General features: G+C 47.6%; 4 protein-coding genes across 6 annotated transcripts; all 4 read right to left on the reverse strand.

Annotated features, from left to right (window-relative positions):
• Positions 1-403: 403 nt before the first annotated feature.
• On the reverse strand, positions 404-27,388 carry POLA2 (DNA polymerase alpha 2, accessory subunit). The gene is made up of 18 exons (XM_086384917.1): positions 26,930-27,388; positions 23,808-23,932; positions 23,222-23,319; positions 22,795-22,852; positions 19,361-19,467; positions 16,468-16,661; positions 15,737-15,825; positions 14,143-14,298; positions 13,568-13,630; positions 12,568-12,610; positions 9,078-9,202; positions 8,252-8,290; positions 7,160-7,233; positions 3,592-3,700; positions 3,232-3,338; positions 2,345-2,404; positions 1,577-1,703; positions 404-864 (listed from the first exon to the last, which is right to left on the reverse strand). The coding sequence occupies exons 1-18, from the start codon at positions 27,006-27,008 to the stop codon at positions 715-717; spliced, it is 1,803 nt and encodes a 600-aa protein (XP_086241043.1). The 5' UTR covers positions 27,009-27,388; the 3' UTR covers positions 404-714.
• Positions 27,389-45,968: 18,580 nt separating this feature from the next.
• Positions 45,969-76,273, reverse strand: LOC147341900 (solute carrier family 22 member 20-like). The gene is made up of 12 exons (XM_086384918.1): positions 75,575-76,273; positions 75,391-75,494; positions 73,626-73,780; positions 70,381-70,549; positions 69,115-69,238; positions 68,014-68,129; positions 62,512-62,726; positions 60,066-60,174; positions 59,658-59,861; positions 52,569-54,077; positions 47,695-47,868; positions 45,969-46,425 (listed from the first exon to the last, which is right to left on the reverse strand). The coding sequence occupies exons 1-10, from the start codon at positions 75,947-75,949 to the stop codon at positions 53,981-53,983; spliced, it is 1,668 nt and encodes a 555-aa protein (XP_086241044.1). The 5' UTR covers positions 75,950-76,273; the 3' UTR covers positions 45,969-46,425; positions 47,695-47,868; positions 52,569-53,980.
• A 1,145-nt stretch (positions 76,274-77,418) lies between these two features.
• CAPN1 (calpain 1) lies at positions 77,419-104,978 on the reverse strand. 3 transcript variants are annotated; one of them, XM_086384920.1, is made up of 22 exons: positions 104,826-104,978; positions 103,267-103,534; positions 103,043-103,112; positions 102,666-102,784; positions 100,917-101,050; positions 100,662-100,830; positions 99,748-99,831; positions 99,315-99,400; positions 98,878-98,952; positions 98,588-98,748; positions 86,392-86,573; positions 85,502-85,513; positions 82,500-82,711; positions 82,360-82,399; positions 81,730-81,795; positions 81,593-81,650; positions 80,564-80,628; positions 80,074-80,142; positions 79,753-79,831; positions 78,823-78,939; positions 78,546-78,604; positions 77,419-78,158 (listed from the first exon to the last, which is right to left on the reverse strand). In XM_086384920.1, exons 2-22 carry the CDS (start codon positions 103,531-103,533, stop codon positions 78,132-78,134), a joined length of 2,151 nt encoding a protein of 716 aa, XP_086241046.1. In that variant the 5' UTR covers position 103,534; positions 104,826-104,978; the 3' UTR covers positions 77,419-78,131. The 3 variants fall into 3 exon arrangements, with proteins under 3 accessions (XP_086241046.1, XP_086241048.1, XP_086241047.1); XM_086384922.1 differs by having other exon boundaries at positions 104,425-104,836; XM_086384921.1 differs by lacking the exon at positions 104,826-104,978 and adding an exon at positions 104,248-104,456.
• An 11,211-nt stretch (positions 104,979-116,189) lies between these two features.
• SPDYC (speedy/RINGO cell cycle regulator family member C) lies at positions 116,190-118,943 on the reverse strand. Its single transcript, XM_086384923.1, has 7 exons — positions 118,867-118,943; positions 117,967-118,154; positions 117,641-117,699; positions 117,294-117,379; positions 117,015-117,186; positions 116,604-116,928; positions 116,190-116,414 (listed from the first exon to the last, which is right to left on the reverse strand). Exons 2-7 carry the CDS (start codon positions 118,106-118,108, stop codon positions 116,380-116,382), a joined length of 819 nt encoding a protein of 272 aa, XP_086241049.1. The 5' UTR covers positions 118,109-118,154; positions 118,867-118,943; the 3' UTR covers positions 116,190-116,379.
• Positions 118,944-142,579: the final 23,636 nt, after the last annotated feature.

Here is a 142,579-nt window from a genome sequence, read left to right on the forward strand (position 1 = left end):
CAGGACCCCCAGGGGTGGGGACATGGTGGGGGCCCTGGAGGGCCTGGCCTTGTCCGAGCATTATGGGTTGGAGGCGAGACCTGGCAGCGGTGCAACTCGGCCAAGCCAGCGCAAGGGGATCCGGCTCTGGCGCAGCTCCGGGAGGCCCCGCTCCAGATGCAGGGGTCGGGCCAGGACCACGTTGGGCCCGAGAGGACCGCGCCTGGCGGGCCCGGCATGCAGCCAGCTGCACGCTCCTCGGCCGAACCCAGCGCCTCCTCAGCAGAGGCCATGGGGGCCTCAGAGGGTCAGAGCTGGGGCTGGGCGGAAACTCAGCATGACAGACGCTCTGCTTCTCTGGACAGAGGTCGAGGAGGCAACATTCTTTGTTCACTACCAGGAAAAAGAAGGAGTGGAAGACAGATTCAACGCAGAAGTTACAGAATTTATTCTATTTCTCCAAAAGTTGTTTTCCTGTCTGACTCATATACAAAATCGTAAAGCCTTGACCTTCCTGAGCGTGCTGCACCCACGGCCAGTTCTCTCTGGACTCTAAGTGTCCAGGAAGAAACAACAGTTTTCTTCCAGAGAAGCTGGACTCAGGGGTGGGGACCAGCTGCCCGAGGCCTTCCCGCAGGGCCCCTGCCCCTTCCACTGCTGGGACCCTGTCAGAGGGCTACTCCCAGTCCCGACGTCTGTGAGGCCTGCGCGACGGGGCTGACGAAGGACAGCGGCTCAGATCCTGACCACCTGGGCGGCAGCACACGGACTCTGCCGCCCCTCGCCGCCTGCGGTCTGCCTCCTGAGGTAGAGTCGGCCGAAGGTGCCCCCCACCTGGCCTTTGGTGAGGCGCCCCGGGTTCACACAGACGCAGCCGAGGATGTCCTGGAGGGGAGGAAAGAGTGACTGTGGGTCTGGAAAGGCTGAAACCATGGGCATGGATGTGAAGAAGCTGGACTCATCTAGGGGTTCAGCCCCAGAGGATGTTATAGAAACTGGAAACAAAGGCAGACGAAAACCATCTTCGGGCCAATGTGTTAATTTATTACAGAAAACTCTGAGTCCCTCTTGTGTCTCCAAAACAAAATAAAGAAGGTGACTCAGCCAATTCCCAAACGTGGAGACAAACTTGCTCTATTGGTTTCACAGCGTGAAAGGTTTACCTCCTGAGGTTGGACTGGCTCTGCTTTGGCAAGAGGAGGTTGATGGGGTACATTCCCCCACGAGAGCCCGAACCTGAACGTGCCCAAGAGCTGCTGGGAGCTCATCTCAGAATTCAGGGAGGGGACAGGCAAGCCCAGGTCACCCGAGGTGGCCATGGGTGAGAACCGTGGTTCGAGGGCCTTCCTAGCTGCCTCCGGGGCTTCCAGGCTGGGCTGCCTGAGCGCCATGCCGTGGGTGGGGTGGGGTGGTGGCAGTGGGCAGCAAGGGCGCATCACTTAAGCATTATACTAACAGATTTGTTTTCTACTCCTACCCCTCCCCCAAAGGAACGAGGCCACTGTCCCCACCAGCAGACCCGAGAGGAGTTAAGTGCCAGGGCTCCAGAAGGGAACTGGTTCCGGCATTGCTGGGAAATGGCTGAGTTCAAACCCACCTTCACGAAGTATCTCAGCTCTGATGGGGCTATGAAGACGTCGGGGGTGACGGGCAGCTGAGCGTAGAGGTAGAAGTTCTCGTAGTCGATGGCCATGTCCTCCTGGGGTGGGTAGAGCGGGTAGTAGCTGCAGAGAGGAAGAGAGAGTCAGCAGCAGCGGACTCGGGAGCCGTCCCCAGATGGACTCCTTCTCTGCCGCTGGTTTCCACGCTGTCACACCCTGCCTCTCCCCGCCTCTGTATCTGGGGGACAGAGCAGGCCTGTCATGCCAGGAGGGAGCTCCCTGGTGGGGCCTAGGGAAGGCTGTTGTTGTCCAGTTGCTAAGTCGTGTCTGACTCTTTGTGACTCCAGGGACTGCACAGGCCAGGCTTCCCTGTCCTTCACCATCTCCAGGAATTTGCTCAAACTCATGTCAACTGAGTCGGTGATGCCATCCAACCCTCTTATTCCCTGTTGCCCCTTTTCCTTCTGCCCTCAATCTCTCCCAGCATCAGGGTCTTTTCCAATGTGTTGGCTCTTTGCATCAGGTGGCCTGGCCAAAGGATTGGAGCTTCAGCTTCAGCATTAGTCCTTCCAATGAATATTCAGGGTTGATTTCCTCTAGGATTGACTGGTTTGATCTCCTTGCTGTCCATGGGGTTGCAAAGAGTTGGACACGACTGAGCAACTTTCACGTCCACTGGGAAGGTTCTTGAAGTCAAATCTGTCCGAGCTCTGTGACTCCAAAGCACCCCGGGCACGGGCAGGTGCCCCACCGGGCGGGCTCACCTCCGCTGGGTCAGGATGTGTCTAAGAATTCGGCTGAACCGGTCTGAAGTTCCAGAAGAACTGCAGAAGGAAGAAAAGCAAGAAACGGAATGTGGAAACTTGTCTCTCGGCACCTGTTTCTCTTTGGGGAGGATTTCTTAAACTAGAGAGAAGTGATGTGGCCAAGGTGTGTGACAGGAAGTTGCCTCTGGGGAAGTTTAAAGACGTATCTGTAAACAGCTCGGTCTGTTGAGCAGGACACTGGGTTGAGAAGGGGAAGAGCGGGAACTCCTTGTGATCAGGCCCAGGCAGGCCGTCATCAGCCCCACACCGTGCGAGAGCACGTGGGGTCTGCCCCTCGAGGGGCCAGCTGTAGCTGGGTGACCCTTGCACCTCCAACCAGAGCCAACCTGCACACACCCATCTCGCCTAACACACGAATGGCTCCACACTCCTTCCCATCACAGGTGATGGAAGAACTGAACCGCTGAGCCTCAGCTCAACAGACCCGGTAGCATCTGATCCCCTGCAGAGTAATACCTTGTTCTGGGAGGGGGAATACCCTCCAGGGTAAATACAGTCACCCCATGCGCATGGACAGCTTGTTTAGGTCACACATGTGGCGAAGGAAGCAAAGTAGATGAATGTCTATGACTAGAAATTAGGGGCAAAGATAGGATGGAAGGGACCCCGCAGGGCCTCAAACACTGCAGACAAATGGTAACAGACACATGCGTGTCCCGCCGCCCCCTGTGGGTGCAGAGAAACTCAGTGGCCAAAGGGTTTGGCAGAAAGTGCTGCTCTAGGGACTGCCCGTTTAAGACTCTGCCCAGCAGGCCTTTGGCCAAGGACAGGACCAGGGTCCAGAGGGCCAGAAACTGCCCGTGGAACTGGAAGCCCCTTCTCACCTACTGATCTCCTCGGCCCCCATGTGGAACAGCAGGTCGGTGGATGTCAAACCAAAGATCACTCCGTTGATGGAAAGGGTGCAGGGCTCGGACACGAGCCTCACTCGCTGGAACGAGAAGGGCGGGGCAGGTGTTAGTGTGTCGCAGTTAGAAACTTCTCCTCTGGGAAAGTGGGGGATCCAGAGGGCTGGGGAGACCACGGAAAGTCCAACACACAGTACATAACACATGTGCTTATGATAAAGAGAAGCTGAGAGTCAGGCCCTCCATCTCCCCACCCTCCACTTCCAGATGGAGCTGGGTGGTCGCCACCGGCACGTTGCACTCGGCTGCCTGCTGTTACGGAGGGGACGCGTGTACCTTTTTGTCCTCTCGAAGCAGGTCGGAGCAGCTGAAGGGAGGCTGTGGGTACACGGGCTCGTGGTGCACGTCTCTCAGCGACGGGACGATGATGAGGTGGGAGCCGGAGCTGGTTTGCAAAAAAAACATGTCAGAAGAAGGAAGATGAACACAGCTCATAGCCGGGTGACAGATTCCAAGTGTCAGGGCCTCAGACAAGAGCCTGCTTCTAAGGGAGATGCTCAAACAGAGCTCTTCCATGAGGAGGGGCTGCTGTTTCCCCATGGGGTACTGGGTGTGAGAGACGGGCTGTTCTATCACACGACCACCTCGACGGGCTCAGGACATGTTTTCTCGCAGCTCCGCATCATGTTCTACTGAGAGAGGAAGAGGATGACCGGCAGAAAAAGGGAAGACGAGACAGAGATCTAGAAAACCAGGAAGGACAAGGATGTGACCAGAAATCCTCAGAGCCCAGATGGCGCAGTGGTAAAGAATCTGCCTGCCATGTAGGAGACCCGGGTTCGATTCCCGGGTTGGGAAGATCCCCTGGAGAAGGGAATGGCAACCCACTCCAGTATTCTTATCTGGAGAATTCCATGGACAGAGGAGCCTAGAGGGCTGAAGTCCACGGGTTTGGAGAGTCGGACACAGCTGAGAGACTGAGACATCTTCACCTTCCTCAGACCAAGAGCTGAAGCCAAAGTTCTGACTCTTCACACTGGGTGAACAGATGTGGCTTTTAGGTGTCCAGTTGCCTCCCTGACTGGGGGCTCTTCCCTCGGGAGGGACCAGGTAGGCAGACTGGATCCAGGAAGGGGAGAGATGGTGCATTCTCCCAGAGCCCATGCCCCTTCCCTGCCCCTCCGCCTCACACAGGGAACCAGGGCTGGTTTTTATTCCTCAGCTGACGGTCTGACAAACACGAAAGAGAGATCTACCAGCAACAGTAGGAGCAGAGATGACAGACTTCCCTCTGTGGAGGCTTATAACACAGAAGGGAAGAGAAACCCCGAAACTCTAGGGGCCGACGCCTTATCCTCTCCAGCCACACAAGAGAAGAGGGAAAAAACCCACGTCCTTGATTCCCTCGCTGTCCTTGGCAGAGGGGCCTAAGGTGGAAGGTGTTATTTTGGAGGCATATCTGACATCCGCTGGGCTTCTCTGGTGGCTCAGTGGTGAAGAATCCACTTGCCAAGCAGGAGATTCAGGTTCGATCCCTGTGCATGCTCAGTTGCTCAGTCATGTCCGACTCTTTGTGACCCCATGGACTCGCCAGTTTCCTCTGTCTATGGGATTTCCCAGGCAAGAATACTAGAGCAGGTTGCCATTTCCTATTCCAGGGGATCTTCCCTACCAGGAATTGAACCTGTTTCTCTTGCGTCTCCAGCATCCGTGCCTGGGGAATCCCATGGACGGAGGAGCCCGGCAGGCTACAGTCCATGGGACCACAAGAAACGTTAACAACTTAGCCACTGAACAACACCCACCACTAGCTTTCACTTCTAGCGCCCTCTCTTGCTTAAGACGAGAAGGCTTCCCAAAGGTGGGCACAGGCAGGTACCCACCTGTGCAGGTATAGGGACACAGCTGCCTCTCACAAGGGATAAAGGTGCTGCTGATGCTCACACACGTGCCACTTGTTTGTCACGCCTGCTCAAAGCGTGAGCCGACACTTCTGCAGCGGAAAATCTGAACCTCGAGACCAAGGGTGCTCTGCAAATGAGTTACTGTCCCTTTGCCACTGAGAAGTTCCCTGTGATTATCCAAGACTACCAATTTGGGTGCTGAAGCCTGGCAAACGAGCGAGGGGTGGCCTGGAGGGGACAGTGTGTGTTCCAGACCCCCGGGGCTCAGTGTGTGATGGACACAAAGAGCAGAGGTGCAGCCGGCCGCTGTTAAGACGTGGACTTGCTCTGTTTCCTCGCAGGAGCTGGCAGAGCAACAGTTAAGGAGGAAACGGGCCTCCTGCTCTGAGTTATACACGGGTTGTAGGGGGAGGGATCCGCGAGAAAATTCCAACTATGCTGAGCATTGCACAACTTCACACATCATGGTGGGCCGGGCCTCGCAGCCGCTCCCTCAAGCTCCGGGGCTCTGCTGGGCTCCCGGGAGGGAGGCGGCACTTCCTCATGGGCTCTGGTTTTCACTGATAAATGGGCTCAGTGCTCTGTACTGCTGACCCCTCAGAGTAAAAATAAATCCCCCCAAAGAGGGCCATTTTTATACTGTTTGGGGAGGGTGGGCAGCCCCTCTCCCCGAGGCGCACTCTGGCTGCAGATGAAAGTGCCTGGTGGTGCTGGGAGCTCACCCCCAGGGCAACAATGCCCGGTCTGTTCTTTGTGTGGCACTGCTGTCAATACCACATGGGGTGAGGAACCAAAAACAACCCCATCTCAAAGGGAAAGCACCCGGCTGGCGTGCGGGGCGGTCCCTGCCTATCCCGGAGGGGACCCAAGGGCTGACAAAACAGGGACACCAGGCCTGCCCCTGGTTTTCAGGGACTTATCTCCTGAGGAGCCTCCAGGTCTGACAAACTCATTCAGGGTCCCAACAACCCTGGGGGTGCAGAGGGAAGACACCTGTCGTGTCACTTGGAGTGGGGGAGGGAGAAGGGAGTGGCAGGCCCAGCTGCAGGCTGTCACACCGCACGATCCGAGCCCCCCGATTCTGGGGTCGGTTGGGGTTCTCCCCCAGTCCGAGAGGCCTACCCTGCTGGGATGAGAAGGTAGAATGACAACTAATCATTGCTGGGATCAGTTCTCACCGCCAAGGGCGAAAGACTATACATCTTGTTTCAAAAACCACCCTTGTTCCAGACGTATTTTACACTTAGCCTCAGGAATGTTTGTTTTCGATGAGCTCAGCTCCTGGCAGGCAGATCCCCGGAGGAGGAGATCCACCACCAAGAGCAGCTTCTCTCGAACCCGGGCACTGGAGGGGAGCGACAGGAAATGGGGGTGTCAGCTTCCAGAAAAACTTTCTACTTCTAGCTTAGGCTCTTCCTGGAATAGCGACTTTTCTCTCAAATTAGAACTGCCCAGCCCTCATCACCGCTATGACCTTTCCCAGTCCCATCCCTCCAGTCCGTGGCAAGGGTTCAAAATCCCCACCCTCATGCGTCCCCACCCACGTACGAGCTGTCGCGGGGCGCCGTGAAACCAGCGAAGCACTGACTTGGGGAAGGACTTGGGCTCACCCCCCAACTCTCACTCACAGGAGATGTTAGGCCCCCTGGGACTCTGTGCTGTAAGCCATCAAACACTCCCCAGCCCCACCCCGGGAAGATTCCCAGGGAACATGAATTTCTACAAAAGGGAGTGAGAAAAGGAAGGAAATGCAGAAAGAGCCAGGGAAGAGCGAGTCTGGGCAGCCTTGTCCTTTCCAGTGTGTTTATCTCTGTTTTTACAAAGATGCCTCTTCACTCAGGGTCGGCGCGCTTGAAGTGCAAGGGTTCTAGCTGATCTCTGCAGTTCAAAAGGATACAAGGATGCGAACTACCACGACTTCTGAACGGTTTCAGCACTAACGGGGAGCCCTGGAGAAACTCAGGAAATGTAAGGTTCTGCCCAGTATTTTGAATGCTGACCTTCGTGTTCCTTCAATAATTGTTCGGAGACATTGCTTGAAAACATCTTCAAATGAGCTCGTCAGCAGACAGCTCTGCAAGAAAAGAAAGGAGATTTACAGGGTGAATGTTTGGTGTCTGTTCACTTGTAGAGCGCTGGTCAGACGGCCCTGGGGGCAGATGCTGGGTGAGGAGCTGAAGGAGATGCAAAGATACACGAGACAAAGGTCTCTGTCTTTTTGAGAACTGAGTCTAGTTGGGAGCAGGCAAGGAGGTCAGGGAAGAATCAGTCCTGAAAGTGAGCCGAGGGGAGTAGGACGAGCTTTGAAGCCTTTGCTGTGGCTGGTAAACCTGAGAGGGCTTCCCTGCTGGCCCAGGGGTAAGGGATTCACCTGCCAATGCAGGAGATCCCTGGTCTGGGAAGATCCCACATGCCGAGGAGCAACGGAGCCTGTGCCACAACTACTGAGCCTGTGCTTTTAGAGTGCAGGAACTGCGACGACTGAGCCCACGTGCCGCAGCCACTAAAGCCTGCATGCCCTAGAGTCCATGCTCCGCAACAAGAGAAGCCACTGCAACGAGACGCCTGCACGCCGAAACTGAAGAGTAGCCCCTACTTGCCCAGCTAGAGAAGAGCTCGCCTGCAGTGAAGACCCAGCAGTTGAAAATTTAAAAAAAAAAACAAAAAACAAAGAAACCCCTCCAGAAGGGCCATTTGTGTGTTAAGTTCAAAGGACAGTGACACTCAGGGCCCAGAGCTGTCGCAGCCAGCAAAGGGCTTTCACAGGCACAGCTCCGGGGGACCACGGGCACCTCCCCCACCCTCCTGCCCCAGAGCCATACGTGTACACGAAGGGGACCAGGACTCAGATATTTGGATCCCCTCCCCCACCCGCCCCAGCTTCCAGATGGCTCTGTACTCTGGTGAAATGAAGCCCTCACATTCAGTACCTTTATTAGACTTGCCCTGCAATCATGTTTTTCTGATCAGCCACAGGGATTCATTTAGGCTGTTACAAATGCAGGATAAACTCCAAGAAATGAAAGTAACAGTGAGGCCTTGACTGAATGCGAGTACCCAGTCTCTCCCTGACTCCAGCCCCAGCCACTTACCTCAACCTGTTCATGCTTAGCGTCCAGGAAAGGGCCAAACTGCAGAAACGAAGGTACCAAAAGAACACATCAGAATTGCACATGCCTCTGAGTACCCTCACACACCCGATCCTAGCAGTTCTTTGCCCAGGGTCCATCTCTCCCTCCAAGGCTGCCTGTACAGGCTGGGACAGGTGGCAGGTGGCGGGGGTGGGATGGTGCCCAGCCATATCACAGGCAGAAGGACACAGCCTCCTGGATGGCCAGGCACTGGGCCGTCACTAGCTGCTTTGCCTCCTATAATGCTGGGTTTTGTTCCCCCTTCAACCCAGCAAGGGCAGTCTACCTCCAAGAAGCAGTACTCTGGGCTTTCAAAAGAGATGAGTCCACAAATGGGAGTAATTAGACAAGAGGTGAAATACTGAAAAGTCAGTGCAGGTGGCAAACCCCTTGGGCTTTTTGATTACGACCATGCACACAAAGGGACTCCCTGGTGGGCCAGGGGCTAAGACTCTGCTCCCGACACAGGGGGCCCGAGTTCTATCCCTGGTCAGGGAACTAGATTTCACACGCCACAGCTAAAGATCTTGCATGCTGCAACGAAGATCAGAGACCCCACGCACCACAACTAAGACCCGGTGCAGCCAGATAAACAAACATTAAAACAAAGACCACACACACCTCGCCAAAGAGGGAGACCAAGAACTCAGAAATACTTTTAAGAAGGAGGAGAGTTTGACACTCTTCCTAAAAATTTAGAACCTCATCAGACCTTTTTCTAAGATTACGCCCACCCCATTCTCCCTTCGGTGCCTCCCTAGGTGAACTGTCCCCGGAGGGGCCCTACCAGGATGCAGACGTCCGGTCGGTCGCGGTTGATGATGGTGATCAGGTCGAGCAGGGGGTCAAAGGTGATGCTGTCAGATGTGGTGTACGGCCCACAGGCTACCAGGACCATGAACTGCTCAGAATCTAAGCCGGAAAGGATTGTTAAGGTGTTGATGAGAAGATGCTGGGATGGTGGGAGAAAGGACAATGAGGGCAAGAAGCCTCGGGACTCAATTAAGAGTCCCACATGTGCAACTCTGGGGATTGAAAGGAATGAGACCTCACCCTGCCCTCAAAGAGTCCTCCATGAGCTGCACAGACAGGCAAGTGTGCAAGCAACCAGAACTCCAGAGACGATGGGAGGAAGGTGGGAGTCATGAGAGAATTGATCAAAGTGACGTTTGCTTACGTGGTTTTCCTCTTAACTTTTTTTTTTGGGTGGTAAAATATATACAACACAAAACTCAACTTTTTTGGGGGGCGGGGGGACGTGCTGCGTGGGTCTCAGGACCTTGGTTTCCTGACCAGGGATCGAACCTGTGCCCTCAGCAGTGAAAACTCGGAGTGTAACCACTGGACCACCAGGGAAATCCCTCCTGATCACAGCCATGTTTAAGCCAACATTTCAGTGGTATTGCTGCTGCTGCTGCAAAGTCGCTTCAGTCATGTACGACTGTGCGATCCCATAGCTGGCAGCCCAGCAGGCTATTCTGTCCCTGGGATTCTCCAAGCAAGAACACTGGAGTGGTATTAGATAAATCCATAATGTTGTGCAATTGTCACCACCTTCCATCTCCACAGCTCTTTCTATCTCGTAAAAATGAAACTCCGCACCCGTTAAACACTAACTCCCTGCTCCCCCTCCCCCAGTCCCTGGCAACCACCTCTATGATTCTGACGGCTCTAGGAACGTCATCTAAGGGGAATCATGTGGTATTTGTCTTTTTGTGACTTTGCTTACACTTGAGAGCAGAGTTTTTCGGGAGCCCGGGCAAGGCAGGTCCCCAACAGCACTGAGGTTTGCGAGCTCAGTGGGAGGGACCATCAGTGTTGAGAGCAGCTGGAGAATTTGGTACATCGAGGGGTCCGGGAAGACCAGCTAGGGGGCAAGGCTTGGGACGGGAGACTCTCGTGTTATGGGGTGCAGGGCCTTGTTTCGGGGTGCCCTTTTCCTCAAAGCATCTGCTTTCCTTTTAGAGAATCCGCCTTGGCGTCCATAAGGTCCTCTCCCCTCCACCGGCTGCCCTATGGAGATGTAAGTTAGGTGCACCGTCCTCCCCAGCCAAAGAGCAGCAGGCATGTACTGGCTTAAGCCATCTACTCTCTCCTCTGGATTCCAGAATCTCAAGGTGAACTATGCAAGGACAGAAAAAAGACGGGCACTGACCCATCCAGCTGAGGTGCCTGGTCAGTGCAGCCCAGGACTCCCTGCTACCTGGACACCTGGCGTTGCTGAGCCGTGATCCGGGCTGTAAGCCTGTTCCGGCCATTGTCCGGGCTGTGTGCTACCTGAGTTTCCCCTAACAAATTCTCTTAAGTTAGTCTGAACCAGGTTCTGTAGCTTACAACAAAGCCAATGATCCTTGACTTCTTAACAGGCAGCTTTATTAGCTTCTTATGGTTTTGGTAACAAACTACCACAAACTTGGTGGCTTAAAACAATACACATTTGTTATCTTACAGTCCAAGAGGTCGGAGGTCCTAAAATCAAGGTGTGGGCAGGGCAGCATTCCTTCTGGAGGCTCTGGGGAGAATCCTTTCCTGGCCCCTTCCAGCTTCCAGAGCTGCCTGCATCCTTGGCCCACGGCCCCTCCTCCATCTTCAAAGCCAGAACCTGACATGTCCATCTCTGTGACCCGCCTTCTCCCGCCCTTCCTTATAAGGACCCTTGTGGTTACACTGAGCCCACCTGGACAACCCCCATCTCGAGAGCCTTAACTTAGTCACACCTGCAAAGTCCCTTTTGCCATATAAAGTCGTATGTTCAGGAATATATTCCAGGAATGAGGGCCACTGTTAGTCGAGCGTAGCAGTAACTGAACTGAGATAGAGAATTCAAGGAGGAGAGTAATACTGGTGCTGTGCAGAGGGGAGGCGACAAAGCTACATTCAGTTCCAAGGCGCCCGGGAGACGCCGGCCCCAGGTAAACGGTGAGCGCCCGGGGCCAGGTCCATGTATTCTGTGTCTCCACACCCAGGTGTTGAGCCCAACACCTTGCTCACAAAATGTCTATTAACAACTTTTTCAGGGACTTCCAGCAGTTAAGATTCTACACTCCCAGTGCAGGAAATTCAGGTTCGATCCCTGGTCAGGGAACTAGGGTCGGCATGCCACAATGCAGCCCCAGTGCAGCCAAATAAATAAATGACTATTAACAAAACAAAAGCAACTTATTCAATTGCTTCCAAAGATTTCCATGGCGTAGCTCCGGCTCCGGGCAGTTCAGCCCTGTGTGTCCCCTTTGCTACCTGAACTTGATTCAACACCAGCACTCCAGTTTCCATAAACACTTACTTCCTGAGAGAATGTGCAAGGTCATAAACTCCTAAATCTTGCTCCCAATTCCAGGCCGCCTCTAAGGATGACCTCACACAACATTAACGTGGAGGGGGTGTTGACAATACAGCTAGCATCAGCTATCTCCCTGCTAATCCTCAACAGCCTACTGCTCTGCTTACAAAAATGCTTGGAATTGTTCTGAAGCCAAGTTTACTGAAATGTTCATCTTTTCTCATCTAGGTTAGCTACCAAGATGGTCTAGGCTTCCTGAGAAATGTGTGTAATTTTAAAATACAGTTTCCTTTTTGGAATAACCTTAGAATTGTAGAAATGTCCCAAACAGAGTCCAGAGTTCCCGTATGTACACCTTTCACCCAGCAACCGCTAATGCTAACATCTTACATAACTAGGGTACATTCATCAAAACGAAGGCATTAATACTGGTATGTTAGTGTTAGCTCGTGACTTTATTTAAATGTCACTGGTTTTTCCACTAATGTCCCCTTTCCTTGTCCAGAATATCACATGGCATTTAAAGGAATTCTTTTTTAAATTGGTGCTCTTTACCCTTTTCTTGTTTTTTTCCTTTTCTTCCCCCTTCCCTTTCATTTTTTGGCCGCATGGCATGCAAGATCTTTCCCAACCAGGAATGGAGCCTGTGCCCCTGCATTGGGAGCTTGGGGTCCTAAGTACTGGATAGCCAGGGAATTCCACTGGTTTTTTTCTTTTTCAAAGCAACCTTCAAACACCTGTTAAACATTAGTCTTGAAATGCCAGCTCTTGTGGAATCAGAGCACAGGAGGTAAGGCTGACCAGCCACACAGGCTCAGACCCCTGGCCTTCCACAAAGGGCCCGTGAACCCATGAATCTGCGGTCGCCCTGGAGCTCCAGAATGGTTCTCTCACAGCTCCTGAAGCTTTCCCAGGGCCAGAGGAACTGTGCTCCAGACCCTGGCCCACCCCTCTCCACCCGCACTGTTGGCAAAATACCCTTGGAAGTCTAGCTCACCTCCATCCTCTTCATCGGGCTGATGGAACGGGAGCGGCACACCCTTCAAACAGGAGAGAAAACTGTGGTGAGGTTTTGCCCCAGGTTCCGCCTCTGGTCAGGAACGGGGTGGGCACTGAATGGGGGCTTGTTTGTGGGTGTCTTGCTCCTTGGAGCGAAAAGCCCACAGAGTTGATGAAAGTGGAAGTCGCTCAGTCGTGTCTGACTCTTTGAGACCCCATGGACTACAAAATCCATGGAATTCTCCAGGCCTGAATACTAGCGTGGGTAGCTGTTCCCTTCTCTAGGGGATCTTCCCAACCCAGGGATCGAACCCAGGTCTCCAGCACTGCAGATGGATTCTTTACCAGCTGAGCCACCAAGCAAGTCCAAGAATACTGGAGTGGGTAGCCTATCCCTTCTCCAGCAGATCTTCCCAACCCAGGAATTGAACCGGGGTCTCCTGCATTGCAAGTGGACTCTTTACCAGCTGAGCTATTAGGGAAGACCACAGAGTTGATGCCCCTTCCCTTTTCCTCTACTGCTCAGAGTGGCCAAGACATCCGGTAGCATGAGGTCACGGCTAAACTCAAAACACACCCAGGAAAGAGCAGGAGCAAAACGGGCGACTGCAGGATCAGTGTCCTGCCTGGGAGGGCAGGTGCTGCTACTTCTTCCACGTCCCCTGGAAGCCGGCAGAGGGTCACCGCAGAGCAGGGGCTGCTAAGCTACGGCCAATCTGGCTACTGCCTGTTGCTGTAAGTAAACTTTCACTGGCACACAGCCACGCTTTTTGGATAATGGGTTGTTCGTGCCTGCTTTTGTGCTACGATGGCAGAGTTGACATTGTATGAAGACCAAGTCTGTGGAGTCTGAAATATGTATCGTCTGGCCCTTTAGGGGAGCAGTTTGCTAAGCCCTGACCTAGAAGTAGGTCATACCCTACAGAGAATTGAGAAGCGAATCAACAGGCCTTTACAGAGGATGGGCTCCAGGATGGAGAGAAGCCCACACACTGTACCTCGTAGAGTCTGGTGGCAACAAGTTTTCTACCCGTGGTGTTGATTCCTTCCATGACCACCACCTGAAAGGCAGGCAGCAGACAGACTTGGTCAACAGGAGGTCTGGAAGAAGTTACTGTGATAGAGTTACAAGTACTGTCCAGCTACTCTCATTCTGTAATTGTAAGCTTGGGGTGTTTTTCTAGAAAACAAATGAAGGGGGTTATATTAGTGTAATAATAATTACGCTTTACATGGTGATCTCATTTTTACAACATTCCTATAAGGTGAGGATTATCATTTCCATTTCACAGATCAGGACACTCTGGGTTTGGGAGGTTAAGTAACATCGCCACAGTCATCCGCCCTGCGGGGTGGAGCTGGGGTTGAAACCTGGCAGCAGATCCCAGAGCCAAGGTCGGAGCACACAGGGGATTGGAACCCCCACACTGGCATCCGCTCTGGTGCCTGAGCTCCAGTTACACCTCTTGGCATCAGAGGTCAAAAGTGCGGGGCACCTGGCCACAGTTCACTACACACACCAGGAGCAAATAGCATAGCCGCATCCAGAGGGGAGACACACCCCTGATCTCACCTGTCCAGGAAATAGAGAATATTCTTTGAGCTCAGATAGATCCACTGGAATCTGAGCGCCTGAGGAATGTTCCAAATCTCCCTCCAGAATCACTGACTTGTGGTTCAGCTTCCCGTTGCTGTCACAGCCGATCTGGCCCAGCAGGGTGACGGGCTCCTACCGAGATACATAGGAGAACAACAGTCTTTGGGACACAGGAGCTTACAATCTGGTCCGCCCGATGGAGAGCAAAACAGCCCTCCAATAACAGCACTCATGTTTTTGGTGGCGCATCACTTTGAGCCCGAGGCGACCACAAGTATCATCACTGGCTCCCAGGGGTGAAAGGACCCTTAAAGGGCACCCAGCCCGTCCACCATCTAATGCCCCAGCCCCTCTAAGTGGCTGTCTGAGCCACAGCATCTCCAGTGAAGGGGAACTTGCGCCCGAACCCACCATCCCCACTGGCAGCCCACTCACCACATATCTCTCTCTCTTTTTTTAAGTTCTACCAGCTTATCGCTACCAACCTATCCATCTCCCTCCACCTTCCTCATGCATGCGTGCTCAGTCATGTAAACCCATGGACTGCAGCCCGCCAGGCTCCTCCGTCCACTGACTTTTCCAGGCAAGAATACTGGAGTGGGTTGCCATTTCCTTCTTCACCCATTTCCTGAATAACGGTTAATGACAGCTCTGGTTTACTGGGCTCACTGAACACCAGGCACTGTTCTAAAGGCTTATGTGTATCAACTCACTTAACTCTCACAATAACTGTGAGGTGGATATTATTATTGCATCCATATTAGACATGAGAAAAACCAGCAGCTGAAAGGTTAGATAATTTAATCAACGTCAAACAGTGGGCAAAGTGTGGGTTTGAAGCCCAGATGTTTGGCTCCAGGGCCATATCCTTTAACCACACACCATACCGCCTTGTAACAGGAAGTTCTTCATTAAACTGAGCTGAAATTCCTCTCTCGGTGGCTTCCTCTATCCTGTTCTCACTCCCGGGAGCAAACCGAGGAAGTCTAATCTTTCCCCAAGAGATTGTACAACCCAGCCTCCCCTCCACTACTTCCTCCCAACTCCCCCGAATCTTCTTTATATGACACGGTTTTACATATCTTCCCCAGCTGACCATTCTCCTCTGAATGCAAATATGTGACAGAGGCGCCGTAAAGAAACTCGGAGAACACATCTCCCCTTAGCGTACATGCTAGAGAGAAAGCACTGTACACGTGCTAGATTAAAGTATGACGTGGACATTATTCACAGCACCTGATCCCTGATGACAGAGACCAAAGAAGGGGAGAGACCATGAGTCACCATTTCTGGAAATCCTCACTTTGCTGCTGTTCTCATATCCTGACACTTGAATGCTTAAGGCCCTCAATCTTGTTTACACGCAAGGCTCTAACCCAAGTGCAAAGCAAATGACTTAATCTGGTCACAAAACCAGACAGCACTTATAACCCATTTTACCAAGTTCATCCAAGGTAGATGTTCTAACTAGAAGGTAGACAGTTAGTGAAAAGGAAGCTGGAGGTTGACTTTTCATCATTGATTTAAAAAAACAGTATCAATCAGGAAAGACTATTAGAACAACTCTTACCTGTGCTGGGACTAGAATAGGAGCAAAAGCCTCAATTTTGTAATGTTCCTTGAGTTCACTGCCAAGTTCTTCTATCTTACAGGTCAGAACTGAAATCCCAGAGGGAAAAAGCGTGTTTAAGACATTTTACTTGCCAAGCAGAGAAAACACAGCACCTTGTAAAACACTAAAGTCAGTCATTTCACAGAAGCAGGCAGGGTGCCAAGGACAGCAGCCAGTCTGTAAGCTGCTCAAGCCCGAGCCAATTGCCCAATATTTGGTTGCTGAACCCGGCCTTCCATTTGGCCATGGTCGGGGGGAGGGAGGGGTCACGGATGAGGTCACAGTCCCAAAGTCGGCCTGGATCCCTCCCCAGCCTGCCTCTTACTCAGGTGGTCAGGGGGGTTTCAGGGAAGCCAAGAACAACCCTAAGAGCCTTCCAGTCTTTCCAAGGAAGAAGCCATAAATGTCTCCGCTTCCTTTAACACTCTAATTGGCTTCCTCTACACAGTTCAAGTGGTTGTTACTGGGAAACGGTTATGTGCTTTTTCTTAGCAAAGTGCTTGTGATTTGGGAGAATTATTGAGAGTGGTCATCTCATATCCGTTTCCTAATAGGGGCGCCCAGAGGACATCTATCAATCAAAGGGAACCTTGAACTTGTTCTACCAGCCTAGCTGACGCTTTGTTACTGATTCAAGCCCCTCCAGGTGGTTTTATACCCTCCAGAATGTCAAAGGGAAAAACAAATACCTTCTCGAATGTCTGGGAGCTTCTGAAACATGTATTTGTAGCTCCCGGTGAGCGGCTCTGGATGTCCCAAGACCTTCAGGCTGAGGGGACTAGCTCCTCCTCTCCCGGACCAAGACACCCCCTGCGCCGAGCCAAAGGAGGTAACCACTTCTCCCCGGTTACTTCTCGAGCTGTATTTCTGAGGGGGAGTAGCGCTGATTGGAAGCAAAAGACATCAAAGTTACCGCGTTCACATCTAAAAGGAGAGGAGTCTAAGATGAGGTTACCTCTTGGAAATTTGGGATTGGAGGCATGCCAGCCTGGCCTCACATTTTATAAATCTAATCAGCTTAATGGGGTTGGACATTCTGGACCTTTAAGGAATTTTAGGAATGAGTGGGGTTGAGGAATACCAAACGTGTTTAGAAAAGCTTAGACACAGAGACACAGTTTAAAAGGTCTTCTTCTGGCTTAAAACTAACAAAGTAAAACAAAACCCAAACTCTGAATTGATTAAGAGCCAGTTTCAAGTACCATTTTCTTCCTTATGCATTTTTAGCATTTGTTAGAATATCATTAGAGCCTCAACTGTGGATAAGCCGAAAGTTGCTCTGTGTACACATAACACCTCATGATACAGTTCAAGGTAGAAACAGTAACAAAATGAAGTTAAATGAAAGGGAATCAGCTTTCCCCAGTGTCTCTGGAGGTGGACAGGCAATGAATTCTGTCAGCTAGTGAACAAACACTCCCATTCTCCAAGTCTCAATCGGCAAGTTCTCGTCTTTCTCCTCACTCGCTGATAAAGTCCACCTCCGGGGACACACGAGTGTGGCTGATCTGCTTAGAGGACAGCGAGGTCCTCTAAGCCTTTGGTTGTGAACACAGTGCACCGAGAGGCCTGCTTACAACAGGCTTCATCTGATGCCCTGAAACCCTGCGGGAGCCAGTTCTACGTGGGCACTGTTCCAGTGGGTGCTGCCGGTTCCTCCTTTGCAGAGAGGCTGCAGCAAACGAGCCTGACTAATGACCTCTGTCTCCAGTGCTGCCTCCACCTGAATAATTTAGAAGTTACTTTCATAAATTACGAAGCCAGTTTCTGATGTCGGCTTTACTAGCGTGCATTACAGAATGACTAGGCAGGGCATCTCGACTGCGCCAAGCACGAAGCTCTGTGAGGTGCACATTACAGCCGGCCCTTTAACCCAGGAAGATGCTCACACGGGGTCTGCTGCAAACAGATCTACAAGTTTCAAAGTCTTGCTTGTTGAGAGAACAGAACTGCTGCCATGGTGCTGGCACCTACAAGAACCACTCTGTAACCAGCCATCTCTGTGCATCCAAAGATGCCCTTCTAAGTCTAGAAAGTTCTATTCGGAAGCCAGGGTGAAAACTCCTGAAAGCAGGAGTGGGCCACACCAAAGTCAAATCTGCCCTCGGGATCCACTATCTTTCAGGGGACTTCCCCAGTGGTCCAGGGCCTAAGACTCTGTGCTCCCAATGCAGGGGGCCCGGTTCAACCTCTGGTTGGGGAACGAGACCCTGTAGGCTGCAACCAAGAGTCTACATGCCACAACTAAAGAGTCCACATGCCGCAACGAAGACTGCTGCTGCAGCTAAGTCGCTTCAGTCGTGTCCGACTCTGTGCGACCCCATAGACTGCAGCCCACCAGGCTCCGCCGTCCTGGGATTCTCTAGGCAAGAACACTGGAGTGGGTTGCCATTTCCTTCTCCAATGCATGAAAATGAAAAGTGAAAGTGAAGTCGCTCAGTTGTGCCCGACTCTTAGCGACCCCATGGACTGCAGCCTACCAGGCTCCTCCATCCATGCAGTTTTCCAGGCAAGAGTACTGGAGTGGGTTGCCGTTGCCTTCTCCGACAACTAAGACTAGGCAGAGCCAAATAAATAAATAAATTGAAGAAAAAAAGAAGAATCTGACCTGCTCTGATCTTGAACAATGCTAGCGCTCCCTTTTTTTTTTTCTTTTGTGTGTTTTGGCCCTGCCAAGTGGCTTGTGGGATCTTAGTTCCCTGACAGGGATCAAACCTGGGACTACGGCAGTGAAAGAGCTGAGTTCTAACCACTGGACTCCCAGGGAGGTCCCTATCACCTCCTTTCTGATGTGACAGAAAGTCTTAGGTTGGCAAGTCTTAAGCTCTGCTTGGTCTAGAAGTGACTCCCGGCAGCCAGTGTCGCCCTAACTGGTTCACATCACTGTTCTTTTGCCCCATCCCGATGCGGCAGCACCTAAAGCCCTTTCTTCTCCTCAGCAGAGCTCCCACTACGGAATTCTCTCATGGAACACGTGTCATTTATGGATTTCCAAAAGTCACACGTGATCCCTGTGGATTTATGTGCAGAAGTGGCAGCAGGGATAAAATACCAATGAAGTTGGGGTAGGTTCAGGGACAAGAAAACTCAGCAACTAGTTGTAACCTGAGTGAGGAACAAAGAACAGGTTACGCAACATTATGAACAAAGATACGTGCTTTTCTTTTTAAAGAATAAATACCTAAAAAAAAGAAGAAAGAAAGAAACCAACAACACATGAACTAACAGAAGCAGGTGGAAACCTATTAGCCTCCTCCTGACAAGAGACTCACAGGCTCCCCAACTTCTGAATAGACAGTTTGTTTTCGGTAGGAGATATCAGTTTCTGAGCTAGAAAATGAGCCCTAGAAAAGAGGGTGGAAAGTGAGTTTCCTTAACTACAGCTAAGAAGCAGTAACTTTCCACACAGGATGAGGGTGGGGAGGGGAGGGAGCAGTCGGCCGTCCAGCCAGTCGACTGCAGAGGGAAACGTCCACCCCTCTTCCTTAAGTCAGGCTGTAGTGTCTGGTTACCTCCACCAGGTAACCAGAGAGAGGGGAGGGCAGGCCTGCTGCCTGACAGCTGAATTATCAGAATGCATACCTTGGAGAGAAACTTGATGGTGAGAGGAGCTGATGGGGGCTCCGAGCAGACACACTCCTCTTTGTGAGGGGGGTTTCTGGGGTGGTGATAGTTCGCTTCTGAGAACCCTAGAAGCAAAACAGGAGAAGGGCCCAGTCACTCTAGACCCAGGTTGCTAAGTGAAGTGCGCATATCCTCAGGAAGAAAGGGAGGACGTGCCCGGATGAAGGGCACAGACCGCACAGGTCTGGGTTTCTTCTGAAACCCATCTTTCAAGCAGAATCTCAGACTTCAGCAACTGTAATTCAGTCCTCAGCAGTACGCTGTCTCCATTTGGGAGGCAACTATGAAACAAATGCCAACAACATCCCCCCGCAGGACTGCCAAGCAGGCGATCTGTCCTGTCAAATCGCTCGCGTGCTCACTTTCCTTCCCCACCTCTCTGCTTCACCGCAGCTGGGAGTCTGGCTACACACACAGTTTTAACCTGCACGGACACATTTTCCTGTCAAGGGATGGGACCATGTTACTATTTATTCTGGCAAAGTCTACCACACGTTTTCAGAATTAAAGAAGGGAGTGACTCCAGGCAGATAACACGGGTGAGCTCATACTTGGAGAGTATTTAGCACACGCCTCACTGATGGTCAGTTTTGTTTTCTGAGTGGTTTTGCTCATTAAGAAGAATCCAAAGAAATGCCTGGAGTGGAGGGTGAAACTGGCAAATCCCGAGATCACTTGCTCCCCAGAGTCTGGGACAACGGACTGTGGCTGAGCAAAGACAAAATCCTCCGCTGGAGGGAAACCAGGCAGCCGGCTAGTTGGCTGGCGTTCCCCTGCCCTTGGGCTCCTCCTGGCTTCGGGTTTAGGTTATGCCACCAAAGCTGCCTACAGGGGTGACTACAGACAGGCAAGGATAGAGAAAGCAGGATTTGAAACCACCCTTAAGTGGCTGGAATGGAAACTAGATTTTAAAAGGACCCTTCCTTATGTACCACACTTATACAATAGCCATTTAAAAATACTCCTTTCTAGTATTTCAATATTTTTCCAATTGAAAACATTCTAATAGTTATAATCTTAGTTTGAATATGATCCTTCATTGAAGTATTGTATACACTGACTTTTTTGCTCTATATTAATTCTGAGCATTTCTCCTACTTTGTCAGTCTTCACCCTTTCTGGTAGCTGTGCGGATGGAATTGATACATAATAGTCTACGTAACTACTTCTCTATTGTTGGGTGTATCTGTTTCTGGAGACAACAAATACTGAGGTGCTATCACACACGTAGCTTTTCCTGGAATTTGGATGATTTCTTACCAGAGATTCTTACTAGGAGCGATTACTGGGCCAAACGATGGCAAAGATTTTATGGTTTCAATAGGCTTTTCTCAAACTATTTTTCCCGAAGATCCTTCTAATATATAGGGGCTACAGAGCTCCAGGTCCATCTCCCAGGATGAAGCAAGAGGACAGGACTCTAGGAAAGAGCAGAGCCTTCGGGCTCAGCCCTCAGCCACGTGGTGAAACCTGTGTCAGCAAACCAGCTCGAGACGTCCCTGGGGTGTGCTCACTCGAAGCAAGCTCAGGAGACTCACTGCTAACACTACGGGCCGGGTTATCCACCCATAACGAGACATACAGAGGGACTGCAGTCTCATACCCTGGGGGGAGCTCATCCTCACAGCACACAGGAACCCAAGTTATAGCCAGATTATCCACTTATTAGAAGCATGACGCCAGCAGCACGGGAACTTCAAATCCCCAGGCTGACACATCTTTCCCTGTCAGGCGGGACATGTGGGGAGCCGGACTACAACCCGAAGATTTATGGTGAGCACGGGGGCAAGAGTAGCTGGTGGGGCTTCCCTGGTGGTCCAGTGGCTCAGACTCTGCACCCCCAATGGAGGGAGCCTGGGTTCAGGCCCTGCTCGGGGAACTAGATCCTACATGCTGCAACCAAGACCTGGCACAAAGAAATAAATAAATATTTTAAAATAAAAAAAGAGTAGCTGTCATTGCACAAGTTAAATATTTAATGGTGACAAGCTAAGACCACTGACATACTCACCTCTGCAATATGGGCCCTCCTGCCCCTGGCACTGGTCTGGGTGGGAAAGGCCAGCCCTGGGCTCTGACCCTGTCATCATGCTGCGCTGATGCCCGAGTTCCCACGTGCTGGGCACTGTTCAAGTCTTTTTCCTGTTTCTACCCCAGATCCAGTCTGCCTCTCCTCTGAGCTCCAGATGCATATTTCAAACTGTTGACTCATTTCAGCTCATCTCTTGGCTATGATTCCATGGCCAAACTTTGATCTGTGTTCGAGCCTCCTGAGTACTTCTGTAGCAGGAATGAGGTGTCCTCAATGTGGTATTTCAGCCATCGGAAATGTGTATACTTCAACAGTAAATTAAGTAAATTTGCATCTGATTTATGTATCAGTCTACTGAGAGCTGAGTTACCACGAGTCAGTCCTCCCAAATATGAACAACTCTGATGCTGTGAACATTTTAGCTTTTTTGCTCTCCACAAGCACATTTAAATGACTCACCTTTCCTTCCTTCTTTTTTTTTTGGGTGGGGGGCCGTGCAGCGTGGCTTGTGGGATCTTAGTTCCCAGATCAGAGACTGAACCCAGGGCCCTGGCAGTGAGAGCACCAGGTTCTTGCCAGGGAATTCCCTTATCATCTTCTTTGTTACAGTGTAATTTACTTTGATAGATTAAGGCTTGCTCCTTGTTTAAGGATTGCCACAAATTCATTTTCCATAAAGACTAACTATGATTATTGAATACATTGCTTTGGGTTTGGCACTTTACATGTTCATTTAGTTTTCAAGCCCTTCAAGATATTATTCAAGATAATATCACGGGGTATTATCTGCTGGCTATTGGCTTCTTGAGGGCAGAGCACAACCTTGGCTGCTTCATTCACCAGTTCATCCAGTGTCTGGCTCACAGTAGTTGCTCAGTAAGTGAATGAATGAACCCTGATTATGTAGGAAAGGAAATGGCAGCTCAGAGAGATAAAAGCAGCTCACTCGAGGTCACTTATGCCTTTGACTCAGGCTTTGAGGACCGTGCCCTTCCACCGCTCTACGCCTCTTACCACGGGATCCAACACATAAACCGGACAAGCAGCAGTCACAGGGCCTCCACCCGATACAAAACGAGACTCCCACCAAAAAGAGCAATTACGGGGAAATCACACTGACCAAAATTTTATGATATGCTAACTGAAGACAGCAGGATAACTATGTGTCCACAAGGACTGCCATCATGTAAAATCATCTACGCACATGATCGGAAAGGAAGATGCATACGTGGAAATAGAGTAGGAACTGTATGAGTGGCTAATTTTCTCCTTCAGAACTTCAAGTGCTGTGCTGATATTTTTAGAATAAAGAAAAAAAATGCTACATGTAGAATGCAATTTCCAAACAGGGTACACGCACCTTAGAGGGTGTGGTGTAAGAGTTCAAGAGGGTCTCCTCTTCCTCCTCCACTTCAATTCTAAAAACACTGGTTAAGAGAAACAATAAACTTCCACCCAAAATCTAAGGCAAGGATCGATCAAATAAGAAATCTGAATACTAGGTATATTACTTTAAATTTGAGTTTGTTCTTATGTTTTTTGTGGTTTTCAAAAAATTATTTATTTATTTAAAAAATTTTTTTAGGCCATGCCATGTAGCACGCCAGATTTTAGTTTCCTGACCAGAGATGGAATCCACGTCCCCTGCATTGGGAACTCGGAGTCTTAACCACTGGACCACCAGGGAGATCCCTTATTACTTGCTCTTAACTTACACATGCAACTATAGACAAATGATAAAATACAATATGTAGATTGATACAAGGGCCTTGAGCAGAAAAGGATACAGCTCTTGTATGGAGACAATGTCTCTGGCTCCTGCGTGCCTGAGCCCCTTGTCCTTGGAGGCGCCATGTCGGGTTTTGGACACTCTTTTGCTCAGAAACTGAGGAATAAAAGATAATGAATATATTATTCCATAGTCAAGTAATAGAGGAAGCGTTTCCCACAGTCATGAGGTAATAATGGGCATTTTGAAATATAATCGAAAACATAAAATTCCTCAAAAGAAGAATGAAGATGTACATGATAGACTAAAGACTTAACCTGTCGCTGTTTCTCTCCAACACGTAACAATTCTAATATTAACACCAATTACTTGCTGACAAACTACCACCTGCTGAGCATAGTTTTAGGAGGGACTTACAACCATTCTCAATTCATTCAATAACCATAAAATATACACATCATGGGGACCACTGACTGAAGAGGAAACTGAGGTTAGGAGTCATTAAAGAGTTGGTCCAAGCTCACTTTGGGACTGGGATCCAGGTCTGATTCTAAGGTACACACTCTTCTCAATACAGTGCTCCACCTTCCGACAGAGCAGACACGGAAATTTACATTATTAGTTTGCCTACAGTTTCTTCTTACCTCGTGCTCAAAAGAATTCAGGGTCTCTAAGGTAAAGCAGTCTTTACGTGTGCTGGTGCAGAAGGCTATAAGCTCGCTGGCCATTCCCTCTTCATTCTGTCCATACAGAATGCACAATTCTACCACTGTAGGGGGAAATTGGACACATAAGAACTTAGTTCATTTCTTGTGGCTTTCACCTTGAAAAGTGAAAATAATCTTTTATTTATTCAATAGTCATTTATTCAGCACCTACTAGGGACAGGCACTGTTCTAGACACGAGGATATATTAATAGCAGTGAATAACAAAGAGACAAACCCTTGTTCTCACGCAGCTCACTATGGAGAGGAGACAGAAAACAACCAAATAAGTAAAAAATGTATGTTAGCTGGTTAAATGTGTTTTGTAGAAAAAATAAAGCCTGGAGAGGGATCAGGGGGCTGGCAATTTTAAACACAGTGATTAGGGAAGGCTTCATTGAGGGCATGACATCTGAGTAGACTTGGAAGAAGTAAAGGAGTGTGGCAGGCAGTGTTGAGGGGATAGAGCTTTCAGGCAAGGATCCTGAGGGAGAAGCAAGAGCAGCAAGACCTCCACGGCTGGGATGCAAAGAGGAAGGAGGAGACAGAGACAAGCTGAAAGGGTAAAGGGGGTGCAGACTGCTGGCCCCTGTAACTATTCTGAGCAAGCTCAGAAATCACTGGGTGGTTTGAATAGAACAGTAACACAACCTGACTTCCAATGAACAGGGTCACCCTGGCTGCTGTGTTAAGCAGATTGAAGGGGACAAGGGCGGAATCAGGGACCAATGAAGAGAACCATGGCAAAATCCATGGCGAGAGATGACAGTTGCTTGGGTCAAGGCAGTGTCAGTAGAGGAGGGGAGAAGTGGTTGGACTCTAGACTGGAAGCATCCTGAAGGTAGAGCCCCTGGGATCTGCTGACTGGATGTGGGGTGTAAAGAGAGGAAGTCATGAGGATGATGCTGTGGGTTTAGCCTGAGCATCTAGAAGGGGCCAGTTACTATGAACTGAGATGGGGAGGCAGCAGGAGGAACTCTGAGGAGAGGGAGCAGGAGCTTAGCTTCAGACACTGAGGCTGAGATGCCAATCAGACTTCCAGCTGGAGACATGTGGGAGGCAGACTGGCCTGCAGATCAGGCAAAAGGTCTGGGCTGAGTTATAAATCTGGGGACCACTAGCAAACACATGAGATCAGGTGAGATCATCAAGGAGCTGGGGCTTAGAATGCAGAGGAATGTGCAAAGGCTAAGAGGTGGTGGCATGCACATTAGAACACCCAGGAGGAGTGTCCAAGCAGCTAAGAGGAAAATGCATTTTAAAGAAGAGGACCGGATGAATGGCATCACATGCTGCTGCTCATCCAAAGGCGGACAGAAAAACGCATCTGCGGCTTTGGCCAGGTGAAGGTCGTTGGTGACCCTGGGAGGAGCAGTTTCAGTGAAGCGGTGGGGATGAAAAAGCTGACTGAAATGGGCTTAAAGAGGAAAAACTGAAGAAGAGGCCATCGTTCTGAGAAGATTTGTTGTAACTGGGAGAAGATAACTGGAGTGGGATGGGGCAACAATGGAGTACTTAGAGGTTGGGGTAAGAGTCACATTCCTAGGCTACTAGGAAAAAATATCTTACGGAGAGAAAACAGAAAATAAGAAAGGGAAGAATTACTGAAGTGATGTCCTTAAGGATGAGAGAAGGAATGGGATTCAAGACTCAAGTGGAGCGGGTGGCTTTTGCTGGAAATATGGAGAATTTATTCACTGTAATGGGAGGAGGCAAGGAATATAGCATAGACACAGATCCTTCTATTTTTCTCAGGGAAACAGAAAGTAAGTTCATCAGCTGAGAGTGAGCATGGGACAGAAGATTGTCAAAGGAGGACCAGGTGACGAATGTCTCCCATAGGAGACTCAGAGTGAACAGATCAGGGAAATATGCTAAGATATGTCAGGCAATATTGAGGTCCAGGTGAGGTTAGCAATCATGAAGCACAAGTCTAGAATTCCAACATCACGGCCAATTTGGTCCTACACGAAATGGGACCAGGAGGCATCTTGGATTGAAGCCTTTACAAACTTAGTTCACACAACTCATTTCTCTTGTTTTGACTCTAGGCTCACCAAGTAAACTTCTGACTATGATTGGTCTTCTCATTCAAGTCTCCTGTTGGGAAGAGAATGCCCTGGACATAAAAATTTAGAGTATTCCAGTCTCTCATAAATTAACGTTTGCATTCTGGTTTTCTATATTAAAAAAGAAGTTCAATGTGCTGATGAAGGGTAAAGGCAGATGCCTGATCATCCTGATTCTAAAACCGGTAACTCCACACCTCCTGAGAGTTTGCTTCCTGACACTGCCCTAGAGCCTCACCAATACAATGGACTACTGGACGTGGGCGCAGGAGATCTGGTTCACAGCCCAGCTCAGGCAATTAACTCTCCTTATCTGTTTCTCCGTGGCTCAGTGGTAAAGAATCTGCCTGCAGTGCAGCAGACATGGGTTCGATCCCTGGGTTGGGAAGATCCCCTGGAAAAGTAAATGGCAATCCACTCCAGTATCTTGTCTGGAAAATCTCATGGACACAGGAGCCTTGCAGGCTATAGTCCATGGGGTCATAAAACATTTTGACACACCTAGCCTCTAAACAACAACAACAATAGGTTTCTCCACCTGTAAACTTTGTCAGCAACAGCTGCTAAGCTCCTTAAAGTTCCTTGCAAAGCTAAAATTTAATTTTAGGAACCCAGGACAGGGACTCTTATTTGCACAGACCACCAACAGTTTTGATGAGAAGTGATGGATCAGCAGAAGTTAAGGTGTAGGCTGGAAAGGGAGGAGCCAGGAATAAAAAGCTGCATTTCAAAATCCCAACATCTCTTGCTTTTCTGTTGGGCTTTAAACATTTTCCTAATTCTGTGCAACTGCGCTGACTGAAAACCATTCTTCACATTCTTATTTTTCAGTTGGGATCCAAGCAGTACCCTGTGAGCATTTCAAAGTTTCAAACTCAGTTTCACTCATCTCACAAACACCGACAAGCCCCATCTAGGGGAGGTGAACCTCGGAATAGAGCAGGGAGGGGGTGGACCTGGGCTGGGGACCAGAGAGGGGGCAAGGAACTCACATTTCTCAATCACAGCCTCCTCGCATTCTAGGCCGAAGATCTGCAACTCCTCCACCAAGAGCTGGGCGGACACAGCCATGATGACCCAGGAGGGGGACCGGGGCCGGGCCCACCCTAGCTCCGATCTGACGCCAAGAAACCCACAAGCCTGGAGATCGATGAGCAGAACGAGGTCCCTCTGATCCTTTCACCCTCCGAGGGCCTGAGGCGGGGAGTGACCAAATGGCCCAAGACCTCAGGCGGTCAGAAGGGCCCAGTCGTCAGTCACGGAGAAACACTATTTCCTTCTTTTTTTGGAAGCCCTCAAACGCCTAGAGAAAGAAAACAGAAAGCTTGAGAAGTTCGCTCCCCTGGAACGTCCTGCTTCCTAAAAGCCACTGCAGAACTTCTCAGTGACGGGAGCAAAACAGAGTAGCCTGGAAAAACCCGCCAAATGCTTTGTACGGCGCACGCATGCGCGAGACCCAGGTTCAACCCCACCACTTCCTCCTGCTTCCGGCTGTCAGGTCCCTGACTAAGCGCGCGCACGCGCGTCCGAGAACGCTTGAGCACAAATGCCTGAGCGCCGGCTCGCGCGCCGGTGCCTGGCTGCCCGCCCGCTCTACAGGCGGCTCCGCAGTTAGCCTTGGTGCTACGCCAAGTCTTCAGTCATGTCTGACTCTTTGCGAGCCCATGGATCATAGCCCGACAGACTCCTCTGTTCATGGGCTTCTCCAGGCAGAGTACTGGAGTGGATTGCCATTTCCTACTCCAGGGGATCTTCCCAACCCAGGGATCCAACCTGAATCTCTTTCTTGTCCTGGATTGGCAGGCGGGTTCTTTACCACTAGCGCCACCTGGGAAGAGATTCCTTCAGTTCAGTTCAGTTCAGTCGCTCATTCGTGTCCGACTCTGCGACCCCAGGGATTGCAGCACACCAGGCTTCCCTGTCCATCACCAACTCCCAGAGTTTACTCAAATTCATATCCATTGAGTCGGTGATGCCATCCAACCGTCTCATCCTCTGTCGTCCCCTTCTCCTGCCTTCAATCTTTCCCAGCATCAGGGTCTTTTCCAAGGAGTCAGTTCTTTGCATCAGGTGGCCAAAGTTTTGGAGTTTCAGCATCAGTCCTTCCAATGAATATTCAGGACTGATTTCCTTTAGGATGGACTTGTTTGATCTCCTTGCAGTCCAAGGGGCTCTTAAGAGTCTTCTCCAACACCACAGTTCAAAAGCATCAATTCTTTGGTACTCAGCTTTCTTTATGGTCCAACTCTCACAACCATACATGACTACTGGAAAAACCATAGCTTTTAGTAGATGGACCTTTGTTGGCAAAGTAATGTCTCTACTTTTTAATATACTGTCTAGGTTGAACATAGCTTTTCTTCCAAGGAGCAAGTGTCTTTCAATTTCATGGCTGCAGTCACCATCTGGAGTGATTTTGGAGCCCAAGAAAATAAACTGTACTAATTCCATTGTTTGCCCATCTATTGGCCATGAAGTGATGGGACCGGATGCCATGATCTTAGTTTTTTGAATGTTGAGTTTTAAGCCAGCTTTTTCACTCTTCTCTTTCACTTTCATCAAGAGGCTCTTTAGTTCCTCTTTGCTTTCTGCCATAAGGGTAGTGTCATCTGTGTATCTGAGGTTATTGATATTTCTCCCGGCAATCTTGATTCCAGCTTGTGCTTCATCCAGCCCCGCATTTAGCATGATGTACTCTGCATGTAAGTTAAATAAGCAGGGTGACTTACCTGGCACGAAAGCTAGCCTTCTGCATGCAAAAGCTGTACCTGTACTGGGGTTAGTTGCTCAATCGTGTCCAACTCTTAGCCCACCAGGCTCCTCTGTCCGTGGGATTCTCCAGGCAAGAAAACAGGAGTGGGTTGCCATGCCCTCCTCCAGGAGATCTTCCCAACCCAGGGATCGAACCCAGGTCTTCCACATTGCAAGAGGATTCTTTACCATCTGAGCCACCAGGGAAGCCCATGAATACTGGAGTGGGTAACCTATCCCTTCTCCAGGGGGTCTTCCCTATCCAGGAATTGAACTGGGATTTCCTGCATTGCAGGCAAATTCTTTACCAGCTGAGCTACCAGGAAAGCTCAAAGCTGTAACTGCCAGCACCAAAATCCCGGCTTTGTACCTTGCCTTCCAGGCACCCCCTGCTCCATGTTACTCGTTGAGATGTGTCTGTCACTCTTTTGTCTTGCCCTTTGGTGCGTAGGTGCTTCGAGTACATGCCGTTACGTGTCCCATTCTGTGCCCAGTGCAGGAGAGGAAAGCCTGTAGTCCCACTGGGTCTCCTGGGTCACCTCTGCCCTCAGTGTGATTTCTTTAGGGAATCTGGTTGCCATGGTTATTGTCATGGTTACTACCATGGTCCCAGTCATAGTGATAGATCTGTTTTCTGGATCTGGAGCATTTCAATGGAGAAGAAATGGAAAGGAGACAAGTGATTTAGTTTTGGAGACAACCTAATTAGAATTTTCAGGTAGAGGTTCCCAGTGAGTTACTGGAAGCTTGGGAGTGAAGATGAGTCAGTAAATGGGAAAGAGTTCAGAGGTAAGATAAGAAGAGGGTCTTCCCCCCAAATACCTCCTAATTCGTTGAGCCAAAAATCTCCATTGGCTCAGCTTAGATCAAATAACCTTAGACATCATACTTCAGTAATGGGATGGTAGGTTGGTAGAGTCTCTAGAAAAACTTGGCGTTATATATCAGGAGCCTTAAAAATATTCATCCCTCTTGACTCAGCATTTCTTATCCTAAGAAAACCAGCCAAAATTCAAAGTTTTATAAACAAAGATGCTCTTCATTTCTTGTTGTTTGTGAAAAAAAAATACAATTAAAAAATGGAAACAGAGTGTCCAGAGGTAGGAAAGTATAGAGGATCACTAGAGCAGTGATTCTCAAGACTGCACTAGAGAGACTTTCTGGGCGGTGCAGTGGTGAAGACGTGGCACTTCCACTGCAGGGGCACGGGGTCTGGGTTTGATCTCTGCTTGGGGAAAAAACATCATTATGCCTTGGAGTACAGCCAAAAAATAGAAGCAAAACAACAGCAACAGACATTAAAAAGAGACTGCACTAAAGGGGTCAAAGACTTTCAGGGGGCACCTGAGGACATGAGAGAGGAAGGGCCAGGCAGAGCCCTGTCTTGGCCTCAGTCCAGCCCTGTGAAACAGGGTGTACTCTGCGTATTAACTGCGGTTGGGAGAGGGCTGGGGAGGGAAAACCACCTTACATTCCCCTAAGACTTATTACTGGTGGGTACCAAGGACAGAGGGTGGGATCAGTTCACCTGGGTACAAGCAGTAGAGCATATATTTGTCTGTTGCTATGTAATAATTTATCACCAATTTAGTGGCATAAAACAACATTCATCTATTAACCCACAGATCAGTAGGTCAGAAGTCTGGGCACAACATGTCTGGGTTCTCAGTAAGGTAGAAATTAAAGTGTGGGCTAAGTTGCATTCCTTTCTAGAAGTTTCTGCCACCAGCTAGGGACAGTGCTTTTAGTGGGCTCATGTTATTAGGTTAGGACCACCTAGATAATGTCACTTTCTTAAGGTCAGCTGATTAGGGGACATAATTACATCTGTAAATCCCTTGATAGCAGTGTGAGGAGGGCATTGCTCCAACAGGAAAAGACATTGACCCAGTCAGTTCAGTTCAGTCACTCAGTCGTGTATGACTCTTTGCGACCCCATGGACCGCAGCACTCTATGCCCCCCTGTCCAACTCCTGGAATTTACCCAAACTCATGTCCTTTGAGTCGGTGATGCCATCCAACCATCTCATCCTCTGTCGTCCCCTTCTTCTCCCACCTTCAATCTTTCTCAGCGTCAAGGTCTTTTCAAATGAGTCAGCTCTTCGCATCAGGTGGCCAAAATATTGGAATTTCAGCTTCAACATCAGCCCTCCCAATAAACACTCAGGACTGATCTCCTTCAGAACGGACTGGTTGGATCTCCTTGCAGTCCAAGGGACTCTCAAGAGTCTTCTCCAACACCACAGTTCAAAAGCATCAATTCTTCGGCGCTCAGCTTTCTTTATAGTCCAACTCTCACATCCATACATGACCACAGGAAAAACCATAGTCTTGACTAGACGGACCTTTGTTGGCAAAGTAATGTCTTGCTTTTTAATATTGACCCAATAAAACACAACAAAGAAAAAAAGCAGAAGAGGAAGTTATTAGAACCATGACATGATCTATTTTGAAATATATAATGCCTTCAATATTGGATATGTGCTGGGGACCAGCCCCAGCTGATCCAGGGTATTCGAAGGAGAGACGGCCTAGGCGACTATTTATATGCTAATTAGAGATATAAAGAATAATAGAATGAGGATAGCTCAGTAGGAAAATTCAGTGGAGAAAAGAGGCTGAGTAGCTTGGTTTACGCGGGAGACCAATAAAACTTCAAGACAAGAAGTTTGCACCACTTACGTAGGCCGCAGACACCCTCTCGAATAGCGGAAGGTGCAGATATGGTTTCATTACATGGTAATTACCAAAATAGTGTCGTATAATGGTGAGAGGGTTAAAACATCATCTGTTCTGGGTGTTAAACAGGCTAAGAATGACTTTGACCCTTCTTCTCTTTCCTTTTCTGAATTATCATGCTTCGTTGCTCAGTCGTGTCCAGCTCTTTGTGACCCCACGGACTGAGCCTGCCAGGCTCCTCTGTCCCTGGGATTCTCCTGGCAAGAATACTGGTGTGAGTAGCCATTCCCTTCTCCAGGGGATCTTCCTGACCTAGAGATCAAACCAGGGTCTCCTGCATTATAGGCCAATTCTTTACCATCTGAGCCACCAGGGAAGTCCCTCAGTTTTTTTTTTTTTTATTAGCTGTTGTTATCTGGAGATGAGTGATGAGGGTTGATAGTCAAAGGACTAGTTCTGGTCTCTTCTAGAAAGCTTTCAAGAGCATGTCAAGACTTTCTTTTTAGAATGTAGGGTTATTCGTCATATATTGCATTCAGGTAAAAGGAAAAAAATCTCTTTCTACATCCTGTAACAAATGCTTAGTGACGGTTTGGATTGGTTTTTTTCTGCAGATTTACATCCGTTGTCCTCTGCCTTTCCTTACCAAGCAACGGGGGCTTTTTGTACATCAAAGCCAGGGGTCCAAGACTGTGGCCCTTAGGCCAAATTTCACCAGTTATCTTTTTTATGAGGCTTGCAAGTCAAGAATGGTTTTCATATTTAAAATTATCTGTTTATTTATTTAATTAATTTATTTTGTTTTTGACCATGCTGCATGGCTTGTAGGGTCTTAGTTCCCTGACCAGAGATCGAACCTGGGTTCACAGCAATGAACATGTGGAGTCCTAACCACTGGACTGTCAGGGAATTCCCAGGTTTTGCATTTTAATTTTTTTAAAGGGATATTCCTTTACTTTGCATTATGACCAACAGTGATTATCAATTTTATGATGATGCCGTAATTTAAAAAGTAATTTTATTCATTAGTTTTTTTTGGCGGCCCTGGGCCCCTGTTGCTGTGCACAGGCTTTCTCTAGTTGCGGCGCGTGGGGGCCAGTCTTCGCTGCGGTGAGCAGACTTCTCTTTGCAGTGGCTTCTCGTGGTGGAGCACAGTCTCTAGAGTGTGTGGGCTTCAGTTGTGGTGTGTGGGCTTAGTTGCTCTGAGGTGTGTTGAATCTTCCAGGACCAGGGGTCAAAACTGCGTCCCTAGCAACGGCAGGTGGATTCCTAACCATTGGACCACCAAAGAAGTCCCTCAGTTCTTACATTTTCAAATGGTTGAAAAAAAATGATTTGTGGAAATTATATGAAATGCAAACTTCAGTATCCATGTAGTTTTTTAGAACACAGCCGTGCGTATTTGTTTATGAAAGCTTTATGGTTGCATTTGTGCTACAGAGAAAAACTTGAAGGGTTATGACTGAGGCCCCGAAGCCTCAAATATTTACTGTCTGGCTCTTTACAGAAAATGTTTGCAGATGCTTGCCATAGACAATAATCACTGTCCATCAAAGGTGTTGCATGTATATTTTTCCCAGCTTTTTTTTTTTATCAAAGGTATTTTTATCCTATTTTCTTCCAGGTGTATTGAGATATAATTGACATACAGCACCGTATAAGTTTAAGGTGTATGGCATAATGATTTGACTGACTTACATCATGAAATGATAACCACAATAAGCTTAGGGAACATCCATCATTTCCTAGAGATACAACATTATAGAAATAGAAAAAAAATTTTTTCCTTGTGATGAGAATTCCAAGGGTTTACTCTGTAACAACTTGCATATATAATGTACAGCTGCTGCTGCTGCTGTTAAGTTGCTTCAGTCGTGTCCGACTCTGTGCGACCCCATGGACAGCAGCCCACCAGGCTCCATCGTCCCGCGGATTCTCCAGGCAAGAACACTGGAGTGGGTTGCCATTTCCTTCTCCAATGCATGAAAGTGAAAAGTGAAAGTGAAGTCGCTCAGTTGTGTCTGACTCTAGCGACCCCATGGACTGCAGCCCACCAGGCCCCTCCGTCCATGGGATTTTCCAGGCAAGAGTCCTGGAGCAGTGTTAGTTATATTTATCATGTTGTACATCACACCCCTAGCGAAATCATTAGGCCGCATCTTGGGGTGGTCCGACTCTCTGCAATTCACAGGGTTGCAAACCGTCGGACATGACTGAGAGACTGAACTGAACTGTACATCTCACCCCTAGCGAAATCATTAGGCTGCATTTTGGGGTGGTCCAAGAGGCTCTAGTTCTTTATGTCTCAGTGCAGAAAGAACTCAGTGAGAGGCTGATAGACAAGAAGTAATTTACTAAAATAGAACCCTTGTGAGGCTTACAAGTGGGTGGGCAAGAGGGTGCTGCGTCCCGAGAACTTATTGGGCTACAGTTTTATAATCAAAGGGAAGGGGGGGAGGGGGAAAGACCACTGCCTTCCTCATTCTTTTTTTTTAACTATTTATTTACTTTTTGGCTGCGATGGGCTTTTGTTGCTGTGCCTGGGCTTTCTCCAGGTGTGGGGCTTGGGGCCACTCTTTGTCGTGGAGCCCGGGCTGCTCACTGCAGTGGCTTCTCTCACCGACTTGAGAGTGCTGGCTCAGTAGTTGGGCTGCAGGGGCTTCGTTGTCCCGCAGCATGCAGAAGCTTCCCAGACCAAGGATTGAACCTGTGTCCCCTGCACTGGCAGGCGAATTCTTTACCACTGAGCCAACGGGGAAGCCCCAATCTGTCTTTTAAGGTTTTTAGGTTTCCTTAATATGCTTTACTTAACAAGATCTTCCCAACCTAAGCTTATTCAGCTATCCTTCTAATATTTCTTTTGTGAACTGCTTTACAGTTTACTTTTTATACTGATTTGAATCTTTAAAAATTATTTCTTTATTATGTAGGCTGTGCCAGGTCTTAGTCATGGCATGTGAGATCTAGTTCCCTGACAAAGGAGTGAACCCAGGCCCCCTGTGTTAGGAGCGCAGAGTCTTAGCCATTGGACTGCCAGGGAGAGCCCCATACCTTGAAATCATTATGGAATCATAGTGGACACCCATACCTTCTTCCAGGGTCTGATGGCAGTGACTTCAGGATGGCTCATTTAGTTTGATGTTTGCTACTTGTTTCTGTTAAGGATTCATAATCAAAGTCTAGTTTTTTTCTTCTAGTTCTGTTTTACTCAAAGTTTATTAGAAATGGCTGCTGAATTACGCCCAATTTCACAAGAGAATGATTTCCTCTTTTAGCTCATGAGTGTAATAAAATGTCACTTTTATAATGATGAAATAAAGATTCACTCTAATTTAACAGATTGTGTATTTTTTTTCAGATTGTGTATTAAAAACATTTATGAATCAAAGAATACTATCAAGAAAGTGAAAAGATAATCCATAGAATAGGGGAAAATATTTACAAATTATGCATCTGATAAGTGTCTAGTTTCCAGAATATGTTAAGAACTCTTACAACTAAGCAACAAAAAGACTCAGTTTAGAAATGGGCAGAAGACTTGATTATACTTTTCCCTAAGAAGATATACAAATAGCCAATAAGACATGAAAATATGCTTAAACTCATTAGTCATTAGAGAAATGCAAATCATATTACTTCACACCCACTAGAATGGTTATAACAAAAAAGGATGAACAGTAGCAAATGTTGAATTTGTGAAGAAGCTGAAACCTTCATACATGCTGATGGGAATGCAAAATTTAGAGCAAACAGTCTGATAGTTCCTCAGATAATTAAACATAGAGTTACCATGTTGCTGTGCTAAGTTGCTTCAGCTGTGTTTGACTCTTTGTGACTCTCTGGACTGCAGCCCACCAGGTTCCTCTGTCCATGGGGATTCTCCAGGCAAGAACACTAGAAGTGGGTCGCCATCCACTCCTCCAAGGGATCTTCCTGACCCAGGGATCGAACCTGCAGCTCTTATGTCTCCTTCACTGGCAGGCATGTTCTTTACCGCCAGTGCCACCTGGGAAGCTCCTGGGAATTACCGCATGATCCAGCAATTCCACTCCTAGGTATATACTCAAGAGAATTGAAGGCATATGTTTATACAAATGCTTCTACAAGAATATTCATAATGGCACTATTTATAATACCCAAAGAATGGAAACAACCAAATGTCCATCGACTGATTAGTGGATAATAAAATATGACATACCCATACAATGGGATATTATTCAGTGAATAAAAAGGAATAAAGTTACTGATTCATGCTACAACATGGATGAATCTTGAAAGCATTATGTTAAGTGAGAGAAGACAGAAACGAAACAAAAAAAAACAAACAAAAAAGAAACAAAAAATATACATATTGTATAGTTCCATCCATACGAAATGTTCAGAATAGATACATCTGTAGAGACAAAGAGTAGATTTGTGGTTTCAGGGGCTAGGGAGGGAGAATGTGGAGTGACTGCTAATTGGTAAAGGGTTTCTTTTTTGGGGTGATGAAAATGTACTAGCATTTAATAGTGGTGATGGTTACACAATTGTGTGAATATACAACATTGTGAATACACAACATTGTGAATATACAACATTATGAATACACAACATTGTGAATATACAACATTGCGAATGTACTGCTGCTGCTGCTGCTAAGTTGCTCAGTCATGTCTGACTCTGTGCGACCCCATAGACGGCAGCCCACCAGGCTCCTCTGTCCCTGGGATACTCCAGGCAAGAATACTGGAGTGGGTTGCCATTTCCTTCTCCAATGCATGCATGCATACTAAATCACTTCAGTCGTGTCCGACTCTGTGCGACCCTATGGACAGCAGCCCACCAGGCCCCTCTGTCCACGGGATTCTCTAGGCAAGAATGCTGGAGTGGGTTGTCATTTCCTTCTCTGAACATCAAATTGTACACTTTGAAAGGGTGAAGTATCTCAAAAAAGCTTTTAAAAATGGTCATGTGGCTGTGTTTTGTAATAGCATAGACCAATGTAAATGCTCATTATGTAGTATCTCACATTAAAGAAAAACAATTTCTGTTGAAACCGTCAGGTGGCATTTTGGGGAGCTCCGAAGAGCTCTGGTCCTTTATGTCCTAGTTCAGAAGGAATTCAGCAAGAAACAAAGTGATAAGTGATTTATTAGAATAGGACGCTTGTGAGACATGCAGGCAGGCTAGAAGATGCTGCCTGGAAACTTAGTGGGTTACAATTTTACAATCAAAGGAAGAAATCACCAGCTTCTCCTCCAAGTTGGGCAGGGAGTTTTCTTGCCGCTACATGGTCAAGCTAGGTCTACAAATTACTGTGTTTTTTATGTGTGCAGAGAGCGTGTCCTAACTTGCTGAGCTCACTGGGCAGGATATGGGTCTCATGCCATCCATTGTTGTTTTTTTTGGTTGTGCTGGGTCTTTTTTCTCTAGTTATGGTGAGCAGGGGCTACTCTCTAGGTGCGGTGCAGGGGCCTCTTGTTGCCGTGGCTTCTCTCGTTGCGGAGCACAGGCTCTAGGGCATGTGGGCTTCAGGAGTTGCAGCTCCTGGGCTCCAGAGCATGGGCTCAGTAGTTCTAGCCCAAGGGCCTAGTAACTCCACAACGTGTGGGGTCTTCCTGGATCAGGGATCGAACCCATGTCTCTTGCACTGGCAGGTGGATTCTTAACCACTGAACCACCAGGGAAGCCCCCACCATTGTTTTCTTGTTTGGGGGCATGTCTCATGCTTCTGTTGCTAAGCAAACCTGCTTTCTCGAGTAAATATTAACAGAGGTCTTTCATTTTTTCTACTTACAATTCCCTAGTGGGATTAACTATTTGATCACCTATTTTGTCCCTTTACTCTGTCCCTATCACTGTTAGGCTGTAAAAAACCCATAATATCCTGAAAAGCTGGGGCAGAGAGGGTTTATCATTATTACTATTTTTTTTTGAATGGCTTGTCATCTCAAAGGAACAGTTTGGTCAGGGAATAAAATGCATGCGATGTCCCATGCTGTGACATGCTGTCCTCCGCATGTAAAGTCTGCCTGTGGGTGGAAAGCCCAGGCTCTCTATGGCGGAGGGAAGAGCAGCTCCTGGTCCAAGTGGCCGTGGCCGGGAACAGCCACTCTGGGGAGGCTCCCACACCAGCCTGTGTTTTCTAACAGAGCCCTTGGCTACTAGATATTTTGAACCTGCTCTCAGATATCTCTTTGACCTTCGTTTTGTCATGCAATGATGATGCAATCCCTGAGTTATTGGTATTGTTACCTCTATTTCCCACATGCAAATAAGGAAACTCAGAGAGGGAAGTGACAGGCTTGGGAAGAGTTCTCTCTGGGCAGAGGCGGATCCAGTCCAGCCCAGATCTCAACCTCAAGTTCATGCTTTAAATGCAGCCCTAAACAAACAAAACTCCCCAAGATGGAAAAAAAAAAAAGAAAAGAAAAACAGAGAATCCCATCTTAATATAGAAATACAATTCTTGCATAGTGTTTTCCAGCTTACAATGCTTTTACTGTACTTTGTCATTTGATTTTTGGCGCATTGGTTGTTAACCCCATTTTACTGATAGGGATTCTATAAACTTGGAGAGTTTAGATAATTTGCCGGGGGTCACATTGCTGGTAAGGAACAAGGTAACTGTAGACCAGTTCTTTCATATTGCAGCTGTGAGTAAGCGTAGAGAAACTATTGTGGGGAACTCCCAGGGAACAATGAGGTGAGATTTAAAACCAGCTCCCGTTAGAGATCCTGGACTTTGATTGCAAATCGGAACCGCAGGTACCTCACATTTGTTAGAAATGATTTAAGGAGTTAAGGTCAGGGCCAATGGCACGCTGCTGTTGGCTCATGCAGTGGCTAGGTCACATGTATTCTGTGTCCCAGAAGGAGCTCACGCAGTGGAAATCAGATGGAACATGAAGCTGAGAATTTATGCTTGCAAACTTAATAAAGGGCAGCTTTTGAGCCAAAGAGCAGCAGTATATATAAACACAGCATGTAATATACCATTGTCGTTCAGTTGCTCAGTCGTGTCCGACTCTTCCCGACTCCACGGACTGCAGCACACCAGGCTTCCCTGTCTTTCTCTATCTCCTGGAGTTTGCTCAAACTCATAATACATGTTTAATAGTAAATAGCTATATACACCCCCAAGGATGCCCAACATAAATTATAAAGGGCTTGAGGGAAATGTAGAGATAGGACAGAACTGTCATGTAATAATACAGTTTGTAATAATGAGAAGTAAATCTTGAGACCACAGCATAATCCCAATATTGCTGCTGCTGCTGCTGCTGTGTCGCTTCAGTCGTGTCCGACTCTGTGTGACCCCATAGACGGCAGCCCACCAGGCCTCCCGTCCCTGGGATTCTCCAGGCAAGAACACTGGAGTGGGTTGCCATTTCCTTCTCCAATGCATGAAAGTAAAAAGTGAAAGTGAAGTCGCTTAGTCGTGTCTGACTCTAGCGACCCCATGGACTGCAGCCTACCAGGCTCCTCCGTCCATGGGATTTTCTAGGCAAAAGTACTGGAGTGGGGTGCCATTGCCTTCTCCGAATCCCAATATTAGGCAATACTATATCCTAAATCAAATGAGAAAGGATTTATTTCACACTTCTAGTTTTTATTATTTCATTTATTTTTATTGTGGTAAAAACATAAACCTAAAATTTACCACTTATTTACTTTTATTTGTATACTTCATTAACATTATCTTGTATTTCTGACACTAGTATTGCCTGGAGGCATTGCCCTGCAGTGTAGACATGTTGCCACCAGGTGGCGGCAGTGCGGCACAGTCCCAGGGATTGAGTTTCTGCAAGATTATTCAACCTCTGTCCTTCCCAGACTCCCCAGGCTGTTGCTATGGGAAACTAAGACATTCTGAATAGAGGGAGGCAAGATTTTAAAAAAGAAGGCTATGAACCTTGAGATAATTAACTACACTTTATTGAGTTACTATCAAGTCTGAGGTGCAGAGTTGGGGAGGGAGTGAGGGGAGGGAATGTTACAAAGATGGTACATCCTTGGTGGGCTGAAGGCTGGGGACATAATGATCGCAGTGGGTATCTACTGTGCACTCACTCTGCTGGGTGCCTGTCCTGAGTTTTCCTTACTCCTAAGGCAATCTTGTGTGGCATTACTGCAACCAGCCTCTACTCCCCGTGTGTGTGTGTGTTGCTCAAATGTGTCTGACTCTGTGACTCCATGGACTGTAGCCCACCAGGCTCCTCTGTCCATGGGCTTCTCCAGGCAAGAACACTGGAGTGGTTTGCCATGCCCTCCTCCAGGGGATCTTCCAACCCAGAGATGGAACCCTGGTCTCCTGCACTGCAGGCGGGTTCTTTTCCGTCTGAGCCACCAGGGAAGCCTACCCTGCCAGTCAGTCGCTCCCTTATTTTGGCCTCTGCGATCTGTTTGAAATGCAAATGTTGTCACGTCAGCCCCGCCCCTTGGGTAGAACCCTTGCGGTGGATTCCTCTCACCTCTGGACCCCCCCTCCAGGCCCGGCCTTTGTTCTCCTTTCTCAGGCCCTGCTGGTCCATCCTCCGCAGAGGTTTTGTTCCCGCTCTGTTTTGCACCTGGAGTGTCCTTGCGTCCCCTCTTCACGGATTGACTCCAACTCCTCTTTCTCAAGGCCTCTTCCTTGACCGCCAGAATCTCTCCTTCATGACCCTCAACACAGCTTTATTTTCACATTTGTCATTTATTTGTCTTGGACTCATATCTCCCAGCTCATTTTCCCACAGGCTCCCTAAGGCAGATCACACGTCTGCGCTGACATCTCGGTGCTGACCCTTGGCAGGTAGATGCTCTCAGGAGGTGCTTATTGACTAAAGAAAGGGAAGAAGCTGGCGGCTGGAGGGCCTTGCTTAGGCTCTGCAGCCAGTGGAGGTGCCAGCCGAGACTGGGCACAGGTTTCCACTCTGTGCACTCAAGTCGAGGCCTTTGTGACCTCGGACTGATGAGCTGAGCTCCGCACTTCAGTTTCCTCATTGGTCAAATGGGTATAAAACCACGTGAAAGGACTGCTGGACTCCAGAATGGCTACAGAAACGAAATGAGTTCACACACGTGGAGGAAGGATATAGGCACTGGGGTGCTGGCTAGAGACCAACGAAAGACTGTAAAATAGCTCATTAATACTGCTTTATATTGGTTACAGGTTGAAATGATAATATTCTGAATATATAGAGTTAAGTAAAATGTCATATTTTATTATACTGTATATTATAAATTAATTTCGTTTTCCTTTCTTGGGCTGTGCTGGGTCTTTGTTGCTGCGTGCGGGCTTTCTCTAGTTGCGGTACACGTGCCTCTCCTCGCAGCGGCTCAGGCTCAGTAGTTGGGGCACACAGGCTTAGTTGCTCCTCTGCATGCGGAATCTTCCAGGACCAGGAACTGAATCTGTGTCCCCTGCATTGCAAGGTGGATTCTTAACCACTAGACTACCAGGGAAGTCCCTCTTTTTTACTTTTTCAAATGTGGCCACTAGAAAATTTTAAATTATACATGTGACCTGCATTATATTTCTACCAGCCTATCTCACCAGGATGGCTGGATTGGTCCCCACACCACTCTGGCTCCCTTCCAATCTATTTTCTATTAATACTCCATAGCCAGAGCAATCTTTTCGAAAAATAATATAATCCTCTCACACCTGTTACCTCTTGCGTCTTGCCCCGTCTTACGTAAGACCAATCCTTCATTTCCCTTTGTTAATAGGATGAAGAACCACATCCTGCTGAAGCCTTAAGCCTCTGCCCAGACTGGCCCCAGCTGCCCCTCTCCAGGCGGCATGTGAACGCTTAATTGTGGCATTGGGGATCAAGTTCCCTGACCAGGGATTGAACCCAGGCCCCCCGCATTGAGAGTTGCAGGGTCTTAGCTACTGGACCACTGGTGAAGTCCCAACAACCTCCTCTTTAAAAAACAAAACAAGAACGTTCCCAGTGGCGCATATGTTCCACCCCCGACCTGGGAAGATTTCACATAATACTGAGCAACTAAGCCTGATCACTGAAACTGCAGGGCCCACGCTCTAGCGCCGGAGAGCCCGCGTGCTGCGACTACTGAAGCCTGTGTGCCTACAGCCTGTGCCCCGAATCAGGAGACGCCGCCGCAATGAAGCCTGCTCGCCGCAACTACAAAAAGCCTGTGCACGGTATCAAAGACCCAGTGACAAAAAATAAAGAAATTAATACAATAAAATAAAAATTTAAAAAGAAAGTAGCTATTGCTGTGAGGTTTTTTAAAAAATATATTTTATTTTTATCTAATTTTGTCTGTGCTGGGTCTTTGTTACTGTACGGCTTTTCTCCAGTTGCGGGGAGGGGGGCTACTCTCCACTTGCAGTGTGAGAGCTTCTCATTATGGTGGCTTCTCTTGTTGCAGAGCATGGGCTCAGGGTAGCTGTGGCACTTGGGCACAACTGGAGCTCAGGCTCAATAGTTGTGATGTATGGGCTTTGTTGCCCCACAGCATGTGGGATCTTCCCGGATTAGGGATCGAACCTGTGTCTCCTGCATTCGCAGGCGGATTCTTTACCACTGAGCTACCAGGGAAGCCCTGCTGTGAGATTTTGAGAATTATCAGTGAACTGTACACGATAGGAATTAGGCCAGGCAAATTGCTCTCCTCCTACAGTAGAACAGCTTAATGTTAAGTGAGTAAGCAGAACCTCTGAGTGCAGTTGAGCAGGCTGTTCACTGAGCAAGGAGACCCGGCCAAATGGGTGGGAACAGGCTGTTGAAATCGAGCTCATGTTTTGCTAGCCAAGCTGTGGATCTCTCTGGGGGTGGAGTGGGCACCACCCACCCACCAAGCTGGGTGCTGAGCATGCTGCATCTGCCTGGAGGGGGTATGTTTTCTAAATTCACCCATAGGTGGTGTATGGACTAGGTGGCCCTGCATTTATGGTCAGCCCAATGGTATGTTTTAATTGAGTCAAGCGTTCTATTGTAAGAAATTACGAAGAAAAGACAACTTGTTTATTTGGGGTGCATGCCGCATGCTAAGTCCCTTCAGCTGTGTCCGACTCTTTGCGACTCTATGGACTGTAGCCTGCCAGGCTCCTCTGTCCTGGGAGTGTTGTGTATAAATGGGAGAATATGGCAATGACATCAGTCTTTCTTCCCCTCACTTTCCCAGCTGTGCCCTCGAGCTGCAGGATGCTCGGCATCTAGACCTTCTTCCTTAGCTCATGATGTGAACTAGAACCAGGTTGGACTGGGCTGGACCCCAGTTTTGGCTGTTTATCTTGTCCTTAAAGGTGACATTGTGGGAATTGAGTTGTGTCCCCAAGGATCACGCCAGTGTACAGGACAAACTCTGCTTCTCCCTTTAGCAAACATTCCCTGAGGGCCAACCCAGGTGACTCCTTGCCACTGCCGTCGCCCGGCGTCCCCCCACCCCCATTTATCAAAGAAGGGCTTTTCTGGGACTTCCCTGGCGATCCCGCAGGGAGCATGGATTCGATCCGTGGTGGGAAAACTGAGATCCCGCATGCCGTTAGTGACAGTGAGAGTCGCTCAGTTGTGTCAGACTCTTTGTGACCCCAGGGACTATACAGTCCATGGAGTTCTCCAGGCCAGGAAACTGGAGTGGGTAGCCATTCCCTTCTCCAGGGGATCCTCCCAATCCAGGGATTGAACCCAGGTCTCCCTCATTGCAGACGGATTCTTTACCAGCTGAGCCACAAGGGATTGGGCATGGCCAAAAAAAAAAAGCCTGTTCCTCCGCAGCCCCTCTCCCCCAAGGCTGGGGATGGATGGATGTGGACAGCAGCCAAGGAGGGGTGCCGTCTCCTTTCTGAGTGTTTCACCCTGAGGTCCAGTCAGACTGGAGCTGCTGTCCTGACTGCTCCGGTTTCTTGGGCTGAGGAAAGGGCAAGTTTAATGAGTCCAGATGTTTTTCTGACTGGTTGTGGGCACAGTGTAAGTGTTCAGGGAGACAAGGAGGTGTGCGTGAGGTAGGCTGGGAAGATGGAGCTATCGAGAAGGCAAGTTCTGTTTTGTTTTTTTTTTAGAATTAGCCAATTCTTCTTATTATTATTAATGAACAAAGCAAAACAAATACCTGGAATACATGAGGTAGCTAGCAAGTGGCCACAAAGCTGAAGTGCATTTTAAGCTCCATTTATACAGAATTAAAACTGCAGTTGTTACACATCCTCCTACTTTAGTAAATAGCAGATTTTCAATTCGTGTTAGTAGGTACAATGAGCTTCTTCCTCAAGATGATCAGGCTGACTCTGACACTTCTGTTCTGTCCTTTCTCTTTTTTTTGTAGGCATAAAAAAGTTTTATCTTTTTTCTAAAAAAAATTGAAGTATAGTTGATTTATTTTGTTTCTTTATTATTTTGTTTTCTTTTAACTAAGGTATTTTCATAGTTTATTATTTCTTCTCATAGTTTATTATTATTTCTTCTTTCCTAATCAGGCCAAAAAACAAATCTAGAACATTATGAGTCTTTTTCAGATACAAGAGGACATTTAGTTATTTATTCTTCTTTGTGTAATATTTGGGGCTTCTCAAGAGGTGCAGTGGTAAAGAATCCATCTGCTAATGTAGTAGATTCAAGAGATGCGGGTTCAATCCCTGGGTTGGGAAGACTTCATGGAGTAAAGAAAGACAATCTACTCCAGTATTCTTGCCTGGAAAATTCCATGGACAGAGGATCCTGGAGGGCAGCAGTCCCTGGCGGGCAGGGTCTCAAACAGACACGACTGAGAGCACTCACTCACACACACACACACACACCCCTATGTGTAATATTTAAGTAACCTTTTATGTTCTAAAGTCACATTGCTGTTTTTTAAACCTTCAAAACTGAATTGCAGGTGGCTTTCTGATAAATAACAATGTCTTGTTTGGCATATTGAATGAACTTGTGTTTTATTTTTGGCCGAGGTGGTCCACAGCTCTCTAGTTGTGGCCAATGGGCTTAGTTGCCCCCAGCAGGTGGGATCTTAGTTCCCTGGCCAGGGGTCAAAACTACATGCCCTGCATTGCCAGGTGAATTCTTAGCCACTGGACCACCAGGGAAGTCCCTTGAATGCAAAAGTATCATTACAAGTTTGTTGGTTGAATTTACTTTCAAATACTTCTTAGCTTTTACCTGTTAACATGAAATCAGGCAGAAGTTTGGGAAGAGAATAAACTGAACATCATGGTAAAACAGATTTACGATACGGAAGTCCTTCCTATCATCAGAATTTCTCTGAATAGTTCTGTTTCTGCAGCAAGCAAGCATTTATCCCTTGAGTGTCTGGACCCCAGGGGCCCCTGGGGTGGCTCTGTGGCTCGCTGACTCCCGCTTGGTGCTCCATGGCTGCTGTCCGGCTCTTCACTCCCCCCATCTCCTCTCCAGGCTCCCCACTTACTCATAGATTAACGCCTTCCATGGAGAAGCTCAGGCAAGACCAGCTACATAATTTGTGAGACCTAGTGCAAAGTGTGGAGAAGGCAATGGCACCCCACTCCAGTACTCTTGCCTGGAAAATCCCATGGGTGGAGGAGCCTGGTAGGCTGCAGTCCATGGGGTCGCTAAGGGTTGGACACAACTGAGCGAATTCCCTTTCACTTTTCACTTTCATGCATTGGAGAAGGAAATGGCAACTCACTCCTGTGTTCTTGCCTGGAGAATCCCAGGGACGGGGGAGCCTGGTGGGCTGCCGTCTATGGGGTCACACAGAGTCGGACACGACTGAAGTGACTTAGCAGCAGCAGCAGCAGTGCAAAGTGAGAATTCGGGGCTCCTCGTTCACAAATGACTGAGCATTTCAAGATGGTAGCAGCCAAGCATTATACCCAAACGTGGTACCCTTCTGAGCGTGGAGCTCCAAGCAACTGCAAGGTTGCACACCCATTAAGTCGGCCGTGTTCACAGTCCTTCTCGATAATGCCAGAGCCTTTCTTTGCTTGAAGCCAGCACTGGACTAGGACCACATGGGCTGGCTGCCCTTCTCCTGACTTGGGCCCTTCAGCTGCTTCTCTGCTGCCTGATGGGTCTATTTTATAATCTTAATTAAGTCCTTCTGAGACCTGAAGCTCTTCTGAGAGAGGGGAGGGGTGTCCTGGGGCAGACATGGCTGGGGAACCAGGAGACCTGGCTGGGTTCTGTCTCCAGAAAGGGCTGGGTTGGGGCTAGGCTTATATGACAACTGACCTTGGGTTGCCCTTTGGGTGAGTGCTTGCTAAAGAGAGAAGTAGTCTTGGCACCTGGGAGCTGATGAAAAGCTGCCCGAAAGAGATAACAATGGTAGCATTATTTCAATTTGGGTGTTTTTTTGGTGTTTTGCACAGTCATCTTGTCTTGCACAGAGCTACTCTGGAAACTTGTCTAGAAATAGTTGGAAATCACCCAGGAAAGTCATGTGTATCCATCACCTTATCATTAAAAGTAATCAAGACTCATTAAAAGAGCTGCCTTCTTGTAAATAAAGGAGACGCTATGCCCAGTGCCCCTTCAATCTCAACAGTGATGATCCTGAGACAGCTGGAGAGGAAGTACCCAGAGCAGGGCCATGGTGGAAAGTTTCTAGATCTGTGCCGCCTGGTACAGTAGCCACTAGCCACATGTGGCTACTGAGCACTTGGAATGTGGCTAGTGAGACCCAGGAATTACATTTAAATTTTATTTAATTTTAATTAATTTCAATCTCGGTAGCCACAGGGAGCCGTTAGCAACTGCATTGGACAATGCAGACTACATCTGGAATCTAGATTCAGAGCATTGTAACCCTAAACAATTTTAAAATATTTGTAAAGACCCCAATCATGTCAAAAAGTGGTTCTATTAAATGTTTTAGGCAGACAAAGCACAGTACTGGGAACCAGATAGAAGAGCCTTGTATTGACAAGGAGACAGATACGGAACTGACTAAGATGTAAGAATTGTAGAATTCGTGAGCTGATGAGACCTAAAGCTTTTTAAAGTCCTTTTACAATTGTGCTGGTAGACCCTGTTGCAGAAACAACCTCGCAATGTGACGATGATGGTAATGTTTTGTCAGTGTCATCCTCCAAGAGTCACCAAGGACAGTGGTCCTTCCAGTGGCGTAAGTACCTCCAGAGTCTTCTCCCCTATAAAAACATGTGAACACTGGCCAAAGATGTTGAAATCAACTTTTTCAGAACTCTGAAAATGAATCAAAGGCTTGCAACAGATGCTCAACAGATCAGTCATTAAGAAAATGCGAATCAAAACTGCAATGAGATACCACTTGACACATACTAGGATAACTATAATAAAACATGGAAAATAAGTACTGGCAAGGGTGTGAAGAAACTGGAATTCTGTGCTTTATGGTGCAAATGGAAAATGGCACAGCCACTGTACAGGTCCTCAAAAAATTACCTGATTACCCATAAATTCCTCTCCTGGGTATTTAACCTAAAAAAATGAAAACAGGTATTCAAACAAATATTTGCACATGAATATTCGAAGCCACACTATTCACAGTATTCTCAAAGTGGAAGCAACTCAAAAGACCATTAGTTGATGAATGGCGAAACAAAATGTGATTTATCAATGCAGTGGAATATTATTTGGGGATCAAAAGGAACGATGCATGGATACATGCTACTATAGGGATAACCCTTGAAAGCATTATACTAAGTGAAAGAAATCAGACACAATGACCAGATTTTACATGATTCCCTTATCCATCTCTCTCGAAAGGTAAGTACATTCACGGTTCTTTACAATTGGTACCTAAGGCAAATTTATAGAGATAGAAAAGTGGATCAGTACCTAGAGGGGTGGGATGGGAGAGCAGTGGGAGGCATGTTCGAGTGGGAGGGGACATGGGTAAACCTGTGGCTGATTCATGTTGGTGTTTGGAAGAAATCAACACAATACTGTAAAGCAATTATCCTTCAATTAAAAATAAATAAGCTTAATAAAAAGAAAAGCCGATTAGTGATTTGCCAGGTGTTCGGGGAAGGCAGTCATGGGGCTTGCCCTCACAGAGTTCACAGTCTAGCTGAAACTGCAGACACCGAACAAGGAGGACAATGAGATGATAAAATGTGCCAGGGGCTATGGTTCTACTCTAAGAGCACGTGGTCCCGGCTGGAGGGGCTCCTGGCGAGGGGCAGGCGTGCTTCCTGAGGGAGAGCTGTCCACCGGACCTGCCGGGCGAGAAGGTATGAGCCAGGGTAGCGGCGGGGGAGAGGGGAGGGCCAGCCTTCAGTTCACCCTCTTCTCTTGCTGCCTTTTCTTCCAACCCTGACACTTCTGACCCTCCCCACTGCTGCCAGAGAGGCTTTCCTAAAATTCACATTTGTGCTCGTCACTTACTTGAAACCCTTGACTGAAAAAAACCATAAAGAACTATGAATGATACTTACCTCTGGGGAGAGAGACCGACAGGGGAAATTTTTTTTTTCCTTTTGTGCTTTTCTGTGTTTATACTTCTACATGTACAACTTCTGCTTTTGAAATGTCAACAGAGGTCATTTCCTTGATATTCCCTTAGGAGATTATATTTCTCTTCATGTTCTTCTCTGACTTTCTGCCGCCATCTGGAGAAAAAGCCATTTCTTTAGCAAATACGATCTTCCCTCACATTTCCCATTTTTTTCCAATCCCAGTTGATGCTCCAGTATTTTAGTCAGGACCTATGAAGGAGAACGGAGAAGGCAATGGCACCCCACTGCAGTACTCTTGCCTGGAAAATCCCATGAACGGAGGAGCCTGGTAGGCTGCAGTCCATGGGGTCGCTAGAGTCAGACACAACTGAGCGACTTCACTTTCACGCACTGGAGGAGGAAATGGCAACCCACTCCAGTGTTCTTGCCTGGAGAATCCCAGGGATGGGGGAGCCTGATGGGTTGCCGTCTATGGGGTCTCGCAGAGTCGGACACGACTGAAGCGACTTAGCAGCAGCAGCAGCGGCATGAATGAGAAATGACAGAAATGTGACTCAAGATATTGTATGCTCTTGGCTTTGCTTTTGTTCTGGTTGGTTTCATGGCAACTGGCACAAGCTGGGAGAACTGCTCTACCTGTTCTGTGTCTGTTTCGTGTTTGAACGTCCTGTCGGGCAGGCAATGCTTATTACTCTCATTTCATAGAGGAGAAAACCAAGACGAGAGAGGCTAGGCAGCTCCCCCAGCGTTTCACAGTTAGTACGGGAGCTGGAACCAGACAGTTTGCCTCCAGAGCCTGCCACCTGGGACATGGATCTCTTGCTGAAGACCTCCAGGGTCAGGATCCAGAGGATATCTTCCTCCAAACCCTCATCAAGTGAATCTGATTGGCCCTCCTTGGGTCACAAGGCCTCCCTGCACCAAACCTTGGTGCTGAGGAAATGGCATGTTCTGATTGGTCAGGCTGGCCATGGAATCAGCCTCTTTAACCACAAGGACTGGGTGTGGGGGGCTTTGTTACCTTTGCTCTGAGCTCATCTAGCCACAGGATTCCACCTTGCATCTTCTAATATGCATCACACTCTCTTTACTTCTTTGTCTCTGCTTTTGCCCTTTCTTCTTCATGGGACTATTCCCCACTCCCTTCCACCCCGCCCCCCACCCCTCCCATCCCTGCTCCCCCCACCTTCCCGCCCCCACTCCCCCAACCTCTGCCCCACTCCCGCCACTCCCCACCCCCCATCCCCCCACTCCCCCTCCACCCCCTCCCGCCACTCCCCACCAGGCTAGTGACAACTTCTCCATCAAGATTCGGGTCTCTCATTTTCCGCAGGAAATAGTTTGTAACCCAGCAGGCTGTCAGACCCACGGTTCTCCCATGGCTCTGAGCGGGCTATACCGCATCCTGGTTGAGGCTTTCTGATCCATGTGTTCAGAATGCACTAGAACCAAGTAAAGCAAGTCAGATGCTATCCAAGGATTTGAAAATGTTAAGTGAGGAATCAGAGGCGGAAGATGCTCAGAGCTGCACCATCACCCACAGGGCCCTGGTTGTCTACTAAGGCTGGGGCACTCTTGCTGAGCAGCCCTGGGGCTGCTCAGATCCTTTCGCTTGTTCTTCCAGTCTGTGAATTCACCCAACAACTGTCCAGAAAAACCTCTCCTGGGATTCAGTTTAGGCAGAGTCAGTTTCTGTGGCTAAAGACTAGAAGAATCTTAGTAGACAAGTGCCTCTTGCTCTGGTCATTCCTGTGCACACCTGTCATACATCAGCAGAGCTGAGTTATTTGCTCACTAAAGCAGTTTCCCTGCACACAGGGTATTGTCCCCATTTTACAGATGAAGTAAGCTAAGCTTTAAGATGTTAAATGCCTTGCTCAAGTTTACACACTTAGTAACTGATAGCACTGGGACAGATAGGTACTTGGAATAATGGGAAATGAATGGTTTTATGGAAACATAGTTGTCGTTATTGTTCCATTGCCTGGTCGTGTCTGAATCTTTGCGACCCATGGACCGCAGTACACCAGGCTTCCCTGTCCCTCACCATCTCCCAAAGTTTGCCCAAGTTCACGGCCATTGCATCGGTGATGCCATCCAGCCATCTCATTCTCTGATGCCCTCTTCTCCTTCTGTCCTCAATCTTTCCCAGCATCAGGGACTTTTCCAGTGAGTTGGCTGTTCACACCAGATGACCAAAATAATGGAAATGCAGACCTGGGTTCAAATTACAGCTCTGCCACAGGTCAGTCAGTCAGTCAAGTTACTGACTACTTGACTTTTAGCCAGGAGAGGTACTACCTGAACGTTTGATGGGTGCCAGGTAAGGTTATTTGTATATATGATGTCATTTAATCCTTACGACAACTCTGTTGGGTAGGCCTTATTTCCCCTCAATTTACAGTTGAGGAAACTGAGAATCAGAGCAGTCAAGTGACTTGCCCAAGATCACAAGAAGAAAAAACATTCTGAAAGAATTTACCTCTAACTGTGAAGAGAGCGTGGGAATCGACAGAGTACGGGGAAGAAAATTTCACATTTTTTCCAGGCACTTTCCTCTCAAGTTTGAATTTTTACATGTGAATTGCTCCCCAGGTGGCATTAGTGGTAAAGAACCTGACTGGCAAGGCAGGAGACTTGAGAAATGTGGATTTGATTCCTGGGTCAGGAAGATCCCTTGGAGGAGGGCTCGGCAACCCATTCCAGGGTTCTTGCCTGGAAAATCCCATGGACAGAGGAGCCTGGTGGGCTACAGTCCATGGGGTTGTAAAGAGTCAGACATGACTGAAGCGACTTAGTGCACACACATAGAAAAAAGATTAAAATGTCTGAATAATATTATTATCACTGTCTGAAGGCTTTAAGGTGGTAGGTGAAGTCTGGGGAGGAAATACCCTGCCATAACCACAGTCAGAGTGTTGGGGGAGAGTATGGCACCAACCTCCAAAACCTCCTTCCAAAAACCTTCACCTCTTGATATCCGAGGCCACAAGTAGATTCATTTGGCATGAGTCAGGGCTAACTTGAGTGATTAGTAGAATGTAGCAGAAGTGTGTGCTTTCTGAGGATAAGGTCACGAAGGGCTTTCATTCTGAACTCTGTCTTGAGCTCTGGATCACATCTTATGGAGGATGCCAGTTGCCATGTTATGGGAATGCTTCAGCAGTCCAATAGAGGCCTTCGGAGAGAGCAACGGAAGCCTCCAGCCAACAGCCAGCTCCAACTTGCCAGCTATGTGGGTGAATGACCTTGGAAATGGATCCTCCAATGCCAGTCAAGCTTTTAGATGACTGCAACCTCATGAAATTCCTGAGTTAGAGCCACCCAGCTGAACCCTTCTTGAATTCCTGACCCACAGAAACCAGCAAGAAGAGATAAGAAAGCCTTCTTCGGCGATCAATGCAAAGACATAGAGGAAAACAACAGAATGGGAAAGACTAGAGATCTCTTCAGGAAAATCAGAGATACCAAAGGAACATTTCATGCAAAGATGGGCTCGATAAAGGACAGAAATGGTATGGACCTAACAGAAGCAGAAGATATTAAGAAGAGGTGGCAAGAATATACAGAAGAACTGTACAAAAAAGATCTTCACGACCCAGATAATCACGATGGTGTGATCACTGACCTAGAGCCAGACATCCTGGAATGTGAAGTCAAGTGGGCCTTAGAAAGCATCACTATGAACAAAGCTAGTGGAGGTGATAGAATTCCAGTTGAGCTATTCCAAATCCTGAAAGACGATGCTGTGAAAGTGCTGCACTCAATATGCCAGCAAATCTGGAAAACTCAGCAGTGGCCACAGAACTGGAAAAGGTCAGTTTTCATTCCAATCCCAAAGATAGGCAATGCCAAAGAATGCTCAAGCTACCGCATAATTGCACTCATCTCACACGCTAGTAAAGTAATGCTCAAAATTCTCCAAGCCAGGCTTCAGCAATATGTGAACCGTGAACTTTCTGATGTTCAAGCTAGTTTTAGAAAAGGCAGAGGAACTAGAGATCAAATTGCCAACATCCACTGGATCATGGAAAAAGCAAGAGAGTTCCAGAAAAACATCTATTTCTGCTTTATTGACTATGCCAAAGCCTTTGACTGTGTGGATCACAATAAACTGTGGAAAATTCTGGAAGAGATGGGAATACCAGACCACCTGATCTGCCTCTTGAGAAATTTGTATGCAGGTCAGGAAGCAATACTTAGAACTGGACATGGAACAACAGACTGGTTCCAAATAGGAAAAGGAGTACGTCAAGGCTGTATATTGTCACCCTGCTTGTTTAACTTATATGCAGAGTACATCATGAGAAACGTCTGAGTGAACTCCGGGAGTTGGTGATGGACACGAAGGCCTGGCGTGCTGCAATTCATGGGGTTGCAAAGAGTCGGACACGACTGAGCAACTGATCTGATCATTTGTTTAAGCCCCCAGGTTTTGCAATGATTTGTAAAGCAGCAACAGATGACTAATCATGAGGGCGAGTAGAGTGGGGTGGAGGTCCTGGCTGATTGTTTCACTCTGTCTTTCAAACTTGCCATAGTGTCATATTCCTAAGGACAGAGTAAGGAACAAGGTAGGTGATGAAATAGTTAATCCCACTAGGGGGTTGTAATTTAAAAAAACACAGGAGGCTGCTCTAAGTTACACAAGAAAGCAGGTTTGCTTACCCACAAAACCAAGCAGGCTTGCTTAGCAACAAAACGATGTAACAGAAGCAAGAAATATGCTCCAGAACACTAAAACAATGGCAGCAGGAGACCCGAGTCCTTCCCTGTGAACTCAGCAAGTTAATGATCCTTAGGGCATACTCTCTGTACACATAAAAAATGATGATTTACAGAAAAGTACTCACTGTTACAGAGACCTGGAATAATTTCTACAGTCCTGACTTGACCATGTAGAAACAACAAAAAACTCTCCTGCTCAACCTGGAGGAAGAGCTGATGTTGGAAGCATGACGTCTACTCAAGAACGACAAAGAAGGTCTTCTCCCCCTCCCCACTCTTCTTTTGATTATAAAACTGTAGCTCGCTAAGTTCTCAGGGCAGCACCCTCTCCCCCTCCTGCTTGTAAGCCTCAAAATCATCCTGTTCTAACAAATCACTTCTTATCTATCACTTCGCCTCTCGCTGAATTCTTTCTGTGCTGAGACATAAAGGACCAGAGCTCTTCGGAGCCCCCCAGAGGGCCACCTGTAGTTTGCTAAAACTTCAAAAACAGTGGCAAAAATCACTTAAAAGAAGAGAGAGAAACAGGTTATCTCTACACCTCTGTATTTGTTCCAACACTCCATGGAAATACCCCACGAAAATATTACAATGTCTTAGTATTTACTTCTTTTTTTTTTTACTAAGATAATAAAAATAATGCAATTTGAATTTGTGTTGTACTTTTTTCTGCTGCTAAGTCACTTCAGTCGTGTCCAACTCTTTCTGACCCTATGGACTGCAGCCTGCCAGGCTCCTCTGTCCACGTGATTCTCCAGGCTAGAACAGTGGGGTGGGCTGACATTGCCTTCTCCAACTTGTCTCTAATCTTTCAAAATATATTTAATACTGGATCTGAGCTCTGAGGGGTGCTGTGTCATACCAGGGACTCGATCTTCTGCCTGACTCCTGGGAAACCGAACCACAATCCATTTCTGCAAAGTGGAATTGCTAGGAATGCCAGTGACGGGTGGAGGTCTCTATCCATCGCCTGAGTCTGGCTGCATCATTTACTCGTCAACTGTGTGTGGAGACTTTACTGTCTCCCAGGCCCATTGCTGGGGAGACATTTGCCAGGGGAAGATACAAGTCACAAACCAGGGAAGAGCTTTAATCATATAAGGCAGGAAAGAGTTAATGCCAAATGAGTGAGCGCAGTGAGTCCTGAAGTTCCCGGAACCCAGCAGGCAGGGGCTGCTCCAGGGACAATGAGGGGCAGAAACATCACCTTAACCCTCCAAAGACATGGCATTTCCACGTGGGACAAGGATGAACAGAGAGGATTTTAAGGGGCAGAGTCAGGGATTGGAAAGGAAGACGGTGCCTTCTTGGGCCCCTGGGCACAGTTTCTCTTTTCTATGCTTTCACAAAGCCGGCGGGCCGCTGCTGGCTGGTTTTCTCCAGCAGCCCCAGCCTTGCTGTCAGGGCAGCTCTCTCTCATGGCTCTGCAGAGTCGCCCTAGTCCTCAGCCAGTCTTGCCCCCATCAGCGCCAGGAGAAACTGGAGGAAACTGGACACTGGCTGGGGCGCTGCCAGCAAGTGCCAGGCTGTTGGCAGCTTAGATGGTTTCCTTGAGGGGCGAGACTCCCAGCTGCTGAAGAGAAACTTCTTCACCCTTCTCTTCTGCATCATTCCTAGACAGGCGTTCTCTGACTCTGTTGAAATGAAAAGACAAGTGACATTAAAAGGAGGTGATGAGGGGCAGGGAGTGCGAGCATTGTGGGCAAGGGTGTATTTGTTCCACGTACAGGAGGTGTATCTCCGCTGTCCCAAAGTCCCCAAAGAAGGTGACCCGTCCTCTCGTCCCTGTGAGGAACCTCAGCAGGCGCCTCCCACCGTCCCGTCCACTCCCTCGCTCTCTCCTGAGGTCCACAGCTACCAGGGGCTGGCCTGGCTGGTATCAGCCAGACTTGGAAAGGATGCCAAGTCAAAGAGTCTTCGGATGAGGACCTGAGGCCAGACACACACCCCAGGTCACGCAGCTGGTGAACAGGGCACCAGGCTCAGCCCACTTTCTGCTGCTGGGCCGGGCTTGCCCAGGGACCAGGGGCACCAGTGAGACCCCAGGACTGGGCCCTGGCCCAGGTAGAGGTCAGTCGTTCAGGAGGCAGGCAGGGAGGAGTCAGGTGAGGATGAGGGCAGGGAGGTCACTGCAATAGCCTCCCAGTAGCCCGAGGGCTGTCCCCAGGGCTGCCTGTCCCTGATCACATCCAGTTCTGCTGCTGTTTCCTATTCAACCCTCTAGTCTTTGAAATGATTTATGTTCTGACCTCCTTCTGTTTATTTCATCCTCCTCTTGAACAGACTAAGAACTGTCTATTTTTCTACTTAGTTTTTCTTATCTTCTTGTCTTAATCACTCACATAGCTTGCCAGATTCTCCTGTCCAGTTTCAGCTGGTTCCATTTTTAGAACTTGTTGCATATTCAAAACATTTCATCAGTGTTTTTTTTTATTTTTAATCCTTACTTATTCTATTTCTGATTTTTTAGTTCAATGGTTTAAGCCTTTGTGTCTGTGTGATCATGGCCTAACATAATCACAAAGAAACATTTTTCTTCTCGTTTTACTGTTCTGCATCTCTCTTTTCTGCCCATTAAGCCTCGTTTTTCTGACTTCTGTCCCTCAGGGTCATTGAGGGACAGAAGCTTGTTGGTTTTGTCTGCTAAGTGCCTGTGGTGGGGAGTGAGAGGTGGTTCTCTCCAATTCTGTCTAATAGATTCCTCTTCCCTTTCAAAGATGATTCCTAAAAACCCAGAGGCAGACATTCTCCACATTCAACTGCTGCAATGGGTAGGCTTGCTCAGTGTTATTTTTGAAACTCATCAAATGAGCAAAGACAACCAGAGGCAGCCTCTTCATGTAATCCATAGTCTTTTTTTTTTTTTTTGGCTGTGCCTCACAGCTTGCAGAGTCTTAGTTCCCTGACCAGGGACTGAACCCAGAGCATAGCAGTGAAAGCGTGGAGTCCTAACCACTGGATCCCCAGGGGATTATCAATGGTCTTCTTTTTTTAAGTATCTGAAATACAGTATAAAATATATATATATCTGAAATATAGTACACACACACACACACAATGATTAGGACTCCACACTCTCAAGGTAAGCATTAAAAACATGCTTGGGTCAGCCATGCAGCTGGTGCTCACTATGGGTGGGAGGGCAGCCGGAGGTCCTAGCTGACCAAGAGCCTGGCCCTTGGCCTTGGTGGAAACCAGACCTCTGCTGAAAGGCTGAACTTTTCTCTCCACCCTTCACCTCTCCATGCCCCCCACCAGTGGGAAGAGCTTCATGGACGGTCACTGGTTGGACCTTTGGCACTTTCTCAGGCCAGGCTACCTCTCTTCCGGGTTTTCCTGACACCTCACAAGCTTAGGGGAGCTTCAGCTTCACCCAGCTCCTTCCCTCACTTCTAGGCCTGGGAAATGGGAAATGGCCTAATTGAATTCTTACAATTTTTTTCACTGTGTGACTCATCTCTTTGATTACCAAAGAAAACCTGCTCAATGCAGATAATTTGGAGAAAAAAATTCTAAATATAAAGCAGCCAGGAAAAAAATAAAATATCACTTATACTTTGAGACAACCACTGTCACCATTTTAATATATGTTTTTTCTCTTTTGAGTCTCTATTTCTTGACATAATTAGGAAAATATCCTAATGATAATACACTGAAAACATCTGTTTGTATGTTGTAAACATTTGTTTGAATGTTGTAAACATTCCCCAGGCCATTAAACACTCCTCGTCAGCATAACATTTAACTGGTGCACAGTGTATCATAGGTTATCTAAATTGCTGGATATTTGGAGAGTTGACATTTTTTTCTGATACATTAAGCATGATGATGAATATCCTTGTAAATAAACTTTGTCCACATTTCAGCTACTTTTTTTAGGGCAGAGTCTTGGAAATGTCATTGCTGCCTAGAAGCTTGTGAAAAATTTTCCAACTCATGGTCAGTAATGCCAAAGAACCTTCCAGAAAGCTTGCAGGAGTTTCCTCCTTGCTATCTGTACATCTCCTGCATTGAAAATGTTTCCTTAGTGAATATTTAAAACAGGACATCATATGGTTTTATTTGCATTTCTCTGATTATGACTGAAGTGGATATTTTTTCTCTGTTTACTTCCTACTGGCATTTCCTTCTTTGTGAATATTCTATTCTTACATAAAAGGGCCTTTAAAAAAAAAAACACAACAGGATTAGTCAACTGCTTTTTTGCTATTTTTTCCAACAAACTAGGGCATAGACCCAACTGGGGCTGAGCCCTGGACCACATCAGGCATTCAGATACTCTGAGAAACAGTATCTGGTCTCATGATGGATGAAGGGTCTTGAGGATGAGCAACTTGAACTTTAGAAACAGGCATTTTCTTTTCACCTTAATCTTTAACATCCTAGGCCTGTGACCGGCATTCATAACTATCTGATGAGATTAGAAACAGAAAAATGAGAGGGGCTGAGAAGTTCTGAATTCTTATTGTCTAAATGGCTGAAACTCCACTCAACTGTCTCATCAGAAAGGCTGTCTCTTGCCTCTCCTTCCCCAGCAAACCAGAGCAAGTCCAGATGCTGCCATCTCATGTTTGGTTGGACAAGAATAGTCGAGAAGAACCCTGGACTGGCCACTGAAGAAGCCCAGGTACTAGCTTCTATCATTTATAATATGCTGGTCAAGTCTACATCTCCTGTTGGAGGCAGCCTCTTACCAGCCTGTCTACACTGTTGATTGAAAATTATAGATTTGTGGTCTACATCCGGCTTACCAGATTACACAGGCTGGTTTGGGCTATGACCAACGGAATGGAAAAGACCCTTCAGCAAGCTTGTGCTTGCCTCCCTGAGATGGAGACCCACATCCTGATGGCTTGTGATGCGGGAATGAATGGCATCCCGGCGGCTCTGAGGACCCTGGCAGGTGTACTGAGTGCTCTGGCCCTTCCCGATGTTAGCCTATATTTTCTTCCTCCTGCCATATTGTATCCTTTGAATTATGACAACCTTAAATAAGTGTGCTTTGTGGAGTCTTATTAGTGCTTCCAAATATAAAATCCTGTGTAATTGCTGGAGTAGTGGAAGTCAAAGAGCAAAGGACCTGCTCCAGCCTGAAAGAGACGCGACAACTAAATGCCCCTTGTGATTCTGAACCCGACCCTCCTGCTCTACAGGACGTGGCTGGGGAGGACTTGAATGAGGTCTGAGGGTGAAATGGTAGTCACGTAGCAACATTAACTTTCTGACTGTATGTGGTGGCTGTATTGTGCTCATGCAGGAGAACACCCTTGGAAAAATTACACACGAACATATTTGAAAGAGATTTCAACAACGTTCTCCATATGGTTCAGAAAAGAAAAGTTCTTTGTCCAACACTAGCACTTCTGTTTGAGATTGTTCGAAATCACACAAGCATGTGTGTATACATATGTATATATACAACTATAAAAATAAACAACAAAAGCAACACAAAATACGGGACTACTTTGTCATGCTTAAGAGAACTTCTCGTACTGTGGCAGTCACAAGCTCTTCCTCACCCCTGGGAGGAGGGGACTCCTGACAGCACCAGCTAGATCAGACCCAAACCGTAGATCGCTGTGAGAAAGAATCGCTTGTTGTCAATTGCTATAAAAATCAAAATTATTCGGGGCAAATGGTGCCCCAAATTCAGTTGGTTCATAGCCAGTAACAACATACTGTAGTTTCATAATTAATTGTTCCTGGCAAGGTCAAAGGAAAGTATATTACCTAAAACCAGAATTTCATTTGGCATTACTCAGATTTTTCTATAGCCAGGGCAAGCAAAATCTGATTTTAAAAATGCCAAGGCCAGACCATTACAGTGGTTCTCTCTGTCATATTAGGGAAGGACACTTCTCCAGTTTCTCTTCCAAGTACCTGGGGCCCTCAGGCAACATCTCAGAGCACCTGCGAACAGGTTCCGGACTGGGTTATTGACAAATGCTTACTAGACCCTGGGATACATGGACCTACATCTGTTCTGTGGGACGAGTAGGGGCTAAGAGCAGAAGGAAGAGCATTCCAGACAGGGACCCCTGGTGGTGGGCAGGGGTCGAACATGGGAGGGTGGGCAGGGACCACATCCTGAGAGTTTCGTAAGGTTTCAATTTTTATCCTCAGTGCAATAAAGACCAAGAAAGGGTTCTGAGGAGACAACTGCTGTGATTCTACTCACAGGATAAGTCCTTCACACCAGCACCTGTGTAGAGAGGAAAGAGGAGAGGGGCAGGGGAGGATCTTAAGTTTTTGTGATTGTTCAGACAAAAGATGATGGTGGCCAGGAAAGTGGAGAGAGATGGACAGATTCAAAATATATTTTGGAGGTAGAATTGACAGGACTTGTCAAGATCTGTATCCTTGATCTACATGAATCCAGACTTTGTCCACAGCTCAGGGTAGAAATGGGATGTTTATGGTTTGGGTTATGGATCCCGCAAGGCTTACAGGGTCCTAGTTCCCCAACCAGGGCTTGAACCTGCGCCCCCTGCAATGGAAGCACAGAGTTCTAACCACTGGAGCTCCTGAAAATTTCATGGGGGTTTATTTTGAAGGGATGCAAACACAGTCCATGCACACAGGCCTCTGGGCACAGATGGTTCAGCTGTGGCGTCAAGCTGGACCCAGAGAGGTCTCCTGGCACCCTAAAACTGAGGCTCATCCTGGAGCCCTTGTTGGTGAGAAATGCCTCAAGAAGCCACACAAGTCCCCTCTGGCTCTTATTTTAGAAACATTGTCAAGGACATCCCTGTCAGCTCACACAGTGATCTCCCTGAGAAGACGCGTTAGAGACACGTCTTCCAGTGCTAGCTGCTGAGAAAAACCTCCTTTTCTCCGAGGAACTGGTGTTCCCCGTCCTCTCTGAAAAGAGTCGTCAATGTGGGGTCTCCCTTTCTGCTGCCAGAAAGCTTAGAGCCAAAGTGGACAGCCAGCGGACAACCTCGTGGGCTGGTCTTTGCTTCAAACTGGGGCGCCTCTTCCTCCCACTAAACATCACCCCACTGCTCTGCCACATTTCGCTTCAACTCGTCCTCTTTTTCCTGGTCTGTAGGTTATTCTTATTTCCGTTTCACCGTTCGCTGTGGGAAAATGGAGGCGGGCAGCACGCTGGTCTCTTGGGCTCTGTTGTCGCCACCAGACCATGTGTTAGCGGCACGTGGAGGACCTGCACTTGTCTCCGCTGCCCACCCCGACTGTGCCCAGAGGCCCCTCACCTCCTCTCCATCGCCTCGATGGTCTCCACCAGGGGCACGTCGCGCGTCTCAGCCAGGAAGCAGACGGCCAGCCCGGCCAGGATTGAGGGGGCCCCGAAGCCCACGGGCGGCAGGACGGCACTGAACTCCCCGAGCATGGTGAGCAGCGGCGCCGCCAGGCCCCCGAGCCGGGCGTTGACCGAGGCGAAGCCCATTCCCATCTGCCTGTCGGAGCAGGGGGTCCGGGTTAGCCGCTGTGGCCTGGACGCCCGGAGGGCCTGGAGCGCCGGGTCCTGGGTGTTGGGGGCAGAGCAGGACAGAGAGCGGGTCCTGCTTCAGCAAGCCCAGCAGGCGCCAGCCTGGAGTGAGGACCTCCAAGTTTGGGGCCAGCACCCTTGTGTACCCCCTCACCTGCCCCCAGGTCCCCACCTGATCTCCGTAGGGTACAGCTCTCCGGTGAACAGATACACGCAGATGAAGGAGCTGGCCAGGCAGCCTTTCCCCAGTGCCGCCTGGGCCGTGCGCAGGCTCTGCATATCTGGGGGACAGGGGGACAGAGTTGCAGGCGGAGCCCAGAGCCCAAAAGGGGAGCAGGGAGGCACAGCAGGGTGGGGCTGGAGGGGGAGGGAATCCTGGGGAGGAGGGTGGATGAGGCTCAGAACCTGCAGAGGGAGAAGGAGGCAGAGCCCTGGGGGTAGAAGCTCTGGTTGCAGAACATGGAGGGGAGGATGGGGGGGTTTCTACCTCCAGGGACCCAGAAGCTTGCACACTACCCTTCTCTGCCCTCTGCCTCCCTCCTTATAATAAGATGCCTTATTCCATCTATCACAGTCCTTTTGGAAAGGCAGGCCAAGCTGCAGAGTTAGGCCTGGGTTCCAACCCAGCTCTGACTCAGCTGGGTGACCTGGCCACTGTGACTCAACCTCTCTGAGCCTCCCTGTCCTCATCTGTAAAATGAGGGGAAAATGCTCAGTGTCATTGAAAGTTTGCTGTTACCATCATTATTCATCATGCAGCAAAATTCCAATGACAAGCCCAACATCAGGGTGATGGTCAAAGAAATTATGGCACGTCCTCTGGATTGGGGGCAGCTCCCACTGCACGCTGGAATCAGGAGAGGAGATTTTATAAACACCCACACCTGCGCCCTGCTCCATCTCCAGTACATCAAAGCCTCCTGGGGCTGGTTCAAGTTTGGGTATTTTTAAAAGACCCCCCAGGGGAGTCTGATGTGCAGCTAGAGTTGAAAAACACCAATCAGGTTAAATACTAAATAGTATAAAAAATTAGGGTCATGAAACATTTTCATTAATGCGGAAAAGCAGATTTGTGTTACAACAAATAGTGAAAAGAGATATGTTTTATATAGATAACTATGTATAGTATATACATATATAATCCTATTTATAGTATTATGTATATATTTATCTCAAATATGTCAAGTATAAAATCTATGAATGGGAAAAAAGATTGGAAGAAAATAAGTCAAAATTTCAATAGTAATAATCTATCTATTCTACCATTCCCTCTCAGATTGAACAATAAAGAATCTGCCTGCAATGCAGGAGACCTGGGTTCAATCCCTGGAATGGAAGATGCCCTGGACTAGGGAATGGCAACCCACTCTGGTATTCTTGACTGGAGAATCCCATGGACAGAGGAGCCCAGTGGCTGTAGTTCATGGTGGTCACAAAAAGTCAGACATGACTGGGTGACTAACACACACACACACACACACACACACACACACACACATCTATTCTTCAGGGTAGGAACTGAAGCACAGAGAAATCAAACAACCCGCCCAAGGCCATGGTGGCAGAACTGGGGGTTACAGCTGGGCCCTTGGCTTTGCTCAGGCCTCTGATATGCAAGCCTGGCTTCATGCTGTGATCATTGGACTAAATACTGAGGTTTGGGTCCCTCTCTTTGAGACTGGTTGCCTTGGCCTGGAGCCCATGGGCTTTGGGAGTTTTCAAAGGTCTCCAGATTGGTGATGATTGCAGCCAGCTTTGCAAACCACTGTTTCAGATCCGGCTGGTGGAAGTTCAGACTCTCAAGTGCCTAGCCAGGCTCCAGGGGGACATGCCAGCCCGCCCTCTGCCTCTCCAGCTTACCTTAGTGAAATGAAAAGTGACGATGTTAGTTGCTCAGTTGTGTCCAACTCTTTGTGACTCCATGGACTATAGCCACCAAGCTCCTCTCTCCATGGAATTCTCCAGGCAAGAATACTGGAGTGGATAGCCGTTCCACTCTGCAATGGATCTTCCCAACCCAGGGATCAAACCCAGGTCTTGTGCATTGCAGGCAGATTCTTTACTATCTGAGTCACCAGGGCAGCCCTGGTGTTCTTATCCATCATTCTAATCTCTCTGGCAAGACAGTAAATGCTCTGAGGGCGAAGACTCATGTCCTTTGTAGATTCTCCACTGTGATACTGTCACTAGGTCCTGCTGCTGCTGCTGCTGCTAAGTCACTTCAGTCGTGTCCGACTCTGTGTGACCGCATAGACGGCAGCCCACCAGGCTCCCCTGTCCCTGGGATTCTCCAGGCAAGAACACTGGAGTGGGTTGCCATTTCCTTCTCCAATGCACGAAAGTGAAAAGTAAAAGTGAAGTCGCTCAGTCGTGTCCGACCCTCAGCGACCCCATGGACTGCAGCCTTCCAGGCTCCTCCGTCCATGGGATTTTCCAGGCAAGAGTGCTGGAGTGGGGTGCCACTGCCTTCTCCTGAGTCACTAGGTCCTAGTGCTAAACTCCAGTAGTCTATAGTCACTTTCTTTCCAGATCCAGAAGAATATCCCTCAGCCTTGTTCCTGCACAGTGTCTGTTGCCCCTCAAACCCTCAACCCCAAAGGCAGAAGCAGGCAGCTCACCTTCCGGCACAAACATGTTCGAGATCACCATGAGCCCGGCCAGGATGAGGAAGGAGGCCACTGTGGCCCGGCGGCCCACGTAAATCATGGTGGTGGTGGCCACCAGCATGGCCGGGATGTCTATGACGCCAAATAGGACCTGTACCAGATACACGCTGAGCCCAAACTTCTGCAGGTCCATGGCCAGGCCGTAGTAAGCCAGGGAGTTGGAGAACCTGGAAGAGGAGGCAGAATGGTCCTGCTTCAGCCCAGAGCTCACTGTCCTGGATCTGAGGGCACCCAAGGGTGAACGGCATAGGACTCCTCTGCTGGCTCTACCATCAAAATATTCCCAGAACCTGACTACATCAGGGGGGAGCGAAAATCCCCTGGCTTGGCAGGATACTCCCTCCTGGTCTCCTAAGCCTCTGATTTTGGCCGTGGAGCCCACGCTCCTCCATCCACATCCCTTTCCAGCCACCCTGAGTCCAGCCAGCACCATTCCAGCCCTTCCGTCTCCAGGCTTCAGCGGCTGATCTGATTTGGACAGGACATCAAGAATTATGTCCTGAATTATCAAGGGAGGTTCAAGAAAAAGCTTGTGACCGTTTTATATGGCTTGTCTGGAAACTTCTGTAAATCCTATGTTTTAGTAAAATATTTTTGTTATTCTTAAAAAAAAAAAAAAAAGAATTGGAGGGAGGGACATCCCCAGTGGACCAGTGATTAGGACTCGGCTCTTTCACTAACGTGCCCTGGTTTCGATCCCTGGCCGGGGAGCTAAGATCTCGGGGTTCACAGCCAAACTGACTCTGTTGGCCTGGAGTTCCAACACTTGGGGTCTCCACAGAAACTTACGAGGTCCCTGAGACAGTGTCTCAAAGAGTTACTTGTACATCCATGTTCACAGCAGTGTCATTTACAATAGCCAAAATGTGGAAGCAAGCCGGGTGACCATCAACAGCAAGTGGTCTACACATGCAATGACTCAGCCTGAAAAAGGCAGAAATCCTGACTATGCTACAACACAAATGGGTCTTGAGGACATTATACTAAGCGAGATAAGCCACTCACAAAAAGATAAGTATTGTATGATTCCACTTACGGGAGGCCCCTGGAGTGGTCAAGTCCACAGACATGGAATGCTGGTTGCCAGAGGTTGAGGGGGAGCAGGAATGGAGGAGATATTGTTTAATAAGTACAGAGCTTCAGTGTTGAAAGATGAAAAGAGTTCTGCTGACGGTGGTACAACAATGTGGTAGGTACTGCCCAGTTACCAACGGTTAGGATGCTGCGACTCCCCTGGTGGCCCAGTGGTAGAGATTCCACACTTCCACTGCAGGGGCACAGACTTGATCCTTGGAAACTAAGATCCCGTTTGCCACGTGACATGCCCCCCAAAATGGTTAAGATGCTGAAGTTTATGTTATGTGTATTTTATGACACTTTCTGGACATGAAACAAAATAAAATGTCCCTGAGGAAGGGGCTTGAGATGGGCCCTCATGATGAGAGGGTAACAGGCAGGGAGGCCAGGGGTCTCCAAACGGAGGAAATAGCCTGCAAGTGTCAGACATTTTTATCTCTCTTAAGCGGCGGGAGGAAACAAACTAGCGATATTTTTTTCCTTCTCTATACAAATTTAAAAGGAGGTTTCTCTTCAAATACTGTGTTGCCATAAGGACACCTGGTTTCCCCTGAAGTTAACTGTTCTCAAACCTAGAAATAACCAATGCCTTTTTCATACGGAAATGTTTGTCTTAAGCTATGCTAATGTGCTATGCATTTACCCCAAACTCTGTCTTCAAGTCGGTTCCGCCTCTTGGCTCAGAACCTACTTGACACACCAGTATGTTATACTCAGATATTGTTCCCCTAATCTATGTAAATGAAACTATTTGTATGGTGGTCTGCCCTTCTCCAAGATTCAAGTTAATCATTTTATGGCCCAGGATAAACCATTTGGTGCCAAGATTATCCCAAAATGCACCTTATGGGTGAGGGTCCTGGTGCCATTCTGAATTTTAAGACATTCCTTTCTTTCATTAACAGACTGCTAGTGACTATATACCGGAGAAGGCAATGGCACCCCACTCCAGTACTCTTGCCTAGAAAATCCCATGGGCGGAGGAGCCTGGTAGGCTGAAGTCCATGGGGTCGCTAGAGTCGGACACGACTAAGCGACTTCACTTTCACTTTTCACTTTCCTGCATTGGAGAAGGAAATGGCAACCCACTCCAGTGTTCTTGCCTGGAGAATCCCAGGGACTGGGGAGCCTGGTGGGCTGCCGTCTATGGGGTCACACAGAGTCGGACACGACTGAAGTGACTTAGTAGCAGCAGCAGTGGCTATATAACATCCAGCTGAAGACTAGCCGGGCCGGGGCGGGGGGGGGGGCGGGGGGAGGGGCGGTACTCTTTTGCCCCCTTCTGATGCCTATGTCAGAAGCTTTCTCTATCTTCTTTATACTTTAATAAAACTTTATTACACAAAAGCTCTGAGCGATCAAGCCTCGTCTCTGGCCCTGGATTGAATTCTTCTCCTCCGGGGGCCAAGAATCCCGGTGTCTTTGCATGATTCAACAACAACCTTTCAATGACCCACCTGCATAGGTCTTATTTCTCTGCAGGACATGCTGGCACAGACCCAGGAGTGTAGGGAGAGGGTAAGTGGAGAAACAGAAAGTGGCAGTGGGCTCTCTCCTACCAGGGCCCAGCATCAGCCCCCAAACCACTTACTGAGAAACTCCTGCCATCCCTCCCGGTTATCCCCAGCCGTGTGAGTCAGTGAAGATGGAGAAAAGGAGAAAAAACTTCAGGAAAAGGTAACAGTCATTCTTGTGGGCACTATCGACAATAGCCAAGACATGGAAGCAACCAAAATGTCCATGGACACATGAATGGATAAAGAAGTGGTAGGACTTCCCTGGTGGTGCAGGGGTTAAGAATCCACCTGCCAATGCAGGGGACATGGGTTCGATCCCTGGCCCAGGAAGATTCCACATGCTGTGGAGCAACTGAGGCCATGTGCCACATACTAAAGCCCGCGTGCCCTAGAGCCCGTGCTCCACGACAAGAGAAGCCGCTGCAGTGAGAAGCCGTGTGCCGCAACTAGAGAGCAGCCCCCGCTCTCCGAAACTGGAGAAAGCCACTGCAGCAACGAAGGCTCAGTGCAGCCAAAAAAAAAAAAAAAAGAATAAATACAATTTTTTTAAATAAAATAAAGAAGATGTGGTATATTTATACAGTGGAATATTACTCAGCCACAAAAAAGAATTAAATAATGTCATTTGCAGCAACATGGTAGGTTTATCACGTCAAGTGAAGTAAGACAGAGGAAGATAAATATCATTTGATATCACTTATATGTGGAATCTAGCAAATGATACAAATGAGTTTATATATGGAACAGAAAGGCCCACAGACAGAAAAGAAACTCACAGTTTTTATGGGGAAAAGTGGAGGAATTTGAGATTAACATATATACCTACTATACACAAAATAGATAACCAACAAAGACCTACTATACAGCACAGGGAACTATACTCAATATTTTGTAATAAACTATAAGGGAAAAGAATCTAAAAAAAATAAATAATGTATAACTGAATCACTTTGCTGTACTCCTGAAACTAACATAACATTGTAAATCAGCTATGTACTTCAGTTTAAAAAATAAGAGAGAAAAATGACGGATTTTTCTGGGTGAACCTGACCTAGTCATAGAAATCCTTTAATTCTGGATATAGAGGTCAAAGGTGGGGAAATCAGAGACTCGAAATGTGAGAAGGATTTGCTGTGATGAAAATTCTCCTTTGAGATGGAGGTGGCCATATGGCAAGAATATAAATGGCCTCAGTGACTTGAGAGTTCAGTTAAGTTCAGTCTCTCAGTTGTGTCCAACTCTTTGCGACCCCATGAATCGCAGCACACCAGGCCTCCCTGTCCATCACCAACTCCCGGAGTGGCCCTTGGCTAACAACTAGTGGAGAAATGAACATGTCAGTCCCACAACAACAAAGAACTGAACGCAGCCAACACTTTGAATGAATCTGAAAGTGAATTCTTCCCATGCAGCTTGCCCACCGTCTTCATTTCAGCCTTGTACGAAAATCCTGAAGAGAGAACTCAACCATATTGTGCCTGGACTTCTGACCTACGCAACTATAAGCTCATAAATGGATATTGTGTGGAATCTAAAATATGACACAAAGGAACTTATCCATGAAATAGAAACAGACTCAGGATGTAGGGAACAGACTTGCGGTTGCCACGGGGGAAGAGAAGAGGGGGAGGTTGGACTGGGAGTTTGGGATTAGCAGATCCAAACTGTTACATATAGGATGGATAAACAACAAGGTCCTACAGAATAGCACAGGGAACCGTATTCAATAGCTTGTGATAAACCATAATGGAAAAGAACATGAAAAGGAATGTATAAACATATGTAATATAACTGTCACTTTGCTGTACAGTAGAAACTAACAACCACTGTAAATCACTATAAACCAACTATCCTTCAACAAAATGAACTTTTAAAAAATGGTATTGTTTTAAGGGCGGTTCAAGAGGGACAGGACATACATATATCTATGGCTGATTCATGTTGATGTTTGACAGAAAACAACAAAATTCTGTAAAGCAATTATTCTTCAATTAAAAAAATAAATTAATTTAAAAAAGGGGGAAATTGTTGCTTAAAAGACATTGTTAGTTTATTGAACCTGGGTATTTCTTAAGACTTCAAATGTACTTCTGTATCATTGATATTTCATTAAAGAAACTCAATTAATGAAAAAAATGGTATTGTTTTCAGCTGTTGTGGTCATTTGTTACATAGCAACATGAAAGTAATACAGTATATGAAAACTAAAGTGATTGTTGAGAGGGCTGAGGGACACCCAGTCAAAAATTAACTGGTTTCCATTCATATCCTTTGCTTAATAATGCGTGTGCTCAACTGGGGATTAGAAAGTGGGGCATATAAGGATTGGTCTGTGAAGACGTGAGCGCCCCAGCTGAAAGTCTTCCCAGCACCTGGGTCCTGAGGAGCTCTCTGGCTGCCCAGGCCCAGAACGGCCTCACAGGCAGCACTTTGGGGGCAGAAGCCCTCTGAATGCTCAGTGTGGGGACAACCCCACATTTGCAGGGCACAGGGACACAAGTGCTTTGCCAGAGTGGGGAACTTCCCAGAATCCTCTGGAGGCATATTAGGATACAACCAGGTGTATTTTATTCAAGTTGCCTGGCTGATTTCAGTCGGTGCCCCCAGCTGGGTGAGACCCATCTCTAGATGTGGGTTCCCTAGGTCAGCAGGGGTATCTTATGCACGGCCTTAGGTCTTAGCAACCAGCAGGGGCCCAGAGGACCCTGGACACTCGGAAGACATGGGAGAAAGCACGGGGAACAGGACTGACTTCACAAGGCCCTCTGTGCATTACATTAAGTATTTGAGAGTTTGTCAGTGGGGACACTGGCGTGTCCTGGCCTTGGGTCAAAGTCCTGGACAGGAGCCCAATACCTACCAGACCACCATGAGACAGCACGTGACTTTACGGATGGCTGGGGTTCGGAAGAGGTCCAAGACTGAGTTGGAGGGGCGACCAGCTGCAAACTCACTCTGGATGTAGGAGCTCACCACCTGGGCAAGGAAAGTCTGATCAGGGGGAGGCGGGATCTGCGATCCTATTCCTAGGGGAGGGCCAAGGTCGAGAGCCCTGGCAGGATGGTTGACCCTTGTCTCCTCCCCAGGCTGGTTCCAGGACTTTGAGTTGAAGCAGAGCCTCCAACCTGAGTCCCAGGGCTCCTGGGCTGCCCACTGATTAGGCTGAAATAATCAGGGGCACCCTCAGACCCCACTCCTGGTGTCAAGTCTGAGACAGTCTCAGCCGGTGGTTAAGGAGGCAGGTTCCCAGGGGTTCTGCCACCTCCTATTGTGTTTTCTTAAGCAGATTGCGTAAGTTATTATTTCCCTGCCTGTTCCCTCTGGATCCAAAGGGTTGGGTGACTTGGTAATCCAAACATCAGATTCCTCATCTTTAAAAGTGAGGCATTAGGAAATCCCCTGGTGGTTCGGTGATTAGGACTTGGCGCTTTCACTGCCACGGCCCCCGTTCAGTCTCTGGTTGGGGAACTGAGATCCCGCAAGCTGCGCAGAGCAGCCAACAAGAAAAAAGTGAGGCATTAAATGAGATTGTGTACAGAAAACCCTTAGCACGGTACCAAGCAACTGGCTTGATAAATGTATTTATTTATAATAAATAGTAGCTATCTTATCATAAATGGTATGCATAGTAAATAGTACTTTTGTTATTGATTATTTGATAATTTCATCTTAGGATTTTTATTTTTATTTTATTGAATTTCTGGCTAAATGTGAATGGGTTATTTCCCCATCCCATGAATGGACAGATTGATAAACAAAACAGTGAAATGATTTACCCCAGATCACAGAGCCATTCTGTGGTTAAACATCTTCGTCCCACTGGATCTCTTCCCACTCTATTTATTCTCAGCCTGTTCACCTGGATGGTGAGTCCTGGCAAGTCACCAAATCCTAGCACATCTCGAGGCTGCCAGCAAGACTGAAAACTGGTGCTCCCCTAACTTGCAGCAGACCTGCCTACCTCCTTGGTCAGCCTTTCCCCTTCCTCCTTTCTCCCGTTCATCGCAGCCACCTTCCGCAGGTTCTTCAGAGCTACCTGGGTCTTGCCATGAAGGAGGAGCCATCGAGACGACTCTGGCAGCCACCTGGGACCAAGAGAAGGATGGAGAATGAGTGGCACTGAAATGGCCCCTGTGATGCCCTCTGATGGCCACCGGGGCACTGAATGGGCCGAGTGGCACTCATGCCATTCCTCAAACCAGAGCACACCCTCTTTCACCTTCCAGACCCCAGAAAAAAGGAAAAACCCTTGCTGTCGGCAGAATCGGGAAAACTGGGGGACGCGCGGCCTCTCTTTCTTGCAGCACATCTCTCAGAGAATCTCTACAGTGTATTCAGAGACGACATGGGCCTTCAGGTGTCCACAGATCTGGTTTTGAGACTGGTTCTGACCCCAGTAAATGGCTTTTTTATTTGTTTTCCTTTGGTTGTTTGTTGTAGTTAATTTTCTTTTTTTCTTAAAATTTTTGCTGGAGTACAGTTGATTTATAATGCTGTGCTACTCTCTGCCATAACAGCAAAGTGAAACAGTCATACATACACCTAAATCCCCTCTTTCCTAGATTCTCTTCCTATATAGGTCATTATAGAGTACTGAGTAGAGTTCTCTATCCTATGTAGTAGATCCTTATTTGTTATTTACTTTACATATGGAAAAAAAGTGAAAGTGTGTTGCTCAGTTGTATCCAACTCTTTGCAATCCTGTGGACTGTAGCCTGCCAGGCTCCTCTGTCTATAGAATTCTCCAGATATGAATACTGGAGTGGGTAGCCATTCCTTTCTCCAGGGACTCTTCCTGACCCAGGGACTGAAGCTGGGTCTCCTGCACTGCATGCATATTCCTTACCATCTGAACCACCAGGAAGCCCTAACTTGTATATGGCAATCCCAGTCTCTCCCAGTATGTGGCTTTGAAGAAGTCATGGATCCACCTGGGCTGCCTCATCGCTCCTCCTATAAAATTCCCTGGGGTTGTTGTGAGGCGCAAAGGAGCTGATGAAGGCAAAGCTCTCAGTGTATTCTGGAGCCCCTCAGTAATGTAAGGGGTTCTATTCTGAACCTGCCCACAGCCATGCATGGTCCTCGTGAGCCCATGTCCTCACTTCTGCACATCCCCACCACGTCCCCCAAACTCCAGTCGCTGCCCACCCCAAGGCTCCCCCAGGGGCAGGTGAGGGCCTGGCTATACAGGTGCACTCTGCCCCAGCCCTCTCTGCTCAGAACGTACCAAGAGTAGAGGAAAAAGATGAGGAAGGGGACAGAGACCGCAAACTGCAGCCACCGCCAAGGGCGGATCAGGTACGCCACGCCCGCCAGGATGAGCTGACCCGAGGTGAACGAGTACCCCAGCAAGATCCCCGCCACGGTCCGGCCCCGGGTGGGCATCCACTCCACGACTGCGGAGAAAACCATGCCAGGCTCAGTGGGGCTCGTTGCTCACATGGGTGTTTAATTCAAGCCTCCCCGCTCCTTTAGAATGACTCTGTGGCCACTGGAAATCATTCCAGAGAGGCATGAGCACGGACAAAGATGTCCCAACCTCAGTCCTTACCCTTAGACAAATGCCAGGTGGACTAAAGAGCTTCATGTAGGGCTTCCCTGGTGGTCCAGGGTTAGGAATCCACCTTGCAAGGGAGGGGACACGGGTTCGATTCCTGGTCCAGAAAGATGCTACATGCCATGGGGCAACTCAGCCTGGGCACCATAATTACTGAAGCCTGAGCCTAGAGCCTTTGCTCCGCAATAAGAGGAGCCGCTGCAGTGAGACGCCTGCACGCTGCAACTAGAGCATCGCCCAAGACTAGAGAAAGTCCCTGTGCAGCAACAAAGACCCAGCACAGCCGAAAATAAATACATACATGTTAAAAGGAGCTAAATAGAACAATAAAAGCATAACAATATTAGAAGAAACCATGCTAGATGTCTTTTCAATCTTAGAGTCAGGAAAGACTTTTCCAAGAATGTCACAAAACCCAGAGACAACAAAAGGGAAGACCAAAAAGAGCTGCATAAAAGTAAGAAGTCTCTGCTTAAAAAAAAAATACCCATTGTAAGCAGAGTCATAGCTTCAGCAAAAAAGACAGGAAAAAAAAATACCATTTCAAATAACAGTCAAAGGGTGACTTTCCCTAATCTGGGAAGAATTCTTACAGATCAATAGGAAAACAACTAACACGCCAAAAGGAAAAACGGGCCAAGGCTGTGAACAGTTGGTTGAAAAGGGAATATAATGACTTAATTACACATGTGTCTGTCTGTCTTAGTTGCTCAGTCGTGTCCAACTCTTTGTGACCTCGTGGACTATACATAGCCCGCCAGGCTCCTCTGTCCATGGAATTCTCCGGGCAAGAATACTGGAGTGGGTTGCCATTCCCTTCTCCAGGGGATTTTCCTGACCCAGGGATTGAACGAACCCGGGTCTCTTGCACTGTAGGTAGATTCTTTATCATCTGAGCCACCAGGGGAGCCCCTTTTAATTACATGATTTTTTGCAAATAGCAAAGCTTGGAAACAATTTAAATGTCCATCCATGGGGGCCTGGTGACATAGAGCAGGCACACTCTCACGAAGCAACCAGAATAAACGGAAGAGGATGCTGCTTTCAGGCAGCAGCCAGCTCGTGTGTCCAGTCCATTGGCAAGCCCTGTGGCTTCTCCCTGCAGAACCTCAGAGCCTAACTGAACCTTCCTGCCTCCCCCTGTGCTAACCCCGGCTCACTCCAGCCTCGCCTCTTGCCAGGTGACCGGATGAGCCTCAGACCGGCCTTCCTGCTCCTGTCCTCGAGCCGCATGGCAGCCTGAGGGGTCCTGGCCGATGCCAAGTGGGATCAAGTCAGGCCTGTCCTCAGCTCAGGACCCTCCAGAGGCTCCTGCCTCACTCGGAGTCAAAGCCAACGTCCTTCAAGGCCCAGGCCTAAGGATCTGCGGCCGTCGCCCCAGCCCTGCTTGTCACCCACCTCCGCTCTGTCCAGCCACGTGGACCTCCTTGCTCTTGAGTCCTCTAGACACACTCTTGCCTCAGGGCCTTTGTCTGGAACGTTCCCCCCCGGTGGCCACAGGTCCCCTTCCCTCACCTCCCTCAAGCTTTGGTCAAAGTGACCCCTTCTCAGCGAGCCCTGCCCTGAGCCAATAAAACTGCAGGCTCTCTCCGCCTCAGGCCGCCACCGCCCAGCCCCTCGCCTGGCTGCTCTCATCCCCTTTCTGGGCTCTGTAACACTTATCACCTTCTAACACACTATGCAGTTCGCTTATTTGTGTTTATCTGTCTTCTTGCAGGAGAACATGGGCTCTTCAGAGCAGGATCTACTTGTTCTCCACCTCCCACACCTAGTAGTGTGTGTGTGTGTGTGTGTGTGTGTGTGTTCGTGTGTGTGTGTAGGGATGTGTGTATATGGTGCATGTCTTGTGGTTAGGAGTGTGTATGGTGTGTGTGTAATGGTTAGGAGCATGTGTGTGTCTGTATGTAGGAGTATGTGTATATGCGTGTGTGTTATGGTATGTGTGTATGTGTAGAGGTGTACACAATTGTGCATACAATATACACATTATATATTGTGCAGGGGTGTGTGTTGTGGTTAGAAGTGTGCATGTGTGTATGTCAGAATGTGTGTATATGGGGTATGTGTGTGTGTAGGCATGTGTATTATACAGGTGATTCTAGCAGGAGATGGATTTGGGACGACTGTTTCTGCCTTTAGATTCCATGAGCCATGGCTGGACGCCCACCCTGAAGGATGAGGCAGGTAGGCTGGGGTTTGCTGAGGTCCCACCGTGAGCTCAGCACCCTTCAATGTCCGGATGTGGGGAGGAGAGGTGACCAGAGTGTGACCTGGAGCATCCTAGTTCTCCGGCCCCAAGATTCCCCACTACCCTGGGAAAAACGACCCCAACAAACCAAGTAATTAGAGGCAGGGGGCGGGCCTGCGTCCAGGCTGGGCTTCCTCTGCCCACACGGCTCTCTGCCACAGCCACTGGAACCAGCCTGGAGTGACGACTGAGCCTGTCAGTGTGGGGTGGGGATGTTCCCACCTGGCACCCAGGAGGCCAGGCCGCCAGCGGCCCCAAGGGGAAGCCTCGCCTCTTTGGGATCCACATACTTTCGGGATGCCTGCCACCCACCCCGGGGACCCTGTGTCTCACCTCGTTTCCATGTCCCCACGCTAAGCCCCACAGGAGCCTGGCACACAGTAGGTCCTTAGTAAGTGGTTATTGCTGACTAATTCACACAAGAAGGGAACTCAGCCCTCTCAGCTCGCAGACATGCAAATCGCAACGCAGGGTTCCCAGCTCACTGCTGGCAGGCCCCGCTGAGAACCCAGGTCTCCTGAGAACCCTGGTGGGAGGCTGTGAGTTGAGGTCACCGGATGAGAATCCCACCACAAGGAAACGGGAAAGAGGCGCACCAGTGGGGCTGCCACTGCCCTCCTGCCCCTGCCAGGCCCTCCCCTCCAGTCCCCTCCACGGCTGGACTCACCCAGAGAGAGCGAGTTGAGGATGATGCCGGAGAAGGTCATGCCCATCAGGAACCGGCAGAAGCAGTAGGTCCCAAAGGAGCTGAAGTATGCCGTGGCCGCCCCCGAAACTGCCAGCTGCAGGTATGACCAGACCAGGGGGGCCTTGCGGCCCAGCCTGAGCCCGGCCATAAGCCCAGGTTAGGGTTCCGAGGTGGCAGCAGCTTCCCCCATGGCTGTCGTGGAGGGAGGATGAGAGGAAGCTACTTATCCCCACCCCCTACCCCCCAATTTGAAAGCCACTCATCCTAAGAGAAGCGCACTTGCTGGGGCCCAGGCCCTGGCAGAGGCCAGGGAGGGAGAACATGGTGTGGAAGGAGCGCGGGGATGAAGAGACACCTTCCTGCCTTCGTTCTTTCACTCAAGGAGAATTCTAGCTCCCGACCAAGACCCCACTCTCCCAGGATTTGGGGGAAGGCAGAGATTCTGCAGAGGCCCAGAAGCTGGTGCAGAGGGTTATGAGAGGGTCCCCTGAGTGACCTCCTGGCAGGGGGTAGCCCTCGAACCAGAACTCATGGTGTGTGAGCCCTTGAGGGGGCTCAGGCTGATGGGAGCAGGACCCCAGGAGCCGGTCTTCATTTGAATTGGTCATTTTGGCGGGGCCAGGGCGAGGTGGGGCTTGTTATACCGTAAAGGAATCCAAGGCCAGGGAAGCAGGGCCTTGGCATTGCCCCATTTGTAAGTGAGGGTCCAGGGCTGTAGCCCTAGCTTGGCCAGGTGGGCAGCACTTCTTTTTCACACACCGCATGTTACACTCATTCATTCCATCGTTCATCATTGATTCTGTTGCACAGATGTCCATTGATGACCTCTAAGGGGTAGGTCTGAGCTGGGGGCTGGTGACAAAGAAGACACTATGCATAAGATACAGGCTCATTCAGAGAAAGACCCAATGTGTCATGACACAGGGCGACAGGGGCTATGACAGGGCCACCCACGAGGCGGCTGAGGCACACAGCACAGTCCAGGGTGTGGGTCTGCAGTCCTGGAGACCCCAGAACCTGAAGATTGAGAGGAGGGGCTGTGGGGCGGGGAGAGGAGAGGGGGAGAGAGAGAGAAGGGGAGGCGAAGCAGGGAGGGAAGGGAAAGAGGACAGAGGAGGGAAGGATGCCAACTCCATCAGAGCCGTGGTGTGCGCTGCACTTCGGGGCGTCTCTGTACCCTCAGGTAGTCAGCAGTGGCTCACCCACACAGTGGAGTGCAGCCTGGATGTAGGCAGGATGGGATAGCTGTCTGAAGCAACACGCAGAGGCCACGAATGAAGTGAAATGAAATCTTGATAGAGAAGCATGTGTGGGCTGTGCCCGCGTTTGTATGAAAAAGGGGGATGGAGCACATGTGCGTGCTCAGGACTGTTGTTCAGTCGCCCAGTCGTGCCTGACTCTTTGCGACTCCACGGACTGCAGCTTGCCCAGCCTTGGATTGTATAAAATCATAAAACATCTCTGTGAGATACACAGAACCAGGCTGCCCTAGAGGAATTACTGGAGTGCAGGGCAGAGGGGAGAACACTGGCCTGCATACCCACTTGTACCTTCTGGAATCTTGAACCATGCGAATGTATTATATAATAAATTATATAATACATATATCTACTTTAAAATAAATATTTTAAATACATATTAAATACATTAAAATACATATTATTTTAAATTTTAGTTTAAAATAAACTTTAATAGAGAAAAGTTAATGAACAGACTGGGGAAACCCTCGCCCCCAAAGGCTCACCTGTCTGCAAGGCTGCCAAACACAGCGGCGCCTGCCAGCACCCCGGCCATGTAGGCGGACTGAGCCAGGTCGCGGAGGGTGCGGGCCTCGCACACCAGGTCCCACTGCGGGGGAGGGAGGGACGCTCCAGCCTCGGCCTGGGGCTCAGCCCCCACCAACCCCGCAGCCCCTGGCCCCACCTGACCTCCGTCACGATGGTGGACGGGAAGACACTGCGGTCGTACACCCAGCCGTCCTTGCAGCCCTCCGTGGCTGCCCCCTCGACAGAGGCGTTGGGGCTCAGGAGGGCCCACTGAGGCCGTGTGAAGCGCCGGCACGGCTCGGGGAGCCCGAGCGGGTGCAGGGGTACGGTGGCTCTCAGCCAGGCCCCCGAGCCGTAGACGGCGGCCGCACTGTGGTTGGCGGGGCTCTGGCAGTGGTGAGGGGGCACGGCGGCCGTGAAGTTCTGCAGGAAGTTGTGACAGGCCAGCAGGCTGCAGGGAAGCAGCAGCAGGGCCGTGGAGACGAGCTGGAAGCGACCCACGCCACCCAGGGCATCCAGCAGGTCTGTGAAGGCCATGGCCCCGGGCCTGTCCTGAGGCCCAGGTGTGGGGCCTTAAGTAAAGGGGCTGGGCCCTGGGAGGTGGAGGAACAGGCCGGGGTTAGGACCGCAGATGCCCCGTGTCCGGAACTCACAGGGGTCCAGTTACACCTCACAGGAGGCCTGGGGCGTCCCCACGTCTGGAGGCTCCCCTGCTGCCAGGCCCTTTCTCCTCGTTTCTCCTAATCTCTCACCTCCCTGGTTAGAAAAGTGAGGGGTCCCAGGGGGCCGCCTCACAGCCCCCTGCCCAGATCTGCAGGCCCAGGCCCCTGCCCACAGCCCTCATGGGGGGACCCCAGCCGTAAATGCAGCGCCATCGTCACCATCCCCTTCTTTCTGGAGGCTGCCGTGAGGCGTCTTCAGGAGCCCAGTTCCAGCCTCAGCGCACGGGACCCAGGCCTGTCACTGGTCTCCCCTGAGGCCAGAGCCTTAAAAGCTTGGAGATCATGTAAGGGGGTGCCAGCGACTACTGCTGCTTGCCTCTCCCCCATTTTCCTGGAAGTTGTGGGCTGCACAGGAGATACTCAGAAAAAAAGTCCTTTAAAAATGCCCAAATAGGGCAACCACGAGGAAGGCCTGCTCTCCCTGCCTCCACCCCAGGCACCCTCAGGCTGGAGGTGGGTGAGGGGTAGGGCCTCCACGCTTGGGCACCCACAGTGTCCCAGCCTCTCATCAAAGGAAACCCACTACAGAGAACCAAGAGGGTGGGGCCCTCCACCTGCCTCCTCTCACAAACCAGCCCTGGCGCCCAGGAAATGACGGGCCACTCCCTTACTGACGAGACCCAGTAGACCGGCCCAGGGACTCCCAAAGGCAAAATGCAGATTCCAGGCCCCGTCTGCCACTCGGGGCTCCGCCTGGGGCTCCCGGGGCCTAGGGCAGTCCCCACCCTCACCCGGCTCCATCAGTTTCTGCCCTGCAGGTGCTGCCCTAGTTTGCGGTTCTCCCCTCGCGGCACTGCTCCCAGCCCCTCCTCTACCCCCAACTCAACCTACTCTTATCTCTGGTAAGAAGAGCCTGGATCCTTAGGACCAGAACAGCTTATATAAACCACAGGTGTCTGGGTCACAGGGCAACTCCCCTCCCCCAGCCTCAAGAAGACTTCCAGGAGGCTCTGTGCTCTGGGGAGCTTCCTGGGGGTCACGTTGGTGCTAAGTAGGGCTTTGGGTCTCAGCCAGAGCCTCACGTTCCCTGCAGAACGTGCAGGGAAGGAAGGGGTCAGGGCTCAGAGGAGGGGGGCACGGAGGACCAGCAGGGCCATGTGGGACCTCAGCAGTGTGGTCCCATCCCCGCCCCCCACCCCCTGCCAGATGCCCAGGACTCGGGCAGAGGTGCCAGCCACTGGGGCGATGGGGAAGGAGACAGAGGACAGGGCAGGGGTGGGTGCAGGATAAGGTACCCTCGTGGGCCAGCAGGTTTAGGCAGAAACATACTCCAGAGACAAAAAGTGGGGTCTTTTTCTTTATTGTTCGGGGTTTCTCCACATGTAAACATGAGACCCCTCCCACCCCATGCCTCTGGTATCCCTGTAACTCAGTCCCCACAGAGTCCCCTTTAAAATAACCAATATAAAAAAGGAGAGCGGAGGGAGGGAGGGAGGGAAGGCCTGACCACCCCCCAGGCTAGGCTGCTTCTGGTCAGCTGGCAGGGACAGGCTAAGGGGGTCATGGGGCAGAGGGGAGCATTGGCTTCCGCACAGGCACGAACAGGCGTTCCCAGTCCTGGGGAGGGGGCCCCAGCTGGGAGGGGGCTCCACAGGTCTAGACTGCAGACTGTTGCAGAGCTAGTGGTTATAAAGTGTGTAGGTGGGGGAGGGGGGGGAGGGGTGGCCTGTGGGGGCAGGAGAGAGGACACGTCAGGATGTGGGAGGCTTGGGGCCCCCAGCTCCCCGGGGAGCCCCATCCTGAGGCAGGAACTAGAGAAAGCTGCCTCCCTGGTCTGGCGAGCGGAGGGGCCGGGTGGAGGCAGGGAGGGCCCCATGGCTCTGCCCAGAGCAAATGAAACACGGCGGCTGAGAGGCGAGGGGACAGGAGGTCGAGGCCGCCTCCTGCTCCAAGGAAGGCACTTGCAGCTGGTGTGGCCTGGTGTGGCGTCGCAGGAAGGCATGGCTTGGCGGACGAGGAGGGCAGAGGAGCATAGCAAGGGGGCCTGAGCCCCCGTCTCATGCAAACATGGTCAGCTGTAACCACTGCCGGACAGAGAGGGCATAGAAAGCGGTCAGCCAGGGCAGAGGCCCCAAGTCCTGCCTCCCAGCTCCATGGCTCAGGGGCTGCCGTCTCCTCCCTCTGTCAAGGGCAGGAGGGAGAGGGACCCTCCTGGGGAAGGGGCCACTCTTACCTCCTCTACCCCTGGGAGCCCAGGCTGCTGGCTCCTGTGCAGGCCTCCAGGGGCCTGGGTCTTCCTGCCCCCACCCTCAGAAACCAGAGATCCTTGCTGTGTCTGTGCAGGATGCAGGTGGCCAGCCTCAGGGCTGACTCTGAGGCTCCAGGCTCCAGCCCCTCCGGGGTGGGGGGCGGGTGAGAAAAACCCACTGCCCCTGAGTGCCTTCCCCCACCCAACCAGAGGAGAATCCCACCTTAAACAAGTCAAAGGTCACCACTCCATCCAGATCAGTGTCCAGAGTTTTGAAAAACCCTGTGTGTTCAAGAAACGAGATGGGAGGAGGGCTCGGTGAGACACGAGTTCGAGGGCCAGCCCCACCTCCAGCCTCACCCTCCACCTCCCCCTGCTGCCCCAGAGCCCCCTCCAAAGTTCCCTCCATACTCCTCATCTCCTGGCACTCAGCCTGTGTGGACCCCCAGCTCCACTCCCCGAGACCCTCGTGGGAAGGGGGCGCCCATGGGGACACTCACGGAACATGGTCTCCAGCCGCACCAGGCAGCACACGAAGTTGTCGAAGTCCACGGCCAGGTCGGGCTCCGAGTAGCGGGTGATAATGAGCTCGTACAGCTTCTTGTTGAGCTTGAAGCCTGGCCCAGGAGAGCAGGTGAGGCCCCGGGAGGTGCGGGAAGGGGGACGGAAGGCTGGGCAGAGTGAGCCCCGCCATGGGGGGAGGCGGTCCTGGGCAAGTGCTGGCCCAGAGAAAGCTTGAGGACCCAGAATGACCCACCCAGGAGCTGGCCATCAGGGCCCACAGGTCCAGTTTCATCTGCTCGGAAAGCCCTGGCCTCATCCTGAAGTGGGACTGTGAGGGTGAGCCCTGCACGGCTCCCATTGGAGGCCCTGGAGGCCGGCTGCACTTCTCCCTGGCTGTGTGGCTCCAGGCCAGTCACTTCCCCTCTCTGAGGAGACACTTTTCTCTGTGCTCAATGGGATAATAAAAGACCCTATCCTCGCAGGCTGCAGTGAAACAAAGTGAAGTGAGTGAAGTGAAGTCGCTAAGTTGTGTCTGACTCTTTGCGACCCCATGGACTGTAGACTATCAGGCTTCTCTGTCCAAGGGATTCTCCAGGCAAGAGTACTGGGGTGGGTTGCCATTTCCTTCTCCAGGGGATCTTCCCAACTCAGGGATCAAACCCACGTCTCCCGCATTACGGGCAGACGCTTTAACCTCTGAGCCACCAGGGAAGTCTAGTGAGGACAAGAGGAAATGCTAACAGTTACCAGGAGAAAAAGGCAGTAGATGGCTGTTTGTTATCACTTCACCACCACTGCCATCAACAACCCCACCCCACCCACTGACAAGGCCCCATGGGTGGGCCACTGCCCTGGGAGCTATCAGGGAAGCAACCCGGGCCATCTTCCTGGGGGCTCCACAGGTCCTGCCCGCCCTCAGGCCTCACCTGCAAACTCAATGGCCATCCGCATTTCATAGGCACTCATGCTGCCTGACTTGTCCAGGTCAAACTTCCGGAAGATGGACTGGGGTGGGGGGCAGAGGGTGAGGGCTCGGCAAGCATCCAGCCCTTCCCATCCGCCCAGCGTGGAGGGTTAACGAGGGTCGGGGGAGAGGGGGTGAGCCGCTGGGACACGTGGGCTCAGAAGGGCAGAAGCCAGGGTGAGAGCTTGGGAACCACATAGCCGGTCTGGGAGCCAGAGGCCCGCCGCCCGCTGTGACTGAGGCTGCAGAAGAGGGGAGGGTGCTGCGGGCAGGAACCACCTACCAGGTAATTCCGGATCCGGTTCCATAGGATGTTGAACTCCACCAGGCCCAGTTTGCCATTGCCGTCGCGCTGGGCGGCCGTTAAGAAGAAAACTCCACAGCGTAAACCAGACGCTGGGTGAGTGAGTACTGAGCACTGAGGGGAGGAAAGACTGGCCGTGGAGAGAAACCCGAGGTAGGGGAGGGGAGAAGCTGCAGGAGCTGCCCAAAGCCAGGCCTGAATTGGGGTAGGCTGGGAGGGGTGTTCTCTGAGTGCCAGCCTTAGGGTCACCTGTAGACGAGGCTCTCCCCCGTCACTTGACACAGCCTTGCGCCTCAGTTTTCCCCCCAGTCAAGGGGAGGATGCCAGGAAGGAACTGGCCTGTCCACACCTGTCCCTTTCCCTGTGCTGCTCTTGGGACAGGTCACCCAGAGCCCTTCCTCTGCCGACATCCCAACCCAAGCCCTTCCTATGCTGACAACCCAACCCCGGGCCCTGCTCAGGAGGATACATCCATGAGGTTGACCATGCTGCGGCAGGACTCCAGGCTGAAGCCCGTGGTCCGCAGGTCTTTGTCTGCAAGAAAGACCAGTCTCAACACCTCAACCCGACCAGCATCCCCAGACTGCCCCGTGCTGGGTGCACTGGGTGGGAAGAGGGGCAGGGAGGCACCATTCCTGTCTGCTGATATCTAAAATCTAGCTGAAGAGGTGCGTAGGATTGTTTTTATCATCAGAAAAAGGAGTTTAAAGTATTCTAGTAATCAAGCCGCTGACCCAACAGCCACGTCAACACCACGATTAGATGTGAGTAAACAGGACCGGTGCTAGACAGAAGGGAAGGAAGTGCAGTAGAAACATGCAGGGAAGGGGGTCACGGCAGGGCTAGGGGCTGCCTCAGGTCCCGAAGGGTGAGAAGAGCAGGAGAGAGGGGCTCTGGGCTGAGGGAAAAGCATGGGCACAGGTTGGAGGTCAGAGGTCAGAGGCGGGGGCAAAGGGAAGGCTAAAAGGCAGCTGCCTTCAGTTGTACCCAACGGGGAGTGAAGCCCGTCACCTGTCACCCGCCTTCTGGGACGAAGGGGGCTGGCACACTGGCCCTAAGGTGCCCTCAGCTAGCTAAGCTGCTTCTTTTTTGAAATATCCATCTATTTATTTATTTGGCTGCGTCGGGTCTTGGTTGCGGCATGCAGGATCCTCCTTGCAGCACATGGATTCTCCAGTTGTAGCGCAAGGGCTTTGCTGCCCCTTGGCCAGGGATCAAAGGTGGATCCTTAACCACTGGCCCACTCCCCAGCTAAGTTCCTAATCACACCAGGGCCTGGAGCTCAGGCACAGAGAATGGGGTCTGGCAAGAGGAATTTAAGAGGAAAAAGCGGGGTGAGCAGGACTCTGAAAGGCAGTGGAGGGTGCCTGCCCTCAAAGACCGAGGGGTTGGGTTCAGCCCAGGGTGGGAGAAGCCTAGATCCTGGAGTCTGGAGGAATGGGGGCTGGGGGCGTGGAGGCAGACACGGGGTGGAGAACAGCTACCCAGGGACGCTCACGTTTGCTGATGATCCTGTTGAGGATGGTCCGCAGCTCCTTGACGCTGATCTCCATGTCCTGGGGGGAGATGGAGGATGGCACCTGCCCTGGGGAAACCCCTCAGTGCCCCAGACACCCGCCACCAGGCCCAGCCTACCTCCCCTGCCAGTTGTCTGAAGAGGGACTTGAAGTTCTCATCAATCTCCTCTTCTGAGAGCACTTGCTAGAGAGGGAAGGTGGGGAGAGCAGGTCAGGGGCGCCCCAGCCTGGCCTCTGCGTGGCCAGCAGCAGCAGGCGGGGCTGGGAGCACTCATCAGCTAGGTGTCACTTCACTTCAGAGCCTCACTCTCCTCATTTGTAAAATGGGAACCCAGTCCCTACTGTATTCCTGTCTAGAACTCTTGTGGTCTAAATGTGGAGGTGGAAATACAGCCCAATGATGAGGGGTGAGCCTGGATCCCTGCTGCGTGACCTTGGGTAAATTCCTTAACCTCTCTGAACCTGAGTTTCCCTCTGAGAGGAGAGACGGTGACAGCACCCTGACACGGTTGTTATGGAGGAAACCGGGTGATCCAGGTAAACAGCTCAGCACAGACCCTGCAGAGAGCAAGAACCCAGGGGCCCTGCGCCATTACTATCGCAAAGTCCTTTGCAAACTATAAAGTGCTTGGCAAGTGAGGGATGTGTATGGCTCCTGCCAGGAGGGGCTCTGCCTTGCTGGCTAGAGACCAAGACACGGGACACCCGGGTCCCCGTCGTGCACCCAGGGTGGGGGCAGGGCACGTACCTCGTCGGGGAGATTGGCCTGGACCTGGTCATCCAGCTCTCTGCAGAGGGTGGGGAGAGAGAGGGGCCAGTCAACGGGGGTTGGGGTAGCAAGGGTGTGGCGGGAGGAAAGGGGGAGACAGGGGAGGGCTTTCTACTCACTGGGTCCCTGCGCTCTTCTCTGAGAAGAAACGCAGCACAAAGTCACCTTCCTTGTTGGGCTCAAAGGTGGAGGGCACCACCACGTACTCCCCAGGCGGCAGGCGGAAGCGGGTGCTGACCTCCCGCAGGTTGATGAACTGCTCGGACCGGGCCCGGGAGGCGTTGGACAGGAAGAAGTCCCGCTTCAGATGCACGGCTGGCTGGCCCACCAGCTGGTGGGAGGGGAGGAGAAAGTGGGGGCTGCAGCTCAGCCCACCCTTCGGAGCTGCCCCCAGACCCAGACCCAGACCTCAGGCTCCAGGGTCTGGCCAAGGGGCCAGAGAGCTGGGTCACGGTTCAGTCACCCGAAGGCTGCCAACCCTGATGAGTCACATTGCTCGCTTCCTCATCTGTAAAATGGGTGTAAAAGCCCTGCCTGCTGCACAAGGGCAAGGGGAGGAGACACTATGGAGGTGAATGCAGACAGTAAGGGAAAACCACTAGACATTCAGGCATGACCTAAATCAAATCCCTTACGATTATACACTGGAAGTGACTAATAGATTCAAGGGATTAGATCTGATAGATAGACTGCCTGAAGAACTATGGACAGAGGCTCGTGACATTGTACAGAAGGCAGTGATCAAAACTATCCCCAAGAAAAACAAATGCAAAAAGGCAAAGTGGTTGTCTGAGGAGGCTTTACAAATAGCTAAGAAAAGAAGAGAAATGAAAGGCAAAGGAAAAAAGGAAAGATATACCCATTTGAATGCAGAGTTCCAAAGAATAGCAAGAAGAGATAAGAAAGCCTTCCTCAGTGATCAGTGCAAAGAAATAGAGGAAAACAACAGAATGGGAAAGACTAGAGATCTATTGAAGAAAATTAGAGATACCAAGGAAACATTTCATGCAAAGATGGGCTCGATAAAGGACAGAAATGGTATGGACCTAACAGAAGCAGAAGATATTAAGAAGAGGTGGCAAGAATACACAGAAGAACTATACAAAAAAGATCTTAATGACCCAGATACCCACAATGGTGTGATCACTCAACTAGAGCCAGACATCCTGGAATTCAAAGTCAAGTGGGCCTTAGGAAGTATTACTACGAACAAAGCTAGTGGAGGTGATAGAATTCTAGCTGAGCTATTTCAAATCCTAAAAGACGATGCTGTGAAAGTGCTGCACTCAATATGCCAGCAAATTTGGAAAACTCAGCAGTGGCCACAGGAATGGAAAAGGTCAGTTTTCATTCCAATCCCAAAGAAAGGCAATGCCAAAGAATGCTCAAACTACCACACAATTGTACTCATCTCACATGCTAGCAAAGTAATGCTCAAAATTCTCCAAGCTAGGTTTTAAGAGTACGTGAACCAAGAACTTCCAGATGTTCAAGCTGGATTTAGAAAAGGCACAGGAACCAGAGATCAAATTGCCAACAACTGTTGGATCATAGAAAAAGCCAGAGAATTCCAGAAAAACATCTGCTTTATTGACTATGCCAAAGCCTTTGACTGTGTGGATCACAATAAACTGAAAAATTCTTCAAGAGATGGGAATACCAGACCACCTTACCAACCTCCTGAGAAATCTGTATGCAGGTCAAGAAGCAACAGTTAGAACCGGACCTCGAACAATAGACTGGTTCAAAATTGGGAAAGGAGTACGTCAAGGCTGTATATTGTCACCCTGCTTATTTAACTTATATGCAGAGTACATTATGAGAAACGCTGGGCTGGATGAAGCACAAGCTGGAATCAAGACTGCGGGGAGAAATATCAACAACCTCAGATATGCAGATGACACCACCCTAATGGCAGAAAGTGAAGAGGAACTAAAGAGCCTGTTGATGATGAGAGTGAAAAAACTGGCTTAAAACTCAACTTTCAAAACACTAAGATCATGGCATCCGGTCCCATCACTTCATGGCAAATAGATGGGCAAACAATGGAAACAATAACAGACTATTTTCTTGGGCTCCAAAATCACTGCAGATGGTGACTGCAGCCATGAAATTAAAAGACACTTGCTCCTTGGAGGAAAAGCTATGACAAACCTAGACAGCTTATTAAAAAAGCAGAGACATTACTTCGTTGACAAAGGTCCATCTAGTCAAAGCAATGGTTTTTCCAGTAGTCACATATGAATGTGATAATTGGACCATAAAGACAGCTGAGTGCTAAAGAATTGATGCTTTTGAACTGTGGTGTTGGAGAAGACTCTTGAGAGTCCCTTGGACTGCAAAGAGATCAAACCAGTCCATCTGAAAGGAAATCAGTCCTGAATATTCATTGGAAGAACTGATGCTGAAGCTCCAATACTTTGGCCACCTGATGGGAAGAACTGACTCATTAGAAGAGATTGAAGGTGGGAGGAGAAGGGCACAACAGAGGATGAGACAGTTGGATGGCATCACCGACTCAATGGACATGAATCTGAGTAAGCTCTGGGAGCTAGTGATGGACAGGGAAGCCTGGCATGCTACAGTCCATGGGGTCGCAAAGAGTCGAACGTGACTGAGCGACTGAACTGACTGATGACACCATGAAATAACTTTCTTATCATCCTTACCAGGCGTTTCCCATATAAGACACTGTAGGGCCCTCTACACAAGCTCCTCACTTATGCTCATGGGAGCCCATGAGGCTTAGAGCTTAAGCAACTTGCTCAAGGGCACAGAACACTCAGCCCACCCACTACCCTGTTCCCAACCAGCATCCCAGATATCCTCAGTGTAAAGAGTCAGACAGGAAGAGCCTCGTGGGTGTGGTTCAGGCAGGGCTGAGGGTCAAGCTTCAAATCCAGCCTCCTGACTTGTTACCTGCTCTGACACACAGGAGGACAGTGTTTGCTCTGCCCACTGAAGAGCGGGCAGGGGGTGGGGGCACTGTGTGAGCCCCCAGGGGAGGTGGCGTCTTAGCTCTCTACGTGTGGGCGTGCCGCTGTCCTGCTCCCTCTGGGCAGCATCGGGCCACGTGTGTTCAAGGGTGTGTAAATCCAGGTGAGTCAGGTGCCACACCTACCTCCGGAGGGACCTGCAGAGAAATGAGGGGAGTTAGAGATACACGCTTGGCCCAGGGGCAGGGGGTGTGGTGTGTGCCACACAGGGGCCCAGAGTTCTTCAGATGAAAAGGACAGGATGGGGAGACCAGGAGGGTTAGGGATGGGCCTGGGGCTGCTGTTGCCTCAGACCTGTTTTCATGCCAGAGAAGGGCCCCAGGCGGGGCCCTCTTGGTCCCTGGAATGCCCTGCACCTCAGCTCTGAACTGGAGTCTCCAGGATTGCCCCCTGCAGGGCCAACTGCAAAGTCCTCCAGTCCCGGGACATCAGACATCCATACCAGTTTGCTGTCAGGGGGCTGTGGGCCTGGGCAGAGGCTGTGACTGTCCTTTACCCCGACCAGGGAGATCCAGAAGTGTCTGTCTGTCACGAATACAGAGTATGTAGCAGGGTCCTCCATGGCCAGCATCCGCTTACATACTTCGCAGATGGGGAGCTCACTACTCCTCCAGGGCAGACCACTTGCCCACTTCTTTCTGAAACTGAGCCAGGAGGTCTGTGTCCCAGGCGTCAGCTAAGCCAGAGGTCTGCCCAAGAGCAGCCTGCTGGCCTCCGAGGACAGGGAGAAGAATCTCAGGATCTTCCCTTCTCCTGGCTAAACATTTTCCTCACTCACTATCCGCCTCCTGGGAAGAATTTTAGGCCCCTGGCTGCCTTAGTTCTGGTGGAGGGCCTCAGCAGGTGCCTCCCCAAGGTCAGGTTTAGGACTGTGTACCTCAGGGGTGTGACTGGCCCCAGCTGAACCATGATTGGCAGGTGTCACCAAGTCCTCCAGAGACCCCCTGGCACCCCCTGGCAGAGCTGGCCGGGAGGCCGCTTTCTCTGCTGCATTCCGCGCAATCTGCCTGCTCACCTCGTAGACAGCGAAGCCTATGGTCTCCATGTCACGGCCGAAACGGCGCTCCCGACGGCGGTGCTTCTGCATGAGGGCGAGCAGGAAGCTGCAGCCTGACTCGCGACCCCCGTAGTTGTCGGGGTCCGGGTCATCCGTCTCCTCCAGCCGGATCTTGAACTGGGGGTTCACCCAGAAAGTGGCTGCAGGAGGTAGAGAGGCAGGGATCAGCAGAGAGGCGGAGGAGAGCAGCCTCCCATCAAGCCTTCCCTCCTCCATGTGTTCATTCAACAAATATCACTGGGTCCACCGTGTGCCAAGTGCCATGTGTGCAGAGGGGACACACGAAGTCCCTGCCTCAGGAGCTCACATTCCAGAAGGAGGCAAAGCGCGAGCAAGTCAGGTTAGGCAATGGGACAGTTACAAAGAGAGCAAGCTGGAGTTGGGCAGGGAAGGAATCCTCCAGGTGACCTGTGAGCTGAGACCTGAAGAAGAAGGCCTGGGAAGCAGGACAAGGCAGAGAGAGAAAAAAGACCCACAGCGGGGGCTCCAGTGAGCAAAGGGGATCTGGGATGGTGACAGAGGTAAGAAGTGTGGATTGAATCAAAGAGTAAGAAAGGCCCCCTGACAGGTCTGTACTGGGAGGGGCATGATTGGATTAGGGTTTTAGAAGGTGGCTGCTGTGTAGACAGTGACTTGGAGCAGGGGCAAAGAAAGAGGGTCTGCAGGGGAGCCACAGGGCTGAGGGAGCCTTGCATTTCTGGCTGTTTAGTAATTCAGCTGCCTGAACCATCCCCCCCCGACTAGAAGAACAAAGTGCTGGGCAGAAAATACAAAACCTCCTTTTAAAGGCACCATTAAGTCCAGCATTCCCTCCCCTACACACCAAATGAACATTAATCAAGAAGATAGATCATAAGTGAGGGTGTAGAGAAATCAGAACCTCACGTACAGCTGGTAGGAACATAAAATGGTACAATTACTTTCCATAATAATCTGGTGGTTACTCAAATGGTTTAACATAGAATTACCACGTGACCCCGTGATCCCACTCCTAGGAATATGTATGTAGGTGTGTGTATATATACGTACATATACGTATGTATCTCCAAGACTAATGACAACGTGTGGTGGTGGTTTAGCCGCTAAGTCATGTCTGACTCTTGCGACCCCGTGGACTGTAGCCTGCCAAGCTCCCCTGGCCATGGGATTCTCCAGGCAAGAATACTGGAGTGGGTTGCCACTTCCTTCTCCAGGGGATCTTCCCAACCCCGGAATCAAACCCGGGTCTCCTGCATTGCAGGCAGATTCTTTACCGACTGAGCTATGAGGGAAGCCCCTCTACAAAAGTTCTATAAAACGAAAAGTACTTTTTGTCTCAGCCAGAAAGTCTTTCCTCAGACCATCTTTTCTAAAGTAGTTTCCACTGTCATCCTAGGAACCTCCAGTTTCTTACACCTACATGTGTGCTAAGGCTCTTCGGTCGCCTCCAACTCTTTGCCGCACCTTGGACTGTAGCCCACCAGGTTCCTCTGTCCACGGGATTCTCCAGGCAAGAAGACTGGAGTGGGTTGCCATTGCCTTCTCCAAATGACAACATATGTCCACACAAAAAACTTGTATGTGACTGTTCAAAGTAGCATTGTTTATAACTGACAAATGATAGAAGCAACCCAATTTAAACAAAATGTGATATAACCAAATAATGGAATATTATTCAAAATAGGAATGGAGTCCGGACACATGCTGTATACCATGGATGAACACTGAAGACATTATGCGAAGTGAAAGAAGCCGGTCACCAAGGAGCACAGGTTGTATGGCTCCATTTGTATGGAATTACTTTCTGGAACAAGCACATCCATACGAGACAGAAAGTAGATTAGCGGTAGGATAGAAATAAGGGGGAGAAATGACTTGGGAGTAACAGCCAGGGCTGTGCAGGGCTTCTTTGGGGGTAATGAAAATGTTCTACAATTGATGTGATAATGGGTACACAACTCTATGAATACAGTAAAGGCCACACTGGATTTTACACTGTAAAATGGGTGAAATATATGGTATCTGAATTTTATCTCAATAAAGCTATTTTAAAAAAATGGAAACTGGGAGCCATGAAAGGTAAATAATGCCAAAGGACTTCTGTGGACTCACAGAGACCTTGAGTCCTGCCTGGGCACAGGGGCAGGAGACAAAGTCTGACCGGAGATCCCAGCAATAAAACTGGAAGCTCTGTGAGGAATGCCCGCAGCGGAAGTATGAAAGAAAATAAAACCACTGGGAGGAAGGAAAGCATTCTCTGAGAATTTACAACCAAAAGCAGCCTTCTCATGAGCTTGCAGTTTTAATTCACGCTGCCCATGAGGTAAAAGAAAAAAAAAACTTAAGGAGACAATTTATTTTTCAGAGTCATGGCTTTGGAGTATCCTAGGTGTGACTGGCAGAAACACTCGAGGAACTTAACTTCATCCAAGAACTCAAAGAACTCCCACATACTTCTAGGTCAAATAAGCCAAAAACCTCTCAAGGCTGAGAACAAGCAGCTTCACTGGATAAACCTCATTCTGGCTGAGACTGACCAGCCACGATGGATGGAAAACAACTTGCCAAGACTTCAGACACTGACATTATCGGACATGGACTATGAAAGACTAAGCTTACTACGTTTGAAGAAATAAATGAGAAGCTGGACTATATAAGCAAGAATGAACAGATTAGAAAAAAGCCACTAACACTTCCAGAAATGAATTTTTCAAGTGAAATTAAGTATTTGTTGGGAAGATTAACCAACTGCAAAAAAGAAAATTCAAGTGAATTGAGAGTGGATCTAAAGAAACTACCCGGAATGCAATCTAGGGAGATTCAGAGGAGGGCCATTTAAGAGATGTTAAGAGATCTAGAGGATTGACCGAGGAGGTCTAGCTTACATTGGATTGGCATTCTCAAGGCAGAAAATAAAGAGACTAGGAAAAGGGTATTCTCAAAGGGCACGGCTAAGAATCATCTAGAATTGCTGAACGACACCAACCTTCATATACAGGGAGCTCAACAAATCCAAACCAGAATCCCCAACTCAACACATCATTGTCTAATTGCAGAATATCAAAGAAACAAACTTAAAAGAGGAAAGACAGACACTTCAGAAGACACGGTAGATGAGGAGATTCCAGACTCATACAGTAACAGTGGCAGCAGAGGGAAGAGTGGCAGCATCTCCAGGGAGGTGAGAGTGATGTCGACTCAAGACTCAGCATCCAGAGAATCATCAAGAATGAGCACATCACAAAGGCATTTTACACAAGTCCTGAGAAAATGTAGTACCAAAGACCCTCACTAAAAGAAATTCAGAAGGATATATTGCAGACAGACAGAAAAAGATCTCAGGTGAAAGGTCTGAGTATGGCGAGCAAAAACACTAATATTATGTGGGTACTCAAACAAACATGGATTATATCAAATAATGGGGATGATGATGGTGCTTACTTTAGGACAGGAAGGAAATAGTTAAGGATTAAAATACTAGCTAAAGACAGCATATTGAACAAAGACAGGATGTGATCCAGCTGGAACATTTTCAGGTCTTTATACTTTATACTGTTCAGGTAGAGGGTAAAGATACTGATCAACTAACTTTGGAACTTATTAAGCAAGCTCTTATATCTTCCAAACTCATAGAGGGAAAAACTAGCAGACAGAAAAGAAAAAAACTCACTCCAAAAGAAGGCACTTTTGGAAGGCAGGAGGGATGAACAGAAAATGCATAGTAAGTCTGCTGAAATAAATACAAATATATCAGTAACACTATGAATGTAAATGGATTAAATTTTCCAATCAAAGGACAATGTTTTGCAAATCTGACCATTAAAAAAGTCATATGCTATTTATAAGAGATAACTAAAACACTGAGCTATAGAAAGATCAGACATCAAAGAGTGTAACAAGACATACCACAAAAACAGTAATCAACAGAAAACTGGAACAGCATAGTCACACAGACTGAAACAGACTTCAAAGTAAAAAGAATTATTAAGATGAAGGTGGGCACTGGAAAATAAAAAAAAAGTTTAACTCACTAGGAACTTAAAACAATTTTAAACTTGATTCACCTAAAATCATAGCTCAATATTTGTAAAGAAAAATAATTGACAAAAATAAAGGGAGAAATTGGCAATGCCAACAGGGTGGTGTGAGATGTTTATTATCCCTTTTCCAGTAATTGATAGATTAAGCAGACAAAATAGTCAGTAAGTTTGATAGGGTGAACAATTGTAGAAGATTCCCTCTAACATTCAGAGAACAGTCAAGCGAATAGGCCTGTGAAGAAAACACTCCAGATGGGGTTAAATCCCAGCTCAGCCACTTACTAGTGACTTTGGTAAGCTATTTAATTTCTCTGTGCCTCACTTTCTTTATCTGTAAATAATGATAATATAGTATATCCCTCATAGGGTCAGTGTGAAAGTTAAGTAGATTATATTTTAAATATTTACAGAAGTGCTCAGCATACAGTACACAACAGAAAAGTGTTCACCAGCCTTTTTAAGAACACGTGAATACTCACGCTGGGCCATTGTACCAGCTTCTGTTTATTTCAAAGTTATGATCTATATAGATCATATTTCCTGAATACAAGGAAATTAAATTATAAATCAACAATAAAATAGGGAATTCCCTGGCAATCCAGTGGTTAGGATGCCACGTTTCCACTGCACAGGGCCGGCCAACTGTTGGCTTCATTGATTTTTCTCTGTTGTTTCTCTATTTCATTTATTTGGCTCTTCTGCTTGCCTTGGGTTTAGTTTGCCCATTTACTAGTTCCTTAAGGTAGAAAACTAGGTTGTTGTTTTGAGTTCTTTTTTAAAATAGGTACACAGTGTTTTAATTACTATCGTATGTGATTTCTCATTTACATTACTATTTCTTTGAGATAAACTCATTCTATGGGGCAGCATTACCTTGACACCAAAGCCAGATAAAAACATCATAAGAAAAGAAAATTTTAGACCGGTATCACTCATGAATAACAATATAAAAATCCTCAACAAATACTGCTGTTGCTGCTGCTGCTAAGTCACTTTAGTCGTGTCCAACTCTGTGCAACCCCATGGATGGCAGTCCACCAGGCTCCCCTGTCCCTGGGATTCTCCAGGCAAGAACACTGGAGTGGGCTGCCATTGCCTTCTCCAATGCATGAAAGTGAAAAGTGAAAGTGAAGTTGCTCAGTTGTGTCCAACACTCAGCGACCCCATGGACTGCAGCCTACCAGGCTCCTCCATCCATGGGATTTTCCAGGCAAGAGTACTGGAGTGGGGTGCCATTGCCTTCTCCATCAACAAATACTAGTAAACCAAATCCAACAGTTTATTAAAAAGATTACATACTATGGAAGATTTATTCCAAGAATGTGAGAACAGTTGAATATAAGAAAATCAACCAGTGTAATATATCACAATAGGACAAAGGGGAAAAAAAATACATGACCATCTCAATTGAGACAGAAAAGCCACTTTAGAAAATCCAACACAAATTCATGACAAGAACATACATAAATTTAGGAATAAAAGAGAACTTCCTCAATAAGAAAAAGGGCATTTAAGAGCATTTAAGTAATACATTCAGTGGTGAAAAAAAATGAAAGCTTTCTCCCCAAGATCAGGACAAGATGCCTACTTACATCACTATTATTCAACATTGTACTGCAAATTCTAGCTAGATCAATTAGTCAAGAAAAAGAAAAAGTAATCAAATTTAAAATGAAGAAAAAAACTATCTCTACTTGCAAATGACATGATCCTGTATGGAAAAGCCTGAAAAATTAGAATATTAGAATTAATAACAAATTCAGTGAAGTTGCAGATTACATCAGGACACAAAAAACAGTTGTGTTTCTATACACCAACAATGAAAAAAAATCCAAAGAGGAAATTAAGAAAATAATATCTTTATAACAGCATCCCAAGCTATAAAATACCTAAGAATAAATTTCACCAAGGAATTGAAAGACTTATACACTGAAAATTACAAAACTTTGATGAAACAAATTAAAAAAGACATAGAAAAGTCAAAAGATATAATACTCAAAGTAATCCACAGATTCAATGCAATTCTTATCAAAATTCTCACAGAAGTGAAAAGCAGATCCTCAAATTTATGTGGAATTTTAAGGGGCCCAGAAGCTAAAATAATCTTGAAAAAGAGCAAAGTTGGAAGACTCATACCTCCTGATTTCAAAACTCACTACAAAGCTAAAATAATCAAATTGGTGTGATATTGGAATAAGCATAAACAGATACGTAGACTAAAAGAATAGAACTGAGAGACCAAAAGTAAATCCATACCTAAATGGCCAAATGATTTTTGACCACTGGGTGACAAGATCATTCAATGCATAAGGAATAGTCTTTTCAACATATCCTAGGACAGCTGGATTTCCATAATCAGAAGAACTAAATTGGGCACCTATCCCATACCATAAACAAAAACTAACTCAAAATAGATCAACACCTAAATATAAGAGCTAAAATCATAATGCTCTTAGAAGAAAATGCAAAGATAAATGACCTTGGATTTGGCAATGGATTCTTAGCTATGACACCAAAAGCATGAGCAATAAAAGAAAAAATAGAAGATTGGACATCGTCAAAATTTAAAACTTTGGTGCTTCAAAAACACTATCAAGAAAATGAAAAGAGAGAACAGAAACAGAAAGGGAGAAAATACATACAAACCATCTACCTCATAAGGCTCATATCTAGAATATATAAATATATATATGAAGAATATATGAGAAGACAAACACCCAATCTAAAAATGGGCAAATGATTAGAATAGACATCCCAGAAAAGATACACAAATGGCCAATAAATACATGAAAATATACTAAACATTATTAGTCACTATGGAAATGCAAATTAAAACTGCAATGTGATACCACTTTATAGCAGCCAGGATGGCTATCAGAAAAAAGGTGGACAATAAGTGTTAACAAGGATGTGGAAAGAAAACAAGGATGTGGAGAAATTGGAACCCTCATGCACTGATAGGAGGAATGTAAACAGTGCTGCCACTTTGGAAACCAGATCAGTTTCTCAGAAAGGTAAACATGGAGTCACCATACAACCTAAAAATTCACTCCTACTTGTAGACCTAAGAGAACACTTGCTCATACAAACACATGTACATAAGTATTCAGAGCAGCTTACTCACAATACCCCCAAACTGAAAATAATTCATCAACTGAAGAATGAATAAGCAAAATGTGGTATATCCACGTCATGGAATATTATTCAACCTTAAAAATGAAATGAAGTATTGATCATGCTGCAACATGGATGACCTTTGAAAACACAATGCTCAGGGGAAAAAGCTAGGCACCAAAGGCCACATATTGCATGATTCCATTTTTATGAAATGTCCAGAACAGCAAATCTATAAAGACAAAATTAAATTAGTGGTCACCAAGGGTTGGTGAATGAGAAGGTTAGGGAGTGACTACTAATGGATATAAGATTTCTTTTGCAGGTAGTGAAAATGTTCTGGAGTTAGGTAATGGTGATGATTATACAGCATTGTGAATATATTAAAAAACCACTGAATTGTACCCATTAAAAGTGTAAATTTTATAGAATGCAAATTATATTACAATTCTTAAAAACATTATATATTAAAATTGTATAACTCAAAGGTACATACAGAAAAAAATTAATGAAGTAAGAATCTGATTTAAGAAGTTATAAAATGACAATTACATCAAAAAGAATAAAATACCTAGGAATAAATCTGACTAAGAAGGTAAAAGACCTATTCTCGGAAAACTGCAAGACACTGATGAAAGAAATTGAAGAGGACACAAACAAATGGAAAGCTATACCATGCTCGTGGACTAGAAGAATTAATACTGTTAAAATGACCATACTACCCAAGACAATCTAACAGATTCAATGCAATCCTTATTAAAATACTAATGGTATTTTTCACTGGCCTAGAACAAATAATTCTAAGATTCATGTGGAAACACAAAGATCTTGAATAGCCAAAACAATATTAAGAAAGAAGAACCAAACTGGAGGTAGCACACTGTCTTACTTCAAGCTATACTACAAAGCTACAGTAATCAAAACAGTATGCACGGGTTGCTTTGTATCCCACTTTGGACACCATGAATTGTCAGCCAAAAAAATAGAGAAAACAGCTCATAAGAATAAAGGATTTATTTGGGTTCTTTAAACAAACAAACAAACAAACAATATGATACTGGTATAAAAACAGACACACAGATCAATGGAACAGAACAGAGAGCCAAGAAATGAACCCACACCTATATGGGCAATTAATCTATGACAAAGGAGTCAAGAATACACAATGAGGAAAAGACAGCCTCTTCAATAAATGATGTTAGGAAATCTGGAGAGCTACATGCAAAAAAAACAAAACGCAACTATTTTCTCACACCATATACAAAAATAAACTCAAAATGGAATAAAGATTTAAATGTAAGACCTGAAACTATAAAACTTCTAGAAGAAGCCGCAGATAATACACTCTTCGACATCGGTCTTAGTAATATTATTTTGGATCCGCCTCCTCAGGCAAGGGAAACAAAAGCAAAAATAAACAAAAGGGACTACATCAAACTGAAAAGTTTCTGCACAGCAAAGGAAACTAGCAACAAAATAAAAAGACTGCCTACTGAATGGGAGAAACTCACAGGAGATCACATTCGTGGTAATCAGTGGCGAGGGGTAGAGGCAGAGAGAATTGGATGAAGGTGGTCAAAAGGTACACATTTCCAGATATAAAATGAATAAATACTAGGGATACAATGTATAACATGATAAATAGAGCACTGCTGTATGTTAGATCTCAAAGTTGCTAAGAGAGTACATTCTAAGAGCCTAAGAGTTCTCATCATAAGGAAAAAATACATTTTTTTCTATTTCTTTAATATTGTATCTATATGATATGATGGATATTCACTAAACTTATTGTGGCCATTGTTTTATGATGTATGTAAACCAAATCATTATTTATGCTGTACATCTTATACAATGCTGAATGTCAATATATCACAATAAAACTGGAAGGAAAAAACGTCATAAAATAAATTCTAAAAATAAATCCAAAGAAAGCAGATGAATGAAACAACAAGCAAGAAAGATTCATAATATGGGAAAAAAATACTATAAGAATAAAGTAAAAAATCATTTTATTTTAAAGACTTATATTGACAAACCCCTCACAGGATTAATAAAGACAAAAGAGACAATGAATAAAAGAGATGTTATCATTACAGATGAGGTATAGTATATTAAGGATAACTTCATGTTAATAATGGAGAAAACCAGATGCAAAGGATGAACTCCTAGAAAATAAAACTCCTCAAAATATTTTCAAGAGGAAGTAGAAGATCTGAAAAATTTAATGACCATAAAAGATACTCAATATCAAAAGTTAATCTTTAAATAAAAGAGCAGGCCTGGTAGTTTTCTAGACCTGTTCCACCGAACATTCAAGCAAGAAATCATCCCCATCTTATGCAAACTCTTCCAGAAAAACAGGAAAAGACAGAACATTTCCCAGTTCACTTTGCCAGCCAAATACAGCACCCATATCAAAACTAGATAAAGTAAGCATGAGAAAAGAAAACTACTGGCAGACCTCACTCATGAACGTGGATGTAAAATTATTGTATAAAAAATTTATATCATTACTCTGTTGTTTTATCTCAGGAATGTAAGGTTAATTTAATATGAGAAAAGTGATCAATGTAACTTATTGTTTTAACAGGTAATTTAAAACAGCTAATTCTAATAATAAAGTTATTTCATAACATTAAGTTTCATTACTCTGATAAAAGGTGCATACACACACAAAAAAAAAACTTAAAGTAGAAAAGTTTTTAGTGATGAAATCTACAGTCAACGTTTAATAGTAAAAACTTTTCCTTTTGAGAGAAGGGTAAGACCAGAACATAGTGAGTGCTAGTGGGCATGCAGCAAGCCTGGCCAGCACATTAAACAAGAATGAATATGCAACAAAAGTTATAAGCATTGGAAAAGAAACAAATTTATCATTATTGGCAGATGCTATACTGTCAGTTAGAAAACCAAAAAGAATACAGAAAAATGAGTAAAATTCATTACAGTTTAACAAGCTTGCCAGATGTAGAATAAACTTTAAAAGGTCAGCTGCATACTACAGTATCAGCAATGACCTGGCAGATGTCATTTAAAAAGAGATACCATTTACAACAGCAACAAGATGATAAGAGTATCTAGGAACAAATCTCAACAGAGGTATAAGCCCTTTACAATGAAAATTATAAAATTTTATTGAAAGACACTAAAGACCAAAATAAAGAGACATAGCACATTCTTGGATAAGAAGAATAAAATTGGAAAGATGTCAATTCTCCCCAAATTGGTCTATATAGTCTATGCAATTCCAAATTAAAATCTCAAAAGGGCTTTTTGTAGGACTTGGTAAACTGATCCTGAAATTCACACAGATAAAACAAAACCAAAAAAAGAAAACCAGAAGCAAAGAGCAAGAGGAGCTAAGAGACGCTTGAAGAAGGAATTCATCCCGTCCAATTGCAGGATTTATAAATCTCAGTTCCACAGCCAGGAATCAAACATGCACTCCCTACACTGGAAGCAGTCTTAACCACTGGACCACAGCAAAGTCCGCAGGACGTACAAATCCATAGCAACTAAACCAACGCGGCAGTAGCAAAGAGACAGGCCGAGGGATGGAAAGGCAACTCAGAAACGGACCCAGCTACGTGGGAACTCTATGACAGGGCTGGACCTGCAGGGAAAGGACAGGCTTCTCAGAAAACGGTACCGCGAACAGTGGTCATCTGGGGAAGAACTGAAATGAGATTCCTGCGAGGGAGAAGAATGCTTGAACACAGAGGGCTGGGAGCCAGGCTGAGAACTGCTGGAGGAGGCAGGACATGCGAAGAGAGCAGCGGTGGTGGATTTGGCAAAACCAAAGCGGACAAGGAGCAGCCGCAGCAGCATGGTGGGGACGCAAGGTGGACTGGAGCGGGTTAAGCACTGAACTTAGTGAGGAAGGAAAGGGGGAAGCTGGCCATCTTGAGAAACTTGACTTTGAAGGGGAGCAGAGAAATGAGCGGGGAAGTGGGTTCCAGAGGCAGGCAATTCTCCCTTGTGCCCCGGAGCGAGAGGCGACGGGTGAAGGAGCCCGAGGGAGAATGGGGTCTAGAGCAGAGGTGGGGGGCGGGGTGCCCCTGAGTGGGGACAGTTCCGCCACTGTCTCAGGCAGGAAGGCAGTAAAGACGGGCACAGGTCCAGACAGGCTGGGGGCCTTGGAGGTGGGACTACGATGGGTGTCCTGTGAGGTCGGAAAACAGTGACAGTGGCGGCACGTCTGAGGAGAGACTGCTGCTGCTGCTGCTAAGTCGCTTCAGTCATGTCCGACTCTGTGCGACCCCATAGACGGCAGCCCACCAGGCTCCCCTGTCCCTGGGATTCTCCAGGCAAGAACACTGGAGTGGGTTGCCATTTCCTTCTCCAATGCATGAAAGTGAAAAGCGAAAGTGAAGTCGCTCAGTCGTCTCCGACCCTCAGTGACCCCATGGACTGCAGCCTTCCAGGCTCCTCCGTCCATGGGATTTTCCAGGCAAGAGTACTGGAGTGGGGTGCCATTGCCTCCTCCGAATACTGCCCGAAGTGTGTGAACTCTCTCCAGGCCCAGTCAGCGGCTCTGGAGCCGGTCGAGGGTTCAATTAGGATTATGGTTGTGCCAGGTAAGAGGACCAGAGGGAGCTAGGAGCCAAGAAACTTGAGTGTTTGCAGGGACAGCATTAAAATGCTGACTCCAACCTGGGGAGGATGAGGATGCTAAACCTGTTAAGAAGAGAAGGCAGGGTGGGAGAGGAAGGATGCCCATGGACCCCAGGGAAAGGCGACAGAAGGACCAAGGAGGGAGACAGCGGGCCAGGAGGAAGGCCCGGAAGGAGGAGTGACAGGAGGTGGCCGGACAGCAAGGAAGTCTCCTCTGTCCGCACCCTGAGCTCAGGCTCCAGCAAGGCAGTCAAAGGTGGCTCTTGGGAATTCACACTTTTTCATCCTCAAAGCAAATTTGCAAAACAAGTACAACTACCCCTATCTTACAGGTGAGGAAACAGGCTCAGAGAGAAGATATGTCTTGTCCAGGGCAGCAGGGCCCAGGACCCCACTCCCCAGGTCACCTGGGTAGTTGCGGCAGCCCCCCGCGGTGCTCCCCCGCCGCCAGGTGCCCTCGTACAGGGTGGTGTTCCAGTTGCGGAACCTCTGGCTCTTGAGCGCATCGGGTGTCAGGTTGCAGATCTCCAGGCGGGTGAATTCACGCATGAAGTCTCGGAATGACATCCTGGGGGGTCGAGGTGAGAGTGAACCAGGATGCCCAGTCAAGGCATCAAGAGACATGGCACAGCTGGTTTTCGGGGGGGTGGGGTTGGGAGCTGGGGTGCCCACTCAGACTGAGGAGGGGGCTGCTCACCAGAACTCCCCATCCTCCATCTTGACCCGGAGCTGCTCCCGCATGTAAGGGTCCACGCCGTTCCACTCCGAGGAGCTGCAGGAAAACGGCACTGCCAGGGGCTGGCGGCCACTGACCTGCCCAGCCTCTATCCCTGGGGCCTGTCCTTCCCTGGCCCAGGTCAGGAGGCCTCCACAAGGGCAAGTCCAGAGACCCCAGTCCCAGGGGTTATCTTATGAGGGCCAGCTCAGACGCCCCGAGGATGCTGGTAGGTGGGCACAGCCGCCTGCACGCACAGCCTGAGCTTTGCCAGGGCAGTCCCCAGACCCAGTCACACGCAGATGGGCCCCTCTGTTCAAGCCTGAGTCCACTGTGGGATGGCAGAGACCCCAGCAGAAATGCCAGTGGCACTGAAGAGTCTTCCCAGGCCTCCCCGGCCAGCCTCCATGGACCCTCACCCGTCACTCCAGGCTCCTGTCCACTCCACCTCGCCCCAGGGGTTCCGCATCCGGATCAGGTTCACCATCTGGCCCTGGTAGTTCACCTGTTCCCCAGAGCTCACGTCAGCGCCTGCTTCTGGCACACATTTTAACACCCCTTCCCGCCACCTCATCCTCACAGAACCCAGCTCAGCACCCAGCACCCACCGTTGGAAGCACAGCTGAGAAGCCTGTCTGGGCATAAACTGCTGAGAGAAGCAGCTCTACACACAAAGTACAGTAAATCAGGGAGGGACAAGATAACCATCTTTGGGCGAGAGTCCCTGGGAGATAGGAAGGTGCTGCTGAAGGTCACAGGGAGAGTCGGCCTCTCCCACAGCCTTGGCCACAGGCCAGAGAGGCAAGGAGGCTGGAACCACCCTTTGGGGAAGACCTCCACCTGGGGCAGTACCTGCTTGGCCCCGGTCACAGAGTAGGCGTGGCCCTTCACTAGCTTCTTGAAGGTGACAGCCTCCATGTCCAGAATGCTGGAGATCTGCAGAAAGACACATGGGCTGCAGCCGCTGTCCCCACCCCCATTCAGGAGATGAGCCCCGAGTCTTGGCTTTCCCTTGCATACACCCACAGTTACTGGGAGTGATGGGCAGGACCCCTGACCCCATCTCAGTCCCTGGAAGGGGGAGCTGCTGGCTACTCCACCAATGATACTGCTGGTGAGGGGGGGTGTGCACCCCACTGACACTGCTTCTGGCCAGAGCTGGCCAGACCCTGGGCACACATGCGTGAACACAAACATACAGCCATGCAAAGCCTCTCCCCTCACCCAGGAGCCACGAGGTCCTCAGAGGACCTCATGTGGAGGGACTCAGGGAGGCAGAGAAGAGGGGTGAGCAGAGACTAGAGTCGGGTAGGGCTGGGGAAGAGCGCGGCAGCGGGGTTAGAGTGAAGAATGCAGTGATGGTGGCGGTGGAGGCCGAGATCAAGGATGAGGGAGGTCTGAAGATAAGTCGGGGAACAGAGAGCAACTGAAGGAACAAATGGGAAGTCTGGGGCCCACAGGAACTGGGACTCGGGAGGAGCTGAGGCCAGGCTGTGAACTGGACAGCGCACAGGCATGGCCTCAGATGACAGGAAAGAGGAAGTTGGAGAACATGCTGAAGTCTGAGGTTTTGGGAACCAGGAGGAAGCCAGGCATGGAGGTGGAGGACAGGACTGAGGTGATGAGCCAGGCTGGCTGAGGATCCAGGGATGGTGTGAGGCAAAGGACAGGGTCTGGAGCCAAGCCCGTGGCAAGTCTGAGGCTGGGCTGAGTAGAGAGAAGGAACCGCTAGGAGACTCAGGTCCCAGGATGGGGGAGGCACTTACATCGATGGAGCAGCCCAGCAGGGAGCCACGCTCCAGGGCCTTGAGGATGATGTTGTAGAGGTCGCTGGGCGCCTTCCGCAGCTCGTACCACTCGGTGACTCCGCCGGTGAAGTCCTCAAAGCCCTCAGACGTGCTGCCTCCTGAGAGGGCCTCGTAGCTGCCGTTCACCCTGTGGGCGGCCCAGGTCACCATTCTGCACCAAGCAGGACCCCCAACCCAGGCGTGGCCTGGAGCTGTCCCTGGGCCCCCACTCACTTGGCATAGGCCTTCTCCAGCAGGGCGCTCCAGAACTCGTTGCCTTGGGCAGAGTGCACAAACACCAGCTTCCCGTCCTTGGTGGGCAGCAGGTCATCCACCACCACATCCACCCACTCACCAAACTGCCACAGCTGGGGGAGGAGGGGCACAGTGAATCCCTGCTTTGAGATCCCTCGGGCCTGAGGTCAGGCCTCAGCAGCTCTGCCACTCACTAGATACCTGATTCTAGGCCACGCATCCTAGACACAGGATCTGAGCAGGTCGTCCTCGCTGAGCCTGTTTCCCCCTCCACAAAAGGGAACAATAATGCCTTCCTAATGGGAAAACTAAACAAGATTAGGCAGGCAACACTTGTAAGGCAGCATTGTTCATATTTTTGAAACAGACCAAGTTGCCTCTTCAGGTACAGAGACGTTGCAAAGCCCTTGGACCTTGGCTCTGCTGGGCCCTACCATGACCCCAGACTTTCCCCCTCCCCACCATTCTAGGCCAGGGTGTGTGTGGGTGTGTGTGTGTGTAGGGAGTGGGGATACCTAGGTAAATTAGATGTGGAATGAAAATGAGGGTGTGTGTGTGTGTGTGTGTGTGTGTGTGTGTGTGTGTGTGTGTGTAGGGGGATGGGGATACCTAGGTAAATTGGTGTGGAATGAAGATGCAGGATCCAGATCCTTCAACCACAAGGTGGACAGGATTCCCACAATCACGGGCTTGCTTCAAAGATGCCTTGAAAGGCAAGTTTCCCAGTGGGGGAAGGACTTCCCGCCATCCCAGGCCATAAGTGACTCTGTGCTACAGCACTGGGGGCCGTGAGTGTGCAAAACAATGGGGCAAAAGGGAGGAGGTGCGCCCACAGCACCATGGAGAAAGTGAACGGGCCAATCAGAGGCCGTGGAGGAACGGATTGGAGGAGTAAGAGGAGAGGGTGGGGAAAGGGCAGCGAGGCCACGCCCCTGCAGGCCAGCGCTGGCAGGTGCCGCACTTGGCCACAGTAGTTCGCCTCGCACTGTGGGTCCCGCCAAGTGAAGCCAAATGCGCCAAGGCGGGTGAGGATGAAGTAGGGCAAGGCGCTCCCTGACCAGAAGGTAGGAGAGGACACCGGCGCCAGAGGTTCTCATCCAGGGTTGCTGGGCATGTCTCTTTCCCAAAACGAGCCTACTGAGAATTCATCGGTGTAATTTGAAAAGTGGGCCCTGTGCGCAAAGAGCATCAGGAAAAGCTGGTTTAAATAAACTTTATCCAGAGTCTTTCTTTTCCGCAGGGCTCTCAGTGGCTGGAGACTGACAGAGTGCAGGAGGAGTTGGGGGTGAGGGGGTCGGGGGGAGACTGAGGCCAAGGGTGTAGATGACCACAAGTGACAGCCGATTTTCCCCAGCAGAACACTATTTCTCAGACAGGGAAACCGAGACCCTGAGGAGGGAAAGGATTTGTCCCGTAGGACATAACCCAGAGAATTTTCTCTAAGCACTTTCTTTTCTCCAGTGTGCACAACCAGCCAGGAAAACTGCCAGCTGAAATACCTGCCCAACCGTTTCACACATGACAGATTCTCACACATGACAGACCTGAGATGGAATCAAGAGGTCACATACTTTCTGGGGGGTGGGGGGGGGGTGCGGGGAGCTGGCCCTGCAAGGTGTGGCCCCGCGCCACCCTAACTTCAGGGTCCCCCGCCCATCTCCGTTGCCTGCTACCCCTCTCTCCCTCACCGCCCCACTCCTTGTCCAAGGTGCATGTGGGGCTCCTCACCTGGAAATGGAAGATGCCAGCGTAGCCATCCTGGAAGCTTTGGCCATGTGGAACTACTCGGTGCAGGAGGGTGTCATTGAGGGTAAGGGAGGCGATGGCAGCCAGGAGCCAACAGTCCCCTGGGATGGGAAGGATCCCCGTCAGGTCTACTGTACCCATCTTTGCCCAGTGAGTGCCATACTGGGGAGAACCTGGGACTCCCCGGACAGGGTGCCCCTCAACTTACAGAAAAGACCCAGGAATCTGGGCAAACCAGCCCCAGCACTGAGAGCCAGAGCCTGCTCGGGCTTGCAGGAGGGAGAGGCTGAGGCGGAGCAGGAAGGAACGGGCACAGGGAACTACTACGCAAAACACACTCGGGATCCCCCAGGGCCTACCCAGTGCGCCCTGGCAGATGTCCGTGCGGGTGGCTCCATCCACGATGAACTGGGGGTTTGAGAACAGCTCCTGCAAGAAACCCAGAGTCCTGTCTCTGGGCCAGCCCCTCCTAGAAACTGGAGCCCAGCCATCCCAGACCCCACTCTAGGGACCTGGCGTCCTATTCCCACTCCTCACTCAGGAAGGAGGTAAACTGAGTCCCATCCAGGGTGGCCCCTCTCACCGTGGGACGCTTCCACTTGATGCCATAGGTTTTGGAGGAGTTGGGGCCCAGCTCCTTGAAGCCCAGGCTCTGGGGCACTGGGGGGAAAGCCTCGTCACGGAAAAGGGCCCCTCTTTGCAGGCAGTGAACCCGCAGCTGCTCGTAATCCTGGCCCAGGTACTTGATGGCATTTTCATGGCGGCCCAGGCCCAGCTCCTTGGCCCGCTGCTTCTGCACTTGTGCAGACACCCCGGTGCAGTACACCGGAGTGATGAACTCCTCGGCCATCCTGTGGGACAGAGGGGCCCTGCTCAGAACCCTGGCCTTCCCAGGACTAGAGCTGGGGCTCCTATCTGCTAACACTGCTCTCTGGCCCGCTGCCCTCCTTTCTCCCCAAGCCTGTGGTTTCCCCACCTCCTCACTAAATTAGGGCCGGCAGCCATACCTCTCTGCTCCCAGAATCCACCAGAGGGGGCTTCCCATCCCCTAGGTGCGCTGGCCATCATTTCCCTACCCTCACCCAATGCTACCACCTCTCCGTTCCCAGACTCCCATTGTCCTGGGTCTGCAGGCCTGCGGTCAGCCAGTCAGGTGGGGAAGGGAGGGGTCCGAGATAATAGCACAAGGAACGAGGAAGGTGGGAGACCCCGAGGCAAGTACTCTTTGAATGCCTCTCTCCCCAGACTAGCCAAGCTCCTAGGCACTGGCCCCTTTGCCAGCTTGGGGGCTGATAAGTCCAGGCAGTCCGGGGTTCCCCTCCCCAGGCTCCTGAGACGGATTGAAGGATCAGGGAGGCTCGGCCTCAGTCCTTTCCCCTCCCGCCAGCCCCCAGCCCAGCCCCTGGAGACCGTGAGGAACGCAGCCTGGGGCGGGCTCCGGAGCCTTGCGGTTCCCGAGCCCCCGCCCCGTCGCAGGCACTCTGAGAGCCCGGGGGGAAGGCAGCCCCGCAGCCGGGATCCAGGCCAAGCTGGGGGAACGCCGGGCCGGCCTCACCCTCCTTACCTGGGGGAGGAGTGTTGGGGGGTCGCTGCGGTCCCTGCTCTGGCTTCCCGGGTGGCAACTGAGGACAGGGCCCAACCAGGAAGAGCGCTCCTCCCCGCCCCCCTCCGCCCCTCCCTTCTCCTCCTCCTTCTCCTCGGGCTTCCACCCCGCTTCCTCTCCGCCCTCCTCTCCGGGCACCTTCTCCGACGATCTCTCTAATTCACGGTATCTCCTCGGCCCTCCTCCGCAGACGCTGGGCCAACTCCGCGAGAGGACAAATTAGTCAAAGGCAGAGTAGTCCCCGGGGAGGGGCCAGCGCCTATCTGGGTGGGAAGGGCTGGGGCCCGGACGCCAGGGCAGCGCGGGGGAGCGGAGGGGGAGGACGGGACAGGGGGTATTTTTAACCAGGGGCAGCAGCTCGAGTTGCAGGGCCGGGTGGCCCCACCCCACGCGGCGGCCCCGGAGGGCATTCTCGGGAGTCCAGCCCCGCGGCGCCACCTCCTGCAGCCCGGGGTCCGTCCCCCTCCCCTCCGCGGAGCCGCAGCTGTCCCCCCACATGGCCCCCGCCCCGCGCGCCCCTAGCGCGGGGCCGAGATTACCTCGGGCTGTGGCAGCTGCTCGGAGGAGGGGCCGGGCCGGCGGCGGGCAGACCCCTGCCGGACGCTCTGCAAACGGCAGCCCCACCCCGCCGGGTCCCCGCCGCAGCCAGGCTCCTGGGCCAGGGCCGCTCCCCGCCCCCACCCCGCCCCCGTGCCCCGGAGCGCAGGCTCCCGGCGTCGCCACCCCGCCTTAGCGGCTCTCGGCATCCAGGCGGGGCTCGGGGAATCGGTCCCCCGGACGCGGGCTGGCTGCGTGACCTTGGTTGAGTCTCTGCGGCTCTCGGCCTTAGTTTCCCCATTTGCGCCGCGAACGGGATGAAATGAGGAACTGCGGGATCCCATCTTGCGCTCTGAGGTTTCTTGTGCTCGGAAATTGCGAGAGGCCAGCATCCTTGCCCTCACCTCCTTGCCCTCCCTCTCCCACCCACCCGTGTGCCGCTTTACCCAGGAGGGGGCGGCAGAGGCTGCGAGGCAGACAGCAGGCCCACCCGGGACACGGAGAGACCCAGCCACCTGAGATGCAGTTGGAGGGACGGAGACTGCAGCGGACCCTCGGCTCAGGGCTTTTGATTGGCCTTGGGGGCCCCAGCCAGGAAGGTCGCGGCCCTTACATGATGTTTTCTTGTTGTTCGGTCCCTAAGTGCCTGACTCTTTGTGACCCCATGGACTGTAGCCCGCCGGGATCCTCTGGGGATTTCCCAGACAAGAGTACTGGAGTGGGTTGCCATTTCCTTCTCCAGGGGATCTTACTGATCCAGGAATTGAACCCCGCGTCTCCTGCATTGGCAGGCATTGGCAGGTGGATTCTTTACCACTGAGCCACCAGGGAAGCCCCTTATACACACAAGCCTTTTGTTGGGGAAACAGTGCTTAGCCTTCCTCGAATTTGAGGGCCCTTGATCCCAAGAAGATTAAGGGCCACGGATCTAATCTGACTCGGTTCTCACTCCTAGTACACAGATGAGGAAAACTGAGGCCTAAGAGTGCAGCTTGCTGAGCTCCTTCAACTGGCAAGTCAGACCTGGGACCAGCTTCTGAGCTCTTTGTTCATCACCATTGGGCATTTATGTGTCTGATCTTGACCAAACCCTTCTGACAGGTCTTTGCATAGCAGACCTGTGACTAAGGCAGACCAGGCCCAGCTAAAGGAGGCTGCTCTTCTGGTTCAGCTTTGGGGTTTAAGAAAGGTGAATCTTATTGGAAAAGTAGGGTTAACTAGGCAGTGAGGTGCTGGAAAGGGTGTTCCAAACTGAAAGAACTGCATGTCCAAAGGTCCAGGGGCTGGGGGGACACAGGTCAATCAGGAGACTGTAATTGTTCCTTGTGACTGGAACGCAGGGAGCAGGGGCCTGGGAGATGCTCCGGGGAGGTAGCCAAGGCCCCCCTTCCCCTCAAAGCACTCTGGCTCAACCCATGTGCCCCACAGTCCCCAGATTATTTTCAGTAAACTGTCACTCCAGCTGACTGTGTTTGACTGTGCCCCAAATGGGCCCTGACCACCTCCTGTATGTGCAAGGTGCTGTGGTCACCTGGACATCGGATGCTGACGACCCAAGGCCTTGGCTCCCTCTGAAGGAGGCAGACATTGACTCAGCTCTTGCACCCATGATTGAAAGTGAAGTCACTCAGTCGTGTCCGACTCTTTGCGACCCCGTGGACTGTAGCCTACCAGGCTTCTCCGTCCATGGGATTCTCCAGGCAAGAATACTGGAGTGGGTTGCCATTTCCTTCTCCAGGAGATCTTCCTGATCCAGGGATTGAACCCGGGACTCCCACACTGTAGGCAGACACTTTACCGTCTGAGCCACCAGGGAAGTCCTACACCCATGATTAACTGGGAAGAAGAATGATGTGAAGGAAGCCCATAGCTGAAGCCCTCACTAATCCAGGGTATTAGAGTAAAGATAAATCAGACAAAGTTATGTCAGGGATGGGAGAGGTAGGGGAATTAGATGCCTTGGCATATGGAGGAACTAAAATATTCTGAGTGTTGCTTGAGCTGAGAGAGAAAGGGAGAGCAGAGTTGTGGCAGGCCTGGGTGGGCTGTGGAAGATGGATTTTGTTCTGAGGTAGAAGCCTGCTCAGATTTGTACAGATGATGGAAGAGGACAGCTGGCAGTGTCCTCTGGCTCAAACTCCAGAGGTGGTAGACATAAGAGAGAAAGAGATGGATTTGAAAACTTATTTATTAATAGGATACACCATATCAAAATTTAACTCAAACTGGATTATACACCTAAATATAAACCCTAGAGCTATAAAACCTCTAGAAGAAGGACTTCTCTGGTGGTCTGTGGCTAAGACTCCTTGCTCCCAATTCAGGGAGACTGGGTTCGATCCCTGGTCAGGGAACATGCCACAGCTAAAAGATCCCGTATGTCACAACTAAGACCCGGTGCAGCCAAATAAATAATTTTTTTTTTTTTTTTAAAGAACAACAACCTCTAGAAGAAAGCATTGTTGTTGTTGAGTCACTAAGTCATGTCCAACTCTTCGCGACCCCATGGACTGCAGCCTCCCAGGCTCCTCCGTCCATGGGATTTTCCAGGCAAGAGTACTGGAGTGGGGCGCCATCGCCTTCTCCAATACGCTGTCTAGGTTTGTCATAACTTTTCTTCCAAGGAGCAAGTGTCTTTTAATTTTGTGGCTACAGTCATTGTCTGCAGTTGTTTCAAATGCCCTTTATTCCTACTATATGGTTCCAACTCCTATTTCTATGCATGTCTCATATTTCTGTTATAAACTAGATATTTTAGGCAATATAATGTAGGTACTCTGGGTACTGGGCACATTTCTTCTGGACTTTGTTATAATGAGTACCAGCATTATCATTTTTTTGTTTGTTTTTTGGTGGAGAACGTGAGTAATGATCCAGCCTTATTTTAATGAAGCTTGATCCCCACGTTTTGAGAAGCCAGAGCTAGTGTATTGAATTAAGGATATGCAGGTTATGATCTGCTTTCCTGGTGGCTCAGCTGGTAAGGAAACCACCTGCAACGCAGGAGACCTGGGTTCGATCCCTGGTGGTAAAGATCAGAAGGGAAGGGTTACTCACTCCAGTATTTTGGCCTGGAGAATTCCATGAACTGTATAGTCCATGGGGTCACAAAGAGTTGGACACAACTGAGCAACTTTCACTTTCACTGGGTTTGGTAAAGATTTATTAAATATGACACAAAAACCCAGACAATAAAAGAAAAAAAATTTGAAATTTATTGAAATAAAACACTTTGTTCCTCCTCAAAAGGCACTATTATGAAAATGAAGAAAAACCACAGACTAGGAGGAAATCATTGCCAAAAAATATATCTGATGAAGAACTTGTATTTAGAATATATAAAGAATTCTTACAATTTAAAAAAATAATCCAGTAAAATTGGGTGAAAGATTTGAATAGACATTTCCCAAGAAGACATGTGATGGCAAATAAGCATATGAAAAAATGTTTATTCATTGGAGAAATGCAAATTAAAACAACTAGAAGGACCAACATTACAAACCTAGAATGGCTAAAATTAAAAAGACTAACCATGCCAAGTGCTGGCAAGGATGTGGAGGAGTTGGAATTCTCATACGATGCTGGTGGGATACCACCACTTTGTTAAACAGTTTGGCAGTTTCTTTAAAAGTTAAACATGTATTCAGCAATAAATGGAAATAAACTATCAAGCTACAGAAAGATGCCAGAACCTTAAATGCATGTTGCTAAGTAAAAGAAACCAGTATAAGAAAACTGGAGAAGGCAATGGCAGCCCACTCCAGCACTCTTGCCTGGAAAAAATCCCATGGATAGAGGAGCCTGGGAGGCTGCAGTCCATGGGGTCGCTAGGAGTTGGACATGACTGAGCAACTTCACTTTCACTTTTCACTTTCATGCATTGGAGAAGGAAATGGCAACCCACTCCAGTGTTCTTGTCTGGAGAATCCCAGGGATGGGGGAGCCTGGTGGGCTGCTATCTCTGGGGTCGCACAGAGTCGGACATGACTGAAGCAACTTAGCAGCAGCATGAGAAAACTTATACTGTATGATTCCAACTATATGACATTCTGGAACTGGTATAACTAGAGATGGTAAAGAGATCAGTGATAGCCAAGCTTTCAGGGAAGGTGGGGGAAGGGCATTTTTAGGGCACTTAAACTATTCTGTGTGATACTGTAATGGTAGATACATGACGTTGCATTAAACCCATATAATGTACAACACTAAGAGTCCCTGGGGACTTCCCTGGTGGTCCAGTGGCTAAGACTCCGAGATCCCAATGCAGGATCCCCATGTTCGATCCCTGGCCAGGGAACTAGATCCCACGTGCTGCAACTAAGAGTTCCAATGTAACTAAAGATTCCACGGGCTGCAACAAAGAGGGAAGATCTTGCATGCAACTAAGACCTGGCCCAGCCAAGTAAAATAAACAGTTTTTTAAACAAGCCTGAACCCTAATGTTAAACTATAGACTTTAATAACAATGTATCAATATTGTTTCATCCATTGTAACAAATAGATCACACTAATACAAAATGTCAGTAGAGAAACTGCAGATGGGAAAGGGGGGTACTGGAATTCTCTATACTTTCTGAGCAAATTTTGTGTAAACTTAAAACTACTCTAAAAAAAATTAGTCTATCTTAAAAAATAGAAGAGTAAATTAAATATGGGCTTCCCAGGTGGTGCTAGTGGCAGAGAGCCCACCTGCCAGTGCAGGAGACATGAGAGACCTGGGTTTGGTCCCTGAGTTGGGAAGATCCCCTGGAGAAGGGCATGGCAACCCACCCCAGTATTCTTGCCTGCAGAAACCCCATGAACAAGAGGAGCCTACCAGGCTACGGTCCATAGGGTTGCAGAGTCGGACACAACTGAATCAACTTAGAGCTTGTGTGTTAAATATACACCTATCATATGACCCAGCCATTCCACCTCTAGGCATTCACCCAAGGGAAATAAAAGCATGTGTCCATGCAAAGACTTGTATATGAATATTCATAGCAACTTTAATTGTAACAGCCCAAACTAGACATAACCAAATGGTCTTCAACAAATTGTGACTGGATAAGCAAATTGTGGTGCTGTATATATACCACAGAAACAGAATACTACTCAGTCATAAAAAGGAACAATGGCTTAATCTCAGAATAATTATACTGAGTGTAAGAAACAAGACAGAAAGTGAAGTGAAAGTGAAAGTTGCTCAGTTGTGCTGACTCTCTGTGACCCCATAGACTATACAGTCCGTGGAATTCTCAAGGCCAGAATACTGGAGTGGGTAGCCTTTCCCTTCTCCAGGGGATCTTCCCAACCCAGGGATCAAACCCAGGTCTCCCACATTGCAGGCGGATTCTTTACCAACTGAGCTATCAGGGCCTGCTATATAATTTCATTTCTATGAAAATTCTAGGAAAATGATAGCAATTTAGTGATAGAAAGCATATCAATGATTGCTGGGGGGGATGGGGGGGCTGACAGGTGGGAATGGATGGCAGGAAAGGATTACAAAGGGGCTTGAGGAAACTTTTGGGGGTAATGGATATGTCCATTATTTGACTGTGGTATTGGTTTTGTGGGGGTATATATTGTCAACAAAAATGAACCTTGAAGTATACATAGTTTATTTTATGTCAACTATACCTCAGTAAAGCTGCTAAAAAGACCTATAGAATTTAGCCACTGATGGGATATGGTTCCTGGGAGACAGGGAGGGAAAAGACAACTCTAGACCATCTGAGTAGATTCATGGTGTACGGGACTCATATCTGGAGGGGATACTGGAGGATCAGGTTAGGGAGGTACCTGTGGGACTTAATGGCTCCTAAAGGAAATCAGTCCTGAATATTCATTGGAAGGACTGATGCTGAAGCTGAAACTCCACTACTTTGGCCACTTGATGTGAAGAACTGACTCACTGGAAAAGCTCCTGATGCTGGGAAAGATTGAAGGCAGGAAGAGAAGGGGATGACAGAGGATGAGATGGTTGGATGGCATCACTGACTCAATGGACATGAGTTTGAGCAAGCTCTGGGAGTTGGTGATGGACAGGGAGGCCTGGCGTGCTACAGTCCATGGTGTTGCAAAGAGTTAACACAACTGAGTGACTGAGCTGAGAAAGCTGTGGGACCCACCCTCATCCAAGAGGAGGTGCCTGGCGGTGGGAACAGACCTCAGAATAGAGGAACAAATTTGGGAGTCATTGGCCATCGTGCCACCTGAAAGAAGTAGAGGCAGGGGACAGACATGTCATTCTGGATACAAAGATGCTTCATAAAGATGTCTGTGCTTAAAGAAATCTATAGAGTGATCAAAATTAAAAATTCTAGGGACTCTCCTGGTAGTCCAGTGTTTGACTCCAGCTCCCACTACAGAGGACATGGGTTCCATCCCTGATTGGGGAACTAAGATCCTGTAGGCCACATGACTCAGCCAAAAAATTTTTAAATTCTAACAAGTGAAAAAAAAAATTCTAACAGATTATTTGGGGAAAAGAACTAGAAAAACTGATTTAAAGTTCCTATGGGAAACTGAACAAGCAAGAATAGCCAGATCAGATCAAATCAGTCGCTCAGTCATGTCCCACTCTTTGCGACCCCATGAATTGCAGCACGCCAGGCCTCCCTGTCCATCACCAACTCCCGGAGTTCACTGAGACTCACGTCCATCGAGTCAGTGATGCCATCCAACCACCTCATCCTCTGTCGTCCCCTTCTCCTCCTGCCCCAAATCCCTCCCAGCATCAGTCTTTTCCAATGAGTCAACTCTTCACATGAGATGGCCAAAGTACTGGAGTTTCAGCTTTAGCATCATTCCTTCCAAAGAAATCCCAGGGCTGATCTCCTTCAGAATGGACTGGTTGGATCTCCTTGCAGTCCAAGGGACTCTCAAGAGTCTTCTCTAACACTACAGTTCAAAAGCATAAATTCTTCGGCACTCAGCCTTCTTCACAGTCCAACTCTCACATCCATACATGACCACAGGAAAAACCATAGCCTTGACTAGACGGACCTTTGTTGGCAAAGTAATGTCTCTGCTTTTGAATATGCTATCTAGGTTGGTCATAACTTTCCTTATGACCAACCTAGATAGAATAGCCAAGAGACTTCTGAAAACAAGTTAGGAGTCTAATCCTGTGAAAGTGTTAGTCACTCAGCCAAGTTCAACTTTTTGTGACTCCAGGGTCTGTAGCTGCCAGGCTCCTCTGTCCATGAAATTCCCCCAGGCAAGAATACTGGAGTGGATTGCCATTCCCTTCTCCAGGGGATCTTCCTCACCCAGGGGTCAAACACAGGTCTCCTGCATTGCAGGCAGATTCTTTACCATCTGAGCCATTAGGGAGCCTAACCCTATCAAGTATTACATCCAATCCATAATGATTAAATAATTCTTATATAATAATTAATGAAGAGGGGTACTGATACATATAAATCACTGAAAGATAGAAGAATCTAGTTCAGTTCAGTTCAGTTCAGTTCACTCACTCAGTCGTGTCCGACTCTTTGCGACGCCATGAATCGCAGCACGCCAGGCCTCCCTGTCCATCACCAACTCCTAGGGTTCACTCAGACTCACATCCATCGAGTCAGTGATGCCATCCAGCCATGTCATCCTCTGTCGTCCCCTTCTCCTCCTGCTCCCAATCCCTCCCAGCATCAGAGTCTTTTCCAATGAGTCAACTCTTCACATGAGATGGCCAAAGTACTGGAGTTTCAGCTTTAGCATCATTCCTTCCAAAGAAATCCCAGGGCTGATCTCCTTCAGAATGGACTGGTTGGATCTCCTTGCAGTCCAAGGGACTCTCAAGAGTCTTCTCCAACACCACAGTTCAAAAGCATAAATTCTTCGGCGCTCAGCCTTCTTCACAGTCTCCAACTCTCACATCCATACATGACCACAGGAAAAACCATAGCCATCTAGATACAGGTCCAAATGCATATAGGAATTTAGTATATAAGAGCAGCATCTCAAATTTGTTGAGAAAAGATGAGTTTTTCATTAAAAAGCATTAGGAAAATGGGAGGGAATTTTGTATATGATCAATTCCAGATGAACTCATGATTTAAATGTAAAAAATGAAAACAAAAATACAGCCAACAGCTAAGGGAGACATTCTTTTAATCATCTCAGTGTGGAAAAATTCTTTTTAACTGTGACACAAAACCCAGAAGCCACAAAAATTTATTTTATCACACACAAAATTAAAAGGATAAACTGAAGAAAATACTTACAATTTACATCCTGAAAGGCTATTTTTCCTTACATATGAGTCAAGTACCAAAAAACAATGGAGAAATGGGCAAAGATAAGAGCTGTTCACAAAAAAGACATACAGCTCTTACATGTATGAGCTTGAGCTCACTTGAAAGAAAAAAGAAATACAAACTAAACCTTCACCAAGACAGGATTTTCTCCTTAGCAGTTTGGCAAACATAAAATAACCTTGTTTCTCATTGATTGGTGAGTGTTGTGGAAAACAGCCTTCACACAGCTGGAGGCTGGGGAGGTGTTTCAGGCACAGCCCCAACAGATGAACAAGTGGCAAAGTTCTTCAAGATGACCATTTTGGAGGCTTTCCCTGGTGGTCCAGAGGTTAAGAATCTGCCTGCCAATGCAGGGAATGTGGGTTTGATACCTGATCAGGGAACTAAGATCCCACATGCTTCAGGGCAGCTAAGCTGAAGCATGGAGGAGGAGAAGGGAGGAGGAGAAGGGTACCTGAAGCGATACACTGAAACTATTGAGGCCTCTCCCTCTAGAGCCCACATGCCACAATTAGAGAAGACTGCATGCCACAGTGAAAGCCCAGTGCCACCAAAAAATAAATAAAATGGGCCTTTAAAAAAAGACGACAATTTTGACTTGACCTTTGGCTGAACAATTCTTCTTGGAATTCACTGTTTCATATTTGAATAATGCTGTTCTTACAAAGTCTTCAGTCCGTTCAGTTCAGTCACTCAGCCACGTCCAACTCCTTTGCTACCCTGAGGACTGCAGCATGCCAGTCTTCCCTGTCCATCACCAACCCCTAAGCTTGCTCAAACTCACATCCATCAAGTCAGTGATGCCATCCAATTATCTCATCCTCTGTAATCCTCTTCTCCTGCCTTCAGTCTTTCCCAGCATCAGGGTCTTTTTCCAATGAGTCAGTTCTTCACATCAGCTGGCCAAAGTGTTGGAGCTTCAACTTCAGCATCAGTCCTTCCAATGAATATTCAGAACTGATTTACACAACTTTCACACTTTTACAGAGTCTTAGTGACTCTCTATAGCAGGGATCCCCAGCACAGTACCAGTCTAATGGAGCTGGGCCATACAGCAGAAGGTGACTGGTTGTCTTCCACAAAACTGACCCCTGGTGCCAAAAAAGGTTGGGTGCCACTGCTCTATGGCACTGTTTAGAATAGCAGAAGTGTGGAAACATGTGCCAGTCAATAAGAAAAAAAGGGTACACCCATACAGAGGAGTGCTGTACAGCTGTCAAAAGGAATGTGCAGATAGGAAACCATGTGATTTGTCTACACCAACTCTCTAACACCATCTCAGTATGCGACCCCATGAATCGCAGCACGCCAGGCCTCCCTGTCCATCACCAACTCCCATCTAGGCCCCTACAATTCAATTCTGATACTAATTCCCAGAATTAGCACAGGCCCCATGAATCTCAGTTCCACAAGAGGCCAGCCACAAACGGAACCCCTAGGTGACCCATACTCCTGTCTGGATGACTACAAATTTGGGGATGACCATAACCCCTCTCCTCAGGAGTGATAATTCAGTAGAAGACTCAGAACTCAGGAAAATACTTTATTCACTGTTACTGGTTTATTATAAAGGATACAATTGAGGAACAGCCAAATAGGAGAGATTCATAGGGAAAGACATGCAGAGGGAGGGAGCCACCCTCCCCGGGAATCCCAAATCTCTAGTGCCTCACCCTTCCTGGAAGAGCTGGGGAAGCTGAAAGTTCCCACCCTCTAGATCACTTTTTTTGGCAACAGCCACCATCTTGAATAACCTCATTAGCATTAACTCTGGTGTGATCTATAGGAGCTCATTATGAATAACAAAAGACATTCCTATAACTCTGGAAATTCCAAAGGTGTTAGGCACTCTGTGCCAGGAACCAGGGACAAAGACCAAATTTGTATATTTTTATTATACCACATTTGGTTACATACATTTAGATTCTTTCTCTGGATGGACATAAATGATCACTTCCATTGTTTTCAGGAAGGAGAACCAGGCGGCTGGTAGTCAGGGGCAGGAGGTGACTCTTGGTTCAAAATTCAAAACATACATGTGACTATATTACCTATCCGAAAAACTCTTAAAAATACTTTACAGTCCTTGTCTTGGCTTCTAATGTCTGCAGCCTCCAGGCTTCACCCCCATGCTTCTTGGGAACCACTCAGAGAGGAGGGAGAGGAATTACATTTAGATTCCTCTGCCACCTGACCCCTTAGACATCTCTGCCTTCTGTTTCAGATACACTCCCCTTTAACCTTTCTCTGGGCAGCAATTCCCTCTACTGATAACACCCACATCTGAGCTCCTTTCTTGAGATCAGTTCTAAACCCTTCGAGTATTATCTCATCCAAATCTCAAACAGTATCCTTTCTAGTGTAATACTCATTTTACAGATGAGGCAGTAGAGGAGATTAAATCTGTAAGTCATACAGAAACCTGGATTTTGAACTTAAGCTGTCTGGCACCAAAGACCAAGTCTTAATCACTACTCTAGATGGTCTTTCCAAAAATCCTGTTCCTCACCACCACCACCACCAGGTTTGCGTGGGCAAACCTGACATAGTTCATCACATTATATGTGCTTCTCCGTGGCTCAGTCAGTAACCAATCCACTTGTAATGCAGGAGACCTGAGTTCAGTCTCTGGGTTGGGAAGATCCTCTGGAGAAGGAAATGGCCACCCACTCCAGTATTCTTGCATGGGAAATCTCATGGACAGAGGAGCCTGGTGGGCCACAGTCCATGGGGTCACAAGAGGCAACTGCAGCCCAGAGCAAGGACTAAGGCTCATTGTGAAAAAGACCTCACCCTGCAGGCATTTCTAGACTGACATAGAGCCATTTTCCTTTGGAGTTCTTTTTGGTCCAGTAGGTCCCAGGCCCTCTTCTAAGGACTGCATATAGCTCATTTCATTCAGTTCCGTGGGCTCTATGTGGGTCTCAGCATCTACTAAGATGTTAAAGAGGAGAAACAGTGGGATGACTGGTCGCCAGTGGGAAGGGAGAGCTATTACAGGGCTTGTGCTCAGGGGTCTCAACCACTGGTACCTAAATCTGGCAGACCCCCCCCTCCCCAAAACTCCCGCCCTACCCCTACCCTGGGTAAAGGACCCAGACCAGGGCCTAAGCACAGCCAATGTCCTGAGGGCATGAATTTATTAGAGGAGTCAGGTCAGAGTGGGTACAAGTTGCAGGTTGGGAAGAAGGGGCAGGAGGCATGGGCAGCCCTGCCAGCCTGAGGCCAAGAAGACAGGAGACTGGAGGGGCCACAGTCAGTAGAGCATTGGGCCAGCAGGCAAGCAGACAGGCTGTTCTTCACCCTGCGAGTATCAGCGCCGAGGGCACAGCAACAGCTTAGAGAAGACTAGGGGAGGAGGGACAGAGAGCTGCTCAGAGGAAGCCTGCCAAGCTCACACAGCAAGGGGGTGCAGAGCTGGACACTTGCCCAAGCCTGCTGGACCCCAGGCACCATGCCCCTCCTTCCCATTCTGTTGGGCTCCACACCTGCTTCCCAGCTCCTCCCAGCTCCCCGCCAGCTTCTGTCCCTACTCACTGTGGAGGGTGTAGGTGCCTGGCTCCAGTAGCAGCTGGGTGGGCAGGACAATGAGGAAGCCCCTACTCCAGGGCCAAGCTTGGGATGTAGGGCGGTGCCACTCAGCATTGTAGGAAAGGCACTTGGATAAGACAGGCAAGGGGCGGGGGCGGTGGCAGCAGAGGCTGCTGTGAGGGGGCAAGGCACAGAGAGGACAGTGGGGTGGCGAGAGGCCGGGACCCCGGGGGAGGGGAATCTGGGCCTTTGGGTAGCTCCTTTGAGCCCTGCCATGGTGGGGGTGCCGCTCCCGAGTCCAGGCCCAGTGGGTCGGCTCCTTGGCCATGACCTGCGTGAGAAGAGTGGATGGTAAGTGGGAGGTGGGAGGTCCAGCCTCTTTCCCCAACCCTGGGATGCTGGTGCAGGGAGCCTCACCTCCTCGCAGCTCTGGCGTCTCACAACAGCCCTGAAGCCCATCCGTGCCCACAGCTTGTCCCTCTGATGCAGGAAGTCTGACACTTGATGATGCCAATCTTGGCCCAGGGCCCACAGAAAAATCACGCTTTTGGGGTCCTCCAGGTCTTCCTCCATGTCATTTGCAAGGTACCTGGCCACAGAGGTGGGGGACAGGGGGAACAGAGGTTGTAAGCATCCGCCCTGCCCCCACCCTGCGACTCCAAGTGGGCATCCCCACCAGGTACCCAGGCCACTCACAGTGCCAGGAACAGATTGCTGTGGGTGTACTCGCTGAGCTGCAGGTTGGCACGCCGGAAGTAGACCAGCACCATGGCCAGGAGATACTGCAGATACAGAAATGGGGAGAGTTAGAGCGGAGCACTGTGGGCAGGGGAGGGGACTGTGCCAGGCCCATTAAGCAGGTTCTGGGCTTGAAGCAGGCCTAGAAAATCCAGGGTAAAATGGTGCAGGGGGACCTGCAAAGACAAGGGCTTAAAATGGGGGCACTCCCTCCACCAGACCAGGGGACCCAATGCATTAGCAGCACTCAGGCCCCAGTAATTCAACCTTCCCCGAGTGAGCCTGGACTCTCCCCCGACTCTCACCTTGTCTGAAATCTGGAAACAGGGATCTTTGGAGAGGAAATCCTGGAGGAAACTGTGCTCTGGGGGAGAGGGAGGAGAAATGGAAGCCTGGGGTTACCACCCTCACCCCACAAGACGAGAGTAGCATTCTAAGTTCCAAAGCCCGAGCCCCCACTGAATCCACTTTCTGACATTTCAGACATGAACCACCCCCCCCAAACCTGCCAAACCAGAGTCACCTGAGAAGGGATGGGACCAAGACGTGGGCAGGCTGAGATCCCACCTCTCACATCAGTTCATGCTTGGTCCTCACAATCCCTTCCAGGCCAGCCCCCAAGTGCACTCACCCAGAAGGTGGAGGAAGGCCCGGAGCTCCTGGTGTCGGCGGAGATGGGAAGACTCATCGCCCTCACCTTGATGGCTCCAGCCCCTCAGCTTCACTTGTGTGCCAGCTCCAGGGACTGTGGCCGGATCTTGGGCATTGCTCATCTCTTGGGGGGTTGGGGGTAGGTGGGGTGGGGTGGGACAGGGAGACCTGTAAAGAAAGCAGCCCCAGGACTTAGCATTTACCCCATTAGCCCCGCACAAGTCAATGGGATCAGTGTGGCTGGCCTGACAGACGACCTCCAGAAGGTGGAGGGATGGGCATGGAGAAACGGGGGTGGTGGTGGTGATGGTGAGGAGACAAGAAAGTCAGCAGAATTCCTGGGGGCTACAGCACCCTCACGCCTCCTCCTGGCACCCCAGACCAGGCCAGAGAGTAACAATAACAGCAACAAGTGCCTCTGAGGGTTTCCTAAGTGCCTGGAGCTGTGTTAAACGCTTTAACTTATTTCGTCCTGGTAAGGAGACCCATTTTGCAAACACAGAAACTGAAGCATGGAGGTCTCACGGCGACTTCAAGGTGGATCCTGTCTGACCCCAAAGCCAGAGACTCACGGAGCCTCTTGCCACCCAATTCACAACCACCCCCTCACCCTTCATCAAGCAGCCCTGAAAAAACCAGCAGACCATTACTTCACAGAGGGAAAACTGAAGCCCAGAGACAGGGACGTTATTAGACATAAATACTGGGCTTTAGGGCGAGCTTTGAGGTGGAGCCACCGCAAACATTTGGAGCTACAAAGAGAGAGAACTCCAACTACAGGTCTCGGGGGAGGGTCCCCTCCAAAACGGCTTGGTCGACCTAGGGGCCTCCATCTAGGTTCCCACAGGTAAGCCCAGACTCCTCCTTCCAGAAGACTTACCTGAGCTCAGGAGTTAACCTACAGCGTAACTCCAAGCCCGCCGAGTGTGTTTATATAGCCCCAGAGCTGCCCCGCCCTAGAAGCCCTCCACCAATCAGGCCCCTTCCTGGGAAAGGGTGTAGCTTCTCGTCATCACCACTCACCTCCACTTAGAGTTAATCCAGTCAGTCTCCACCACGCACCTCCCAGCTGCGGCTCTCCTGGGTCAAGGTTTCTCTCAAGTTTCATCACCTACAAGAGGGGTGAGGGCAGGCCAGCGGGACCCCAGGGCCAGGAAGGCAGCAGGAGTCCCTCTCCGCTCTTACAAATGCAGCGCCAAGGTGCAGGACCTAGAATGCTACCGACCTGGGTTGTGGCGCGTGGCTGATGAGTAAATTATAAATATTCGGTGACTGTGCCTTGCTGGGGAAGGGTCGCTGGTTGTGTCTGTGTTTATTTCAGATACAGAAATCCCCAAACCTGGGAACCAGAGAGGAGATTGTCTTGGAGTGAGATTCCCTGGGGCCACATCCCCATTCCAAGGTCCTTTAGGGATATGAGAGCCCCGCCAGAGGCTCCAAAGTGGAGGAGGAAGGCTTTGCCCAGGACCACCTAGTTCAACCCCTCCACACCGCGCCCCTCCGCGTCCCAACAAGCAGACCTTAAGCCTTTCCATCTTCACTGACTCAGTTACTCTTTACTCTTTAGTTTTATAGGACAGTCAGCACCTACATGTGACAGGTGACTTCTCCCTCCACCTTTTTTCCCATAATAAAGTACACTTAACTTAATTTGAACAGTATGTACTGTCTTAACACCCTTTAAGTTCACATTTTTAAGTATTCATGAAACAATAGCTCCCCATTTCAAAATTTTCAACTGAGGACTTGGGGGATAAGAAGGAAGAGGATATTAAACTCGAAGTCATTGAACAGGAAAGCAGTGAGATTCACTTTAGAGTGAAAATGATGACACATCTCAAGAAACTCAAAGAATCATAATGGGTTCCCAGGAATTCAGTCAGGTTTCTCTTTGAAGATCAGAGAATTGCTGATGATCACACTCCAAAAGAACTGGGAGGGGCTTCACTGGTGTCTCTGGTGAAGAATCCACCTGCCAGTGCAGGGGACACGGGTTTGATCCCTGATCTGGGCAGATCCCACCTGCTGCACAGCAACTAAGCCCAGGCACCAGGACAGTTGAGCCTGTGCTCTAGAGCCCTCAAGACACAACTGAGCCCACGCGCTGCAACTGCTGAAGCCTGTTCACTCTAGAGCCCGTCCTCTGTTCCTGACAAGAATAGCCACTGCAATGAGAAGCCCTCGAACTGCAACTTGAGAGTAACCCCCGCTCTCCACAACTAGAGGAAAGCCCTCGCAGCAGCCAAGACCCAGCACAGCCAAAAAGAAAATAAGTAAATTAATTTTTTTTAAAAAAGAACTAGGAATGGAAGAAGATGTGATATTGTAAAAAACAGTCCTTTTAGTAAAATACAAACTTGTATATTAACTAACACATGTGGAATCTAGAAAAATGCTATAGATGATCTTATTTGCGAAACAGAAATAGAGACACAGATGTAGAGAACAAATGTATGGACATTGAGAGGGGAAGGGGGGGATGGGGTGAACTGGAAGACTGGAATGATATACAAACACCACTGACACTCTGTATAAAAGAGATAACTAATGAGAACCTACTGCGCAGCTCAGGGAGCTCTACTCAGTGCTCTGATGACCTAAATGGGAAAGAAATCCAAAAAAGAGGGTATATATGTATGCATGGGCTTCCCAGGTGGCTCAGTGGTAAAGAATCTGCCTGCCAAAGCAGGAGATGTAGGAGACACAGGTTCGATCCCTGGGTCGCGAAGATCCCCTGGAGGAGGAAATAGCAACTCACTCCAGTATTCTTGCCTGGAAAATTCCATGGACAGAGGAACCTGGTGGGCTACAGTCCATGGAGTCTCAAAGAGACACGACTGAGCTACTGAGCACATGTGCATACGTATATGTATAGCTGATTCACTTTGCCATAGAATAGAGGAGGAGATGGTTAGTTAGCATCATTGGCTCAGTGGACATGAATCTGATCAAACTCTGGGAGATAGTGAAGGACAGGGAAGTCTGTTGTGCTGCAGTCCATGGGGTCACAAAGAATCGGACATGACTCAGCGGCTGAACAGTAATGGCAATAGAAACTAACACAACATTGTAAAGCAGCTACGTTGCTGTTTAGTTGCTAAGTCGTGTCTGGCTCTTTTGCGACCCCATGGACTGTAGCCTGCCCGGCATCTCTGTCTATGGGATTTCCCAGGCAAGAACACTGGAGTGGATTGCCATTTCCTTCTCCAGAGGGTCTTCCCTGCCCAGGGATCAAACCCATGTCTTCTTCATTGGCAGGCAGATTCTTTACCGCTGAGCCACCAAGGAAGCCAGAGCAACTATACTTCAATAAAAAAATTTTAAAAACAAGTAAAACACATACTTTTAAACTATAGAACATATTTGATCACTGCCTGTAATCATCTCGCTTCCTTATTTACTTACTTCTCATGCATTTTCCCTACCAGGTCACTGCCTTCAGAACAGGCACCTTGTCAGCCTTATCAGCTCCCAGACCCTCTGTGCTGACTCAGAGCCTACTGTTGCTCACATTTGGATGAATGAATGGCTTACAAGGCCCTTGTGAATCTCTCCAAGAGCACCCCAACCCTACCCTCCATCACCATCCTCCAGCTACAGCAGCTTCTTTCAGTTCTCCTGTTAACTCTTTCCTCCCCCACTCCACCCCCTGTTGCCCCCTCCCCAAAGGACAATGTGTCCTTCCTTCTGGGAGGATGCTGCTTCCTACTCCGTGTATGCTTACCCATGTGGTTTGGTTCAGTCAGTGGAATCTGAGCAGAGATCATTCATGCCACATCTCAGTAGAAGCTTGAAGAGCTCCAAGGTGGCTCGGCCTTTCCTCTTCTCCATCTGCCCTGGGTCAAGGGTACCTCCGGGTGGTGGTAGCCTCTCTAGCCTGGGGTCTAGAATAAAGACAACATAGGGACTTCCCTGGTGGTCCAGTGGTTAAGATGCGGTGCTGCCACTGTAGGGGTCTCAGGTTCGATCCCTGGTCAGGGAACTCAGACCCCACGTGCTGTGTGGCATGCCAAAAAACAAGCAAACACACACACATTCAAGCTAAACAGTGAAGGATGTGTAATATGAATAGGAAATAAACTTTTTGAAAATGCTAAAGGAAATTCTCTAGGCAGGAAACACAAGAGAAGAAAAAGACCTACAGAAAATAAACCCAAAACAGTTAAGAAAATGGTACTAGGATCATACATATCAATAATTACTTTAAATGTAAATGGGTTAAATGCACCAACCAAAAGACAGACCGTCTGGGCGGTTGAAAATGTGCGTGTATGCACTTCCGCTTACCACAACACTCTGCTTGACCCCCCAAGTTGTATGTAATATTTTATTGTTAGGTTAATCATGTTCCCAATATGGCTTGAAACTGTAATTATCTTTTATTTTTTTGTCTGGCTACTAATTGTGAAAACTTATAAATACCTTTTACTATTATGATTATGTAACTATTACTCACTTAATACCATTATATCATGATTGGTCAACAGAAAAATAACAGAAGGTATCTTATAATAACCTGTAATGGAAAATAATCTGAAAAAATAATATGTATGCATATGTATAACTGAATCACCTTGCTGTGCACCTGAAACATTGTAAGTCAACTGTACTTCAGTAAAATGTATGTATTAGGAAAAAAATGAAAAAGAGTATATGTATAACTAAATCACTTTGCTGTACAGTGAAACATTGTAAATCAACTCTAATTCAATTTCTTTTTAAAAGGAGACTCCTTACGGAAACTCAAACTAAAAATCTTAACTTATCTACTTAAAAAAAAACTTGTAATATACAGTGGAACTACATGTAACTTTGTTCTGTATTTTCCAAGTCTCCTGTAAATGTGTTATCAAGCTTTCATAATTTAAAGAAAAAAGAAAGTGAAAAAAGGAGACTCTTGTTAAACATTTCCTCTAATTCCTCTTTTAAAAAAAAGAAAAGAAAAACTTCTGTTTTGAAAGCTGCTGAGATTTTGGATATCATTGATATCAAATAATTATTGACATTATTGGGTTGGATTTCCATTTCCTGCCCTAACAAATTACCACACACTCTGTGGCTTAAAATAATGTGAATCTATCATCTTCCAGTTCTGGAGGCCAGAAGTCCAAATGGGTCTCAGTCTGCTAAAGTCAAGGTGTGGGTAAGGTTTAATTCCTTCGGGTGGCCAGCCTCATTCTTTGGCATCTGGCTTCTGGCTTCCTTCCTCCTCTTCAGAGACAGTTGCATAGCTTCTACTAACTCTGATCCCTCTTCCACATTTTTTTTTCCTCTCCCACTATTAAGGACCCTTGTGATTACATTGGGTCCATGTGAATAATCCAGGATAATCTCCCCATCTCAAGATCCTTAATCACATCTATGAAGTCCTTTTTGCCATGTCAGATAATATGTTCATGGGTTCCAAGAATTGGGATGGGTACCTATCTGGGAGGTCATTATTCTGCCTACCACATTTATCACAGCATAATTTCTACTGAGCTAACTAATACACTGTTTATAAAATAATTGTGCTACAAGCTAGAGGCATACGTCCGTTTATTGCTTTTTGCTTTATTACGCTTCATAGATATTACTTTTTTTCTTTTTACAAAGTGAAGGTTTATGATAACTGTCAAAAAGAATACTCAATAAACAATCTATAGTAGGAATAGAAAAGAGGTGTTTTTGTTTGTTTCTTGGTTCTTTTGTTTTTTGGCTGCACTGCACAGCTTGTGGGACCTTTGTTGCAGGATTTTAATTGCCCCTGGTAGGGGAAGGGTGGAGTTCTAACCACTGGACAATCAGGGAATTGCCTAGAAAAGAGTTTTATTTGAAGCCAGCTGAAGACTGTGGCCTGGAAGCCAGCTTTCCAGATTACTCTGAGGAACTGCTCCAGAGGAGCAGGCTTTTTTCAGCACAGTTTTATAACTCGTCAGAACAAAGAACATTAAACAAATCAGAAATACATTCCTTCAAGGTTTTGAAAAATGGACCATAGAGAACGCAAATCAAAACCGTAACGAGACATCACCTCACACCAGTCAAAACAGCTATCATCAAAAAATCTGCAAACAAATGCTGGAGAGGGTATGGAGAGAAGGGAGCCCTCCTACACTGTTGGTGGGAATGTAAATTGGTATAGCCTTTATGGAGAACAGTATGGAGATTTCTTAAAAAACTGAAACTAGAGCTACCAACGGCAACCCGCTCCAGTATCCTTGCCTGGAGAATCCCATGGGCAGAGAAGCCTGATGGGCTATACAGTCCACGGGGTCACAAAGAGTCGGACATGACTGAGCGACTAACACTAACAGAGCTACCATATGATCCAGCAATCCCACTCCTGGGCATATACCTGGAGAAAAACATGGTCCAAAAGGATATATGCACCCCAGTGTTCACTGCAGCACTGTTTGCAGTAGCCAAGACATGGAAGCAACCTAAATGCTCATCAGCAGAGGAATGGATAAAGATGTCATACATAGATACAATGGAAGGTTGAAAGTGAAAGTCGTTCAGTCATGTCCGACTCTTTGTGACCCCATGGTCTATACAACCCATGGAATTCTCCAGGCCAGAATACTGGAGTGGGTAGCCTTTCCCTCCTCCAGGGGATCTTTCCAACCCAGGGACCGAACTCAGGTCTCTCGAATTGCAGCCGGATTCTTGGGAAGTAATGGAATGTTACTCAGACATTAAAAAGAATGAAATAACTCTATTTGCATAAACATGGATGGACCCAAAGATTGTCATACTGAGTGAAGTAAGTCAGTGAAAGAAAAATACCATATGGCGTTGCTTATATGTAGCATCTAAAAAGAAATGAACTTATTTACAAAATGAAAATAAGCGCACAGACTTAGAGAACCAAATTATGGTTACCAGGGGGGAAGGGTCAGGGGGAGGAATAGTTAGAGAATTTGAGATTGACATGTACACACGGCTGTATTTAAAATAGATAACAAGGACCTACTGTGCAGCACAGTGAACTCTGCTCAATATTATGTAGCAACTTAAATGGGAACAGAATCTGAAATAGATGCGTGGATATGCATAACTGAATCAGCCTGCTGTATACGAGGAACTATCACAACATTGGTAATCAACTATGCTCCAACATAAAACAGAAAGTTAAGCAAATAAGAAAACAGACCAGCAAATACAGCAAGTACAGTGAGTCAGTATGGATTTGGCACCTGGGAGGTGGTCTTACACAAAAGAGGACCAGCATTGGTGTCCCAGGAGGCATTTAATCTTCACTTTTAACGTGGACATTCTTTACTTCTGTCATCACATCTCTTTATTTAATAATTAAAGCAAAAAAAAAATAATTAAAGCAGCTAACCCATGTGTAAGCCAGAATGACTTTCCCACAGCTCAATATGTGAACATTTCTTTCATCACAACCATATGTTGAGCAAATCTATTGGCATCATTTTTCCAACAGCATTTGCTCACTTTGTGTTTTTGTGTCACATTTTGGCAATTCTTCCAAAATTTCTAACTTTTTCATTTTTATTATACTTATTATGGTGATGCTACTCTTGCAAAAAGATCATGACCCTTCATTAATTTTATTTCTTTATTTTTGGCTGTGCTGGGTCTTCGCTGCTGTGTGGGCTTTCTCTAGTTGCGGAGAGTGGGGCTACTTTTTGCTGTAGCGTGTGGGCTTCTCATTGCGCTGGCTTCTCTTGTCGTGGAGCACGGGCTCTAGGTGCAAGGGCTTCAGTAGCTATGGCATGTGGACCCCATAGTTTTGATTCCCAAGCTCTATAGCACAGGCTCAGGGGTTGTGGACACAGGTTTAGTTGCTCCACAGCACGTAGGATCTTCCTGGACCAGGGATTGAACCTGTGTCTCCTGCAGTGGCAGGTGAATTCTTTACCACTAAGCCACTAGGGAAGCCTTGATCATGACTCTTCATAATCCATCATCACGAAGGCTCAGATGATGGTTACCATTTTTAAGCAACAAAATATTTTTAAATTAAGGTATGTACATGGTTTTGTTTTGACATAAAGCTATTGCACACTTAATAGACTATAATAGAGTGTAAACAACTTTTATATGCACTGGAAAACCAAAAAATTTGTGACCTTGCTTTATTGCAATATTATTTTATTGTAGTAGTCTGAAAGTGAACGCACAATAACTCTGAGATATACCTGTATTTATAAAAGATACACACAAAAAAGGATAGTTCTAAAAGAAGTGTGTAACACATTCAGAAGTAGAAGTGAACCCACTAGGTGGCGTTTCAGAGGGCTCTGAGGAGTTCTGATCCTTAATGTCTCAGTGCAGAAAGAATTTAGTGAGAGACTTCCCTCGTGGCTCAGATGGTAAGGCATTTGTCCCCAGTGTGGGAGACCTGGGTTTGATCCCTGGCTCGGGAAGATTCCCTGGAGAAGGAAATGGCAACCCACTCCAGTACTCTTGCCTAGAAAATCCCATGGACGAAAGAGCCTGGTGCAAGCTACTGCCCATGGGGCTGCAAAGAGTCTGACACGACTGAGTGACTTCATTTTCACTAAAGTGTTCTTGCCTGGAGAATCCCAGGGATGGGGGAGCCTGGTGGGCTGCCGTCTCTGGGGTCACACAGAGTCGGACACGACTGAAGCGACTTAGCAGTAGCAGCAGAGTGATAGATGAGAAGTGATTTATTACAATAGGACGCTTGTGAGGCTTACGAGGGGGCAGGTGAGCATCGCACTGCACTGCCCTGAGGATTTCAGTTCAGTTCAATTGCTCCGTCGTGTCCAGCTCTTTGCGACCTCATGGACTGCAGCATGCCAGGCTTCTCTGCCCTTGACCAACTCCCAAAGCTCACTCAAACTCATGTCCATCGAGTCGGTGATGCCATCCAACCATCTCATCGTCTGTGGTCCCTTTCTCCCCTGCCTTCAATCTTTTCCAGCATCAGCGTCTTTTCAAATGAGTCAGTTCTTCCCATCAGGTGGCCAAAGTATTGGAGTTTCACCTTCAGCTTCAGCATCAATCCTTCCAATGAATATTCAGGACTGATCTCCTCTAGAACGGACTGGTTGGATCTCTTTGCAGTCAAAGGGACTCTCAAGAATCTTTTCCAACGCCACAGTTCAAAACCATCAATTCTTTGGCACAGCTTTATTTACTCACATCCATACATGATGGCCGGAAAAACCATAGCTTTGGCTAGACGGACCTTTGTTGGCAAAGTAATGTCTCTGCTTTTTAATATGCTGTCTTGGTTGGTCATAGCTTTTCTTCCAAGGAGCAAGCTTCTTTTAATTTCATGGCTGCAGTCACCATCTGCAGTGATTTTGGAGCCGAAGAAAATAAAATCTGTCACTGTTTCCATTGTTTCCCTATCTATTTGTCATGAAGTGATGAGACTGGATGCCATGATCTTTGTTTTTTGAATGTTGAGTTTTAAGCCAACTTTTTCACTCTCCTCTGTCACTTTCATCAAAAGGTTCTTTAGTTCTTCTTTGCTTTCTGCCGTAAGGGTGGTGTCATCTGCATATCTGAGGTTATTGATATTTCTTCTGACAATCCTGATTCCAGTACTTAGTGGGTTACATTTTTATAATCGAAGGAAAAGTGGGGAGAGAACAAGATCATCTTCTTCCTCATTCTTGAATAGACATCATGCTTCCATTATCAGCTCCTCCTCCAGGTTGGGCAGGGGAGTTTTTTTTGTCTTTACATGGTCAAGCCAAGATTGTCATGGTGCAATGGAAAAAATATTTTAGGTCTCAGTACAATAAGGGGCCTTCACTTTTAAGTGTATCCTTTCCACAAATTATCATGTGAGTAGACAGCATGTCCTAGGGATCATTAACTTATCATTAACTTATTGGGCAGAATGTGGGTCTCATGACACCATTGTTCTATTGTTTGGGGCATGTCTCATTCTTCTGTTGCATGTTTTTGTTCCTTAGCGAGCTTACTTGATTTTGTAGTTAAGTAAACCTGTTTTCTTGAATGATGATTAACTCACCATGATCTCTCAAAGCCCCTTAACATTTCCTCTCTATTTACAATCCCTTGGAACAACAGACTGGTTCCAAATAGGAAAAGGAATACGTTAAGGCTGTATATTGTCACCCTGCTTATTTAAGTTATATGCAGAGTACATATGAGAAATGCTGGGCTGGAAGAAGCACAAGCTGGAATCAAGATTTCCAGGAGAAATATCAATAACCTCAGATATGCAGATGACACCACCCTTATGGCAGAAAGTGAAGAAGAACTAAAGAGCCTCTTGATGAAAGTGAAAGAGGAGAGTGAAAAAGTTGGCTTAAAGCTCAACATTCAGAAAATGAAGATCATGGCATCTGGTCCCATCACTTCATAGCAAATAGATGGGGAAACAGTGGAAACAGTGTCAGACTTTATTTTTCTGGGCTCCAAAATCACTGCAGATGGTGACTGCAGCCATGAAATTAAAAAACGCTTACTCCTTGGAAGGAAAGTTATGACCAACCTAGATAGCATATTGAAAAGCAGAGACATTACTTTGCCAACAAAGGTCTGTCTAGTCAAGGCTATGGTTTTTCCTGTGGTCATGTATGGATGTGAGAGTTGGACTGTGAAGAAGGCTGAGCGCCGAAGAATTGATGCTTTTGAAGTGTGGTGTTGGAGAAGACTCTTGAGAGTCCCTTGGACTGCAAGGAGATCCAACCAGTCCATCCTAAAGGAGATCAGTCCTGGGTGTTCATTGGAAGGACTGATGCTGAAGCTGAAACTCCAGTACTTTGGCCACCTCATGTGAAGAGTTGACTCATTGGAAAAGACTCTGATGCTGGGAGGGACTGGGGGCAGGAGGAGAAGGGGACGACAGAGGATGAGATGGCTGGATGGCATCACTGACTCGATGGATGTGAGTCTGAGTGAACCCTGGGAGTTGGTGATGGACAGGGAGGCCTAGTGTGCTGCGATTCATGGGGTCGCAAAGAGTCGGATACGACTTAGCGACTGAACTGAACTGAACTGAATGGGATTTGTGAGCTAACTATTTGATTATCCTACTTCATCTCTATCAGAAAGTGGGAAAAAAAATATTAGGCAAATGTTTACTAAAGGCTGGAATAACTATATTAGAAAAAAAATCAGAAAAAAATTAAATTTCAGGTTAAAGAGGTTGCTTACTTAGTGATTTTTTAAATACACAGCAATTTAAAATTTATCATTAAAAATAAGATTGGGAAAGAGACACGTGTACCCCAATGTTCATTGCAGCACTGTTTATAATAGCCAGGACATGGAAGCAACCTAGATGCCCATCAGCAGATGAATGGATAAGAAAACTGTGGTACATATATACAATGGAGTATTACTCAGCCATTAAAAAGAATACATTTGAATCAGTTCTAATGAGATGGATGAAACTGGAACCTATTATACAGAGTGAAGTAAGCCAGAAAGAAAAACACCAATACAGTATACTAACACATATATATGGAATTTAGAAAGATGGTAACAATAACCCTGTGTACAAGACAGCAAAAGAGACACTGATGTATAGATCAGTCTTATGGACTCTGTGGGAGAGGGAGAAGGTGGGGAGATTTGGGAGAATGGCATTGAAACATGTATAATATTATGTATGAAACGAGTCGCCAGTCCAGGTTTGATGCACGATACTGGACGCTTGGGGCTGGTGCACTGGGACGACCCAGAGGGAGGGTATGGGGAGGGAGAAGGGAGGAGGGTTCAGGATGGGGAACACAGGTATACCTGTGGTGGATTCATTTCGATATTTGGCAAAACTAATACAATATTGTAAAGTTTAAAAATAAAATTAAAAAGATCAACAGGATATATATATATATATATATATATATATATATATATATGGTTCTATTCTATATATTTGTTGTTCAGTCACCAAGTCGTGTGCGACTCTTTGCAACCCCATGGACTGCAGCATGTCAGGCTTCCCTCTCCATCACCAACTCCTGGAGCTTGCTCAAATTCATGTTCATTGAGTCAGTGATGCCATCCAACCAACTCATCCTCTGTTGCCCTCTTCTCTTTCTGCCTTCAATCTTTCCCAGCAACAGGGTCTTTTCCAGTGAGTCAGCCCTTCCCATCAGGTAGCCAAAATTGGAGCTTCAGCTTCAAAAACAGTCCTTCCAATGAATATTCAGGGTTGATTTCCTTTAGAATTGACTGGTTTCATCTCCGTGAAGTCCAAGGGACTGTCAAGAGTCTTCTCCAACAGCACAGTTCAAAAGCATCAATTCTTCAGTGCTTGTGGTTCTATTCTATAGAATAGAATATATGTATATATATATAGGATCACAAGGAAAAGCAGATTATATCACAATCTTATTTGTAGATTCCATGACACATGCAGGCAAAAAAAATTAGCTAGGATATAAAAGATATGAAGAATATGGTTAACAAATTTGACCTAGTGAAGCATCGCATAACAGCATATAAAGAACATTTCCCAATAAATTCATCAAATTCTAGACCATCAGGCAACTCAACTAGTTTCAAAAAAGTAAAATCATACAGTTTGTATTCTTTTTACTGCAATATAATTAAGTTAAACAGTGCCAACAAACAGAAAAATGGAGAATTCCATGCATTTAAAATTAAGAAACATTTTATGAAATAGCTGGATCACAGGGGAAAAAAAACCCCACAACTGATATTAGAAAATAGAGTATAAATTTGTGTTGTTTTAGATTATAATCATAATGAAATATCATATATCAAAGGTGGAGGATCCAGCTAAAAATTCTTAGAGAAAAAATTATGACCTCAAGTGCATATATTTGAAAATAAGAAAGGGTACAAATAAATGAGCTGAACTCCGCCTTTAAAAGTTACACGGTGGGACTTCCAGGTGGTCCAGTGAGATTCCAGTGCAGGGAATAGGTTTGATCCCTTGTCCGGGAACTAGATCCCACTTGCTGCAACTAAGAGTTTACACGCCCCAAGTAAAGATCCCAAAGGCTGCAGGGAAGGTCAAAAGATGCCCCTGGCACAACTAAGACCCAGTGGAGCCAAATAAATAAATACATGTTAAAAAAAAAAAAACTTACAAAGAAAAAGCAGAGGGACTTCTGGGTAATCAAAGACCACAGTGGCTGCCTATGTCCCCATCTCCCAGTGCCTCCTTCCCAAGCAAGTCAAAACAACAAGCATGGGAAATAAAACTCTGCTGTAGCCTCATCATAACTTGAAAGCAGAGAATGTCCACACTTCAGAATGAAAGTGAACGTGTCAGTTACTCAGTCGTGCCTGACTCTTTGCGACCCTATGGCCTGTAGCCCTCCAGGCCCCTCGGTCCATGGGATTCTCCAGGCATGAATGGAGTGGGTTGCCATGCGCTTCTCCAGGGGAATCTTCCCGACCCAGGGATCAAACTCGGATCTCCTGCATTGCAGGCAGGTTCTCCACTATCTGAGTCACCAGGGGAACTACTTTTCAGATGAACTGTAAACAGAATGAAAGCGCACCAGAGTTGTGCTGGTCTCTTGTGCTCCGGCCCCGCTCCACCTTCTCAAGTGGCTTTGTGCCCAGAAAAACAGGGAAGAGAGAAAAGGACAGCTGGCAACATGGTCCAATTCGTCAATCTAGAACCTTCAACAGGAAGAGGATGTTTTTTTTTGCAGGCTGTAAATAATAGGAAAATGTCCTGGGACATCAGAATGCAGACTACAGGGAAGGGACTTCAAGCATATGGCATGTGATTAAATACATAGGTTCTGGGAAACGGGAAAGAAAGGAGGGCAGCAAATGGTTGAAGAGTCTTTGGGCAATTCAGTGATGAAGGAGGGGAAAAGCAAAAATTTAGCGTCTTACAAGACAAAAGAGAAACAAAGCTAAACAGAAAATCGGAGGACATAAACCCCTTCCCACAACTAAACAAATTAAAATCCACTAAAGTGTCTGGACTTTGGTATATTGACATGAGAGTGTTCAATAGAGCTAGGAATCTTGCAAAACACCCCAATAGCACACACACAAAAAAAATGAACAAGGAAAAGGTTAACAGATTCATTCATTTGGAACTATTATTTAAAAACCAAAAAATTACCAGAACATAAAATCCAACACACATCAATAGAGGAAACTTTCCCCTGAAAAAAAACCCATAAATCCAAAGAAATAAAATATCCACAAAAAATTAATCATATTAATCACAAAAAATTTTTAGTAAGTTGAATAAAATGAAAATGTCATAAACAATATTCTCTGAATACAGTGTAACAAAATGAGAAGTCACTAACAAAGACAAAACCAAAATTAATTAGGTGAAAAACTGGAATACAAAATTCTAAAAAATAATAAGACTCTATGAGATACATTTAAAGCAATGATTAGAGAGAAATTCCCTGGTGGTCCAGTGGATAGGACTTCGAGCTTCTACTTCAGGGAGCATGCGTTCTATCCCTGGTCAGAGAACTAAGATATCACACACCATGCAGAGCTGCCAGAAAAAAAATTCAAAATAAAAGTACAGCAATGATTAGATGAACGTTCATAATACAGGACACTTTTATGATTTAAAGTAAAAGAAAGAGAAGAAATGAATTTAATTACCAATTCTAAGAAAACTAGGGAAAAAAACCAACAAGAAAGTAAACCAAAAGAAAGCACAAAGAGGGAATAATAAAGAGAAAAACAGAGATTAGTGCAGTAGAGGACAGAAATTAGACTTGTGTTTTTGAAAAAATTAGCAAACAGACAAACCACTAGTTAATTTGTTCAAGAAAAAGGGGAGAGGGAATTCCCTGGTGGTCCAGTGTGTTAAGGACTCAGGACTTTCACTGCTGTGGCCCCGGTTCAATCCCTGGTTCAGGGAACTAAGATCCCACATACTGTACGGTGAGACCAGAATTAAAGAAGTTTAAAAAAAAAAAAAAGAAAAAGGGGAGAAAACATATATATAGCAAATAAGTGACAAGAGGAAAACAACCATTGGAATAAGAAAATTTTTTAAATCTTAAGATTGATTTTCAGAATGGCAGAGGGAGGAGCACAGTTGAAATCCCCCCAGGTAAAACAACTATCTAACTAGAAAGAAATTGTTGACCTAATTATTTAGTCTGGAGATTGTCCTAAAGGCATATCCAGCAAATTCAGAAGCATTCATTTAAGGGAATATTGCTCAAAACAGTGAGAGTCGCAACAAGGATACACTATTTAGCACAGGGAATCGCACCCATTATCTTATAGTAACCTCTAATATATAATCTGCAAAAACACTATCTCTGTGCTGTACACCTGAAACTAACCCAGTACTGTAAATCCACCATGTGCTTAGTTGCTCAGTCATGTCCGAATCTTTGTGTCCCCTTGGAGAAGCCCCCAGGCTCCTCTGCCCCTGGAATTTTCCAGGCAAAAATACTGGAGTAGGGTGCCATTTCCTACTCCAGAGGATTTTCCCAACCCAGGGATCGAATCCACAGCTCTTGCATCTCCTGCACTGGCAGGCAGAATCTTTACCACTGCGCCACCTGGGAAGTCCAACTCAACTATACTTCAATTCAAAAACAAAAGCAAACACATACAAATGGTGAGAGCCTATGACTTTTGAGCTACCACCCACTGCTTTCTCCTTCCTCCTCTTCTCCTTTCTGTCTTCCAGGAGTTTAACTCCACGCAGGGGCAGCCAAGAAAATAAGGGGCACCCTCTCCCACTCTCGTCCCCATATCCCAGTGTAGAGAGAAGCTCTCACCTTGAGAAAGGCAGATGGTCCATGTTTCTCATCCTCTCGTTATTGAAGCTCTGCTCCAGGCAGGTGCAGCAGAAGAGAACTGGGTGTCTCTTCCCCGACACAACCCACACTTGCAGGCAAGAAGCTCTACAGTCTGGGCATGACAGGCGTAAAATACTGGATCTTCATGGCTCTCCTAAAGCAGAGAGTCCACGCCAGAAGGAAAAGTCAGGAAGATCAGGAGCCACTATCTCTCACTCCCACCAGCTTCTAGAGCAGGGGTGTCACTCATGGATAATGGGCTACTTTCCCTACTCCTAGTTTCTAAAGTGTGGGGCAGAGGTTCTGCCCAGGTGGAAAGGCAGGCCATAAAGAACTCCATAGCATTGCCTGAGACACTTAGCTTATCTGGAACAATGCCTACTAGCATTATCAAACAAAATGAGATCTTTGATATTTTTGTGGAGAGCAATTAAGAAGGTACTCCTTGATACTAGTAACAATAGGTAAAATGGCAATTTACAATGACATTTACAAGACGATCAGGGAAAGAGGCAGCCAGGAACGGCCCTCCTTGGGTCCCAGTCTACCCTGGGGCTTGGGAAGGCTGTGCATAAATATCAGGCTTCACCCACTCAAGAGCCCAAAATAGATCCACATAAATATAGTGGGCCTTTCTTGACACAGGATCAAAGGCAATACTGTGGAGAAAAGATAGTCTTTACAATAGATAATACTGGAACAACTGGACATCCGCATGGAAAAAAAAAATCTAGACATAGACCTTATACCCTTTACAACAATTAACTGAAAATGGATCATAGACCTTAATGTAAAATAGAAAACAATAAACCTCCTAGAAGTTAACATTACAGAAAACCTTGGGTTTGGCCATAACTTTTCCCCCTAGTTTTACTGAGATACAAATGACACATAACACTGTATTAGTTTAAGTAAGGCCATGATTTTTCAAATACCACACCAAAGGTATGATCTGTGAAAAAAACAATTGATAAAGGAATTCATTAACATGAAAAACTTTTGCTCTGCAAAAGACAATGTCAAGAGAATTCGACATGGAGACAACATTTGTAAAAGAGACATATCTGTTAAAGGACTGTTATTCAAAATATACCAAGAACTCTTAAAACTCCAAAATAGGAGAGAATTCCCTGGCAGTCTAGTGGTTAGGATTCTGTGCTTTCACTGCTGAGGGCCTGGGTTCCATCCCTGGTAGGAGAACCAAGATCTTGCAAGTCACACGCCTTGGCCGAAAAAAGACAAAAACAAAAGCATAATGATAAGAAAACAAAATCCAATTTTAAAATGGGCCAAAACCCTTAACAGACATTTCACAAAAGAAAATATACAGATGGTAAATATTCATATAAAAAGATGTTCCATATCATATGCTATTAGAGAAATGCAAATTAAAGCAACAATGAGATACGCTACATCCTTATTAGAATAGCCAAAATCCACAATGCTAAAAACACTAAATGTTGGTGAGGATGTGAAGCAGTAGGATTTCTTAGTCTTTTCTGGTAGGAATGAAAAACAGGACAGCCACTTTGGAAGAGAGTTTGACAGTTTCTTACAAAACTGAATATATTCTTACTTACAATCAAGCCACCGTCCTCCTTAGTATTTACCAAGGGAGTTGAAAATTTATGGCCACCCAAAAACCTGCACACAAATGTTTCTATCAGTTTCATTCATAATTGCCAAAAACAAAAGCAACCAAGATGTCCTTTAATAGGTGAATGGATACACAAAGTTGTGGTATATCCATAAGATAGAATATTATTCAGTGATAAAAAGAAATGAACAAATGATATAAAGAAGGCTGAACACTGAAGAATTAATGCTTTTGAACTGTGGTTTGGAGAAGACTCTTGAGAGTCTCTTGGACTGCAAGGAGATCTAACCAGTCCATCATAAAGGAAATCAGTCCTGAATATTCATTGGAAGGACTGAGGCCGAAGCTGAAGCTCCAATCCTCTGACCATCTGATGAGAAGAGCCAACTCATTAAAAAAGACCCTGATGCTGGGAAAGATTGAAGACAGGAGGAGAAGGAGAAGACAGAGGATGAGATAGTTGGATGGCATCACCGACTCAATGAACATGAATTAAACAAGCTCTGGGAGATGGTGAAGGACAGGGAAGCCTGGCGTGCTGCAGTCCACAGGGTCACAAAGAGTTAGACATGACTGAGCGACTGAACAACAACAAAAAGAAATGAGCTATTGTGATGGCTAATTTTTAAAATTGAACTTTGGTTGATTTACAATATTGTGTTAGTTTCAGGTATGCTGCTGCTGCTGCTAAGTCACTTCAGTCGTGTCCGACTCTGTGTGACCCCATAGACGGCAGCCCACCAGGCTCCCCCATCCTTGGGATTCTCCAGGTAAGAACACTGGAGTGGGTTGCCATTTCCTTCTCCAATGCATGAAAGTGAAAAGTGAAAGTGAAGCCGCTCAGTTGTGTCTGACTCACAGCGCCCCCAGGGACTGCAGCCTACCAGGCTCCTCCATCCATGGGATTTTCCAGGCAAGAGTACTGGAGTGGGTTGACATTGCTTTCTCCAGTTTAAGGTATACAGCAAAGTTAAGATTCAGAAATTTATGTGTATATGCAAGGGACTCAAAATAATCAAAACAGTCTTGAGAAAAAATAAGAGAGTGCACTTGAAACGAACACAACACTGTACTTCAGCTCTACTCCAATAAAAATTAAAAAAAAGAAAAAAGGCAGAGAGAGAACAAAGCCGCATGATTCATTCTTCATGGACTCAAAACTTACTGCAAAGCTACAATAATCTGGACTGTGTGGTATTGCCATTGTATCCGAAAGTGGGGTCCAGCTGCTTGCCGTTCAAAAGCCAAAAAAGAGGCAAGGTTGGTGGAAAGGAAAGTTGACTTTATTTTGGATTCCAGCAACTGGGGTTGGGAAGGGCTACCACCTGTCCAAAGGTTGACTCTCCCCTACTGACAATATAGACAGAGGGGGCTACATGCAGAAACAGCAGACAACTCTGACAGGCATCTTGAAACTGATCATCAGTGGTATGATCAGTATCGTCTTGATTGTTTTAAGTACAGTTAATCTTTCATTCCATGGTGGATTTCTTCCCATTTCTTAGAGGCCAATTCTTGAAATTGTGACAGATTATGTCATGGCTCACCCCACTCCAGTACTCTTGCCTGGAAAATCCCATGGACGGAGGAGCCTGGTAGGCTGCAGTCCATGGGGTCGCTGAAAGTCGGACACGACTGAGTGACTTCACTTTCACTTTTCACTTTCATGCATTGGAGAAGGAAATGGCAACCCACTCCAGTGTTCTTGCCTGGAGAATCCCAGGGACGGGGGAGCCTGGTGGGCTGCTGTCTATGGGGTCACACAGAGTCGGACACGACTGAAGTGACTTAGCATAGCATAGCATAGCATGTCATGGCTACAATCTGGTCATCATGTAATTAACTTCTTCCACCGGGTGAGGGTTTCAGTATCTAAAAGACAGCTCACAGGACATGGCTCCTAATATTATCCATAACCCTTGAGAAGGAACTATAGGTCCTTGACTAGACTTAATGACTAAACAATTACTTAGTCTTGTTGGACTGTTTTCCTTTGTTTCTGATTTTCTCGCTTCTCTGATTAAACTTATTCTTTGGCTAAGACAAAAGGTATGCTGAGGACATGGGGGCAAGGATAATAGGGTCCTGCTCCATCTCACCATTAAGAGAGACAAATAGATCAACATAATAGAACTGAGCATCCAAAAATAACCCCCTACGTTTGTGGTCAACTGATTTTCTGTAACAGTGCCAAGATCTTTCAATAAGGGAAGAACAGTCTTTTCAGTAAATGGGTGTTGGGATAACTGGATAACTACATGCAAAGGAATGAAGCTGGACACCTGCCTCACCCCAGATGAATAATAAAATCAAAATAAATCATAGACCTAAAGTCTAAGAACTAAAACATAGTATTCCCAGAAGAAAACATGGGCACAAATCTTCATGATCTTGGCTTAGGGTTTCTTAGATATGACACCAAAAGCACAATAAAGAAAAAATAAGCTACATAAAAATTAAAAACTTTATGCTGTGAAATATACTACCAAGAAAGTAAAAAGACAACTACAAAATAGAAAATATTTGCAAACCAGATATCTGAGGGAACTTGTACCTATAATATTTAAAGGACTCTGACAAGTGTAGCCCTTGTTTTTTCATTTTAATTATGCATTTATTTATTTACTGGCCCTGCTGCATCTCCACTGCTGTGCAGGCTTTCTCTAGCTGCAGAGAGTTGAGTCTACTCTGTAGTTGTGGTGTGCAGGCTTCTCACTGCGGTGGTTTCTTGTGTTTCGGAGTTCAGGCTCTAGGGCGTGCAGCCCACGTACTTTTGGCACGTGGTCTCAGTAGAGGCAGCTCCCCCGCTCTAGCACACAGACTCGATAGTTGTGGCTCATGGGCTTAGTGACCCTGCTGCACGTGGGATCTTCTGGGACCAGAGACTGAACCCGTGTCTCCTGCATTATTAGCAGGCAGGTTCTTTACCACTGAGCCACCAGAGAAGTCAAATAGTCCTATTTTTCAAATGGGCAAAAGAATATACATTTCTCCAAAGAAGATACACAAACAGCCAAAAGCACATGAAAAGACGCTCAGAATCACTAGTCATTAAGGAAGTGCAACAAGAAAAAGAAAAACCACAACAGACACTACTTCACACCCACTAGGATGGCTAACAAAGACACAAAATGCCGGGTGTTGACAAGGGTGTGAAGAAATCGGAGCCTTCATACATTGCTGGTGGGAATGTAAAATGGTCAGCTGCTTCAGAAAATAGTTTGGCGGTTCTTCAAAAAGTTAATTATAGACTTACTGTATAATCCAGTCATTCCGCTCCCAGGTGTATACCCAAGGGAACTGAAGATATGTGTTCACACAAAACCTTGTATGTGATATTCACAGCAGCGTAATTTCCAAGAGCCAAAAGGCAGAAAGAACCCACATGATGAGTGGATTAAACAAAATGTGATATGACCATGCAAGGGAATATTATTCAGTCATAAAAAGACATGAAGCACTGGGAATTCCTTGGAGGTCCAGTGGTTAGGACTGCATGCTTTCACGGTTGAGAGCTAGGGTTCAATCCCTGGGTGGGGAATCATGATCCTGCAAGCCTTGAGGTATGGTGGTCAAAAAAAAAAAGAAAAATGAAGTACTGATGCATGCTACAACATGGATGAGTTGGACAATATTCTTTTAAATGAAAGAAGACAGTCTTTAATTTAAATGAAAGGCGCTATATTGTATGATTTGATTTATGTGATATGTCCAGAATAGGCAAAACTGTGGAGGCTGAAAACAGATTAGTGGTTGCCTGGGGCTGGTGGAACAGCCAATAGGGAGTGACTGCTGATAGATACTGAGTTTCTTTTTGGCATCATGAAAATGTCCTGAAATTGAATTGTGGTGATAATTGCACAACTTTGAATATACTAAGAACCAATTGTACACTTTGTAGGAGTAAATTATATGCCATATGAATGTTACCTCAATAAAGACTTTTTTTTAACTTATGCAAAATAGTCAAATTTATAAAGACAGAAAGTAGAATGGTGGTTTCCAGGGGCTGAGGAGAGGGGGAAATGGGTACAGAGTTTGTTTGGCAAGAGGAAAAAAGTTTTATGGATGGATGGTGGTGAGGGTTGCACGATGTGAACCTACCTAATGCACTGAATTGTTGTTGTTAAGTCGGTAAGTCATGTTTGACTCTTTGTGATCCCATGAACTGCAGCACACCAGGATCCTCTGTCCTCCACTATCTCCAGGAGTTTGCTCAAATCCCATTGAGTTGGTGAAGCTATCTAACCATCTCATCCTCTGTTGCCCCCTTCTCCTTTTGGCCCTGAATCATACCTTTTAAAAAATGGTAAAAATGGTAACTTTTATGTATATATGCTCAGATGCTCAGTCATGTCTGATTCTTTGTGACCCCATGAACTGTAACTCACCAGACTCCTCTGTCCATGGGATTTTCCAAGCAAGAATACTGGAGAGAGTTGCCATTTCCTTCTCCAGGGAACTTTTATGCATATATTACCATAATTTTTAAAATAAATAAACTTTTTGGAGGCAGAGGCCAGCCAGCTTTCCTCAGCTTTGAAAGGATCTCCTATTCCTTTCAAACTTGGAACTGGATTTTCTCTTTTTTTTTTTGACTTTATTTATTTATTTTTTTAGATCTGTTCCTGTTACTTTATTTTTTAACTTTACAATATTGTATTGGTTTTGCCATATATCAACATGAATCTGCCACAGGTATACACGTGTTCCACATCCTGAACCCTCCTCCCTCCCCGTACCATCCCCCTGGGTCGTCCCAGTGCACCAGCCCCAAGCATCCAGCATCGTGCATCGAACCTGGACTGGCAACTCCATGGATTTTCTCTTTTTTAATTGGACACTTCAAAATTATTTTTGAGATGGTTTATTTTCTCATAAAATCCTTAAGATCACATGCCAAAGGGTTTGGTTTAAGTTTTAGAAACTTGATTTTTATTGTCAGGATGCTACGCTCTTCTGATACATAAAAGCCAGCAGACGGCTGTATCCTGCTGGAGATGAGAAATACCTCCTTCCCTGGGCTTGCTTGTTTCTGTGAAGCTACCCTTTATTTCATTGTTTTACTCTTCCCTCCCCCACCCTATACACATGACTCACAGTTGAGCTTTGTGGGTGGAAAAACAAACTACACAGGTGATTTTTTTTTTTTTTTTTTTTTTATATTCCTTGATATTAACAACCTACAACTCCTCTCTCCTCATTTCTTTTTTTTTTTTTTTTTTTTTTTGTTTTTTTTTATTTAAAAAAAAAAAATCACATGCTCCCCATCCTGAACCCTCCTCCCTCCCAACCTCCCCATACCATCCCCCTGGGCCTTCCCAGCGCACCAGCCCCAAGCATCCAGCATCGTGCACTGAACCTGGACTGGCATCTCGTTTCATACATGACATTTCACATGTTTCAATGACATTCTCCCAAATCTTCCCACCCTCTCCCACAGAGTCCATAAGACTGTTCTATACATCAGTGTCTCTTTTGCTGTCTCGTACACAGGGTTATCGTTACCATCTTTCTAAATTCCATATACATGCGTTAGTATACTGTATTTATGTTTTTCCTTCTGGCTTACTTCACTCTGTATAATAGTCTCCAGTTTCATCCACCTCATTAGAACTGATTCAAATGTATTCTTTTTAATGGCTGAGTAATACTCCATTGTGTATATGTACCACAGCTTTCTTATCCATTCATCTGCTGATGGACATCTAGGTTGCTTCCATGTCCTGGCTATTATAAACAGTGCTGCGATGAACATTGGGGTACACGTGTCTCTTTCCCTTCTGGTTTCCTCAGTGTGTATGCCCAGCAGTGGGATTGCTGGATCATAAGGCAGTTCTATTTCCAGTTTTTTAAGGAATCTCCACACTGTTCTCCATAGTGGCTGTACTAATTTGCATTCCCACCAACAGTGTAAGAGGGTTCCCTTTTCTCCACACCCTCTCCAGGATTTATTATTTGTAGACTTTTGGATCGCAGCCATTTCAGATCTGCATGAAAGTGAAAAGTGAAAGTGAAGTCGCTCAGTCATGTCCAACCCTCAGCAACCCCATGGACTGCAGCCTACTAGGTTCCTCCATCCATGGGATTTTCCAGGCAAGAGTACTGGAGTGGGGTGCCATTGCCTTCTCCGTCTGTAAGTGTGATTCTGCATAATTGCATGTCCTTTCCGTATATGTAACTATCTCTCTTCTTCCCCGTCTTATTTCACAATGCTGCCTCATAAGAATGAAAAAGAAGAATAACACTGATTATTTGTCTGAAAGAATATTACATTACCTCTTAATTGAGCAAACGTCAATAAATGGAACACTTCACATTTCAAAAAAAAAAAAAAAAAAAAAAAATAAATAAATAAATAAAATAAATAAACTTTTTAAAGAATTTTGAAATTATGAGGTTACTTTGCAGACTTTAATAAAAGTAAATTTGGAAAGCCTGGGATAAAGTAATAATGTCCTAGGGAAACAGAGATTAGCAAAATGTATCTCATTATAATGAAAAAAATCTTAGCTAGACCAATATCCATAGAAGAAATAAGGAAAGTTTTAAAGAACTACCTCAGAAAAAAGCACTGGGTCCAGATGGTTTCATAGAAGTTTCTCACATCTTTTAAAGAACAGAGAGTCCCAATGTTCTAGAAATCATTTCAGAACATTCTTTAGGTCTTTTCTTTTCTTTTCAGTTTTAAAAAGTTTACTGTATTGATGTATGCTTGAGTTACAACTTATTTCTTTTACGAAGCAGGTAAACATTGACATCTACACCTAGAAGGGAGAATAATAAAAGAACTACGGACTCAAATCACTCATGAATATTGAAACACAAATACTAAGTAAAATATCACCAGATGTAATCCAGGGCTACAGTAAGGAAACAACGCACCACGACCGAGTGGAATTTATTCCAGAAGCCCACGATGGATTTAATGATAAGAAATCCACTGATGTCACAGGCCACATTAATAGATTTAAGGGAAAAAATTATATGATTATCTGCATAGATGTTAGAAAAACTTACCAAAGTCAACATCCTTTCTTTTTTTTTTTTTTTTTAACATCCTTTCTTTTTAAAAACATTAAAGAAAATAGGAATTAACAAATATTTTATATACTAATATATAGTATATATGTATATATCTTAATATATGTATATGAACTTATACAAATATGTATATAATAACCAATGTGTAATATAATGTTACTTTGTATAATTGATATATAATATAGAATGTTAATATTATATATAATATGTGACATATATTTCTTAGTTTTATATATATCTTAGTCCTAATGCCAATATCTTACTAAAAT

This window comes from Bos grunniens, chromosome 29, assembly GCF_055505025.1.
Source record: "Bos grunniens cultivar Pamir isolate PY7600 chromosome 29, Bosgru_T2T1.0, whole genome shotgun sequence".
NCBI lineage: Eukaryota > Metazoa > Chordata > Mammalia > Artiodactyla > Bovidae > Bos > Bos grunniens.

Bases quoted from the DNA above. Each gene is read 5' to 3' on its own strand.
- POLA2 (XM_086384917.1), bottom strand. From the start codon at position 27,008: ATGGCTGTGTCCGCCCAGCTCTTGGTGGAGGAGTTGCAGATCTTCGGC. The intron at 9,203-12,567 runs GTGAGCTAGACT...TTTCCGGCTTAG, and splicing joins GCCCGATGAAGAGGATGGAG to ATTCTGAGCAGTTCATGGTC. The intron at 7,234-8,251 runs GTAAGTGGCTGG...CTTTTCTTGCAG, and splicing joins CTAAGCATGAACAGGTTGAG to AGCTGTCTGCTGACGAGCTC.
- SPDYC (XM_086384923.1), bottom strand. From the start codon at position 118,108: ATGAGCAATGCCCAAGATCCGGCCACAGTCCCTGGAGCTGGCACACAA. The intron at 117,700-117,966 runs GTGAGTGCACTT...CCTCTCCCCCAG, and splicing joins GGCCTTCCTCCACCTTCTGG to AGCACAGTTTCCTCCAGGAT. The intron at 116,415-116,603 runs GTGAGTAGGGAC...CTCCTCCCCTAG, and splicing joins AGGCACCTACACCCTCCACA to TCTTCTCTAAGCTGTTGCTG.
- CAPN1 (XM_086384920.1), bottom strand. From the start codon at position 103,533: ATGGCCGAGGAGTTCATCACTCCGGTGTACTGCACCGGGGTGTCTGCA. The intron at 81,651-81,729 runs GTAGGCTGGGCC...ATCTCCCCCCAG, and splicing joins TCAGACAACTGGCAGGGGAG to GACATGGAGATCAGCGTCAA. The intron at 80,629-81,592 runs GTGAGCGTCCCT...TCTTTCTTGCAG, and splicing joins CAACAGGATCATCAGCAAAC to ACAAAGACCTGCGGACCACG.
- LOC147341900 (XM_086384918.1), bottom strand. From the start codon at position 75,949: ATGGCCTTCACAGACCTGCTGGATGCCCTGGGTGGCGTGGGTCGCTTC. The intron at 75,495-75,574 runs GTCAGGTGGGGC...CCTCCCCCGCAG, and splicing joins CGTCCACCATCGTGACGGAG to TGGGACCTGGTGTGCGAGGC. The intron at 54,078-59,657 runs GTGAGGGGCCTC...TCATTTCAACAG, and splicing joins ATCGAGGCGATGGAGAGGAG to AGTCAGAGAACGCCTGTCTA.